This window comes from Mchenga conophoros, linkage group LG18 (genome assembly GCF_057382185.1).
Source record: "Mchenga conophoros isolate Kocher_MC1m ecotype Shallow Benthic linkage group LG18, M_conophoros_male_GT1.1, whole genome shotgun sequence".
Classification (NCBI taxonomy): domain Eukaryota; kingdom Metazoa; phylum Chordata; class Actinopteri; order Cichliformes; family Cichlidae; genus Mchenga; species Mchenga conophoros.
In genome coordinates this window covers 2,986,419-3,127,030 of record NC_140543.1, presented here as the reverse complement: position 1 = coordinate 3,127,030, position 140,612 = coordinate 2,986,419, and the positions used below count along the sequence as shown (strand labels likewise).

The following is a 140,612-nucleotide window of genomic DNA, read 5'->3' as shown; positions in this document are numbered from 1 at the left end:
TTGAAAAAAGTTCCAAAGTTCTCCTCCAACAATTGTCTACTCTGCACTCTCTATAGCTACTGTTATCACTAGCTTGCCAATAACTGATAACTTGGATTGGCAATAGTTAAACATGTGACAGTGAACCTCTTTCAGGTTTCGATGTAGTGCTGCTGAAGTGTACCCAAACAACACGTTTTTCACGCTGCATGAAATGTGCACACTACACACTGTGTGCACACTGCATAAAAGCCCAAAAGGAGCCACAGAGTAAAGCAGACTTGCTCTCCCTTACTGGTCAGAGGCATACTAAGTGGTAAGTTGACAAATAAACTGAGGGGTTATTTTACTGTTTATCTGTTATTGAGTTGTATAAACTGAAAAAGGGGCTATTGATATGGTAAGGGGTGCCTGAGCACCACGTGCCAGTGGAGGTTAAGATCAACACAAGGTTTATGTAAAGTTTGTATTGTTTGGATAGGTTTTCTTTTAACATTGCATGCTACAGTAATTACAAGCTTTATAACTTATAAGATTTTTGTTAAAATTTAATGTAATAAATATTTTATTTTCACTCCATTTTGTGTTCTGTAATCTTGTGATAATCAAAACTAAAAGGAATCCTAATGATAAATGAATCTGATGGGTTTTTCAGACAGGACAGAGTTAGACTGAAAGGTGACAACTGATGATGTTAGCTTATGACATAATGCACTAGCATGAAGTTAAGTTTGGTTAGAAATGTACTACCCACGTAAAAGTTTAAACATTAAATATTCAAAATGAAAACAATGCCAGTGCTGCTTGTTTCTGTACACTTTTAATCTTACAGAGGCAGGAACTTCACTGATCTGCATGTGGAAAATCTGCTTATAAAATTATTACATTCAGAGGTTTCAGGTTAAATTACAATACAAATGACTATGTACCATGTGCTGCCAGGCACGTTTTAAACAGACATTACAAGACACTCGTGGTTAGGGATGGGTACCGGTGTCCGGTGCCATGATGGCACCGGTTCTGACATAAACGGTAGTAACCAGACCGAAAAGCAGCGCACGTTTCGGTGCTTTATTTCGGTGCTTTTTTTTCCTGAGCTGTGATACACTTCTAGCCAATCATTTTAGTTTCCGAGAATAGTTAGCGGGGCCAGGTACGTACGTTCTTTTAGAGCAGAGCTACAGATTAAAAATGTCCAAGGCGAAGCGGTCAAAAGTCTGGCTGTACTTCACAGCAGAAGATGCAAACTCAGCAGCAACAAGTGCTTTAAGCTGATACTGTGATACTGTCAAAGGAGGTAACACATCGAATCCGATGAAACACCTGGCGACGCATAGCGTTTTTTTTAAAAGCCCAGAAATGCGCCCTATTTGATAGCTTGCTGCGAGACCTCACACCGAGCACATCTACTGCGGGTGGGTTGCCTGTTATGCAACATCCCCAAAAACCCGAAGAGGAGAGTCCTGGCCCCTAGCCCTGCCAGTGTAGCAGAAATGATGAGGATGAGGATGCAGCAGCAGCCGTTCTTCTCTGCGTGAGTAGCTTAATGTTGTTCGTGTGTAATTTACGCTGAGTAGGCTAACCACGTTATTACATTAATGCATGTAAGGTGAACTAGCAAACATCATCATAGCTACATGCGGCTGTCTTCTTGTTTGATGGCAGATACTCCCTTCACCCTGGCTAAAAAGGCTAAAATGACCAAAGAAAAAGTGGAAAACAGTTAAACATGAGAGGTTTTTGGACAAAGTTTGTGTTTTTTCCATTGTTTAAGCTTCCAGCCAAGAGTGATACCATATATGCCCCATAGCTGCAGAAAAGGCTAACATTGTTATCTTTTTACAAAAAAACTGCTGAACATGAGAGGTTTTTGGACCAATTTTGTGTTCTCCATTCTTTAAGCACCGGTTTGAGCACCGGCACCGTTTCAAAAGTACCGATTTGGCACCGGTATCGGATAAAACCTAAACGATACCCATCCCTACTCGTGGTTATAAGTGGATACTTTAGTTCTATTGCAGCATATTCATGTTTACATATTTTCCTTTCCACATATAAATACACACACACACACACACACACACACACACACACACACACACACACACACACTCCTCATGCCTATGGTACGACAACTTTTCTCCATACCCCTGGTACACTGCGTGGAAGCACTTTGCCACCCACACACACACACACACACACACACATGCACACACACACACACACACACACACGCACACACACGCACACGCGCGCACACACCCACACACACACATGCACACACACGCACACCCACACACGCGCACACACACACGCGCACACACATATACATATGCAGATCAAAATAAGGATCTAATTGATAATAATGATACAATCAATAATAATAATCATCATCATCATAGTGTCACCAATAACAATAACATTAATGGGGACATGAAATGCTACACATATAAAGGCCAGTGACAGAATCGATAAGTCAGAGGAAAATAAGGACATTAAAAGTAAAAATCAGTCTAAGGGGATCACTTACATGCTGCTCCTGGCTGAAACAATAAGTTTTATGCTAAGAAAGAAACGATAGACTGTCCACTTTTACTTTCATGTCTCTTTAGTAGTGATGTGCGGATCGATATTGAAATATCGATTCTTCCGATACTAGTAATTTATGTTCTAGAATCGATTCTCATATTAAAATATCGATATTTTAGTACTTTGGGGTAAATTTGTAATTTTTCATTTACAGGAACGCAGTAGAAAGAAAGTATAACATTCGGATCATCTAAATTGGAAGGAACTACTTCCTCTTCCATCATTTATAGTCGTGTGCGAAATACGGCTGTATAATTGTGTCGCAGCCCCTGCTGGCGTGCGCACTCACAACAATGGCTGAGCGTAAACGGAGTCACATGTGGACGTAAAATACATCGAAATCAGTGGTATCACACATCACTACTCTTTAGCAGTAAGTAGGTATGCGGCGTTTGGCTAGCTGCACTCAAACAGGAAAATCCAGCTGTTAATAGTAATGTTTGTTTGGAGAGCACTTTAAAAATAAGAACAGTGTGGACGAGAGCCTGTTTGAGTCAGGTGACAGGTGGTTCACTGGACAGAAAATGATTTTTCCACCTTTGGCCGAGGAGCTGCACAATTAGCCAATGCAATCAGTCTAATCTGACTCCTGCAAATCGGTGCCTGCTACACGGGCTGCCTTGACAGAAAGACATGACCACCATCGACCCAGCAGACTCTAGTTTGTTTGAGAGGATTTGAGTAGGATGCCTAAGGTCTGTCAGTCTCCCGGCTTGGAGAGCTCATTGTACATTGGACTTAACAGCATATCTACTTTAATAGAGGAACTCTTTTATTACTCCAGTTTCCTGAGACCTCTGTTTTGACCAGCACTGATGTTAAAGAGGAACTACAAGCCAGGGACCTGGCTCGCTCCTTTGCCTCCTTTGAAGTCAGCAAGAGTCTGCTCCTGAAGTTTGTGTTTCTAAGCTGGCCGCTGTATTTTTTGTTAATGAGCCACTTTACAAGAATGTGTCTTTGATTCCTCGTTGGTGCGTCCCATTCAGAGACTGTAACTCTGCCCTCGGCCTCACCAGAGACTGGGCTGGCCTCAAACTTCTGTCCAACTAGATCTCTATGTTGGGTCTAGCACATGGTGCTAATTATCATTGCAATAAAACTGTTTTAAAAAAAACGTCTTTTTGAGTAAATAGAGATGACACAGCCTTTACCAACCAGTAGCTCTGGTAATACCTGATATTGCATTTTTTCTGATAGGCCACACCTGCTCCAGCCTCACCTTCAACTTGTCATCACAGCCAAGTACATATGCCATTCAAGGACCCCAGGAAGCAATATCACAACTGAGCTGGTTTTATCGTCACAGCCAGGTAACAATAGTGTTATTTTTTCTATAATGTCAGATTTTTTTTAAAGATCCTAAGTACAAAAATGATAGCTCCCAAAACCACTGTAAAAATAATATATAGTAACATCTTTTTTCTTCACTTTAACCAACTCGGTCTTTTAAAACTACTTCAATCTGAAACACAAATAAGAGTCTGACTCAGGTGGAGCAGAGGCTGCAGCACCCTGCAGATTTAAATTGACTATGAGCATTGCTACATAAAACTGCAGTTCCACATAAGCCACTGCATACAGGTTTGTCATGGCCACAGTTGCTGTAGGATTTCATCCATGGGCAGCAGTGCACAGTTGTTGGCATGGTGTGTAGGTCCCAGAATCAAACCTCTGGCTGGTGGGACGTAGGAGAGCGTTGCAGTCTCTGTAGGAGACCAAAATATGGAGATGGAGAAGTCCATCCTGTAACTGCTTCAACCAGCTCCTCCCCACTCTCAGCTTCAGATGAGTCCGAGTTCGACTCCAGCTGGTCTGTTTCTACCTCTGAGGCTTCCTCTGTGTGTCTTCACACTCACACTCAGCCTCCTGTGTGCTGTAAAGTCTTGCCATCTCCATAGTGACTGCTCCTCCACTACTGCGCATATTTCTACCCATGGCTGCAGTACAGCTGCATAGCTGAACGAGAACAAAAATTTTGTTTTGGTTCTTGCAACAGAGATATGTTAGAAGCTCTGAAAGGTTAGTCATCTTTTTTGTTATTAAATTAGTTACTGAATTAGTTTACAAAACAGTGGGGGTGTCCAAATTCATAGCCTGCATCCTCCTGAGGACCCAGCCTTCATGGTCTATGTGGGCCGGGTCCTCCGAAGTGAGCTGCTGTGAAATTGAACAGTCTAGCCTTCAGTTTTGCATCACCAGCTGTCTCGGAGGAGTTTAATAAAATCAGCCATCTGCTCCTTGCTATGTAAAATATAACAGGGCACTGGCGTAAATGTTTTATCGTCTCACACTTCTGCTGAATAAGTTTTCTGTTTGACGTTTATTCAGCTGTAATCTCAGCCAAAGCGATTTACTTACGAACAAATAAAACACTGAAAAAAGCCAGACAATAACATTTTTAAGTTATCTAAGTGACCTATATGTCATGTTTAACCTGAGTAGAGAAAGACCGCGGAGATCTGAAAACGATGTGCCGGGAGTTCGCAGTTATACCCCCGGCTAGCTATCGAGCTGGTGGGTAACTATGGGCTCAAATTGTGGTCATAAATATTTTGTACTTGTAAATCAGGATTTGTATGTGTAAAAAGAATTTGTGTGTGGACCAAAAAATACGTGTGAAACTCTGCACTCAAGTTTCAAGTTACAAGTATGAATTTTGACCCTATTTTTCTTCCTTTCAGCTGATTGGTCAATGTCATGTCAATCACTAATTTAACAGATGGGTTTGGCTGTTTGGGGGGGCGCTTTTTTGAACTGCAGGCAGTGTTGCCAACTTAGCGACTTTGTCGCTATATTGAGCGACTTTTCAGACCTCCTTAGCGACTTTTTTTCTAAAAAGCGACCAGCAACAAATCTGGCGACTTTTTCTGGTGTTATTGGAGACTTATTTATGACGACTTTTTGACGTGAAAGCGCGTGTTGCTCTTACTCTCAACAAGCAGCGGTGCTGCCCGCTCACGGGCGGAGGATAGTCCTCCCCCAGCTGCAGGAGATGTTCACACCTGTGCGTCCAAACTGCAAATGAATCGTGCATGAGCGAAGCTGCTGCTCCTGCTCTGACTGTAACACAGTCAGTTCTTCTTTCACTGTTATGCTGTTTTGTGGATCACAAGGTTTAAAACTACTTATAAACACACACACAAAGTAACTCCACCAGAGTGCCTATTTCGGATCACTTTTGCCGTTCGAAGAACGGATAAAGGAGCAGGGTTGGAATTGTGACATTAAAAATCAATAATTCCTGCTCCTTGTCATTTCCATCTCTGACTTTATGTCCTCTACAAGAGTTTCTGTTTTTTTTATCTTCAAATGTTCAATAAAAACATGTATCGCTAATTCACAACGAAGAAAGCTTTGTAACTATCCCCACTAGTGAAGACTGTGTCATTTCCACAACACTGCCCCCCCCCCCCCCCCCCCAGGTCCGCAGCGCTGTTGAAAAGGCTCTGGAGGTCCCTGTATTAAACACGTAGTCCTGTGACACAAAAATCACCAAACTCGGACGACCACAGACTGTTTTCCTTCCTGGTGATGAAGGAAAACGCTGGGCTGGCATGTAAAGGGCATTTATTCCCTTCAAGGACCTGAAGCTCCATAAAGCACCCCTCCAATAGCCAAACCTATCTGTTCTCTGATTGGATTGTTAAATTTGTGATTGACATGACATTGGCCAATCAGATGAAACGAAGAAAAATAGGGTCAAAATTCATACTTGAAACTTGAAACTTGAGTGCAGAGTTTCACACGTATTTTTTTGCTAAGTCCACACACAAATTCTTTACACACACAAATCCTGATTTACAAGTACAAAATATTTATGACCACAATTTGAGCCCATAGGTAACAGACGTCTCCAAAAACATCGGAGCACTTTTGCAAACGTGATATCTTGATAAACCGAGCAAATATTTGAAGTTTACACAGCTACATTCTCACCTGAAAATATCCTAAAAGTGTATTTTGTGACCCAGAAAGAGTAATAAGAGTAATATTAAAACTAAGTAGCTGCCGCCATTGTTGGAAACTGGAATTGGCTGGGCTGCGCTATGAATTCTGGGACATGGTGGGCCACGAAGGATACACCCGACCCATCCTTCAAATCTGGGGAAAAGTAGGACACATTTGGAGGAGTCTACAAATTTGGACAGCCTTCGTCGCATCGCTGTGACGTAATCGGCCTACAAATGCGGCCTCAGGAGGATGCAGCCTATGAATTTGGACACCCCCAGTGTGTGGCCTTATAGGAGAAAGGACTTGAGGACACACACCCACACACACAAACACACACGCGTGCACACACACTCCATTATCTAACAGCAATAATGGCCCAAACTTATCTTTTCATTAGCAAAGCACCCTTGCAGAAAACAGACAAAAGTAAAATTTTACTGCATGCTTTGAATGGTAAAAGTCACACCACATTAAAGAATAATATATAAATTTAAAACTGAAAGTGAGTAGTCCAAACTAAAATCTTAACATAAGATTTTATTTTCAGTGGGGATAATTTTTGGGCTTAGAATAAAATGTGGTGGTTTTTGTGTAGTTTAGCCATTTTAAGCTAATTTAAGGATCTAAGGCGACAATTCTACATAAAAAAAAAATAGATCGTTTTTTTCTTCGACATCTCCATGAGTACAGCGATAGAGCAGAATGCCATTCCCTCAATATCGATATAATGTCTTCCCTCACTTAAGATACACAGTCATTGTTAAGCACAGATCATTCCTATTTAAACTTGATGACTCTAATTCTGTGTATTTATATTTTGTACATTTCATATTTCTTCAGATTTGGGCCTGAACAACACCTCCAGAGCAGAAGATATTGATGCTGACTGCACAGAGCGAGAAAGATCAACGAAAGATCAACGTCTTCATAGTAACTTTAGTAATTAATATAAAACAAAACGAGAATGTTCAGCCGCTTTAAGGGAGAAAAAAGCCCCATAAAGCTTTCAGATGCTGTTAAAAAGATCAGCAAACTGCTGGAATCACATTCAGGACATCTCCCAGTTTATGTCATTCCCCTAAAAAATGATAAATTCAATGTCGATGGATGCAAGAGTTTTAGTTTCGGAGAAGAGTCCAGTAAACCTAATCGCACCATAATGGTTCTTGGAGCAACCGGTGCTGGGAAGACAACTCTCATCAACGGGATGATCAATTACATTTTAGGTGTTAAATGGGAGGATCCATATCGCTTTAACTTGGTGAATGAAACTCAGTCAACATCACAAGCTCACAGTCAGACCTCTGAAGTCGCTGTGTACAAAATCAACCACCAGGAGGGATTTCAAATCCCGTTCTCTCTGATCATTGTGGACACTCCAGGCTTTGGAGATACAAGAGGCATAGAAAGAGACAGAGAGATCGTAGAGCAGCTACGTAATCTCTTCACTTCCTCACATGGTGTCAGTGACATCGATGCTGTGTGTTTTGTAGCTCAGGCTGCTTTAGCACGACTCACACCAACACAAAAATATGTGTTTGATTCAGTGCTCTCAATCTTTGGCAAAGATGTGGCAGAAAACATCAGCATTGTGGTGACATTTGCAGACGGTCAGCGACCTCCAGTTCTCGAGGCGATCAATGCTGCAGGAGTCCCATGTCCTAAAACAAAAGACGGGCTGCCGGTTCACTTCAAATTCAATAACTCAGCGCTGTTTGCAAATAACAAATCAGCTGAAGGAGACAGAATGAGTGATGATGATGATGAAGGAGGCTTTGATCAGATGTTTTGGGAGATGGGGACAAAAAGCATGAAGAGGTTTTTTGCTGCTCTGAATAAAATAGAAACCAAAAGCTTGACACTGACAAAGGAAGTCCTCAGAGAAAGAAAGCAGCTCGAGATTTCAGTTGAGAGTCTGCAGGAGCAGGTGAAACTTGGGTTAGCCAAGCTTGAGGAGATAAAAGAGACGAGGGAAAAACTTAAAGAATATGAAGCAGAGATCGGCAGAAATGAGAACTTTGAATTTGAAGTTACTGTCAAAAAGCCTGTTCAGGAGGACATTTCTGGCTCTGGAAACTACATCACCAACTGTCAGCAGTGTCATGTCACCTGCCACTACCCTTGTGCCTATGCAAATGATGCAGATAAAAGGAGCTGTGGAGCAATGGGGCCAGATGGATATTGTACTCAATGTCCAGGAAAATGTATTTGGAATGTACACTTTAACCAGAAGTACAAATGGGGCTATGAAGATGTTAAAGAGAAAAGAACAATAAAGGAGCTGGAAGAAAAGTATCGGGAAGCCACAGGAGAGAAGATGACTGTTCAGAAAGTGATTGATAAACTGAATGCTGAGTATAAAAGTTTGCAGGCTGACGTAGTGAAACTGATGGAGAGATCTTCCAAGTGTCTGAACAGACTCAAAGAGATAGCACTGAAGGCAAACCCTCTGTCCACTCCAGAGTACATCGACATGCTTATTGAAGGAGAGAAATCTGAGGGCAAACCAGGCTGGAAGCAACGAGTTCAGTCTCTGAGGTCCATGAAGGAAAAAGCAGAGACAATGGCTAAAATAGAGCAAGGCAAGAAACTCCTGCGTCATCAAGAATCACTTGATGTTAATGCTTAGCAAGTCAACAAGGCAACTCGTCCAGAGTCAGAGAACGACTTCACCACAGTTCAGTTTGAACTTGTTTTGCAATGTAAGTGCGTGCTTCACCACTTGGCTGTACTACTGCAAGTAATTTAAGATGTAAACACAGCACAATGACAAAAATGAGTTTTTATTTTCTGGTTGAACTTGTTCTGCTCTTCTCCACAGTCTGCTTGACACACACTACTCTCAGCTTTGGGTTTATTTCAATATCATTTCTTAATCTGTTTTGTTTACATTGAACTAAATTGTAATAATTAATTTTCTAACCTTAACTCTTCAAATTAAATTTGGGATAAAAAAAAGATAAATATAGTGCAAAGTCACATTTGTGCAAATGTGAATGTTACTAATATATAAAATCATTTTATGAGCTTCATTATGTTTTTGTCCATGATAGCATTCACGTCTGTTGTGGTGAATGATGGATGCATCAATAAATGTCAAACTATAACTACGTTTGTATTGTTGTGATGTTTGTGTTGTTAGCTAAGACATCTGTCCTCCGTCCACCCACATTAAAAATTCACTCCTTCACCTACTGGGTCTTCACCCACTGCTGAAAGTTATGATTGTCATTTTACAGCAAATCAAATGTTAAGAAATTAGAAAAAGCCCAAATGAATCAAACTTGTGCACCAAATTATTTTTGTTGAAAGTCATACAGAAAAGTCAGAATGCTGTCTAAGGAAGTTTTTCCTGAAACACTACTTCTGCATTTCGGCTTAGTTCTTTAAAAGGTCATGTTACTCATATGAGATTGTATTTACCTCATTTACCTCACCTGGTAAGTACTAGATGAAGTCATAGATCAACATGAAACCAACTCCATATCCAAGTTATTACGTTTTGGTCCATTGAATATAAACTTGAATTATTTTCCTCTTGGTTTTACTGCGGCTACTGTAAGTGCATTGATGTGAGCAGTATTTATGAAACAATTTAGAAACAGTAATTGTACAGATCTTGTGCTGTGTGCTGTTCTTGGGCCTATGGAAAACATCATTTAGTGTATACATTCTGGAATAAATGAGTTTACTCCAGTTTTATTTGGCATTATATTTGTCTAAATTTCACATGTGATTGTTGGTCATGAAGACCCTTTGTGTTCATCTGAAGCTCATGTAGGCATCAGGCGCAATTCTCCTGCAGCAGCTCTTCTTTCACTTTCAGCTTTGCTGTGAATGAGGGTGCGGAGGACTTCTGAGAATTCATACTTGTTTACACGGTCGCTGTCCTGTTCACTTCCACCATACGGTCTTCTTCCTGTACCCAGGGCAAAAAAACACACAAACACACACACAAAGAGAGAGAGGAGAAAACAAAGAAAAAAATCTGTCAAATTTTATTTTTCAAAATGTACTAAAATGGAAGACTAATGCATAACAAAATGTAAATTAAAATAATTCATTTTTAACTTTCAATATCTTTCATTATTATTAGTTTAGTTTGAAAACTACTTTATGTCATCTACAGCTAACTTCCTTTATATTTTGCTGCAGCATGGCTAAGCCTGTATGTGGGTGGGGGAGGGCCGTGCGCCTGTTTGCCACATTAAATGTCATGGATCGCTGTGTGGCAGGCAGGATGAGGACCCAAAAATGCAAACTCACAGACTCAGGGGATGAACTCAAAAAAATCACAGCTTTAATGCTGGAGAGGCAGATCGTAGGACATACAAAACTAAACTGGGAACAAGAAACTAAACACTCGCAGAGAGACACAGGGAGATCCACACAGCATGAGGGAGAACGCGACACAGAACTGAGGGAGACACAGACATAAATACACAGAGGGTTAACGAGGGAAGTGGGAGCACATGGGGAACACAGGTGACACTGATAACCATAACGAGACAGGGCGGGGTGAACATAACATGACGTATACAGGCGCGGGAGTCACAAAGTAAAACAGGAAGTACACGGGGGTTCAGACAGGAGGGGAGAGAGAGAGCACAGGAAGAACATAGCCATAACGGGCAGGGGAAACATGGAATAAACACAAAGAGGGGCACACAGGGGGTAAGAGTCACGAAAGGAAAACACTTAGGGAACAACACAACAGGACAACTCAGGAAACATGGCCTAAATAAGGAACGAAATACAAAAAATACAAGAAACTAAGAATACTGGGCCCACATCTTTCTTTCTGATAAAAGGTGCACTTCACAGTAAGTTCATGTTCACTGAGCTCTTTTTTGTTTATATGTATATATATATATATATATATATATATATATATATACATATATATATATATATATATATATATATATACATATGTGTGTGTGTGTGTGTGTGTCTTTTGTTTTATGTTTGTTTCATTTAGATATATTCATTTTAATTTATGAAAACATTTAATATTTATAATATTATTTGTACTAAGTATCCAAATATTGGTGTCCCTTTGTCATTTTTAATCTAATCGTTGTATTCTAGATGTTTCTGCACAGATAGTTTGCATTTTCCTCAAATTTGAATAATTTGAATACTGCAAATCTGTGTGTGTGTGTGTGTGTGTGTGTGTGTGTGTGTGTGTGTGTGTGTGTGTGTGTGTGTGTGTGTGTGTGTGTGTGTGTGTGTGATTTACCACCACACACAGCTGAGATCAAAGTGTGTGTGCATCTACAAGTAATCTCAGCAAAAACAAATAGATATCCACTACCAGTCAACAGTTTGAATCAGAATCAGAATACTTTATTAATCCCGAAGGAAATTAGGGTTACAGCAGGCAGCACGCTACTGGCGCATGCGCACTTACAAAGGAACCTTCTGACCAACTTTACAAAAACATGGGGAGACATGTCAGAAAGGTCGGCTGATAGGAAAAAAACAACGAAAATACATAACATGAGGTAAGAGCAGGAGAAAAAAAACTCCACTCAGACTGAGCTCCTAGTGGGAGAACAGTTTGATAATAGAAAAAACACCTCAGAAGACATTAAGTTGACTGCACATAATTTCAAATATTTGCTTTTTTAGAACTAGAAAAACTAACTTTTTCATTAAGTTCACAAAATAATATACAACACAACAGGAAATGTCTGGGTTTTTTAAAGAAGAAGGAGGCTCCATAAAGCTTTCAGATGCTGTTAAAATAAAAGTCAGCAAACCACTTGAAACACCACCAGGGTTTCTCCCTGTTTATATGATTCACCTGGAAAAGAACATGACATTCAATGTCGATGGATGCAAGAGATTCAGTATTGGAGAAGAGTCCAGTAAGCCTAATCGCACCATAATGGTTCTTGGAGCAACCGGTGCTGGGAAGACAACTCTCATCAACGGGATGATCAATTACATTTTAGGTGTTAAATGGGAGGATCCATATCGCTTTAACTTGGTGAATGAAACTCAGTCAACATCACAAGCTCACAGTCAGACCTCTGAAGTCACTGTGTACAAAATCAACCACCAGGAGGGATTTCAAATCCCGTTCTCTCTGATCATTGTGGACACTCCAGGCTTTGGAGATACAAGAGGCATAGAAAGAGACAGAGAGATCACAGAGCAGCTACGTAATCTCTTCACTTCCTCACATGGTGTCAGTGAAATCGATGCTGTGTGTTTTGTAGCTCAGGCTGCTTTAGCACGACTCACACCAACACAGAAATATGTGTTTGATTCAGTGCTCTCAATCTTTGGCAAAGATGTGGCAGAAAACATCAGCATTGTGGTGACATTTGTAGACGGTCAGCCACCTCCAGTTCTCGAGGCGATCAATGCTGCAGGAGTCCCATGTCCTAAAACAAAAGACGGGCTGCCGGTTCACTTCAAATTCAATAACTCAGCGCTGTTTATAAACAACAAACCAGCTGTGGCAGAAAGCATGAATGATGATGATGACAATGATAATGATGATGATGAAGAGGACTTCAATCAGATGTTTTGGAAGATGGGGACGAAAAGTATAAAGAAGTTTTTTGCTGCTCTGAATAAAATAGAAACTAAAAGCTTGACACTGACAAAGGAAGTCCTCAGAGAAAGAAAGCAGCTCGAGATTTCAGTTGAGAATCTGCAGGTGCAGGTGAAACTTGGGTTAGCCAAGCTTGAGGAGATAAAAGAGACGAGGGAAAAAATTAAAAACTGCAAGGCAGAGATCAGCAGAAATGAAAGCTTTGAGTTTGAAGTTTCTGTTAAAATCCCTGTTCCGGAGGATATTTCGAATCCTGGAAACTACATCACTAATTGCAAGCAGTGTCATTACACCTGTCACTACCCTTGCCAGACAGCAAATGATGCAGATAAACGTGGCTGTGCAGCAATGGGGCCAGACGGATACTGTACAGAGTGCCCAGGGAAATGCATCTGGAATGTACGTTATAATCAGAAGTACAAATGGGTGTATAAAGAAGTTAAAGAGAAATGAACAATAAAGGAGCTGAGAAAAAAGTACTTGAAGGCCAAAGGAGAGAAGATGACTGTTCAAGCACTGGTTGACAAACTGAATGCTGAGTACGACTGTTTGCAGGCTGAGGTGGTGAAACTGGTGGAGAGATCTGCAGAGTGTCTGAACAGACTCAAAGAGATAGCACTGAAGCCAAACCCTCTGTCCACTCTAGAACACATCGACGTGCTTATTGAAGGAGAGAAATCTGAGGCTAAACCAGGCTGGAAGCAACGAGTTCAGTCTCTGACGTCCATGAAGGAAAAAGCAGAGCTCATGGCTCACGTGGAGAAATTTAATTAAACATTCTTGATGCTACATCTTTGACAATTCACAAATAAAATAAGATAAATAAAGACAGAAGTAGCATCAAATATTTGGAGGCATTAAATCTCAGCCAGCAACAACAATATTAAGTAATTTAAGGTTTTACCACTTGTGCAATTCTTTTGTTTTTCTATGTTTTCTATGTTTTTTTGTTTTTTTTACAGTTTAATGCTTTATCATTTTTTACATCACTTTAGACAACATAAAACCTAAATAACATACAACACTGATCACAACATAACTGTTTTATTTCTTCATTCAATTATTTTATTCCCTCTTAACTGTTTATAATGCCTGACACACACACACTGTTCTCCATGTTTTAAACCTGCTTAATGTTTTTATGTCATAAAATGCAAATATCATTGATATAAGAGATTTTTATTCTGAGTTACATGTTATGTCTATTCTTGTAATAGCCTGCTGAATGATGGTGACATCATTAAATAATAAACTTTGATAAACTTGAGAGCACATAAGCTGCTGTCTGTCGTGATCCTTCATTGCACAGATTGGCATCTCACTCACTCTGTACTGCAGTCAGTGTAGAAAAGATGGTAACTCGAGTTATAAACAGGTGACAAACAGTCACTGTTAATATTTTGGTTTCTGTCCTAGTATTTCTACTTCTCAGGTTTTGTGTTTTGAGCTCTTTCTGTTCTGTGTCTCTGTGTTCCCTCTCTGTTGCCATGTCTGATAGTGTTAAGCTCGTGTCTGTGCATACCTGTTGTATTGTGTGTACACCACGTGTAAGTAAAGCTCACTCATTGCACATAAGCCAGTGCCTGCATTTGGGTCTCTCTCTCCACTTCACTTCAATAATTCAATTTTCACAAATTTACGACAAAGCAAAACTATAAATACTCATCTTCTAGAGTGTTTCCAATGATAATACCTGACATGGGCTATTGCCCTGCTGTAAGTTTCCTCATAGGTTATACAGTGCAATAATGAAGCTCTCTGAAGACGCTTCTCACAATCTAATTTCTTTTTTTCCTAAAACAGTAAATATTATCATGGCCTTAACAAAAATGTGTCATATCCACACATCCATCCAATTCAGACTGCAGGGAGGCTAAAACCCATCACAACTCCAGTACGGCAAAAACAAGAGGCGCAGAACACCTAGTAAAAAGATTTAAAGGCTGATAATCCACAAACACGTTTATTCAATGAATTTACCTCATTGAATATATATATATATATATATATATATATATATATATACATATACATATATATGTATAACACATCAACATTGCAATGACAACATATATATGTACATATACACATAGCTCTACAGCAGGATTTAAGCCTAAAGCAGTCAAACTATATGCCTCACATTACATACACATGCACGGACCACAATAAGTACACTGAGCTCATTACTCGGTCCAGAGTAGATCAATGTTCAACATTTGTTTAAAATCATCTCTGTCACATTGGTTGTTTACTCGACAGCACGCTCTAAGTGTGGTATAGAGTTTCTCCTAAAGGCAGAAAGTCTGGAGCACAGAAACTGAGTGTGACCTCTCTGATACAGGTTTTCTCTGACTGAGGTTTCAGGTTTTGTTGAGCCAGCAAATACCACGAAAGCCTGACAATGTTGACCTGACTTCATGGCTCACCCTTCAGGTCTAAGGTTACAGAAAATAAACAATGCTCATCTGTAAGTGTTTAGCTGTAACCCAACAATATCTGCTCCGTCACAGCAAGCTTATTTCAAAAACATGACACACTGCATGTGCTTTAATTATAACTTCATCCTAACAGCACATTTTCAGCAGTGATGTGACAGCATCTCGTACACATCACTGCAGTTTAATTATACACGTTAACAAAGGCGACATTAACGTAAAGCACCAGCTAGAAATCAACACATGTAGTTTCACTCTAAAAGAACTAAAGAGGTAGCACTGTAAGATAACAAGAACAGAGTCTGGCACCAGAGTGTTTTAAATACAGATTTGTAAAGCTTGCTCTAAAATGAGCATTAACAACTCTTAGTACCAAAATATTAAGAAGCTGATGAAGTCAGTCCGAGCTCCTTCTGCAGGTCTGATGGTTTGTTTAATTTGTAGGCAGCATGTTGCTCACAACTTTTGAACTGAATTTTACAGACTGACACGCGTAGTGAATCCTGTGGTTGGTCTGCTGGACTGATGGCTTTGTAAGAAGCTCATACTGGTTCAATTCAAACAGAATGTAATCTTTAGTTGGTAAATATATTTTCTTGAGTAATATACTTAAATGTACTCGGTGAAAATATGCCTGTATCCCTGCTTGATTCATTACTGCTTCATTTCACAATCAAAGTGTGATGGTTCATTTGCTTAACAGTTTCACAATCAGCAGTTACACAGTAATACTTAAAATGTCTCTTCATTTCCCAAGATTTTTTTTCCACAAATCTTTCAATAGCATTGTTGCTGAAAGGCAGAGCTAAGAACAAAGACAGAACGTAAATTCTTCCCTACATCTTTGTTTACTACCACTGTGGATCTACTTGAATCTTGAATAAATCCTGACCTCCTTCTGTGGGCTTCGTAGCGCTTTAAAAGTCACACAAATACCCAGTTTTTTCTTCTGAAGAGAAGTCAACAGGGAATGTAGACACTTGTCAGCTTTGTCGGGGCTCACAGGGGCTTCTTGTTCCACCTCCAACTCTGATCAGAGGGTCATAAATGGACCATTCAAATGTTGCGTGCTGCTCCGTGTGACCCTCCAACAGCTATACTGCAGGACTGTAGCACGACGTTACTTCCTTGTTGTCCTGCTGTAGATTCTCAGTGAGTTTCAGCTTGGTTTAGTCTTCCTGATGGGTTATCAGTGCAGCATCAGTCTGTGATGAGGTTTGATTTGGCTCCATCACCATCTGGTCACAAAGCTCCTTCTCCTGAGGGCTCATTGGGATTTGAATGTCCCAATTACCTCTCTGTAGAAAAACAGACCAAGATATGGAAAACTTCACTAAACAGTAGATCATTTTACTTCACACTGAACCTCAAACTTAGTCAGTACGTGCAGTAACACTCTTTACTATGTGTATTTATGATTTAGGTGTCAGATATTCGGTAGAAACAATAATTATGAGTGTATCACCAGCAGGGTGCGCTAAAGTACTGCTGCTGTTAGGTTTGCTGATATAAATTGTGACCTCCTGGTTCAGATATTTTACACCACAGGTATTCTGTCTGTGTAGATGAGAGGTAGCACTGACCAGAGACTGTGGCAGAGGCTCTTTATGGAAATGTGTTTTACAGGTTTCTGGACGACAGTGAACGATGGACCAGAAGAAAACAAACAGGAGTCCCGCCATGATGATGACCGTCACCGTCAGGGTGGTCGGCGTCTTCCAGGCAGGAGCATCTGGATCTGCAGATGAGTCGGGAGTCAAAACCTCAGTGAGCGTGAGCGCTCTTTTAGTTCACTGCATAAATGCTGGCTTTAAAAAATGTCTGTTCAATGATCAGAATTAGATTCAGACCTTTTAGTTCTTTAGGTTCTTTCTGGATTTTATTGTTTTTTCTCTGCGTCTAATGTTCAGATATTTTTTAATTGAACATTTAATTATTTTGAATAATTGATGAGGAAACAAGGACCACTGTTTCCAAAACTAAGAAAAGCCTCATCTGGACAACTAGGAAGGTTCCATATTTTAATTTAATTATAAGCACAAATCTTGATGTTTCTGTGAAGTAAAGACTTTATAGGCAGATCATGTGGAATAAGAGAATGGCTTTGATGGTGAAGATCTTTTTCTAAAATTGTGAATGTTTTTTAAAATTTGGATTTCTTTTGGGAAAGGGAAGACTTTTATTAAATGCTTTTTTGCAAAGTGATGAAGGTTTTAACTTCAATGAACTACCAGGTATTATGAAAAGAGAAACATCTCTGAAACTAAGAAAATATTTTATGAAATACATTTTAAATTAGAAGGATATTTAAGCATGACCTACAGATTTTATTGTAATTTAGAAACATGTTCAAAGTTAAAACATTTTAGGAAAGTAAGTGTGTGTGTGTGTGTGTGTGTGTGTTTACGCCTGTACCTATGATGGACACACACTGGGTGTCAGTGCTGTTGCTGCGAAACCCTGAGTTCAGCACAGTCTGCGCTGTGACGCAGTACACTGCTCCCTCCTGCAGGGCGGCGATGTGCAGCACCTCTTCCTCAGCAGGCATCGAGTACACGACAGCCTAAAAGAGATCAAAATAACGAAAATGTGAGTTTTTTTTATTTTAAACAATGAAACAAAGAATACAGCAAATGCATAAAAAACAAAGCTTAAACTGTGTCATTAAATTAAGTCAGAAAGGAGGAGACACAAAAAAGAAATAGTGTAAGAAAAGGGGACAAAAAGCAAGAGTGTGGGGAGAAAACATGAAAATGTGAGAATAAAGGTGGATTAAAAGAAATGGAAGGACAGGCGGAAAGAAAAAAGAAAACAGAAACAAGGAAAGGAATCACAATCTCAACGAAAATAAATAATCAAGGAAAAGAAAAGAAAGGAGCAAACGCAAGAATGAAAACATGAACTAGAAATAAAGAGAAAAGGAGATCAGATAACGACCTGCAGCTTTTCGCCTTTTTTCCAAACGGTCACATCGACGGTTGACGTCAGAGGAAGAGTCTCAAACGACACCTGGATGGCGTCGCCTGCTGACATCACTGTCATCTTTGGTACCGACAGCTTGGCTGCACACAGGAATCACTCTTTATTATTTCTATTAGAAAATGTTTTTTCTTGGCCAGGTTCACAGGATCACGTGGGCTCTTCAAAGTAAGTCTCACATATTTAAAAATTCAAAAATTCAAATGGACTTTTCTGCACATTTACTCTCTATCAGATATTTTAAAACCAAGGCCTCTTTCTTTCCTTTAGTGCCTGACTTTTCTCTTCCTGCCTGACGATACGTCTCAGCTGAAGACAAACATCCATAAACACACCGAACATCAGCCGTAAAACAGACGTAGCTGTCAGCTCTTGTCTTACTTTGTCTCCTATTGAAGGGAGGTCTGAGTTTGGTCCAGGCGGAGCGCTGCGAGCCGCAATGCGCTCTGACCCGGATGTTGTAGTCAGAGTCTGATCCCAGGTCAGAGGTCAGGTCACAGTGACTGAGCGTGATCCGCTGGCACCCTGGAGCCTCCATCCACCTGCCGTTCTGATGCTCCAGCTCAAACTCTCTGCGGACGTCGAGCACAGAAAGAGTTTTAGTTTTCTTTTAGATATTTCTTGGGAACAGAACAGAGACTCTAAAAGTTCATATAACAAATTTCGATTCATATAACGATTTCTTCATCCAGCACTTTTTGGTTCATTTAGTCATATTAGTGACCAGCTGTTGCATTTCAATCCAATTATCCCTGTTTTTAATGTCCATATTTTGTTAATCTACCTCTGTTGTATACAGTGCTTTGAGTAGAAAGCGATATAAGAATCAGTCCATTTACCATCTTTAGATGCTAAACATGATGCCAACTGTGTGAGCTCATTGTCTCCTGTGGTTGAACTTTCTTCCTCTTTCTGAGAAGCTACAGTGAGGTAATAATAGATTCTTCTCAAGAAAACTATGATGCTGGAGCTGAGGAGGAACGTAGGTCTGAACAAATACAACCAATAAACTCTCTGCAGTGTAACAGCTTCTTTGAGTGTCACTGTTTATAAATCTGTCTTTCCTGCCTCAGTGATTCCCCTCCTGCTACTCGCTGGGTAATTTTGATAAAGCTGTTTTTATTAGCTTCATTTAAAGGAGCTTTTAAAATACACCTCTGCACGACTCCACCTCCTCCACCACGCACGCAGCAGTCCTCATTGCATTTGTTGTTTATTGCACATCACTGAAGATTTAGCACAGCAATGACTCAGGATTCAGTCAGAGTCAACCTGTTAGGTGGCATTTATGACATTTATCAGAGGATCAGAGGTGTGGCTGAGCCTGTCTATCGTTAGGTTTTGGTGTGAGCTCATAAAGCTTTTACATCAGGATGATTTTTGTCTTTAAATATTTATAATAAAAAGCAGAGGAATAATTAAGTTTATGGTTGTAAAACTTTATAAACATCATTGCATCTGCATGCATCTGTGTGCTTTCACTGTTGGGGTGCATACACCCATACCCGAGCCTTACACCCATAGCCAGGTCTTACACTGCTGCTACGCCTCCAAAGCAGAAAAAGAGGGTGGAACCACAGGTGAGAGTTTTTCGAACAGGTCTTATGATCTCACTGTTAGTGATTTGTTGGAAGTTATTTACTCCTTAATTTAAAGGTGGTTTTTAGACGTCTCTCTTGTGTTGCAGTGAGAAAAGACACTGAAATTCTCTCAGTTATGAAACTGTTACTGACTGAACAGCTGTAATCTTTGTGGCTTACACTCAGGTGACTTAGAACAAACTGAGGCTGTAATAACTAGAATAAAGCACTAAGCAAAAACACTTCCGTCCAGCTATGAACACAGACGTACCTGCTGATCATTCTTTGCTCCTGTTGTTTTAGGTCACGTGGTTAGAATTACATCAAGAACAATGTCTCCCTGTCAGGATCACTTAGTTTTAGCTGTCGTTGTATACTAATACAAACATGCAATAAACCCTGTTGGTCATTTCTGTGTTTGTCAGTCTGCAGCAAAGACACGAGAGTCGGTGCTGTTTGTTTGTCGGCTCTCAGTCTCAACACTGACGTCGTTGTTCTAGTCCAGTCTTCTTGCTCGCCTTCATGTTCAATCAGCCTCTACTCTGCGTAGTTTAAATCTGTGCTCTCAGTCCCGCTTTTAGGCCTTCATTCATTCAACCTACCTCCTCTCCATCTCCACCTCACAGACACCTCAGTCAGAGCTCCATCCAAGCCTCAGTCTTCATCTTCACCACCACCTGCATCTACACTCTGCGGCGTCCTGTCCTAAATCCTCTCACCGTGGAATTCTGACTGCCGTGATGTCTCATCGGAGTCTAATCCCCAAACTCTGCCTCAATAAACCACGTTTCAATTCTTCAAAGTGATCTCTCTGTATTGAGCTACAGGATGAGGTTGACTTTGAGCTCCAAACTGTTCTTACTAAAATTCATATTTTTAAAAGTCATCATCAGTTTGTTTTGTGTATGACTTTTTAATATGGATCATTCAATATGGATGTTCTGTTGGGGACTAGTGTAAGCAAATATTTGATCAGCATTTTTTACAATACTTACCCCTGATACTGGACAGAGTACAGAAGTGTAGTGTTGCATGAAGCCTGCAGGGGGGGCCACCTCAGCATGTGTCTCATGTCGACAGACTCCATGAAAACACTGCCAGGAGCCGGTAGCGTCCAAACATCTGCAGCCACAGTAAAATGTCAGATCGAATGTTATAAATCAGGTATCATAAAAAATTTAATATTAAGTCAAATTTAATATGAGCAGAACACGTCCTGATATCCTCTGGTGACATATGACTAATCAAAACATCAGATGGATATTAAAAAAGGAAATTAAAGCTCCAGCTGCAGACACGTATAAACCCAATCTAATCTAATACTGTTTGCCTGCATCTCATCGTTACACACACTGACTTATTAGTCAGAAGGTTCACTTTGTGTTTTGCACTTGTGTTTCCAGTTTTCTGATTGGTTTCATTTAGTTTGGGAAAAAGATATCTGGCCTTAACCGTGTGCCTCAAACACACTACACAGAAAAATGCCATAACTTGATGCTAAAGCCCAGCATGAGTCATAACTTGCTGAACGTCCATATTCGCTGCATTGCTGCACTGACTGTGCTCAAGCTATCGGTGTTTCCGTCTTACTGGTAGTTACTATTGCCACTGACCTCCCACTGCAACAAGTTAAACTACAGTCACTAAACCATCTTTTGGCACCAAATGGTAATATAGTAAAACCAACTCCAGTTCAGCTGCAGCATAACAAATAGAGGTTTTTGACATTAAGACATAATATTTGTTCTTCATTTTGGAAAATGTATCTATTTTTAAATGCATTCATTATAAATTGTTATCATTAAGTAAAGTTTCAAAAAGCCCAAAATAATAAAGAAAAGCCCCCAAAGTTCATAAATGTCATGCATGTCAGTTTTTACTTCACTTGGCTTGCTGAGCCCAGGTGAGAGTAGTGCACAGCTCTACACGGGTATAACAGGAATAGTAATGATCAGTACTTTGAGGAGCATCCATGAGTTCTGAGCAAAGCACACTCGTCTCGGCTTTGTTTGCTTGTACGTGACAGAGCGTCTGTCTGCATTGGCTCCACAGACGTCAGGATGAGGGGAAATAAGGCAGGTTGGTCTTTTCAAAGCGGGGTTCAGTGAAGCAATGGAGAAAAGGAAACTCGATCATTTTCATTTATGGTCAAATTAACTGTATTATTAGTTGGTAGATGTGATGAAAACAACATTAAAAAATAACTATTGTAAAAGTTACACTTATTCAAAAGGCTTGAATTAATATTTTTAAGATCTACTGGATGTCAGACTGGATACTGATGAAGCTGATGATCCTCCTTCAGTGACTGTGGCGTACAAGAATCGAGTGTCTGATTGGGCAATACAAGAGTCCACTTACACTGTAAGATCTGCAGTGGACTTTCTTGTGTAGGTGTACTTTTGTATTACTGACGTATTTTCTATTTTCCAAATTTTTTAGGGGGGAGGAAACGAATATGGGCTGTAATTATTTAATAACTCATAAATCTGAGTAATTTTGTGGTGGCTTAGGCTGACGTGTGTGTGACACTGCTGCTCGCTGTTTACATGACTGAACCTGGATCCGTCTGCTGTGTTTGCCCTGTTGACGCCTTTAGGTGCATTTTTAACGCAATTATCAGATTCTTCATCTGTGATAGATTTTACTAGAAGACCTCCAATAATTTTTGATGTTTAGTATTTATTTATATGACTAATCATACTCATCTGTACTCATACAATTTATGCATACAGTCGTTTTAAAGTTCTTTATGAATAAAGATGATGATGATGATGATGATGATGATGATGATGCTCTCTATAGCTTTAACTGCTCACTTGGCTTTCACTCAACAAACATGAGATAACACAGATTCCTTCAGTCATGTTGTGCCGAGACATCACCGGTGCAGCCGAGCTTGTTCATCTACAACAGCTCAACTAATTAAAATGTAACAATAAAAGGCATTAAGCTATGACGTTCCATTACACTCAATGAAAGCTTCTTTAAAACATTTCAGGGCTATTATAACATAATGCAATGTTACGCTCACAGCAGCTTCAACATTATCAGATAATGTCAGAAGTCCGGAGAGTTTTCCGTTCAGTTTTATTCTGCCACATATTAAATTTAATAAAATAAAATAAAGAAAAAAACAGACATAAGTAGTCGTAGTTAAAAGTTTGTGCAGCGTAAATAAGTTACTGTTTATTATTCGAGCTGGCAGCTATAAGAATCACACAAACTCCTGCTTCATGTGTGTGTGTGGAGCGCACACCATAACTGCTTCTGCACCTTCACGGGGTTCACAGGGAGGTCACAGAGACACGACTGACCTCCGCTGGTAATTACTTCTTATTCTACAGATTTAAAAATATATCACGTTGTGTTAATACAGATAAGAATAGACACATTTATAAGCAAGTGAAATCATTTCCAGCTGAAGCATGAAGTTGACATATCCATTAATAACTTAGTAATTAGGATGCCGTTCTCACAACAATGTGTGTGTGTTTGCACACAGACTACTATAACTTTAGAACCTAAGTGGTATATGGTTTTTAACCTTTTAATGTTTTAATGTTTTCTACAACAGTTTTATAAACTACAATTTTTTAATCAATTATCCAGATTCGTGTGTGTGTGTGTGTGTGTGTGTGTGTGTGTGTGTGTGTGTGTGTGTGTGTCTGTGTGTGTGTGTGTGTGTGTGTGTGTGTGTGTGTGTGTGTGTGTGTGTGTGTCTGTGTGTGTGTGTGTGTGTGTGTGTGTGTGTGTGTGTGTGTGTGTGTGTGTGTGTGTGTGGACTCTCCATAAACCATCCCATTCAAAAAGAAATCCTGGTAAAGCAGCAGCCAGACTCCCTCCTGGAGGATTTTCCAGCCTGTTAGTTGATCTTGTGTGAACAGCACCTAATGCTGCAGAGCCTTCATGTGATTGTGTGTTGGGCTCAGACAGAAATCAGGTCTCTGTGTCAGCTGAATGTAAACTCACCATTTGTGAAATTCAGCAGGGTCATCATCAGCAGCAGGAGACTGACAGTCATGACTGCAGCACTTATCTCCAGACCAGAGGGAGAAATGAGCCCGTCGGTTCCTTCATAGCCAAATCTGAGCAGGTACCTGCACACAGGCGGATCGTTAATATGAGATTAAAAATCCAGATCTCTGTCAAAATAACCCAGATCCTTCTGTGCTCACTCAGGTCTTGAAGACAATTGGAAGATCACAGTGAAATCACAGGTTTCAGTTCGTCTATCGTCTTTCTGCCAAACTCCTCTTTCAAACTCGTAAGAAGCGTCTTTCGTCTCTCTGTAACTCGGCTCTTCTCTGACCTGCAGAGAGGAGCTAGTGTGTCTGGATGCTGAGGGTGTATTTGGGGCAGGAGATCCGGTCTGACCTGTTATGATTTCCCTCAAGGCGCACAGCTGTCAACAGTAAATTACTGGCTTAACTCATAACACGGCTGTTGAGCTTCTGTAACACAAACAAAGATCATCAACGCTGTTTGTTATCAGTATTAACACGGTCAGTACATAGTGCTGCTTGTCCAGTGCAAACAAGTGTCTGATTGACACACCAGCCGGTTTCTGAGATCAGATTTTAAATGTACATCATGATCTTATTTTCTGTTCAGTCCACATAGTGAGTAAGCAGATAAGCAGCCCTGACAGCAGCATTTTAGAAATGAATGGTTCCTTTAAGTAACATCCTCAGATAGAATCTGGGCTAAAGTGCCAAAGATAACAAGCACTCGTTTTCATCTTCAGCAGAGGGAATCCTAATCTCTCTTGGAATACATTTTATCCACTCGTTCACTTCATCCAGATGCTGTGTCACCTCAGCGTCTGGTGGTGTGCAGAGGGGGACACACTAAAAGAGTTATGGCCAAAATGCAAGATGACAAGGCTGAAGTCCGGCCAATAAGAAGCAAGCCTGAGCATGAATCCAAAGAAGAGACCAAAAATGCAAAGAGATAAAAATGCAAAGAGACACATGCAGGGAGTCAAACAAGCAGAAGACAACACAACACAATCAAAGAGCACAGCCAAACTGAAGCCTTTAAATACACACAGGAGCTAATGAGGGATAGTGGCAACACAACGGTGGCGACAAAGGGCCAAGTAGGTCTGGATATCTCTGGAAATGCTGTACTTTGATTTACTCGAGGTATCATTGTCTAATATTCAAATCTGTGTGACAAATATGAACCAAGTAAAAGCTGTGTACATGAAAAACTACTCAACCCCCCCAAAACAAGACCTCCAGCAGCACCAGGCTCAGGGAGGGGCAGCCATCTGCTGCAACTGGTTGGGGGAGAGGGGAGGAAGGCGGGACAAAAGACATGCTGCAGTAGAAAGCCAGAGATGAATAATAACTACTGATTGAATGCAGAGAGGTGTACAACCACATGATGAGTGAGGAAAGGTGACTGAAGAAGAAACAAATGCTGAAGCCAAAACAAAAAACAAAAAGCACAAATGAAGATGCTTCACAGCCCTGCAGGGTTTTAAAGAAGACATCTGCAATATTTACACAGCTGCTCATCTTGTTCTTTCAGAGCCAAAACATTTGCTCACAGAATCGTCTGTTTGGATTTGGTGACTGCAGCTTAGAGCTCGGATAACTTAAAACAAAGAACTGGATGAACAGCACCACCCACAGGCAGGAAGGAGCAAAAGCACTGCAAATGTAGGTCACGAGTCATACGAGCTTTGTTTTATTGTCGAGTGATCATATTTCTAAATCACACCAATTTAATTTTCTTCAAAGGCCTTTAAAAAAAATAATATGGTGACTTTGTTGTGACTTATTCATTCTTTTCAAAATACCGTTATAAGTGTTTAAAACTACTAATTAATAATTAATGATTAAGGCTGAATGTACAGTCGGGCGCTCCTCTCATACATTCATTTTAATAACTGTCCCGTGGTTGTAGTTTGGATTGGACTTTATCCCTGTGATGTTGTGCATTTGCAGTTAGACCTGATGTGGTGTCATTAGTTGCCTGAAACTGTATCACAGGCTGTTGTCTCATGGCGTGTCTTCGACGTGCTGAGGGGCTTCAGTGCATGTTGAAAAATGGTTCTCGTGCATGAAACGCATTAAAATGTGATTAACGTTTTGTACACTGTGTGACGAGTTGAGATATAGAGCATCATGGCCAAGGAAGGGCAGAAAAAGGAGATGAATAAGAGCTTTACAAACTGAAGAACTGATAAGCTGACCTGCTTCTTGACAGCAGGAGCGGTTTTGCATAGATGTCCATTTAACTGTAAAAGCAACTTCTGCAAATGTTATTGTTCATTTAAAAATAAGGACATTCAATGCGTGTATCTGGGTGTGTAACAGTTTTTTCCCTTATGTTAAATGTTGTGCACCATGTTCGTGATTTACCTGTTTGTTTTTGCCAGTCTCTTTTCTCTCTGGTGATACAAAGACCATAAAAGTCAGACTTTGGACTCTCATGACGATCAAATATTAACTGTTGTCAACCATAAAACTATAAAACCTCGAGCATCTCATACAACCTGCTAACCTGCCGTCTGCAGCCTGAAATCAGCACGTATGACTCACACACAAACCTTTCAAAGCTAATTGCATCAAGTATGTTTCTATTGCTTTCTCATGTAGTTATGTTACAAAATATGTTTAATCAGGAAGATTAGCAAATTAAATGTTAAAGAAATATACAGAATAATATTTCTGGTGGCTCACGATGGTTTCAGTGAAGATTATGTCATTAGTAGGCACGGCAGGCGACACTGGTACACTTCTCTTGTTTAGCTGACTCAGCAGTGCAACCAGGACTTCTTTATTTGGACGTTTCTCTTCCTCTCCTGTTCTCATCGACCAGAAACCAGAGAGCACCTGCTTTACTGATGAAGTATGTGAAGTATGAACTTCAGTTTAGGGTTCAGTGTGGTGAAGGATTTTTAGAACAGATGAAGTGGCATAGTTTCACTTCCCTCCAGCACAGGTTAGGTCAGAGCCACACAGTAAAACAACTGGTGGAGGTGATGTTGAGCAGGCATGTGGGGAACTCGGTTTCAAAGCAATAACAGCTGCTCGATAACTGACTTCACTCAGTCTCACTTTCTTTATTTCACTTCTTTATTGAAATTCTTTGACTGGAATTTTAAATTGGACACAGATCTGTGATTACTGATAATATGAACACTGAATCTGTTAGTCGAGGCTGAAAAAGGGGTGAAAAAATTATTCAGCAATTATTTAAATAAATAAAAATAAATTTAAGTATAAAAAATAGTTTTAAATTTATGACATGTACGTAAGCCATAACTAACAACCATTCATCTTATATAATATATATTTATATAATTCTAAATGTAATTATAACGATTATGTATTGTATGCAGTAAACGCCCTCTCCCATAGAATGTCAGTATCAGTATCACTCACTTGCATAATGAAAACAACTCCAGCACTGGAATATTTTTGTTGACCAACCCAGAGGTGTGTTTTTGTGTTTTTCTGTAGAGTATTTGGATTTAGTGAGAAACCTTCCTGTGCCAGAAATCTTCTGAAGGTGCTAATGTGAGGTTGGCACATTTAGCCTGTGGCTCCATTACTGATCTGCGGCTGAGCTTTTCTAGCATGATGATGCTGAATGTTTCCTGTCATTTAACATTAGCAAACGTCTCCTCTGAGATACCTCAAAATTCACAAATAGGATATTTACTGATATATTTTATCTTGTAAAACTTGTGTTACTAATAAAGCATCAAAACAAAACTCATTAAAAAACAAACTGACATCCAGATGAGCAAACTGAAAGTACAAAATGCTGGATCATTTCTACATTTCTATTTCCTGTGGCACGCTCACAGCAGCAGTTTATCAATTAATTTTAAAATATGCTTGTAAAGAACCAGATTACCCTACATGTGATCTGCTAATAAAATAACCTCCAATATTGTAAGCTGTGCAACGTCGCCGCAACTCATCCACAACTTTTTGCATTTTAAAGAAAAAGAAAATAATCGAAAGCTCCAGGACCCAAGTAAGAATACCCAGTGTCCTCTGCAGAACACAAACCCTCTCAAAATAATAAAAACTTGTGGATCATTGTGACTCAGGTGTGGCTGAAGACTCGACTACATTATCTATCATTGTCATCGATTGGTGTGTGGTCAGGGGGAAACAGAAGGAGTGGCCCTGCAGTTTATGGCCCCTGTTAGAGTAAAGTCCCTGTGCTGGAGCACCAGATGTCAGATTAACAGGACGTAACTGAAAGAGCGACACCAGAGCCTCCATCACCTCCAGTCTGTTCCTGACTACCTGAAGGCTTCAGCTTAGAGGACACAGAGTTACTCCCTGTTAATGTTCTTGTGAACGTTGCTGTTGTTAGGCTATTTGTGGTCGCTGGATTTTTTGGGGAGAGTTGCTGTGGTTTTTTTTAAGTAATTTTTGTGGAAACATCTGTAATCATGTCGACGGCAGTGGAAGCGGTCGGGTTCATCATGTGCATAATCAGCTGGCTGGTTAACGGTGCGGCGCTGGTTAACGACTACTGGAAGGTTTCCACCGTGTCCGGCAGCGTGATCATCTCTCAGAGGCAGTTTGAAAACTTGTGGCACGCCTGTGCTGAGAACAGCGCGGGAATCGCCGAATGCCGGGACTTTGAATCGATGCTGGCCCTCCCCGGTAAGACCAGACACTCAAGTCCTCCTGTTACTTATCTCAAGCCGAGAGTTGATGTCAGACACTCTGATCAAACCTGATAACAAAATAATGTTATTTTATGACATCATTATATTTTGCTTTAAAAGCAGCATTAGTGTCTATGAAAAGCAGAACAGGAGATGACTGAGCAAACAGAATAAAAAAACTTGTTAAACTGTTGACCAATCGTGACCCAGGAAACAGGATGTGGTCAGAGCTTTTAGGCCCCACCAGACAAACAGTTTAGTTTCCATCTCTCATAAAGCTATAAAGGTGTCGTATCTCTGTAAAGCTCTTTGAAACCTTGTCATACAGGCTGTTTAGAAAATAGGCCAGCATGTCGCGTGGCAGCATTTCAGAATTTGTCGTCCAAAGGTTGCTGACGGTGTTTCCCGCCTAAAGTAAAAATGAAAATAGATACTTATTAAAATATTTGTTATAAAGTTGCCAAGTCTTCAGAAAAATCTTAGCTTGATCAATAAAGGTTATTATTGGATTGTGTTAGGTTGACTTTTTCTCAGTAATTGTTATACAAGGATAGTTTTTGGACGCCATTTTGAGTTTTCTCTGTTGAAAGCAAAATGGGCAGAAACAAAGAAACTTCTCTGAGAAGAAGGATAAAAACCCCAAACAAACAGCTCAGTATGTTTCTTCATTCTTTACTTTACTTGGACTTTAATGTGGGTTCAGCAGGTTTATCTATAAAAGCAGACTGGAGGCTTATTTTTGATGGTTTTTGTATTTTTAAAACTCATCAAATCTCTCGACACTTTTTCCTACATAGTGATAAAGATGTAAAGAGACGCCAGGTTTCCTCCTGCAATTGAGGCTCTAATGAAATACTCCAGTATAAAAGATTCAAAGTTACAATTTTTGAGAGTTTTGAACGTCTTTAGAAAGCTTGTCCATATAACTGGTGTTATAAAGGTGTTTAGTGACATATATTTATGTACCTGTCTGAGTTTAAGTGGCTGTTGAAACCAAACTCATCATCATCATTATTACTCGGTATGACTCCTACCAGCTTACCTACCATTGCTCCTGAAATTCCCTGAAGCTCATAAAGAGGTGTGGTAGTTGTTTCTAATGATCAGCAGAGGTCATCTGGTTAATAAATGACTGCAGCAGCTGTAAAACACACAAATACACACCTAATGTTACAGCCAGTTCCTCCTTTTCCTTAAACAGTTTAGCTTTTGTGTATTTTTAATAAACGTTTAATAAAGATGTAAACATATAAATGAGTTTTACAGTAACAGGTGGTTATATATTTATATATATATATATATTTTTACCTTTGCACAGGTAGTTATTTCCCTGTTTGTTTTATATTACATTAAAAATAAAGAGTCAAGGGAAGTTAGGACTGGTTTTACTGGGATTTATGTCACCGGCTGGAGTATTTTTCCTTCTTTTTGACATTTAAAGTTTCATTACAGCTCACCTCACTTTGTTTTGCATGAAAACTATGTTCACATATAAAATAAAACAAAAAAACAGGTTTCAGAATAAATTATTTATTGATTCCAACGAGTCTAGATCAGGTTTTGTCACACAGCACAATAGGTAAAAACAGGGGGATGAACAGAAAGAACTCAAAGGACAAACCTGTCACTGAAAATCAAAGAGTTCCCATCAAGCGCTCAGTTTCTTTGTGTTTAAGCAAAACTGATCATCTATTTGTAAATTGCTGGGTGTGTTTTCCATGAACAGGGCTGCAAAGGCTCTGTTTCTATGTGAATTACAGAATTACCCACAAACCCTGAGTAAGTATGTAAACAATAATTAATGACTTCTTTCTGTGTCTGCAGTCCATGTACAGGCCTGTCGTGCCCTGATGATCATCTGTCTGCTGTTCGGCCTCGGCTCCATGATTGTCGCTCTGCTTGGACTCAAGTGCATCAAGATCGGCTCAACCACTGAACAATCCAAGGCCAAGATCGCCACCATTGGAGGAATCCTGAGCATCCTGGCCGGTGAGTGTGATGGTTCATCTCTGTCACTTCACATGCTACAAACACTAACACAGAAAACTTTGTCTGAAGGGAAAGTCAAGAAAAGGTTAATTGATTTTCTATTATTAAGACACTCAGTAGAAATTTACTACAAAATACTATCATAAGTTTTAGATATTTGGATATTTTTGCATTCAGTGTTGTTGTAGATTGTCTAAGGAGCTTGGAAGGAAAAGCGTCTGGGCCTGTTTAAGTCCAGACGCTTTTCTTTCCAAGCTCCACAACAGAGTTATTGTGGATTGTTATATATTGATGTATTACAGATGCTGGAAGTTGGAAGCTCTGCAAGTTTTTTGCTCTTCTTCCTTTCTTTTATTTCAGTGAAGTTTCTTCATTTGTTTACTGAATGAATTTACAGATATATCAAAGAAATGATTACAAACTTCTGCATGAGCAAAACTGACATGACGTGTTTGTACAGTCTGCAAACCTGGAGCATTTCTCTCCATGTTGTTCTCCAACTAAGCAGATATTTGCAGATTAGTGCTGAATAATACACAAGTTAGATCCTAGAGTTTTACTCAGTAAAATTGGAGCACAGACTTTTTGGAAGACCTGTCAGTATAACTAAGTGCACCGTGCTATTTATTAGATAATGCATTAAGAAAAGGACCAAAATAAAAAGGAGTGAGTAACACAGACACGTGGAGGCCCTCATACGATCCCCGTGTAGGCTTAAACCACAAATGTTTTTTGCAGCATGAGATGATCTTTTCATGCTTGGTTCTCTCCCAGGATTAAAGCCAAGCTCCTTCCTCTTTTTCCTCTCTTGTGTAGTTAAAGTTTATTGATTCACGTTTGTGTTTTTTTATATAACACCAATTAAACGTAGGAACTGTCACCTTACAGTCTTCCATATGGCAAAGTGAAGAGCCTACAATAAAACACTCATCAAACTCAAATTTAAAAGAGGTAAACTGAGTGTTTATTGAATGTTATATTTGTAGGAAGTGTTGAGTCAGAGGTATAAAAATAATAAAAAGACATTGAAAGTACAAACTATATACATGCTGTGTGGTGGAAACGAAACAAAAGTAAAGTGAAACAGAAACATTTTTTAGTAAGAACTGGTGATGCGATGCTGTGAGTGCACTCACAGGTGGTGGAAAGAGACTAAGAAAGAAAGGAAGTGAGGCTGTAATACTTTGTGCTTGTGTCTGCAGGTCTTTGCTGCCTGGTAGCTGCTTCCTGGTACGCAGCCAGAGTGGTTAATGACTTCAATGATCCGTTCTACGGTGGAATGAAGTACGTTCACCACACAGATGCTGAATTTTGATCTCATGAGAAATACCAGAGTTAAAAAGAAAAGATGATTGCCATTAAGGGACAGCTGAGTCCTTTTAATGATAACTATTTTTAATTCCTCCATTAATAAATTTGTTTTTGATGCTATAAACTAATATGACATGCTTTAAATGTTAATTTAATCTGATTTTATTTTGTTATATTTGATCTTTTTTGCATTTTAAATGTAAGTAAAACAAGTAAATCTGAGCATTTTCTGCCTGAAACTTAAGTTTAAGCTGATTTCTGTCTGTTAATAATTGTCACGTCATTTCCAGGTTCGAGCTCGGCACCGGCCTCTACATGGGATGGGCTGGAGCCTGTCTGGCCATGCTGGGCGGAGCTTTTCTCTGCTCGGCGTGTAAGAGAGCGTCGGTGAAGAAAAGGTAAACACGCACTCGTTACTTTTTATTGTTGAACTCTTGACATTTTCAGTTGTTCCAGTCTGGGGATGTTGCTGCTTTGAGAATCTGTCTGACTTTGTATTTCTTGTTTTGCAGCGGTTATTATGGAAATGCACCACAGAAGGTGTACACGCCCACAGCCAAATCAGAACCAGATGCCAAAGCTTACGTCTAAATGCAAACTTTGTGGTCCCCACAATGTCATAACAACACAATCATGCAGCACTGTCTGTATACACCTGATACTCAGACCGGCGTTCTGTGTTTTTCTGTCATTTTTTCTAACTTGTGTTTGAAAGAAAATCTTAAATCTTAAAGAAATCACAAAGATTTACAGATTATATTGATCGATATAACTGTTTGTGATTCTGGAAACCCTGTGTGCAGTTTGTTTTTATCGGAATAAAGTTTGTATTACATAAGAAATTGAGGTGTTGTGCTATTTTTTAACCACAATACTCATATTGAATCCAAATCTTCTGCATGGATGTGGCTTTTCTATACAAACATTCATGTACTGTATATTTATTTGGTATTTTAAAATATTCAGATATGAATCCTGACAGGTACATCTCACCTCTATAAACGGACTTCCTGAAAATCCTCTGATTTGTCAGTAAATTCACCAGTAATTATAAAAACACAGAGAAAACTGTAAAAATGCAATTAATCTAAACCAGTTGTCATTTTCATGAGATGCTTTCTGTACTAGTTTTGCTTCTGTTTGTGTTCTTTTTTCATTGCTTTCTCATCTCTTTTGTTGCTGAATTTGCATTTTGTGCTTCTTAAATGTGATTTTAATCATTTGAAAGTAAACAATCCTCCAGAAAACAAAAGGACATGCAGTTAAAGGTGCAATTTGTGTAAAATTGTATATTACTGTTTGAGTTAAATGATGCTTGCAGCAGTGTTACATGGAGCTTTTCCACCAGCTGCTTAATGAAGTCCTAATGTTGAAGCCAAACGTGTTTATTAAAGCAGACATTGTTAATGAGGTTGCCTGTAATGAAGTGTCTATGGACACTAATAAGATGGCAGCTCCAGCAGTTTTTAAGCCAATAACATCCTGGAGTGCATTAAATTTGGACTTTGGATTGTACTGTTAAAGTTTTGCAGCTTCTCCTTCTGTTAAAGATCTCCACCATGACCATATAGTCCGAAGTAATTAAGTCATAAATAAACATTTAAATGGCAGAAAAGTTCCCGTTTTTTTTATCATCGTCTGTGTAAGTTTGTTTGTTTCATCGTTGGTCTGAACTAAGAAACAACAAGAATTTTTTGTGGATTAATTTTGTGAAACTTTCTCCTTTCCTGTAATTTTGCACATTGTTCACATTTTAAATCATGCTCACACACGTCTTTCATTTACTACAGAAACATTTATTTATCATATAGAAAAACTGCACCTTCACTGCTACGGTGAAGCTTGTTATATCCAGCCACATGTTACACTGCACCAGTGGTTCCCAATCTTTTTTTGCTAGGCCCCCCTTTGTTTTACAAGAAAATTGTTCGCACCCCCCCTTCTCAAACCACACACACCCATATTTTGCTCCATTGCGGTTTATTTCACACCTCAAACATTTAGTAAACAATTAAGCAAATACAAGTAATCTGCAATAAATTACAGGTAGTAATAAAATAAACTACTAACTCTTTTACGCTGCGTCCGCACCTACACGGGTATTTTTGAAATCACCGAAAACGGAGATTTTTTAAACTCCATTTTTGCGTTTACGTGTGGACGAGGAATACAGAGTTGGTCACGCAATGTCAAAGGTATGTGCCTTTTTTCACGTCACGCTGTGCGCACGTTATTGTTTACATGAGATGAATTGCAGAATAGCAGATAGAGACAAAACACTGTTAATCTGACTGTGTGCAGGTTTTACACGCAGTTACTGTCCCTCCATTTACAAAGGCAGAGGCGTCACAGTGTCATTATTTTACTGTAGTTGTTTTTTTTCATGTGTAATAATGTTGAATATTATATAATATTCAACATTGCTATCAATACATTTTTCAAATAATGCCACTCTGTGCAAAATGGGTTTAAAAACATAAACAGCTGTGGGATACTGTTTGTCCGTGATTTGAACAGCCCAGCAATGCTATGATGCAGGGGAAACCAATCCTGCAGGGAGACCTACCTCGGCACTTGTGCAGGTGAAGCCAAAGGGCAGATATGCTTCACCATATTTTCTGGTCTTTGGCTTAGAATGAAGTTGGTTTGGAAACATATTCAGCGATGCTTCATCTCCTGCTTTGCGTTTCTGTGGACACCCGTGCTAGCAGTGTCCAATAGTGATGGGTCGTTCGCGAACGAAATGGCTCTTAGAGCCGGGTCTTTGACGTGAACGACACGAGCCGGCTCCTTATCGCGAGTCGTCACGTGGGTTTTTTTTTTCTTTCTCTCAGCCTCTCTCTCGCTTCTCGAGCAGAGTGAAGCTGACCCCCCACCCACTTGAAACGTAAAGGCAAATAGGCGGAGCGGTTAGTGCTACGTTTGTGCAGATTTGTGCAGGTAAAATTAGCGTTTGTGCTGCTACGGTTTCCGAGATATTAAACTTTATTTTATAGGTCATTCAAAGGTCACCATCCCCCCAGACTGCTCCAAAACAAACCAAAATGGTCGACTTTTTTAGTGCTACGTTTGTGCTGATTTGTGCAGGTAAAATTAGCGTTTGTGCTGCTACAGTATCTGAGATATAATGATTTTAATTATTACGGCCTACGCTGTATAACACCAGTGTCTGTGGCAGTGAGTTTCAGCAGCTGTGGAGTTTTGCACTTTTTCTAGGCTTGCTGCATATTAACTTTTATTAGTTTACACTTTAGTAACACAATTTATTCAGCGGAAAGGTCGATATTTCTTTTGTTACCAGTGTAGAAACGTACACAAGGTAGGCTAAAGTTTTTATTTTTTCTGTGGCAAAACTGAGTTTCATGTGAAGTGATTCACGTATACCTAAATTATTATTATTTTTTACATACCCAGTTGGCCTCTATGATTTTGTTTTGAATTATATATGTTCATTATTATTAATGTAGCTGTCTCAGAAAAAATGAAGTGTTTGCTTTGATAGGTTGTTACCTACGTGTAGAAAACTGAATATTCCACAGCACCCAGGCGAGGGATCTTCAACCTGCGGCTCTAAAGCAACATGTGGCTCTCCGGCCCCTCCACTGTGGCTCTTATAAGACCAGGTAAGTCATTTTTTTATTATAAAGACAACAAGAAAGGGTTCTGTTAACAGTTTTTTTTTTTTTTATGAAATATCTGCATTGACTATTCACTGAATGTACAAGGCTTTTAAAAGTGATTTAATGTTTCATAGCTTCAAATCTGTTTACTGTAATTTTCAATTATTATGGAAAGGATGCACGTAGCTGGCTTCATTTTAACAAATACTTTTTTCCGTTATAAAGCTTTGATGATTCATTGTCTTATCAAATCTAAAAATAAGCATTTTTATTTACATTTCCATAGCTTACACGATACAACAACTCATTTTCTAGATATTTATAGGCTCTTTCTTTTTTTAGGCTCTAGACAGGTTTTGTAGCAGCAGGGGTAAAAGGGGCCCTTTGAAATGAAAAGGATGCTGACCCCTGACTTAAGCCACAAGGTAAACACAAAACAAATACAGAAAAGTTATTGACAGAAAAATAAAACGGTTACTTTCAAGGCTACGGGTGAAGGTGACTGGGTGTGTAAAAGCAAATATGCATCAGACTGACAAAGAAAAGAGCGTTAAAAGATTTTTAATTTAGAACTTCAACTTTATGTGCAAAACTGAACTTACTGATAACACACACTAGCCATTTGAACACATGTAACTGTAATGAACCAAATAAAACAGAAAAATGCAGGCAGCACTCATTATACTGTGTATAACACAGCATGGGGTTGTATTTTTTTCTTTTCAGATGCTCCTGTCACTCCATTTCCCAGGTCATCATAGCACTCCCACACACATGGAGCTCTCCTGCAGTATGCAGTGTAATGCCCCAAACCATCAGTGGTCATCTTTCCATGGAAAGCAATTAATGCCCTTATAGTGAACGACTTTCCTTGGAGAACCAGGTTGGAGGGAAATTCATTCAGTGGAAATTCTGTTTGGTTTGCAAGGTCAGTATCAATCCACACGATATCTCCAATGTTGTAGCTGTGAGTAACTGTCCCTGCACAGAGCTCATTTCCTGTGGTGCTGTCTTCTGTTTTGAATTCTGATGGACACAGAGATGGATTGGAGAGTGGCCTGAGGCAGGTAGACTCAGGTAGGCCAAGTCCTGCTTCCACAGCAGTGCCAAGATGAGCCATACCAGACTCTTTGAGGACAGAGATGGCAGGAGAAACAAATGGCACTTCCCTTGTCATCCCTTTGCTGAGGTAGCAGTGCTGTGAGGAGCAGTGTTTGGTAAAATAAACACTTGAGATGTACCTCATTGTCTTAGCAATTACAGCGGAGATATTGCACTGAGCATCGATTTGGATCGCAGCAGACCTCAACGAGACAGCTTCAAACATTACACTAAGCAGCTCTGCTCTCCTCCTGTAGGTTTGTTGGGTCACACCATCTGTGGCAATGGCTTTCACCAGCTGCAGGACTGGGTTTTCACTGTCTTTCAGAACAGCATTTTGAAATGTGGAGCTGTCACAGAAGGCACAACATAAGCACTGAAAAAATGCATCAAATGCACAGGTATTGAGCACAGAGATTGTCGATTCCCCTAATCTAATAGGTTGATGGAGGTTTCCATTTTTTAATAATCCCACTTTCACTCTTTTGGCCCCAAAAGTTTCATCTGCATGGAGCCATTCGGTACATGAAGAGAGGTAGGAAGTCCTCTTCCTTTTTTTGGGTGGAACAGCTAGGCCCCTCCAGTTCTCAACTGCATCCCCACCAGCCGGAAGAATGTTTGTGGCAGCATCAGATCCCACAAACGGGTGAGCATCCATTTTTATTTTGTCTTCTGCATTGTGAGTCGTCATGGATCCAGAATTGGCATCTGTGACTTTCAGTGATCCCACCGTTGCCTCATCTTTGACCTTTTCTTTTGCAGAACAAATCCGCATATTTCCCTCGATGAAGGAAAGATGACGAGCAATGAAGCGATCGACTCAAAGAGGCAAGTTGTCATGTTTGAAAAGGCCATGTTTTATGTTTTTGAACTCAGCTTCAACAGTGGCTGAACTTGCTGTGATGCTGGTGCTTTGGAAGAGAGGGACCATTATTCCTGTCCAGAGTGGCAAGTAACTTGCGAGTCTTATTATATGAGGAATAATCTCAGGGAGAAAGTGAATATTATCTCTATCCCCGTTTGCTGCAGCAAGTGACCTGCTCTCCTCACATATTTCTGTTACCCACTGTCGTAGGTCAGTCTGGATCTCATCCACTGAATCCACTCTCTCACTTTCCTCCGTCTGTTCATCTGGAATGATGATGGAGTCTTGAGCAATTTGGGCTTTCAAGTATTTCTTGCACCTTTCTGAAGGAAGAGGGGCTCCAGAATTGTCATCACCTTCTGCCTCACTGAGGGCCACAACAGTGATAGCATGTAGGAGCTGTTTTGCATGGTCCAAACATTGAGACCGAAGACGTTTTGCTAATGACCTGACAAGGAAATCTTTAACACGATGTGTTTTCTTCTTCAGGCAGTCCCACTGGCATATCATCTTGATGCAGTGCGCAACATCAACCCTGATATAACAAGGGGGGAGTTTGGCAGACTGGGTTCCAAGAAGGACATGAAAGCATTCATTAAGGTAGGACTTCAGATCAGGATGAGGAGTGAAAGCCTTGACCAGAGCTCCCAGAATTGCACTTGGCACAGGTGCACCTGCACGAATCCATTCTTTCAACCAGTTTGCGATGGCATTAACATCATGTTTCTCTGACAGCATTTGCACCACTGGGACACTGGGGCAATTGTTTTCTTTCAGAATACCTTGATAAAGGAATATATGGCCAGATTTGCCATTTGGTCTCAGCAGTTTTTTCACAACTGAACCGGTTGCATCAAAGCACACAGTTGGGGGAGATTTTTTTGACAATGTCTTATAAACATGCATCTGTGTTTGACTCCAGTAGTGACAGAAAAACCTGTCCAGTCCAATATCTCGGATGCTACCACTGTGAGGAACACTATATTTTAACAATTGCAGAGATGCAATGGGGTCCTTATCTCCTAATTCCAAGTCTTTTCTCTCTTGTTTGGCTTTTCGCAGAGTGGCCAAATTTGGAAGGTGGCTTGGCTCAGGATCTCCAACATCCATCAGATCTGCTGCCCTCGCTGACCTCCATACAGTTGGATGGACCTTTGCTCTACGGAACACAAGTGTACATGTATTTTTGATCTTCTTCCATATAAGATCGTTGATGATATGAGTCCAAGTGCCAGGTTTCAAAATTGTGTATTCCCTTTTTTGGGTAGGAGAAAACTTGTCATTGTATTCAACCTTTTCAGGAATAAATTTAACCCAGTCCTCAAAAGGGACTTCTAGTTCAAAAGCTTGACAGTTTTCTTGTCCAGGAGAAATGCAATGTGAATCTAACTCTCCTTCACTATTACTTTCCTGATCACTGATTTCCAAAGCTGACCAGATGTTGTGTCTATTTAGCTTCACAAAAGTGTACAGGGCCTTTGCTGACATCTTGTCTTCTAGCTGCTGACTCAGCTCTTTCCAGACTGATGCAGCTGGAGTGGCTATTTTGCCATTTTGGACTATGGCCTCTTTTGAATTACAAAGAACTGCAAAAATGGAAACCTTGTCTACAGATGGCTTTCGAGGCATCTAAAAAAAAAAAAAAAAAAAAAACACACACTATGATTATGATGGAGCAAAACGTGATTTCTGAACTATATATACAGCCAGGAGCAACCCCTCCCCCAAGTTCTCCACCAATCTACACTTTCATATTTTGTGGAATTATTGCTTTTAAGATGGAGCTATTGAATTTGTGAGTTTATTAAATTGAGTCTGAGTATTTAACCCATGTACTGTACAGCACTTTAGTCCAGTGTGCTACATGTTTTAAAGTGCTTTAGAAACTTTTTTCTTGGACATTTTTGAAAATGTTTAACATTGAAAAAAGTCCTTTTGATCCAGACAGTTAGCTATATCATGTATTAACTCAGTAACTAAAACCTCAGTATTTTAAACGTAAGCTTACCTTGTTCAGAAATCAGATGAACGCTGTTCTAAGAATCCTTCAGACACAGTAATGCCAAATAATAGTTTTTTCTGCCAGAAAATGTGTATTTGATGCAAAAGACTGCTAGCTTGTTCGTTTCTCAAAGTGTTCATGGGAGTGTAAAATGTTCAAATGTAGTTTTCAATAAAGTTTTTTTAATCCACTCTAAAAAAAAATAAATCCTCAAGCATTTGCATCGTGGTTTTATGAACAAAAAGTGATTGAAGTAAAGAAATTGAAGTTAAAAAAAAATACACTCATTACAAATTTATCTGATTACATACAACAAGAGGGTTTTTTTAACAGAACTTTATTGAACAAGTGAACACACAAAGTGAAAGGTCATTTGAAAAAGACATTTTTCAGCAGTAAACCATAACAGAATATCTCAAATCATAGCAGCACAAACGTTAATTTTACCTGCACAAATCAGCACAAACGTAGCACTAAAAAAGTAGACCATTTTGGTTTGTTTTGGAGCAGTCTGGGGGGATGGTGACCTTTGAATGACCTATAAAATAAAGTTTAATATCTCGGAAACCGTAGCAGCACAAACGCTAATTTTACCTGCACAAATCTGCACAAACGTAGCACTAACCGCTCCGCCTATTTGCCTTTACGTTTCAAGTGGGTGGGGGGTCAGCTTCACTCTGCTTCTCTCTCGCACTTTTTTTCGCTTCACTCTGCACGCGAGCCTTGTGCTTTATGCTGGGCAGAGGGGGGAGGGGCGGTAGTTACACTCAGTAGCACAGGAACAGAGCGGGAGAGAGAGAGAGAAAGAGAGCCAGGGACAACAACTTCACATTAGAAAGGTATAGTAATCATCCACAACTATTTTCGGTTGCAGATGATAAAGGATTCAGAAAGTTTATTCATGCAGGTCCATATGACAGAGAATATGCATGTTCTTTATGTTTTCATATTTTAATTTATATTTAATTGTGTTGTGGTTTGCAGTGTTTTGTGTTGTTTTCACTTTAAATTTGTAAAAGGAAAAAGCTGAAAATTTAAATAGTTAAAAGTTGAAATGTGAATAGTTGATTTTTGTATTATATGATTTATTTATTACATTTTATGTGGAGTGAATAAATAAAAGTATATTTACGGTGGCCCCTACAGACAAAGCACATACAAACTTCAAATCACGTACGAACTCTGAAGCATGTACAAACTCCAAAACACGTACAAAAGACAACAGAAGTGCTCCAGGATGCTGGGCGCAGTGTTGAGCTTTTGTTATCTTGTGGCTACACAAGCCAGCAAGTACCAACGACCGGATTTGGTGTGTGGTAATAACAGGTAAATGAACTTTTTTTTAAATTATTTGAATATATATGAGTGCCTGTGTATAAATACACAAACAATACACACATGCTTTCAATTGTGTAATTTAAGTGATCTAGTAGCTCTGCTTTGGAAGTTCAGTTCATGCTAGAAATGTGTTTTGGTGTTTGTACGTGTTTTGTCTCTAGGGGCCACCGCATATATTTATATATAAACATATATAAATAAAACCACTTTTTTTATGTTAGTAATTCCTTTTGTGCGTAATTCTATATTATTGTTAATAATAAATTAATTAAAGCAACAAAACAACCTGAAGAGCCGGTTCGGAGCCAAAAGAGCCGGCTCTTTTTAGTGAGCCGAACCGAAAGAGCCGGATCTCTAAAAAGAGCCGGAAATCCCATCACTAGTGTCCAAGCATTTTGTCCCCTCCCCCCTTTTTATACCACGCCCCCTGCAATGGCTCTGCGCCCCCCCTAGGGGGCGGGCCCCACACTTTGGGAAGGTCTGCACTAGACAATGATGCATGTTCAATCATCCAGGGAATCCTGAGGACTCAGATTATGTGTGTTTGTACTTTTTTCTATTTCTGGTTTTATTGTGTCTCTTGAATATTTTGAGTTTCTCTGTGGCGCAGCTCCTTGTAGCAGTTTGAGACCTGAGCCTTTGTGCCAGAGGCTTAAATTATCAATATACATGTAATCATTATGTATAACTCACTGCATACAGAAATATTTTGTCTGGGAAAACTTCTAAAGTATTTGAAATCTGCATATGAAAGAAAAATAAGTGTGTATATGCGTGTGTGTCTGTGTGTATGTGTGTGTTTGTTCACAGGTCTATATATAGGCAGAGTGATGCTGCTGAGCTTTAATCCACTGTTCTGCCTGTCAGCAGGTAAACAGACAGGTGGATTACTGCAGCACTTTCATCATCATTATTACACCGGAGATTACAGCACACACACACACACACACACACACACACACACACACACACACACACACACACACACACACAGTCCCTATCAAAAGTCTGAACGTGTTTCCCTTTTTCTTTTAGTTTCACACTCAAAACCAAAGACTGTGAAATATAATAATTTGTCTCTGAAGAAGGAGTGTAAAGTAAACCCAACCTAAAACGTAGCGAGACAGATTTGATTGTGTTACAAAAAGTGTTACAAAAGTGGAAGAACTTTGATGAATCTGAACTGAAAAGCACTTTATACACATTAGTTTAGTGATAAAGTAAATAAATGAATGGCCTGTTTTAAAAAGCTTGTTCTGTTGTTGTTGTGTGCATGATTTATACCATGTGTTAAACACAGATTTTGGTTTTTGCCTCATTTCTGTCCTCCATAAATCACATGGTTAAAGGAGCATTGGCTTTGTTTAAATGTAAACGTTAACCACTGTCTGCTTATTATATGTCTGATGTCATCGGTCATTTCTGGGTCCGAACACTGAGAGTTAAAAAAGCTCCAATAAAATGTAGGTATAAAAAATAGTGAACAAAATAAGATGCTGACCACCGTGATGCTGAAACTGAGGCTCCTAAATGGAGACACCTTGGCTGAGTCCATCTTTTAAAATGGTAAATGGCCCTTATTTGTATAGCGCTTTACTAGTCCCTAAGGACCCCAAAGCGCTTTACATATCCAGTCATCCACCCATTCACACACACATTCACACACTGGTGATGGCAGCTACATTGTAGCCACAGCCGCCCTGGGGCGCACTGACAGAGGCGAGGCTGCCGGACACTGGTGCCACCGGGCCCTCTGACCACCACCAGTAGGCAATGGGTGAAGTGTCTCGCCCAAGGACACAACGACCGAGACTGTCCGAGCCGGGGCTCAAACCGACAACCTTCCAATTACAAGGCAAACTCCCAACTCTTGAGCCACGATCGCCCCACTTTTAGATACAGTCTATGCATTTTTTTTTTACTCAGAAAAAAATCAAGCAAAAATGTTTAAGTGAAGCAAATATGTACAATTAAACCCAAAAGTAATCAATTAACACTTTTAATAAAGGATGTTTATAATAAATCTTATAATACAGATTATTATTTATTATCAGTCATTAACTTATTTTGTTAATGCTCATCCTTATTTTACATCACTTTCAAAACCTTCCACTGCATGAGCTGAAGTGCATAAATACATTTGCCCTGACAGAAATAATTCAGCACCTTAAATGTGTAAACCTGATGAAAGCTGAATGGGTTAAAAGAGATAACGTGAAGTAAAACACAGGGTGAAAGCACGTTTTGTTCCCTGCACCTCCTCACTCTGTCACGTCTGTCGGTCTAATCCAGCCTCGTTGTGCTGACCGAGGATAACCAGCTTCAATCCTCTCAGTCAGCTCATTCACTGAAGTCTGTCTCTGTCTGTCTGTCCATCTGTCTGCGCGTGGAGGTTTGTAGGTGAAGAAAGTGGGAGGGAGGTCCTCAGGGCTGGTCAAAGTTCACCGCTGGGTCACCTGATTGGCTGAGAGAAGCTGTGAAGGACAGCAGGCATTTACATATAGAGCCTCGGGGACAGACTCCTGTCTCCTCCTCTGATCCAGCCTCGGCACACCTGCGCACCACAGGTGAGTCCTCTGACACATCCAAGGTGTTCCTGTTTTATATTTACATTTGTAGATCCTGGAGGGTCTTTCAGATTAAACCTGTCAGTACAAAAGGAACAGTTATTAAACTGAGCTGCTAAAGTTTCCTCCAGGAGCCCTGAAAAGGAACAAAAGCCTGTGATTCCAACAAAGACAGAGAGAGAGACAGAGAGAGCTCTGCTGTGAGAAACTTTAAAGACCAAACCAAAACAACAAAACGTGACGCTTTATTTAATATCCTCAAAATTTCCCCTTGTGGGACTAATAAAGGTATCTTATCTATCTTATCTTAAAACAAAAAAAGTTCTTCTGCCTCTGTTTTATTATTCAGTTTTATAAACTAAAATAGACACAATTATCTTCAAAGTTCAGGATCAAAGGTTTCATGTTCAAGCTTAGAAATAAATAAAATACATAATTAAAACTCACTTTATCTGATTATTTGGGTGAAGTTTGTCACTTGGTTTTTTGTCACTTAATTTAAGACAAATATGGTTTTCAGGACTCAAATTAAAAAAAGTTTGTCCCTGAGTTTAAAAAGTAAATGTTTATTCTTCATATTGTAGGATAAATAAAACTAAAATTAAATAAAACTAACTGGGCTACACATGTGACATGTTTTATTTCTAAGCAAAAAATGATTTCTGGGACTTCAGACACATTTATGACTGAGCTTAAGAAACTACAGATTTCTCAAATTGTGGATGTTTTTTTTTTTTTTTGCTGATTAGTTTTGATGTCATGAGAAATTATTTTGCATTAAAAAATCATCTTATTTCAGTCAGATTTTGGAATACAAATGAGTAGCACTGACACGTGCTCTTTATTCAGTTGTTGTAATTATTGGAAGTACGAAGTTTCTTCGTGGATGCAGACTTCCTCACGTTGCCCTGGACTGATTTTGAAGATGTCTGCAGGTGTAGCTTTCACTGAGACGAGGTCACAGACTTCTGAGAAGGTTTTAACAGGATTAACTGAGTTAAGTCTGATCAAACCTCTCGGTTATCTCAGGGTAATTAAATCAGCAAGGAGAAATCGTTTATCCGTGTGGATGGACAAACAAACAAAGACATAGATAAATAACACATCGTTAGTGAAAATGTGTCTTTTTGTACATATAATTCCATCCACCCGTCCATCCATGCATCCATCCATCCATCCTCTTCTGCTTTCAGTTCAGGGTGATAGGTGGGGTACACCCTGGTGTCTATCGCAGGGCTTGTGTAAGAATAAATATGTACCTGAATGAACTTACAGTCCACATGTACATTGTGACAAACTGACTCATATTTCTCCCTGATTGACTTCCTGTTTTCTTCCTGTCCAAATCTCTCCTGGTTACATGTTTCTAGCAGTGTCACAGGAACTACTGACTACTTCTATTTTCAATTAGTGAAAATGTTTCTCACTGGCGATTTTTATGGAAACTGGCTTTTTTTTAGTGAAAGATATAACTGAGGTGTGTTTGCTCACACGTGGAGGACAAAGACAATATTTGGTTGGCAAGAAAAGGTTTTACAGATTTTTAGTTCACCATCAACTTGACATTTTGTTACTTTGTTGAGTAAATCAAGAATCAGACAGAATGGAGGTGAAAATATGGAATTTGTTTTCAAACATTCTGAGTTTTAGAAGTTGCTGTGATGTCGCACGCTTTGTCAGTCAAGTTATTCCCTTCTTTCATTCAGGCACCGCGGACCAGCCTCCTTCAGTCTGAACCAAGATGAGCCCCAAAAATGTGATTTTCAAGAAGGTTTGCAAGGACAAGTCGGTGAGCTGGTTGAGTTTTCTCAGTAAAATTAGAACCGTGAGTGTTTTCCTGAAAGGTTTGTCCAGACTGAAAGGAGCTGACAGTCATGTTTATTCATGACTGTCAGCTGAAATGTTGTCATACAACTAAACTGCATTCTCTGATATTTATCAATGAAAAGCTTCATTTTCAAGACTTTTCTTTTTCTTTTGCTTCTTCCTCGTCCTTTTCTTTTCAACTCTGTACATCTACACTTTTGTTTTTGTTTTAGCCACATGACAAAGAGACACATTTACAGAAGCCAGAATCGTCTCATACGCTTGTTTTTGCCATTATAGAATTTCTGTTAAGAGATTTTTAATTTGGGAAACAGGTGGAGGTGAACCTGAATCATTTAAAGGTTGCCTCCCATTTGACCTTAGAACTGAAGAAGCTTCTCGGATGAGAGGTGAAACGTCTTCAAGCAACTTAAAGAAGTCCAGACGCTTTTCTTTGCAAGCTCCTTTGACTAAAGGTTGCCTCATTGCCTCACTGTGAGATCTATCATCAAAGGTTCTCTGAGCCTTAAACCTGTCTGAATGTGTCGTATTGTCAGTGTTAAGCTCGTCACCGGTGACGACCTCAGGGCATTAATCCAAACCCCGATGTTGCAATAAGCCCAACCCTAATAGCTGAGATTCTTAAATCTAACAAAGCAAACAGTTAAAACAAAACTTCAAATGTATAAATAGTAACAAGTCTCAGCTTTGAGGTGAGCGATGGAAGTGGCGAGCAAAGAATTCTTTTTATTGGCTGAAGCCTGGAACCAATCATCAGCAACAAAAGACAAGTGATGTCATTTGTATGTAGTCATGGCTTTATGGTTAAATTGTGGCACAGGCCTAAATCTAACTGCCACAGTGGCATTCTACCACCAGCAGTAATATCCTGTGTAATCACACTACACTGACCAGCACAACGAGGATGTCCCAGTGAAGAAGCAGGCTGTGGTTGGAGTGGAAATATAACTCTTCTGTGTATAGAAGACATCATTTCCGACGCCCTTCTCTCTCTCCAGAGTTTCAATGAAAGTAACTTTAATTCTGTGAAGCAGCTCAGCTCACTGATCCTCTGAAGGTTGACACGACAACGTGAGCTGATTTATGATGGCTTTATTGCAGCGAGGGCTTCGCTCTGTTTATCGAGCACATGTCTGACCTCAGTACAGTCTGTGCTGAGCTCTGTCAGATAAGATGAGGCCTTCTCCCACAGGCTGGGAACACCTGGATAACAAAAACATCATGCCTGTCGGAAATGCTAACGCTCAGGTGACACTGCTGGAGAGCGCTTTGTCTTTTATGAATTACTAGAAAAGATATGAATCTGAATAAATAATAACAAAGAATGAATTATTCATTATATGTTAACTTCATATTTACCAAAATGCTTCCATCGCTTTAGCGTTTGCAGTTTGTCTGTTTCACATCAGTCTGAATATTATCGAGTTTTTAATGTAAACATTTTTTTCTAATTTTTTTTCATTATTTTCATTTTTAAAACAATATTCTTGTTCAGTTATTCTAAATAAACAACAACAAAACAACAGAAACGATGAATATGTCATCAGCTGGTCAGTCTCATCACACAGTTTCTGCTGAAAGGCTGAATTCACTTTAGAATTATCAGCTGAAAGTTTCTTGACTGATATGTTTCCTCTGACCTCGCCTCTAACTTCTTTCGAGTGTGTGGGAGTCCCTCCAACCAGCCCACGTGTACTTTCTGCATTAGTTTGTTCTTCAGGAGGATCAGATATCAGACCTGTTGTGATGCCGACTCGGATTTATTAGTTGAGCTATGTCTCACCTGAGCTGCAGGTGTCTGCACTCAGATCACGGTCATTGTAGACCTCGGTCATTAAGCAAATTGGAGCAGACAAACTGGACAAACTGAGGTGCGTTTAGCATCAGCGGGTGATGCTTCCTGGATGTGGTGTTTCAAGACTTTCTTTCCTCCTTCAGGTTGGAGTCTACATGGGGAAAAGAGACTTTGTGGACCGTGTTGATTCTGTGGAACCACTGGGTGAGTCTGTTGTTTAAATGGGGGAAAAACCTCGACATTGCCTGTGATGTAGCGCGCACCCCAGCACTGATGCTGCAGAGCCTTTGGCTTGTTTGGGGTTTTTCTGTTCAGTTGAATTTTCTGTGTAATTTACTGAACTCAAAGTTGAGAATAGAAACATGACAGCTGGACTTCTGGTAAATCAAACTAATAATCAAAGTAAATAACCAGCACAAATTAAAATAAATGGCATTTATATTGTCCAGCTATATTAGCATATGAATTGAGACTTTATTGCATCTATTTATGTCTTTACGTTGCTGTTTGAATATTTTGATCATCCTTTTACATGAAAGTGTAAATTTGTTTTATTGAAAATCTAATTTTTACCACTAGATGGCGTCATCCTCGTTGACCCGGAGGCCCTGCAGGGGAGGAAAGGTCTGTACAAAACACCAGAGCTCATTTTATTGGACAGTTTCTTTTGCATTTATGTCCATGGCCACAGCCACACTGGATTAAAAGAGTTACATTTAGATTCATTATTTTAGCTGCAGTTTCCTGATACTCAGCCTGACGGGTCTTTGAAAAGTTGCTTCTTATTGTTTTTTGGTTAAATATGAAAATAACGAAATCGCTGCCTACCTGACTGTTTGAACTCGGATTCAAAGAGATTCCAGTCATATAAATATAAAGCAGATTTTTGAACTGATTTGTCTCTTCTGCCCTCTAGTGTTCGTCACGCTGTCGTGCACCTTCCGCTACGGCAGAGATGACATGGATGTGATGGGAATCGCCTTCCGCAGGGAGCTGTACCTGGCCACCCGGCAGGTGTACCCGCCCCTGCAGGACCGCGAGAAGGGTATCCACACCAGAGTCCAGGCCAAGCTCCTGCGCAAGCTGGGAAACAACTCATACCCGTTCTTCTTCGAGGTGACACTTCAGCGGCACTGCAGACAGGCAGAAACTTCAAATAGAAATAAACTGAAAACAGCCAAAGTCCTGAGTTTAAATCTGCTGAAGTAAGCAGGGAAAAGTACTCAGAGATGGATGAGATGAAGACAAAAAAAATCCTTTTAAGCACACAGTGCAACATGGACAGGAACTACAGCCTTAGGAGAAAATCATATAGACATTCAGGTGCAGGCATGTTGGGTTAAAGTCATGTTTTTGCCAAATCTCAGGTGTGTGGTGAGATTTTGTGGCAGAAAGAATAAGAATAACTGAGACGGCTCGACGTTCTGCTACCTGAGCTGGTCTGAAAGTTAAGGCCCAGTGTGGTGACATCATCACTGTAACCGTTAAGGACAAGTGACTGGTTCATGGATCACAGACAGACGTTAACATGCTGGCACATAAGAGGAAATGATTGGTTCTGTCTCAGTCTCCATACAGTACATACGTTTGTTTTTCTTCTTTGCAGTTCCCCGATAACCTGCCGTGCTCAGTGGCCCTCCAGCCAGCACCCAGTGATGTCGGAAAGGTAAGATTCAAACTCACGAGTCAGCAGTGATGACACGAATGCCTCGCAGGCTGGTGAAGCATTCTCGTCTCTCCTCTTCTGCAGCAATGTGCTGTGGAGTTTGAGATTAAGGCGTTCAGCGCTGAGAGCCAGGACGCCAAAGTACGCAAACGGTGAGTGTCAGCGGGTCCGATCGGACGGTAGGAGCCGGGAACACAGCTGGAAGTGAACAATATCTAATGTGGATGATTTTGTCCTCTTTGGTGCAACAGGAGCACAGTGAAGCTGATGCTCAGGAAGGTGCAGTACGCTCCGGAGGGCGAGGGGATAGCGCCCTCTGTCGAGACCACCAGGGACTTTGTCATGTCGGACAAACCGCTGCACGTCAAGGCCAGTTTGGACAAAGAGGTGGGTCCAAAGTCTGAAGCTTCAGTTGATCAGATACTTCATAGCTTTGGCGTGTTTTTATCTGCTACTCGAACATGAAGGGTTTGGCGGGTTTTCGTTGTTGGTTTCTGTGACTTTTTCAACTAGTTTTTGATCAGTTTCAGGGAATAATCCTGACACTGCTCACGTCCTCCGACCCTGTGTCCTGTTTCAGGTTTACTATCACGGTGAGCCCATCAAAGTTCACGTTAGCGTCACAAACAACTCCAGCAAGAACATCAAGAACATCATCCTCTCCGGTAAACGCGACACTTAAGAGCTCATTTTATTTCTCAGAGGTTCATGTGGAAACACATAAGAGTTGATGTCTTAAACATCATGTCTTTTTGTGTCTTGTCTTTCCCAGTTGACCAGATTGCCAATGTGGTTTTGTACTCCAATGACAGCTATGCCAAATGTGTGGATATCGAGGATTCTGGGTAAAAGTCAGGACACACTGAACTCATCATCTTACCTGTATCGTGCAGTTTATCTTTTTCTCCCAAAAAGAAAAACTGACTTCCACACGAGCAGGTTAATCATTAGATATTGAAATATTATTTTTATCCTTTTATCCTTTTTAGGATCTATAAATTTGAACAAAGTGGACAGAAAATACAGACGCTTCCTTCAGTTGTTTGATCTGAACCATTGCAATCCACTTTTAATCAGAATCGATTCGAATGAACAAGGATCAAATTGTTTATTGTGCTTTTCATCATATTGTTAGACACCGTCAGGTTCATTGTACCTTATAGTTCTGATCTTTTAAAGTAAATTAACAGGACTTCTCAGAATTTTGTAAAAAATGTAACATTAAATTTTGCTGATATTTTAACTTTTTGATTATTTTGTGTGTTTCCTTTAAAGCTTATCTGTTCTTTCTCGTCAGGGACTCGGTGTCTCCTGGAGCGACGCTACAGAAAGTCTACACGATGCTGCCTCTGCTGGCCAACAACAGGGAGAGGAGGGGCATCGCTCTGGATGGCAAACTGAAGCATGAAGACACCAACCTGGCCTCCTCGAGCATGTGAGCAGTCAGTCAGCTCCAAACGCTGATGCTCAGTTAGGATTTTTAAAAAAAGATGCTTTCAATCGTTTTTTCCGTTTCAGTGTCAAAGACGGCGTGCTGAAGGAGGTTCTGGGGATCATGGTCTCGTACAGAGTCATGGTGAAGCTCATCGTTGGAGGGTCAGTCTCTCCTCTTCATGTGTTTGAAATGTGGCTTCATTTCTTTTAGTATCCTGAAAAGTGTTTTGCATTTCTTTCTGAGGATGAGATAAAAAGCAGGCAGATGATGAGCGGGCAGAGCCAGTGTTGCTCTCATCGTCTATTTGCTTTGATTTTCTTTGATTCGTTGTGGTGCTCACTGCTGCTTAAGAGCTCCAATTTTCTTCATGTTACTCTGATAAATCTGGGCCAACCTGTGACCTGAGTATCCTAAAAATGTGCGTAGAGGAATGAAAAGCACTGTCACTGCATGTAAACGTGTTTGTACTTGCTCTGATCTTTGTCTCCAACACGCTCACAGGATGATGGGCTCGAGGTGAGTTCATGTGTCCTTGTTTTCACTGATAGTTACTACGATGTTCAGTTTCTAGGATCAGCAGTATTGCTCAACATGAGCTGAAGACACTCAGCAAACTGCTGCAGGATGAATCAGACATTAAATGATGAGACAGAAATGTTTTTTCTGCTTTTACTCTGCAGCGAGGTCGGTCTGGAAGTTCCCTTCAAACTGATGCACGCCAAACCAGATGCAGGTAAAACTGCAAATGTTCTCATGTTTACAGCAGCTGTGCACATCTGTACCAAAGTCAAACCAGATTATTATATAGACAATATTATATCAGTATGACACATATGCTTATATACAGTTTTATATGTATTAAAAGAAATTAAGTTGCAAAAAAAAACAGTTAAAGAAATTTTCCAGAGTGAGTAACTCAGCATGAAAGGAAAAGATTTCCTGAATCCTCAGTGGTTCTCAAAGTGGGAGTTAACGCCCTCTGTTGGGTCTTAAAAGAACTGCAGTTTATTTTCATAGTAAACCGATTTCAAGTGAAAACAGATCAAATAAATTAGTCAAGTCTTAAATGTCAACATTAAAGATTCGACTAAGGTGGATATCAGATAACAAAGGGTTTAAATTTAAGGTTTGGTTGGGCCAGAGAAGATCTGAAATTGGTCCGTGTGAGGTTCAGGAGAGACGCTCAGAGAAAACAAAGTTGTGTTCATTTTGTAGAAATTTGTTCAAACTTCTTTGTTTGTTTTTTCTTTATTGCTGCCATCAGTGAAGGAGAGGTAAATATGCAAAATAATTTCTGTTTATCTGGTCGTGTGTAACTTTGAAACATGTTTTCCATCGACACAGCACTGGTGCGTAATCCACAACATGTCGATAGCTCTGCTGGAAACACTTGCATGAGTACCTACTGCAAGAATATTAACAACTGAAAAAAAGTTAAATTTAAAAAGAATATAAACAACGATTTTATCCCCGTGGAAGACACCCTGAATTGTTCTAGTGATTATGCGCCGTGTTGGTTGGAAGAGACTGAAGCAGTGAACACGATCGAGTCAGAGGCAGCAGATTAGCTGAGGATGAACATCGTCATGCTTATTGTGCCCGATGTTGCTTTTGTTCCTTTATATCCAGGGACAGGATTGAGTTTCGGGATCTTTATCTCTTCATCAGCATTTTTAAGGGCTTCCTCTCTGCCAGCTCCTGTCCTCATCAGCAGTATCAGCTTCCCTTTGTTTGTTCTTCAGTGTTCGGTGTCTTTGTGTCCTCTTTCCTCCACAGTGTGAGAAATGGCTGAGAGGTCAATCCAGTCTTTTTATTTCCATCTTTTCCTTCACATCAGTCGATCAGATTACCAGAGTGACAGAGCAGATTAAAACCGAAGAAAAGCCCAGATAAGAAAAAGTTCATCAGATTAGAAACAAAAATGGAAAATAATGAGGACTCCTAGTCGAAGACAGCTAACTGAACATCCTCTCTGAGAGAATCTTTTCAATCACATAATGAGGCAGTCACGTCATTTAAGACAAACGGGGCCTCGTTTATCTTCGGTCACGTGATGTTCTGAAGCACGATACGGGCCTCGGCACAGGCTTCGTTTGGACACGCAACATCGACGTAACATCACGCTTGGAAACAAAAAGCTAACACAGCTGGTTGGAAGCTCTGTGTGGCCTCCCTGACACGTTTTCTGGTTTATTCATAGCAGAACATGTGAAGAAACTGAAAATACCACCTTAAAGCTCTGTCAGGATGGCAGTAATCTAATACTTTTTACAGTATGTGGTTGGAGGAGGACAAAAACTGCCAAACAAACACTAACAAGTATTTTGTTTTACTGTTAATGTAAAAAAAAAAGGTTCATGGTTTTTAAGTTTCCTCCATTGTCACAGCAAACCAGTGATAAAATGTGGACAAGTTTAAAACTGAAAACAAGGTGAAGGTTAGAAAGTTGTACCCACCGAAACTGCCAATCACGCCCTTCACGTTCAAGTTCTCCAAGCTTTTTAACTTTTTTCCTGAAATAATTTCTAATTCTTCTGATTCCCTCAGTGCTGAAGAGATGAAGACTTGGGAAAAAATGACATACTGCTAAAAACCATCTCTTTCTCCTTTTTAGGATGAATCTCAGCATGTTTCATTATTGTGGATGAATGGGTCACAGCGTAAAGTGGGAGAAAAATCTCCTTCACACAGTCTAGTATATGTGACTAGATGGTAAAGACAGTAAAGGTTTACTAAGAGTCGTGCTGATGTGGTCTGAGGTCAGACACATCTGGGCTGCGTCAGTTCAGCTGCAGCAGATGTTGTGTGGGCTGTTTGTGGGTCAGATGCCACCTCAAACCTGACATACAGCGATTGTGAGGTGGACCTGGGCTCCATCGGTTAACACAAGGCCAAACGTGACAAAGAAGAAACGGGAAATACATCAAAGTGTTGCTCTGTGGATGCTCAGCTGAAGTCTCAGGCTACGTTCACACTGCAGGCGACTTTTCTGACCCTGTGCGACCCATATCCCATCATGGTGTGACGGCGTGAACGGCACAAATCCGATATTTTCAAATCCAATCTGAGTCACTTTCATATGTGACACTGAATCCGATACATATCTGATGTTTCAGAAAGCGACTGCTGTTTGATGGTCATGTTGCATTAAATCCGTCTTTTACATCACCGACACAAGACAAAAGCTAATTATCAGCCCCGGAGAAGACAAACGAGAAAGCATGGCGGCGTGTTTGTCTTGAGATCCTGAAATGGTGGATGAACTCCGTGTCAGTGAAGCATCTCACGTCCCAATCCCACCACTGCTGGTTCTGACTCCGTGTCCATACATACCTCTGCACGGAGGCAGCAGCCACTGCTCCAACAAGGCCATTGTTAAAGCACGGGCTCTCTTTTTTTCTGTGTCCTTCTTTCTCTAATGAATCTGACAAAATTCTGTCAGTTACGACTGTGCAGAAATTGACAGACTGCTGCAACAACACCTACTAACTCTGTAGCCGCCATTTTTACTTCCGTGAACAGAGCGCACTGAGTACGACGTCTTCTTTTGCGCATGCGGGCCGCTTTGAGGGCCGTGAACCGTTCACACTAGAGTGCGTTTGCTGTCACATTTTATTTGTAGGGTAAGAAACCAGACAAAAAAATTGGATTTAATCAAAAAATCGGAATTGAGCATCAGGACCGGCAGCGTGAACGTAGACTAAGTCTGTAGTTTGTGCTGTCTCGTTTCCCAGCTTTCCCCATCCTGCTCTGTGTCCCTGATGTGATAACTGTAGGGCTGATGTGCTGCTTTAAACACTAACTTTCTCTGAAACGCTGCTGCTGTCTGTAGTGAGCAGGAGGAGGAGATTGTGTTCGAGGAATTCAAGCGCTCCTACCTGAAGGGGATCATCGGCGATGATGACGACGAGGAAGGCAACGTTTCGGGTGGTGACGACATGGCGCCCAAAGAGAAATAGAGGAGAGAGAGTGAAAGAGGGTGAAACAAAGAATGCTGGGAGTTTGAGTTTGTGCTAGAAAAAGATTTAAAGGCGCATACCTGTGGTTGTGCATGTTTAACCTTCAGGTGTATTTTACATCACTGCAGGATGTTTTCATCCATCATCTCTATTTGATCTTCTGCTCGGTCTCCTTCAAGCTCCTGAGGAAACAAATATCTGTTTAGGTTCCAGATTTTGTGCTTTTGTTCATCAGGGCATAGCTGAAAAAACAAACCGGTGACCTAAAGCGAGATAAATGCGGCACAAACCTGCAGTGCTGCAGAATCACTTTGAGTTATTACCTTTGTAACTGCTAGTAAACACGTGGTTTCAGCCAGATTCAGAAATAAATAAATCCAACGTCTAAACCAATAGTCAGAGTCTTTAGACACCAGTGGACTTCAGATGTTAACATCAGATCTGAGGACAGAAAAAAGACTTGGTGACAAATAATTTGAAGCTAGCATCCTGTTAAAATGCAGAACCACAGAAATGATCCTGATATTAAAAGTTTAAAAAAATCCTTTAACATTATTTAAAGGTTTGTTGTGTAGTGCTTTTGTTTTTTGGCTCCACTCTTCATGTTCAGATTTAAAGTCATTTCTGTGTCTTTTGAAAACTGCTGCAGACAGTTTCTGTTTTAATGAGGCTGAAACTGATTATAAAGGTGTTTCTGACTTTGAGTTCAGATTTACTGTAGAGACACTGATGTAGAAGGATCAATTCAATCTGGCCCTCAAACCAGACGTGTTTGTGCGACAGTGCACGTTTAACTCTGACAATAAAGCTAATTTATTCATTTCTTTGTTTCTTTGCTCATTTTCTGGTTTAAAGTTCTGAATGGCTGAAATGTGGGCGGGGCAGGAGCCGACGACTGGATCCAGCTGTTGTGTTACTGAGTCTTTATCTTACAATATAAAGTGCCGTGAGGCGACTGTTGTTGTGATTTGGTGCGATAAATAATGAAACTAAATTGAATGAAATGTTAAATAGATGAAGGATGTGGAAAATATGGATTCAGTCTCGGTCCTTCTCACCACTGTACAATAAATATTAAACCTGTTTATTTGTTAGTATATTTAATCAAAGTGTATTTACCTTCATATTAATTTAGCTCAAATATTCAGCTTTTACTTCCTGGTTCTTATGTGTGACGGTCATGTGAGATACAGAGGACTGATGTGGCATTCTTTAAAAAAGTGCTTTGATATTTTTATTCTGCAGTTTCATCATCATCATCGTTTATATAGCGCTTTAAAAACACACCAAAGTGCTGAACGATAGAAACATAATAGATACCATAAGAATAATAAATACGATAAAATAATAAACATAGCGAAAACAATAAAATATAAGTAAATACAAGTCAGTCAACCACTGAGTCAAAAGCCAGTTAATAAAAATGTGTTTTCAATCTGGATCTAAAAACCAGCCCTGATGTGAAGATTCGGTTTAATGTGAATTGTTTTTAAAGCCTTGGAGACTCTTCGTTTATTGTGTCGTTCTCCAAGCCCGTCGATTCCTGCTGAAGTCTTTGCAGATGCATGTTCTAACAACAAATCCTGGTCATCAAATTGAACTAGTGCAGCATTAATTATTAACGTGGACATTTCACACCCCTGCTGATCCAGTTACTCAGGCTCCCAATAATATTAGAAATTAAACCTCAGTGATTTCCTTCCAGCTCAGACTCTTCATCAGCAGATCTACATCAGCTCACACTGCACCGGACTCTTAACAGCATTCAAAACAAAACTTTTGTTATTGTGTGAGGTGAGTGTGAGTGTCATGAAATGCACAGTTAGAAAAAATGTTGTATTCTTTTTGTAACAATCCATATTTAACAATCACCTTAAGTGAAAAATGATCATCGTTAGAGATTTTTTATTAGCAGATGAATTTGCAGTAAGTGCTGAATCAGAATAAACTGCAGTGTGTTAAAGTTTAGAGTTTGTTGGGAGCAGCCGGGCTCAATGTCTGGTTTTGCTCTGCACACGAGATTCATGTCACAAGTTAATTTTTGGACCAGGGGACCCAGAAAATGTGCTGCTGCTGAAAATAACTCAAACACAAAGTTTAAGTGAAAGTTTTTAATTTCAAACAAAGCCCACGATGCACAGATCGCAACAACCTGAAGCACAAACAGGCGACACGGTGTGGTCGCTGAAAGCACCTCAGAGAAGGTGAACGATGCTTTAACCTGTTACACATGCAACACACTCCGTTTACCGTCTGAATCCAAACACACGTCCAACATCACCTGATGGTGTCGCAGGTTTTACAGATTATACCTTTTACAAAGTGGAAGTTTAATGTTGCGAGACATCAGGCAGTGATAGTTTCACAGGTAGCTTCATTGTACAACCTTTGTTTTAAATCATATAATAAAAAAATAAAACCTTAAAAATAGCGAGAAAAGCCTTTAATCAGTTATCCTACATTCAAAATTAGATTTTCTTCAAAATTAAGAAAACATTAAGAAAATAATGGCACGTGTTCTCACTCTTTATATCTTTTAAAATATTCATGTGTACTGTGGAGATCTGTGGAGATTATGATTCTTTTACTTGATGATCCTGAAGAGAATTTCACTGATTTTGTGGAGAATTTGCCGGCACGTCTCATTGCCATGTCTTCAGCCTTCTTCATTTCTCGCTGTCTCGTTTGCGTCACAGCTCTGTTCCCGCTCCTTCACTGTAAACCTTTTAAAACCTACATCTCAACAGACCTGTGGTGATGTTATTCCATCGCCTGCAGCTGATCCACGTATTTACATTTTCTATCAAAAATATTAAAACCTCTGCTGCTAAATGAGCTTTCTGACAAAAGGGCGCTCTAACAGTTGATTAGTGCATGATCAAATGCTGGCATATACAAGCCCAGATGCATTTTCATATGAGTGTTGAATCATAGCCACATTTAAAAGGAGGGTATTATGGCTGTTCAATTTTCTTTCTTTTTTCCAATTCTGTGTCAGCTGATCCCAGCGGTCACTGGGTGTGAGGCAGGATACATCCTGGACACGCCTCCAATCTGTCACAGGGAATACACATCCTGTCTTTAAACTGTTGCAAGAAGACAGATAACTGAGAGGTTCGTCAAAGTCAGTAAGCACAAATCATTCAAATAGTGATTGAAGATATTTTAGTCGGAACCAGTACTTGAAGCCACTAGCATTACCAGTAAAACAGGACTTGATTTTAGGGGGAGTTTATTTTTGTCTCATCCAAGTGTGACATAAGAGACGAGAGATGTTTGCAGTCAGGAGAATGTTTGTTAGACATATGACTTCCAGGTGAAAACCTTTTAAAATTAGTATTCTGCAACATTGTAACGCTTTTTTATTTCATTTGACTTGTTTTTATTGTCCCAGGAAGAGTTGGAATTAAGGTTCACTTAGACAACGTTTGACAATAATTGCCTGGATATGCTAACATGCTAAGTGTTAAACAAATACTTCAAGAAGGATTTTGTGTGTTTATTGTTGGGGTTTTTTTGCTGGCCTTTCCTTTTATGTGATGCCAGCTTCAACAACCAAACAGAATTAGATTTAACCCAAGAAATAAAACCTGATTTTTTTAATTGAGTAGTAACTACAGTGTGGTACAATGGTCCTACAGTAGAACTTGTATTCAGCATAACTCTGGTAGAAAAACCTATTTTAACAATTGTCATTGCTTCATTGATAGAATACCCCTCCTTTAAAACTTGCAGTTATAAAATCACTGAGAATTTGATTGGATGCTTGTTGTGCCTCATCTATAACTGTGCAACTGAAAAGAAACTAATTTGGTGGAGTGGTGGTAGGGTCGGGACCATCCCAGCTGTAGCTTCCATGACGTGGCTGTGGGAGGTAGTGATGTCTGCCCAGAGGAAATTCGCAGGAGTCGGGGTGCAGCAGATACCCAGAGAACGTGCTAGTGCTTTCATTATCAGTGTACATGCCATTGGTGGTGGGGTCCTTCACCTGCAGCCAAACCTGGTCTCCCATGTAGAGCTGGAGGACCACCGTGTGGCTTGTGGTGGATGGGACGGTTCCTTCTGTTATTTTAGCCACAGGGTAGAAATTGCGGAACAGGCCGACTTTAAGCGGTTTCACAGCAACTGACAGGTGAAAGGAGAAGACGTAGGTGCCGTTGACGGGGGCTATGTAGATGCCGTTTCGGTTAAGGTGGTTTTGCTGGTTGGTAAGGATGTGTGGGAAAGGAATGGGAAAATTGTGAGCTGGAAATGACTCATTGATACAGGCGGAGAATGCTGACTGGATGGCTGGAGAGCAGGGCCCAGGTGGCCCCATGAGACCCATATCACCCTGGTTGCCTTTTGACCCCATGGTGCCCTGTATACCCTGGGAACCAATATCACCCTTGTCCCCTTTGTCTCCCTTTTGCCCTGGTTTGCCATCAGCACCATTTGTTCCATTTGTGCACTTACACACCCCCTGCTCACCTCGATCACCCTTCTCACCATCGTTGCCAGGGTTTCCAGGCAAACCCATGTCACCCCTATCACCTTTTATGCCCCTGGGTCCATCAGGACCCTGCACCCCTGGCAGGCCACGGGCTCCAGCTGGTCCAGGTGGTCCTTGAGTACCAGGTGCACCTGGCACACTCTCGCAGGTGGCAGGGCATATACCAGATTCCCCCTGAGGGCCCGATGCACCAGGGGGTCCCATTGATCCTTGGTCCCCTTTGTCCCCTGGAAACAGCCACAGCATACATCAAGAATACGATCAAGTTTAACACTTTATTTTACTGAACAATTTCCAACAGTATTTACTCAGGTGGGTTAAATCCTAAAGAATCCCCACATTTCTCTCCATTTTCTGTATGTAGACTGATGAAGCTGGCCAGTTTGCCCAGAATCCATCAGGATCTTTCCAGGATGTACTTTGGAATTACAATCTTCCACTCAAATCATCTCATTTTTATGCCTGAACCCAAACCTTACCCACCCTGTACTAATGTTAAATCATTAAACCATCATAAAATTACATTCACACAAAGCACTGACAGGTATTATTTCCTGCTTTAATAATATCCATGTATTACCAATCACGCTTTAAATAGGGTGACCTTCTCCATAATGCCATGTAGACCCACCTTTAAATCCCCGATCTCCCTTTGTGCCAGTGAAACCTTCTGCACCTTGCATTCCCTTTTCCCCCATTTCTCCCTTCTGGCCTGTAAACAGAGAAGACAAAGGTGAGTTGATATTTTATTGAGTGAAAAACCAACAATTCTAAGTTTAAGCTTATTAGCTTTTTTGAAAGATACATTTAAAGATGACAACAGGTTAGAGGAACAAAAAAGAAAAAAATGAGATTCAGTTTGTGGTGTTTTAAGGTGGATTTCATTCAGTATCGATAGAAAAGTACGTGAGGAGAAGAAGCATAAATTCAAATCACAGGAAGTCAGTGTCTCATTTTCTTCCCCTCTTAATTTCAGCGTTGCTTTGTGTTGCAACTCGGTTTGATTAGTTCAGTGTGGAAAGTAAAAAAAACACCTTTATGTTAAAGACCCTGATTATTGTAAATGTGCTTCTTCACACACCCCTCTGGTGTGTAACTCACCTTTTATCCCCTGAGAGCCTGTAAACCCTCTGGGACCTGGAAACCCCATCAATCCTCTACTTCCAGCGCTCCCGGGAGGACCTGATCAAAAGTTAAAGACAGGTTACTTTCAATATAATCAGATATTTGAATTTGAATTAAATCACTAAAGAGGAATCATCCTCCAAACCTTGCTGTCTGCCTTGCTTCAAACTTTAAATCCTTGACATTTGTTCAGACATTAATGATTTTCAAGTTTTACATTTTAATCGTTGTTTTTAGTTTGAGGTGCTTTGAGTGATCAGGTTACCTGGAAGACCTCGGTCTCCGCGGTCTCCTTTGGGTCCTACGGTTCCTTTGCAGTATTTACAGATGCAAAAAAATGGAATCTGGTCGGCGGGCGGGGGTACCGGTGCATTTAGCAGCATGTCACAGATTGTTGTGTCAGGCATGGGTGGTAAAGGTATGTTACTGACCCCAAACACCCTGGGCATGTTGGGACCTTCAGAGTTGTTGCCATAGTGTGGAAATGGGGGTCCTGTTGGAGGCATCATAAGAGGCCCTCTGCGTGCCTCAGGTGGCCACGATGGGATTCCCGTTGGGTGATCAGTCTTCTTAGAAGTCTCATTAAACTGCCTGTCAACTGATTCAGGCCAGTGGTGGGTGTTGGGATCATATGTGGAGCCTTCCTCTTCACTAATGTATTGTCTGGTGTAGTTTTGCACCCACATGGCTGAGCAGAGGGTGGACAAGACAAGCAGTCCGAGCAACCTCGTCAGCATCTGGAGAAGGAAGAAGGAAGAAGATGCATTTGGTACTTAGAGGTCAGAAATGTAAAATCTGTTGTCAAACATCCTGAGAGTGTAAAGATACTAAAACAGGACTGATGTGATCGCATCTCTCCAGCTCTGTCGTGTTCAGTGGATTTCATGTTCAGTAGTAAACAGGCCGTTATTAAAGTAATTCAGACCCGATGAGATAAAAGTGCACAAAATAGTCTTGTTTTCAAAAAAATATTAAATAAGATTTGCTTCTGAAACTATTTAAACACGACTGCATTAGATTTGAGCTGCGCTGTTCAAAATGCAAGAAATAAATATTCAAGAAATGGAAAACTCTTTGCAAAAGACTTGATAATGAAGAGAACCAGCTGATTGTTAACAGTTTCACAACTGATGATTTCTGTTTTTAGATCAACTAAATAAAATGATGCTGTTGCAAAAAGGCAGCTTTTAAGAGAAGCCAACATTCCAGTGTTGGAGTGTTCAGGTACATGCATGTGTCATCAGCACAGAAACGCTAAGAGACGCTGTGTCTGTGACATTTATGCCCCGAGTGGAGACGAGAAGAGCATGAAATCGATCCCAGAGCTGGCCCCTGTGGCACACCACACAGATATAAAAACATTTACTAAATAAGTGTCCTATGTGACAAACGCTAACAAAAAACTGTGGACACTCAACACGATGCCCTCACGGACACATCCTGGTCTGTTTCATAAAATCAGTTTTAAATAATCATTCAAGTCCGACAAAAGATTTGTGAACTAAAAACATTAAAATGTTTTAAAAACACAATTTTTACTGTCACTTGTATAAAAAGTTTTCAGTCTGGATGAAACATGCAGTTGAATTTTGAAAGTTTTAGTCTTTTTTGATGCATACGTTTAAAAAAATAACCTAAATTGCTCTCAGACGTGAAAATAAAATCCTCTGAGATGCTTTGGAGAGACTCACCGCCACATCCGAGTTGTGCTGCATCTTCTGGAGAAGCAGATTTGGGAAGATGAGCAAGCTGGAAGAGGCTTTGATGCATTTATAAGCCTCGGCCAAAACAAAATATCTTTCAGGTTCAGTCTCACCTGCAGACAAAGGCTGGAAACACGGGGAGGAGGGCAGCTACAGCAGGGATGTCTATTGTGAAGAAGAACTGGGCGTTCTGCCTGCGACATGATACAGAAAGAAGAGATGATTCTCTGTTTACCGTGCCATCTTTCTCCACCCTCCATTTTCTCTCATCCTTTAAAAAACACATTTAATATTTAATATTTCCTTTCCACACCTCTAGCTGAAGCAATCACACCAATAGTGACATAAAAAAACCTAAACAACATGAAAGACTAAAGAAAATGAGTCTGTTTAGTTTTCTTAGAATCAAACCATTGATGTGTATCTGTGCAACTCATGTTTGAATGAGTGAGGAACAAGTCAGGACCAAAATTGTGTTGTCATATTGATGCAACAGCAGGTGCTTTATCGTTCCTGTGACCACCTGGCAGTGGTTTGATCCACTCTTTACCATTATTAGATTAATGACTAGATTAGTCGTTCATGCTTCAATGTTGCTGGGCAGGCACGCACCTCCAGGTTCAGGTTTATGGAAGCAGGAGGTCTGGCCACTGTTGTTCCTTTGGATTTTATATAATTTTCTGTTAGATCCACAAAGGTTTTCTCATTTTTCTGATTTCTCAGAACACCCATCGTCTAGTTTTTGCCACCTCTTTAAAAAAGAATCCTGTAAACTTTGTCTGTGATTGTAAACCAAAGGCTGTGTGGCACAAATGAATTATGTGTCTATTATTTCTGACTAACTTCTATTTTATCATTAGGTTCAAATGATTAAGTACAAACAAGTACCGCAGTCGCCACATAGTGATGAAGTTGTAATAATTTACTCAGCATGATGTTCAACAATGCAGTAATCTAACACTGAGGAGGCAGCCAGGCTTCACAAAGGGCAGCCTACTTTTTATTAGCACATTTTACTGCACAACAATGATTTTATTCTATGAAAACATCTCATGAGACTGTCTCCATACACAATATTACAAAAACTAATTATACGCCTGGGAAGAAAAACAACTTGTAGCTGAAATTTAAAACTGGCCTAATTTTAAGAGCAATGACACAAGGAACATAAAGTTTAAGCTGCAGGTATTTATTTAAGCATTGAGTCTGTACTTTTATTGAATCGAACCTCAGATGCTCCGGTTTATTGCTGCACCGAAGTATTTGAGTACTCTCTGTCCTGTTTACCACGCTCTCGTTGTTTCTTTCTTTTTTCAGCATCGATGTGTGAAGTTCAGATCGCCATGATTTTCTCAGTAAAATGCTTTTTATTCTTTTTATTCTATGCTATTAACACTCAGACAAGTCCATCAGGGTTGAGTACTTTGACCACTTAGACATGTGGAAGACAACAGGTCTAATTTAATTTCCTGCTGGTGGAGAACCCTTACAACATGTGGCTTTTTATTTATTTTTAGTAAAACCAAACTTTTATTTCATTAGTTTTTTTTATGGCAGCTTCAAGAGGGCGATATAGCTGTCAAATGTGGTGCTGCGTCCCTGGAACTAGTTATTTTGAAGTAATGTATAAATAAAATACTAGAATTTTGTATATTTAGCACAGTTTTACCTCCAGGCCTGGCGGGTATCCACCTCAAAGCACCCAAACATTACAGTTCAGCAGAACTGGATTAGTCGAGTTCGTTAAAAACTCGCCTAGTTGGGTAAAATTAGCTATAGAGACCAAAACCATCTTTAGTAGCATGTAGCCTGTAAACATGTTTATTTCTGCTCTGGACTGGAGCTTTTTAACATGTGAGTTTATTGGGACTGAGTCACTTTGGAGCCAGCCTCAAGTGGCCACTATAGGAACTGCAGCTTCTGGTTGGCAGTTCTGTACTGGTTTTACTGGGGGTAGGTAAACCTCCAGGGCAGTGGTTCTTAACCTGGGTGCGATCGAACCCTAGGGGTTCGGTGAGTCGGTCTCAGGGGTTCGGCAGAGCCTCTGCCGTGACATGCTCGGCTCATTTTGTACACCAGTAAAAAACATATGTATGTCTTGAATTTGAAAAAAAATCGTATTTTATTTTTCACTGAAGAGGGGTTCATATGAAACTGGGGGGTTCAGCACCTCCAACAAGGTTAAGAACCACTGCTCCAGGGTTAAACCGGTGTTGCTAAAATCTTTCTTTGCTTCTGACAGGATACTTAAAGTAATAATAGATTTACCATCAATGATAAACTATGTGCAGTCTGATCATGAAGTAAAGATATACAATGCAGCAGGGAGCAAGCCAGGTCTCTCACCAGCGCAGGAAGGCCACACCCACCCACATCACTTTCAAAATCACTTAAATCGCCTGTGGAACCAGAGATGGCTCCTTTATGTCCCGAGGGCAGCTTTTATTCAGAAAAAATGAAAACAGCTGAGGACACACGAGTAAACCAAGCTGAGGGAATGAGGCTGAGGCACAAAGGAGGACACGGAGATGAATGGTTAACCTTAATAAGTGCCCTGGTTTCCACAGCAGGCGGTGCTCAGAGACACTGTGGAGGCTGGCCTGGGTTCACGCCTGTAACCGCTCGCTCTCTGGGTGTTTCCAGCAGCTGACGACGAGACCGGCTCTTTACTTCGGAAGCTTTTGTGGATTTCTCCTCCGAAAAACAAACACAAAAGCTGTTTTAACTCAGACATGTCATGTTTTTAGAGGGTCACGTGACAGCTTCTTTTCATGGAGTCTCTCATCCAATTATGGTCGTTTCTGGCTTTGAGAAAACAAAAATGAACAAAAACTAATGTCAAGGCTGAGGGTTCAGAAAGGTGCTCACAAAGTCATCTAATAGCAAAATCTTACAGCTTTTCTTTCACGTACTCTGTCCTGATATATGTTCATTCTTGTGGTTTAATTAAAACAGTGTCAAATACTTGAGTGAATGAATTTATCTATAAATCCTGATGTGAACTGTTTCCTGGGGGAAACCCCTAAAACCTTTTGGCTTTGGTTCAAATCATTACAATCAGCTGATTCCTGTTAAGTGCCGGCTCTGCTTGGAAACCAGCATTTAGGGATAAGACTGCTCTATGACCAGAATAAAGCTCGTCCTGGACACTGGATCTCCAGGAGATAAATGTCAGTCAGTGCTCTGTCCTCTTTCAGAGACAAAAAGCTTTTCTTCCTTATTCTTTCTTGTTAGAAACTGTTCTCCTCCTTCTATTTGGACTTTAATATCTTTCCAATCAGAGGATTATTAGTTATGTGATGCCAGTCTCTTTATACTCTTTCTGTGCTTGTTCCATAATTGTAATTGAAAAATGTCTGCTAAAGTCCTGCTTTTCCTGCTAACTGAGCCAATGCGTCACATTTGTGTAAAACGTGCCTTCTTCCTTGTCTGGATTTTTCTTAACAATATTCTATGTTAAAAAATATTAAAGATCAATAAAATGTTTTTAAAAATTAAAAATTACATTGAAAACAAACTAATATTACACTGAAACAAAATAGCTGTATGTAAATGTGTTGAGGATGGCCACAAACCTCACAGACTATGTTTGAATGTCTAACAGCGTCAGCCTGAAGCTGATACTGAAGTGTAAAACTGCAGCCCAGAATGACCTCTCCACCCTGTTTGTGCTGTTGGTGACTGTTGGAGCCTCCAGCAGGTCTGTGCTCCAGCTTTTTGTGTGTGTGACTCAGTGGTGTGCTGGTTAGTGCTGCCTGCCGGGACCTTCCTGTGTTCTCTCATCTCCAGAGTCCAAAGACACAAATGTTGGTTAATCAGTGATTGCAAATCAGCTCCAGGTATTTTTTATTATTAGTCCTTTATTTATCCAGGTAAAAAATCTCATTGAGATTAAAAATCTCATTTCCAAGAGAGACCTGGCATCATGGCAACAAAAGTCACATACCACATAGGTATATAACATTTAAAACAAATACAATATCCCATACCAACATGTGTAAAATATACAATAACAGATCAAATTAAGAGTACATTAAAAACAATCACACTGAGTAAAAGAGCTGTTCTCTCGTTCCTTTAAGACAGACTTAAACTCTCCCAAGGTAACCAATTCTGATCATTTCAGTTCCTTCTGCAGATTATTCCAGGAAGCAGGGGCAGCGTATTTAAAAGCCTTTTTCCCCAATTCTGTTCTGATTTTTGGGACAATCAATTGTATGATATTGTGCGAACGAAGGCTGTATTGGTTGTGGTTTTTACACATATAAACACATAAATAAGATGGAATCAGCCCAAGGAGAGATTTATAGATAAAGATCAACCAATGGGAGAGTCTGTGAATATGCAAAGATGGACATTTAGCAGCAGCATACAAAGAACAATGATGTACACGATTTCCATAGTCAGTAATAAAACGTAAAGCACAATGGTACACAGTATCCAACCTCTTTAGGTAGTGGGCAGGTGCATTCATAAAAAGCAGGTCACCATAATCCAATAAAGGTAAAAAGGTTGCACGAATCAAATGTTTTCTCACTTGGAGGGAGAAACAGGATTGGTTTCTAAAAAAGTAACCTAGTTTTAGTTTTAACTTCGACACAAGCCTTTGAATGTGAGTCTTAAATGACAAATTCTGATCTATAATGATCCCTAGATACTTGTAAGACAGGGCTGCCCAATCCCGGTCCTCGAGAGCTACCGTCCTGCAGCTTTTAGATGCATCCCTACTCCAACACAGCTGAATCAAATGGTTTGATTACCTCTTCAGCATGCCATCGTGTTTGGCAAAGGCCTGATAACAAGCCATTCATTTGATTCAGCTGTGTTGGAGTAGGGATGCATCTAAAAGCTGCAGGATAGTAGCTCTCGAGGACTGGGATTGGGCAGCCCTGTTGTAAGATGTGACCATTTCAATTTCAGTTCCTTGAATTGTTTTAATCTTAGGAGACGTAGCTAATGACTCTTTGGGTGTGAGTGTGTCCTGCCGGGTGAACAGAATCCACTTTTTGGGATTTCCTTGCCTGGATGATTGAGCATGCATCCAGCAATACTTGGCTGTGGTGTCTCCAGCTGTTCCTGCCCACAACCAAGTATGATGAAGGTTATAACCAACATGTCTGTCTCTCAATGCATCTCACAGACTGAGCTTGCTAGCGTTAGATGATAACTTAGCAACTCCAAACAGCCAACATTATCTTAGCTTTTAGTCATACCAAGGTCTAGTCTGGTTCACAGGCTTTGGGCTTTGCTCAGTATCTTTACAGATGTCTTGTAGGGTCATAGGTGTTCATGCTTCCAAAGACAGTGATTTAAATGATAGAGACATGAAGACTTCATCCACGTCCATGTTTGTGGTGAATAACCACAGATCTATTGTGTGGTGGGTACACAGTGAAAAGTCCCACACTATCGTCGTCCTGCTAGTGTCTGAAGGTTTGTAACATTTTGTGAAAATGGGGTCTGATGTGTAGCAGAGTGGGTGGAGGATAAAGGGCAGGTCTGTGTTGACAGTGTTGGTGGACAGCGATCAGCTGCAGACTGTGGACTCTCAGTAAACACTGGGAGTTAGTTATTAACACAGCAGAAACAGCGAAGCATCGTCTCTGTCCACGGCTTCCATTCTTCACATGTAAGTACCAAAACTCTCCTGAAAGCCCCTCGTTTCTCCGTGACTCTGTTTCATGTCCTGAGAACGTTTTAGGATGTTGTCTCTGTGGCCCTGTTGTTAGCTCACAAGGTCAAAGGTTGTAGAGGTTCACACGGTGATCGTGTCCTGCTGTGCCCCTCTGACTGGAGGCCTCTGTGTTCCCTGCTGATCAATCTTGTAGAAATATTCCACTGAGAGATTTTTTTTAACTGGCAGTGAGGACTCGGTTTTGTCTCGTCTGCAGCTCCTCCAGAACTCAACTTTTCAACCCCTTAAATCTGTAAGTGTCATTATGCTGGATGTTAATGCTAACTGGATAAACACAAGCAGTAAAGACATAACTGTCTGATTTCCTGCAGGAGTGATCGAGGTCATGTCCCGCCTCGCCCTCTGTCTGTGTGTCGTCGTTGCTCTGTGGTCGGCGTCAGTCATCAGTCTGTCAGGTGGGTGTGATCAAAGACGAACGGGATAAGTAAACATCAATACCTCTGTAAAAGAAAGAAGAGACACGGAGGTTAGGTAGCCACAGATTTTCTGTTACACGGGTGTCTTGGAGTCTCACTGAATTACATAAACCTGACGGGAAATAATGTGAGAGCTTCACTGTCAGCAGGTCAGCCGTGGAATCTGTTTTAGCAACAAAGCATTCATCTGCCAAGAAAGTGAACCTATTGTGCTTTTACCTGTTCCTCAACTGGGCGCTCATATTAAACATGGACAAAGTTTCAGGTAATGAGGTCAGCGAGCACACCTACCTGATCCTGAGCCAATCAGAAGAAAGCTGGCTCCAGTGGACGGTGACCTTAAAGCAGCGGTCCCCAACCTCTTTTGCGCCACGGACCGGTTTATGCCCGACAATATTTTCACGGACCGGCCTTTAAAGTGTCGCGGATAAATACAACAAAATACAACTAGTACCGAAAAAAAGATTTATTCATAACACACGTGAAAAGACCCAGGAAAACCGAGTTAACGATAAAAATATTAACAAAATAACACTGAAAACCGATAAAAACCCTGAAAACCAGACATTTCACACCTGAGCCTCAACTCTCGTGGCCAGGTACCAAACGACTCACGGACTGGTAATATAATATAATATAATATAATATAATATAATATAATTCTCTCTCCTCTGGGAGATGCTTCAGTCACCTCAGACTGTCCAGATGCTCGCTGATGTCCTGGTCCAGATCTCTCCATTTGTCGTCTCATTAGGAACATTTTCCAGGCATGCATACAACACACGGGAATCACATGAATTGATGAGAGTAAATTCACAGAATCCCAAAGATTTAAGTCCAAATGACAACAAAGTGCTTTCCAAAAACGTGATGTTTGGGGAAAAAACAGTTAAAGAAGCCGTTGTCTTAGCACTGGTCTGCATCACTGTTTCACTCTTTCTGTGTGTTCAGTATTCTCGGACCCACGACGGGCTGACATGCTGCTTCGCTCTCGTCGGGCGAACTCCTTCCTGGAGGAGATGAAACCAGGAAACCTGGAGCGAGAATGTAATGAGGAGAAATGCAGCTTTGAAGAGGCCAGAGAGATTTTCGAGACCAGAGAAGCTACGGTAAGATGTCTCTTTAACACACCGTAGATCAAAATAAGCAAAAATATCTGGCTTTTTGATTTATGGCTGATGAAAACATGACACAGTAGTGTCGACTTGACAAATACCCACAGGAGGTGTGTGTGTGTTGTTCTGCAGCGATGACCAGATGAGTGCGATTGGTGATGTTTGTTTCTGTGTCTTTACAGCTGGAGTTTTGGACAGTTTACTCAGGTAAGACAAGTTTGTTCAGCTTGACAGTGAAAACATACTAAATATCAGCTTTAAAAATAATACCATGTATAAATTATTAAATATTATTTTAATATTTCTGATGATTGGAATGTGAATGATGTGTAGACTGAGGAGAATTCAGGACAAGGTTCTTCACAGGCTGCATCGTTTATTTCTTGGGATGGGGTGTGATATGCTTGCCTGATTACCCAAAAGCACAAGATTACAGTACATTTACAACAATACGACATCAAATAAGATTTAGCCTGCTTCTGTCTTCCTCCCAAAGCGTCACTAAGGCGAGGCTTTTGACATCTTCTTTCTTTGCAGATAGTCATGGGAAAAATACTCAAGTTATCTGACTGTATTTCAGATGGGAACCAGTGTGAGTCCAACAAGTGCAGTCATGGAGACTGTGTGGATATGCTCCAAGCCTACGATTGCCGCTGTCACTCTGGATATGAGGGCAAATACTGTGAATATCGTGAGTCAGTGTCTTTGGTTACCTAGGAGCATTTCTAACGTTATATTAAAAAAAGACTACAAAAGTGAAGCAAGGAGTGTTCAATATAATGAAACTGCATCAAGCAACAAACCACATCTTTAATTAAAGCTTGAGAATCAACGAAAAGAATACAAATTACCCACTGTGCACACAAACGAACCTAAGTAACAAAGCATTCACGAGGGTTATTTTTTTGCTAAAACTTGTTAGCGAGACTTTGTCTGGCAGTTGGACGTAGCTGCTGTTTGATTTCTTTTACAGGCGGAGTCACATCAATGTAACATTCACTAAAACTTAATGTGAAACCTGAAAAGTTCCCGTGTTCCTGTTTCCCATCTCCATCTAGCTGTAACAGCCACCAACTGCTCCGTGGATAATGGCGGCTGCGACCACGATTGTACGGAGAGCAGTGACGGCCTGTCGAGGACTTGCAGCTGTGTGAATGGATACAAACAGACTAATGACTCCAAGAAATGTGTTCCCAACAGTAAGAGCAGTTCTAGTCTGACTTCACTTGCTGGCTGTAAACAAAATGTTTATTAGCAAGCAAAAATTAAATTCTCTCATCACTTTATATAGACTTGTTATTCAATAAATCTTTATGTGTTACGATTTTCTGGATAATCCTTTCGATAATGAAGAGCTGACGAGTTGGACAGCACATGTCCTGACACGATTCGCACCTACTGGCTAAAGAAGCTAACTGCACTCCTTGAGTACCTGGAAGCATAAATGAACCACCACATGATTCTTAAGGATTAATCCCATCATCACCACATGGATGCTCCTGCCAGGCATCGTAGGAGCTAGCATGAACAGGCACATGGCTCGGTACATGAATGGAGCCCAGAAAGGAACAGGCAGAAACACTAGAGCTGCAAGACACAGGCCTACTAGTAGACAGAGTACTCAATGTCTCACACATGGATGCTAGAACAGGAGCCTTCATCAACTTAATGAGGATGTGGTGACACCATTAGACACTTCAAGCCAGTTGCACAAGTCAAGTCATCAAGTGAAATTCACTGATGCTGGTTTACTTGCTTACTTGTGTTTCCATATGAACCACAGTTAGTAACTGATCTCAGAACAGTGAACGCAGACTAGTGGCAGTTTGCTTCACACACTGCTCATCCACAACAGGCAAGCTGCTGGCCTCTCAGCTTGAATGAGATGAAAAGAGAGAGATTATTTTATGTTTCTCTTAATATTTTTCCATTGTAGCTTTAATACAGTGTTTTTACAGGTCGATCATCCTGTGGACAGCTGTTAGCCACCACATCATACAGCCCACCACCGAAAGGCCTCCGTCCCTGGATGGTGGGGGGGCAGGTGGGCAAGAAAGGGGAGAGTCCATGGCAGGTACTACAAAAAAAACTCACCTACAATACACACTGGGTGTGTCATGCTGGCAACTTAGGCTTGTTAGATTTGTATCCTTACAGCAGCCTGCAGTCTGAAATCAAAGTGCTGTAATGGTGATATGGTTATTAAGATCTTAAGACTCCAACATCAGATGTTGGCAACGCCCTCTTTTTATGTTATATACATTTGAATTTGGTAAGAAATCTGCTAATTTGTTTAAATCTGTTCTGTTTTTTTTTTTTCAAAGATTGAACTAATATGTGAAACAAAGCTGTTTCACAATGTCAAGATGTTATCTTGTCAGCAGAATCCAAGTTGGAGCATTAATACCTGATAGTGTGTTTATCTGTAGGTCCTGGTAATGGATTACAGGGGTCGATTTCACTGTGGGGGTGTCCTCATCGATAAGAGCTGGGTTCTGACAGCTGCTCACTGTCTTGAAAACAGCTTAACGTTCAGTGTACGACTCGGTGAGTTTCCATTGCAGATGACAGACACTAATTATAATTAAATGAAAAATAATCATAAATGAACGACATTGAAGTGATTAGAAAGATCAACGCGGTAACGAACTGATTAACAAACTGATTATACTGAAGTACAAATGATTGGAGAGACTGCCTGTAGTTTTTACCTGAAAGGCTGATAGGGTCTTGTTTGTTCGCCCACAGAGAGAAAACACTTCAGTTTACCTTAAATTTAATTTGTATGACACAGAAATAAACTAGAAGCAATATATAAAGTTATAAAAATCACCACAGTGAAGTTTTTTAATTTCCTGTGATATTGGGAGAACAATAAGGACAAGACTAAAAGTGATTGTAAAGAACCCTGGACCAGCTGATAAACTGCCCAGAGTTTTGTTTTTGATGAACAGGCATAAATTAGCCCAGACAAACACCATGTTCATGCTCATGAGTGTAGTTATTAAAAAAGAAACACAGGCTAAAAGGTTTACAAACTGCTAGGCATGCATAACTGGTGGAGTCACGTCAGTCTATGTTTGATATTTGGGTGCACTGTAAACCCGAATAAGTTACCAGAACTCAAAAAAATTGAGGCAATCGATTGCCTCAATTTTTTTGAGTTGATCAACTCAAAAGTCAAATTTTTCCAGAACATAAAAGTTTGGATTACATGGTACTTGTATCTTTTGAGAACGGTCAACTCAAATATTTGCAGTTAATATGACTTAAAGTTTCAAGTTTACAAATTCAAAGGAATAAGTTCACAGAACTTATAAAAAATAAGTACACAACCACAACATTTTTATGTTAACAAAACTCAAATGTTTATTAGTTTGTGTTGTCATTATTTTAAGTACACGTTAGTCAAATATGTTGACTACTTGATACTTAAAAACATGTGACCCAAAACTTAAAATTTTTGAGGCAATTGATTGCCTCAATTACACTGAGTATCGGTAACTTAATATGCAAAAGTCATAAACATCTGCCATTGAACAGTATCTTGCCTGCTCCCTTTTAGCACTATGTTGAAATTAAATACATTCAAAAAAAAAAATTAAATAAATTAAAAATAATTAACAAAACATTTATAAATTAAAATAAGTAGACCAAAAATTGTTTAGTCAGGAAAACTGTCAGAGTACGGTAATGAAAAATAATGCCAAATAATAATAAATAATATCAAAATGTGCTTTTGGCTCTCTGGCTAATATCTGAATAAGGCAGCAACTTGAGTGAATTACAATGCTATTTGTTTTACATTAACCAGTATCAAACAGTGAAATTTAGGTCATCTTGCGCAGCCCACAATGTTTTAGAAATAGTATTACGAAAAACATTAAAACATACAAAACATTAGTGTTGTTTGCATTATGTTAATGAGAACAAAGGCACGTTGTATAGTTTGGACCTATTGGCTGAACACCTGTAGAGTAATGCAATAACGTTTTGAGGCATTATTTAGATAAAAGGAGAGAACTTTGAACTAGCCTTTTATAATGCTTCACCCTGCATCCTTCTTTCAGATGAGTTCCTACATAACCAAGTCATTCTTGAGGGTCTGTAACCTGGGTGACAGTTTACCACTTTCTAGACCAAGTAAAATCTTTTGAGTAAATTCTAAAGTGTTGGTCAGGGCTTTGGGGTAGCTGAGGTGAAGTGAATAGATCAGTCCAAACATTACCAGGAAGGCTTCACCAAATCTGGGGAGACTGAACACGGCATCACTTTCAATGACGACAGAGATTTTCACAGGTTGGTAGTGAACTGGACTTGTCGTGTCATGGTCACTGATGACAGTGAAGAGGGCCACTTCAACACCATCAAGCTCCAACTCATCAGATTCGTCCTGAATTAATGAAAAAGAGATACTAATCACAATCTAACCCAAGAAATACAACAGACGACATATAATTTCTCATTTTACCAACTCCCATTGAGATTCAATACCTCTTTCACAAGGGAGACCTGAGTCTCGCTGTAAGAGGTGAAAAACAGAAGATCCATGTTCTGCACACATAAATCAGCTAATTCACCAGAGAATCAAGTGGTGTGAGATAGACTGAAACTAAGCTAAAGGAAATACAAAGGAAAATGTTTTACTAAACATCTTATCACTTTCAACAAAACACCAATTCAGTTCATTCATAGTGAGGAGACAGAAAAGACCATACATGGAAACCGTATGGGTAGACTAAACAAAGGTAAGTCCAAACAGTGCATCAAAATACATGTTTGTACTTTGATGCACTGTTTATATACACAGTAGTATCTGTTAGATACTTAAGGATACTCACAGTGCAGGTTCTGAAAAATCCAGAGACATCCTCACGCAGATAGACAGGAAGGGCGTGGAGAACGGTAGTGCGCTTGGTGTGGATATCATGGATTTCCTATTTCCAGATTAAAAACAATTGTATATACTGGTGAGTTTACTGAACAACAACAACAACAACAGTCAAATCAGAACATATGTCCACAAATAACCTGTTCACATCTTTAATACAGTCAGACAAATAGCAAACACAAAGTGGAGTAATAGCAAAATTCAAAAAGCTCATTTAAATCATTGAACCTGTCCAATGTTCCACTGGTTCAACCTATGAAATGTGTAACAATCTATTATTACCTGGTAATTGTGAATTCTTAGACTTTCAGCCAGGGCATCTGCTGTCTTCCCAGTTTTTGATGCCTTCTGTCTGAATAAGGTCATCAGTCGAGGAAGATGGCGGTCAAGTTCAGCGTAGAATGTATTGGGCAGGTTCTGATTTGTAATCCGCTGAAACTCTGCATACAACTACAGCAGAAGGACAATACAGTTCAATTTGAAGAATCTCGCACACCTTTATAAAGCAGCAAAAAGCTGCCACATGAGTAAGAATTACAATTTTCATTTTAAAGAGAGCTGATCCATATTACCTCAGACTCCATTTTTAGAGCAGGCCAGAGGTCCAAGAGCTCCTTCACTCCTTCACAACCCTAACCCTGCACATATAGTTTAAAATATAGCGTTTCTAACAAGCAAAAGGCTTGAAAGCACTCTCACTGCAGACAGGTATCTCCGCTGTGTAACTGCAGGGACAACGGGCTTGTTTGGACCCAACTATTCTGAGTCATGAGAGGGGGTTTAAAAATTTAGAGAGATTAAAACACTTTGTTTCATACTAGGCGACCGGGCGCCACCTCTAGAACAAGTAGTATCTAACTTTTTAAACAGCCTGCGACCCTCATTACAACAACTTAATGCTAGCTCTGCAAGTGCAAAGTTTCCTTCGGGGAGAGCAGCAAAGCACATAAAAAACACGGACCCGATATTTCTGCTATTCTTTTTGACATGCACCCAAAATACAACTAAATATTCGTATTTTAACAATAAACTAATATCAACATTGAAAACTTACTGTAAGTTCAGTGATGCTAGTTGCTGCCGTTAGGTCCAACTTTCTCCAGTCGTCCGTGTTGCCTCTTTGGTGCTGTTCCCGCCCATATACCTTTACTTCTTCTGTGTTTCGTATTAATGCTCATTAGCGCCGCCTTCCGCTTCGGAGGGTGAATCAGAGATTAACTCGGAATAAAAATTGATTCCTGCAGCTGCTCAACACTCAACACGGAAAAAATTGAAAATATATATGTAGGATACATTAGTAAAACAATGAATATTAAAATAAATACATTTTGTCTTCCACTAATGCATTTAAGACAATTAGATTTTACCTATTTGGTGAAACACTTTGAGATTTTATTGTATTTTAGCATGTGCTACATAAATTAAGTTTATTATTAAATCCTACCTACTTGAAACAACAAAAATAACAGGACTTTACCATTCTTATATGTCCTAACTTAACTGTGTTACGTTGTGCTTAAGTTATGATTTTAAGTGATGCTTACTTAATATAGAAATAGTTCAATTCAATCAAATATTATTAGTTTCATTTACTCAAAAAGAAGAACATGTTACACGAACTTGACATATTTAAGTTAACAGAACTTTTTAAAGACTTTGAGTATACACTATTTAATCTATTTAATTACTTTGAACATTCGGGTTTACAGTGTGAAGAGAACAGCATCGCTGTCAACTGATCACCAGTATTAATTTGTATTAGATGGCAGGAAGATGCCATGGGACTGATCTGTAAACCTAAACAGGTAGTGAGAGTGAGACTCCATGGCAGAGGCAGCTGGTAGGTCAGAAGGTTGTCACAATCCTAAGGACTCCATACATGAACATTAATTCAACAGTGACAAATAAAGCTGGAATACTACTACTATAATAATGGATTGCATTTATATAGCACTTTTCGAGACCCTCAACGTGCTTTACAATTCTCACATTCACACACTGGTGGAGGCTACAGTTGTAGCCACAGCTGCCCTGGGGCAGACTGACAGAAGCGAGGCTGCCATATCGCACCATCGGCCCCTCTGGCCATCACCAGTAGGCGGTAGGTGAAGTGTCTTGCCCAAAGACACAACGACCAGGACAGAGCTGGGGATCGAACCTGCAACCTTCCGGTTACAAGAAGGTCACCCATGGGGCGACCGTGGTTCAGGGGGGTGGGAATTAAGTACACTGAGAAAACTCAATGTACTTAAATTTTCCAGTTTTTATTTTTTATTCAACTGTATATACAATTATTTGAAGTAATTTGCTATTTTGCCATTAAGCAGTAAAACTTTACAAAACCAAGGTTGCTAATAGGTCACATTGTAGTCCAGGGGTCTCGACATCCAGGCTCCGAGGGCCAGTGTCCTGCAGGTTTTAGATATCTCCCTGGGTCAACACCCCTGATTTAAATGATTAGTTCATTATCAGGCCTCTGAAGAACTTCAAGACATGTTGAGGAGGTAATTTAGCCATTTAAATCAGCTGTGTTGGATCACGGACACATCTGAAACCTGGAAGACACCGGCCTTCGAGGCCTGGAGTTCGAGATCTCTGTTGTAGTCAGAGTGAAAACACACATCAGCTTTCATTAACCATGAGTCCACGCCCTGTGTCTTTAGGTGACTATGAGCGTCTTAAACAAGAAGGCACTGAGGTCATCCTGGATGTTGTCCAAGGTTTCAAACACCCGAACTACAACACCAAGACCATAGACAATGATATTGCCCTGCTGCGCCTACAGACCCCCGCTCCCACGACTGAGTACATCGTCCCCATTTGCCTGCCAGGACGCGAGATGGCCGAGCGGGTGCTCCACCTGAACGGCACGAAGACTGTTGTCTCTGGCTGGGGCAAAGAGGACATGAACAGCACTAAGCACAGCTCAGTGCTCAACGTTATTGAAATCCCATTGGTCAGCCACAGCATCTGTACTCAGCAGATGTTCCCCCACACGATCTCCAACAACGTCCTCTGTGCCGGTATCCTTGGACAGAGGAAGGATGCCTGTGAGGGTGACAGTGGGGGCCCGATGGTCACTCTGTACCGGGACACCTGGTTCCTGGTTGGCCTGGTTTCCTGGGGTGAGGGCTGTGGACAGCTGGACAAACTGGGAATCTACACAAAAGTGTCCAACTACAATAATTGGATCAATAGTGTGCGTGAAGAATGGGACAGAGGCCATCGCTCGGAAGGACGCCCACGCTTCTGAACCAATTTATCCACAACAGCTGTTTCGGGCTCTGTTCTGTTGAACCCACATAAAAATGTAACACACTTTGTTAAATAAAATGATTTACCATGAAGACGCAGCTGTTTGCTTTTTTAAAACCAGTGATTTCCACTAGTTCCAGACAATTTAAATTCCCTCTGACCTGTAGTGCTACGTATCTGTTTCAAATAATGTGAAATACTCAATTAATCAATGGAAAAATGTCTGCCTATAACAAAACCAAATGGTGTTTGCCTTTAGATGCTCTAAGTGCCAAAAAATATATTTGTATCAGCTGACTCTTTCCAGAAATTACTGATGAATTACTCAAAAAGAAAATCTTTGATGAAAAATGTAGGACTTATTTTCTTTGTATCAAATTACATCCATCAAATAAAGGAAAACATGCAAACATTACAGCTCAGCTGCTCTCAGTGTTTCAAGCCTCTCACCACACAGGTCACAGCCATAGTTTGGTAAGATATCATCGTCTCCTTGAACAGACAGAGATTTGATCGTGGGCTAGGGTGGAGTCCTGTATCCATGAAGTGTACCTGCTAATTAGTACAGAATATGTCTTTGATTGGCTACACCACAGAGACTCTCTGTTAGTTTGATTCTTGGGTATTGAATATAGCTCCTGGGACATGGAACGTTACATCTCTGGTGGGGAAGAAGTCAGAACTAGTTGGTTCGAATTGTTGGCACTACGTTGGACATGTTTCTGGTGAGCCTTGGATCTGTTCATAGTTTTTTTATGGACAGAATATCTAGCTGTAGTAGTTATAAAAGGTTTTTATCTTTGGATGTTGTGGGATTTTCTTTGATGTGGTTCTGTGGCTTCATCGATTGGGGACCTTCAGCTTGCCCTGGAGCAGTCTGTGGACGAGTGCGAAGGAATCAGGATTAGCATCTCCAAGTCCAAGACGACTGTTCTCAACCAGAAAAGGGTGGAGTGCCTGGGGAGGCATCGTGGTGGGGGGCAGCATCACGCCCCCCACCACGAAAAAAATAAAATAAAAAAATTGCTCGTACTCATGCTGCCCCAACATCATGCCAGTGCATATTGGGAATGTCACAGGCACCGATCGGTTTTCTATCGCCCATTTGCTGGGAGTAAGGGCGCCCTCCGTTTGCGAGGTGCGCCTGCTGCTGGTGGTACAGGGAGGAGAGGGCGGGGCGGCGGGGGATTCTCTGGCTGGCTGGAGCAGCATCTAATAACCAACTCGCAAAATAAAACAAAATAAAAACAAACCAACAAACACAAAAACACCAGACATCATGATACAGACTTATAATTTGCACCGATGTTTTTTCGAAATTCTACACGCGAAAAGTGAGCGCGAGAGCCCTCGGTGCGCCTGCTCGCTGCTGAAGTCAAAGTAAACTTTATTGTCATCTCCGCTACAGTCCAGTATATAGAGAGACGAGACGACGAGGCTCCAGTTACAGCAGTGCAAGTAAACAAACAATAAATATAAGAAGAGTAAGAAAATAAAAATACACTTTAGGACTCGGGGTAAAGGGATCAATAACAATTTAACATTTATAATTTAGAGTTTGATGATTTAAAGTCTCACACAACCCGTCGAAAGGGGGGCAGCTGCTTCCAAATAGAGCACATTTCATTCATAATGTTGTAAACCCAAGCCCATTATGTATTCATGATTTGAATCATGGGTTGTGTGAAATCCCAGAAATAAGCCCTATAGACAAATCGAATCTGTGAACTAAGGTGTTGGTCTGTTAGGTTATGTTGTGGTGATTCTCGGGTTGGGGGATGTGTGTTCATACTGGAGTGCAAGATTAAAACCAAGATGGACAAGAAAGGTTCAAAGCCATCAGGTGCTCAGTTTATAAAAAAGAGAAAAGAAGAGGAGGAGAAACGAGCAAAAGATACAGGTAAGCAGATGTGTCACTGGATAATGGCAGGTCATCCTGAAACAATCAGAGTCAGAATACTTTATTAATCCCGAAGGAAATTATGTGGGTTACAGGTGCTCCAAGAAGAAATGGTAAAAAAAATAGTAACAGTAACAGACTAAACTCCAAACAATACATTATGTTACAGATTTTAATATTAATTAGTCATTGTCAGTTGTTGATTTGTCCTGTTCTCATTGTATGACGAATTATGATGGCTGTTTGGTAGCTGTTTGCATACTATGCATACTCTCTCTCTCTTCATATGTGTGTACGTGTGTGTGTTTCTCTGGCGAAATTCAGCATGGTTCCGACAACAGTTTTATGTTATTGTACAATCCTTAGTACATTTCGCGTGTGTGTGTTTGGGGGAGGGCAAAGGGAGTGTTCGCCCAGGGCGCCAAACAGGCTAGGACCGCCACTGGGGACGAGTTACTACCCAAGGTGTAGGAGTTCAAGTATTTTAGGATCTTGCTCACGAGTGAGACGTGCGATTGACAGTTAGGCTGGCGGGACATTCACAGTCATGCGGCTGCTGTACCAATCTGTTGTGGTAAAGAGAGAGCCGAATGAGAAAGCCAATTTGTTATTTCACTGGTATATCACGCCATCGGCCCTCTGCTCAACACCAGTAGGGGAAGTGTCTTGCCCAAGGACACAACGACCGAGACTGTTGGAGCCAGGGCTCGAACCGGCAACCTTCCGATTACAAGACGAACTGCCAACTCTTGAGCCACGATCACTAGACTAACAACTGTGAGCCTTACTCGTGTCTTTGGAGTATTTTTAATCAAATATTGTGGTTTGCAGTGTTTTTTACTTCAGCTTCAGAAACAAACACATCTCAGGACAGGAATAAAACATAAAGTTAAACCTCGGCCAACATATTGTAGACAATGACCACAGAGCTCATTTTTGAGTGATCAACATTTAACTTTATTTTTATTTTCTCACAAACGATTGTTTACAGCAGCCTGGTCTTAAAGAGGCAGGGCAGGATTATTTCTTTAAGCGCCTGTTATGGTAACACCCTTTAGCTAACACAGACATCTGTTTGCTTTTATAATTATAGACTCATTACAATAAAAACTGAGGTCACAGGTGGTTTAAATAATATCTGTGCAAATAAAATCATTGCTTTTAGATTCAAATGGCAGCATCAAAAGGAGGACACACCTGAGATCAACAGTAAGACTCTGCAGACACCAAAGATTTTCACAAGGTTTTTTGTTTTGTTTATTAAAAGATAATTATTAACCAGAAGCAGCATTAAAACTCACAGAACACATTTAACATATAAAACTGCTGAATTTCACAGACTTACATGTTTTACGTTCAGACTTAATAAGCTGCCAAAATGTTACAAATTCAGACCGTTTCCCACATATGTACTTGAATATGTTTGTTTCTTTTCTACTATTTTAACCTGAGTATTTAATATGTTGTATATTTACAGAGCTTTAAGACATTTGATGGAGCATTAAAAAAACTGACAATTAATAATTCAGTGGCTCTTTAAGGCAAGACATTTTTGTTTGTGTTCTTTTGTTTTTATGCCCAGTTTCAAGATTTTGTGCTTTTAGAGATTAATAATTAATCTTCTTTCTTTCTTTTTGTTTTTTTGTTTAATTAAACATAAAAGACCAGGAACATGTTGCTTTCCTGTTCATGTCCAGGAAAATGTTTTTCCCGTGTATCATTCAGAGGCTGATTCATAGAATATTAATATAAACTGTTACTTGATCTCGACATTATTATCAGTTTTATAAGGTGATTTAAACTAAAAAGCTTTCAAATCTCTAACTTGTAACAACCTTTGACTTTACTATGACAACATAAAAAGTTTAAAGATTTCTGTTCTGGAAAATTTCAGCTTTTCACTTATTTAAATGAACAATTCCACGTTGGCATATGTTAACCTAAGTTCAAATTAAATCTCAGGTGAAGTTAAATTGGAGCCTCCTGGGAAATAATTCTTTGACAAATAATAAATGTAAAGGTTTTGTGTGAATTTAACAAGTTTTAACAGGAGAGGCTTAAGTAACTGGAAAGCTCCATATTATCACATCTTAACTGAAACTCTCAGTGTAACATCATCCGTGCTCTACAGTGAAACTGACCTAGGATCAGTGAGATAGCCTCCTAAGGTTACATCCTGTCAGAATAAAATCCAGGTGAGTTCTCATTTAATCAGGTTCACAAGAGAGACGCTGATGAAGATCGAAATCTCACGTCACGGTTTATTATCATCCCTGAGCTTCTTTGTGGATTTTTTTAATGTTTCAGATCAAATTAAAGAGGAGCCTGACTCGTCACGTGTTCACGGGGCTGCATTATTTTCTGTGTAAGTGATTCCACCTAGAGGTAAAAGGTGGGACTGCAGCCACGTGTGCTCAGACTTGGACAAGAAAAGAAAACTGAGTGTTTAGACAGAAAATAATCATTCTTTTTGATTTTCTTATGATTAGTGAACCACTGAGAGGACAAGCATAAAAATAATCAGTTTTTATACTATTTTGTTGCCAATTATGGTTTAAAGTATTTTATTTTAATTTAAATAGAAGTATTGGCTGCAAAGTAATCAATAGTGAAACCAACGGTGAGCTGCAACCTGATAGATCATAACTGATACTTGGATAATAAATATACTTCTTAGTTCATATTTTGAACTTTTAGATATAAACCACATTTTCGCTCTTTTTGATGTCTTCACCTTTTATTTTCCACAAACTTGGTACAAATGTTGTCCTGTCTGTTTTTTCTTTAAGTGCTTTGTAACAAAGTAAAGGTTTATAAAAGAAATAATGTTATTGTGATTACGTACAGTAAATGAGCCTCGTTTTCTGTAGATGAACATCATGTAGTGTGTATGTTCAGTACATTTAGGAGGTAACAGTTCCACCTTCACTTCAGCTTAGTTCAAATTTTATAGTTAATTTGTCTTCGTATGTTATTTGACTTGATTTTAAAACTTTCTATACTTTTTCTCATCATCTCCACTTGTTCAGTTTTTGTAATAAAAACTTTCCTTAAATATTGTTTTTATCAGGTCACATTTTAGATACTTGGATATCTTCAGTATCCTAACATTAAAATAAGTTCAATACATATTTGTTGGGACTTCTTTTTAAAAACAGGCCGTAATCTAGAGGTTAATTCATTCATCTAAGCCTTAATTAAAGTGACGGCGTGTAAAATCCTGCAGAAGAGGAGGACGGAGGTGAAGAAGCTTCAGCACTGCTTCTGTTTTCAGCTGCGGACTCTGAGTTTTGTAAGAAGGATCAGGACTTTCCTCGTCTCCGCTTCAGCTCCTCTTCGTATCTCTGCAGCTGAGACATGAAGCCCGGGTTCGGGTCGATCACGTGACGAGCCGTCTTGACTTTCTGGGAAAAGGGAAATGAACAGTGACGAGCTCTGGTTGTTTCTAAGGATCTGTGGTTGCTCTGCATGATTTGTATTTCTGTACTTTACAAGTTATTTTAATATTTTCTAAATATTTTTGTATTTCATAAATTTTTTCCTGTTTTCTGTTATTTGTTTTATGGACATATTTTTTTTTTGATTACCTGTCATGACGTTTGCAAAACTTCAGTCCTTCATTTCTGTCAAATCATAAAACTCATTTAATGTTTGAAGTTATCAGAGAAACTGCGGGAAAATATTTTAGTGAACAGTATAACATCTGATTTAAACTCTAAATATAAATTAATAATAAAAAGAAATGATGATTAATAAATAGATAATGCATAAATTCAGCTTCTTCTCAACACAACAAGATGTGGAAGATTTTTTAAAGTATTTATGCTGTTTTTCAACAATTTTTTCCAAAAAATTTTAATTTTACGTTACAAAAAGCAAAAAAGACATTAAACAAAGATGTGTTTCTGTTGTTGGGGTTAAACAGATAGTTAATGTTACGAATATAGGTCAGTAAATAAAATTTAATTAAATAACATTTTTTCTTTTTCATTTGAGCCAAATCTGCAGCACAAAACAGGATCAGGGGTGTCAGCCTTCAGAGAACGGCTGAATTGTTGTATTTGTCCCTTCTGAGCATGAATATAGCAACGCTCAGTGTGCAGCTCATCTTTCAGTGTTGTGTTCAAGGGCACTTTGGATAATAAAAGCTTCAGCGTCAGAAAACAAACCTCTCAGCTGCAGGTTGAGCTCAGTCCTCCACATTTTTGACCTTCATGCAGCAGGATTGGGCTGATTTAGACGGCTCAAAGCACAGTGAGACTTATAAATAGGATGATTGGCATTTTAAAATCTGCAAAATAATACTTATTAAATGATAAACAAAAACTGTATGTGTGAAAAACTCTGAAGCAACCAAAAGTTCAGCACTTTTTCTGTGACTTGTGTTCACTCTATTACTCTTTCAGTCCTCAGACCTTCATTTGAAGACTTGATCATTATTTATCAGCACGTTCTCCCAAAGCGTAATGCTAGGTGACAAATCGTCAACATATTACGTTTTCAAGGCACCCAACACATTCCTAAATGACGAGATTGGAAAAATGAGGAAATATGACAACCGTTTGGACTCAATCTACACATCTTTGTTCATTTTCTTCAAACCTCTTGGGAAAACACTATTTAACGTCATTAAAGTGCTGGTTAAAGTTAGGAATAAAGTTATGGTTAGACTTAGGGAGAAGGTTAGGTATAGGGCTGGAATACATGGCTGGAAGGTCTATTACCGCGGGAGCGTCATTCCACTGGATTTCATCCATAACCTGGTGCGGACCATAAGAACGCGGAAGGTCACTTTTCGCGTTCTCACGGTCCGCTGCGGGACGTGACAAAACGTCGAGATGTTACGTCTCGGGAGAGAGAACAGTATTTATGGAACCTAACAGCTCCTCTAAGAGTGAACAAACTCAGCAGTTTGTTTAATCAATGTGCAGTTTATTTTCCAATAAACAAAGTGTCACATTTATAATCTGCCTCACAGTCAGCAGGAGGAGCTCGGGGTCTGTGGAGGGTGGACAAAGTTCATCACTAACACCAGATGCCAAAGTTGTAACCTGTACAAAAAGTAAAGTAGAGCAGGGTGGGATAGATCCTCACCTGTAAGGCGTCTGTCAGGGACAGTTTGCGGTGCTTCATCAGGTAGGCGATGCAGATCGTGGCCGAGCGGCTGCGTCCGTTCTTACAGTAGACGACGCTGCGTCCGCCGCGGTTCGCCTCCTTCTGGATGGCGTCGGCACAGCGGTCAAAGTGGCTGTACAGGTCCTCGTTGGGGTCGTCGTAGACGGGTATCTGCAGCTTGGTGATGCTGCTGGAGGGAAACGGCTGCTGCTTGGACACGTTGATGCAGAGCGTCACCGCCTCCTGCTGGATGAGCTCGTCGCTGCAGGCTGAGCGGGCGTTACTGATGAACAGAGCGTTGGTGACTTTACACAGCTGCAACATCCTGGCCAGGCTGTGGAAGAACTGACCCTCGTGGGCTTCCTTACACTGTCAGTGAGGCTCACAGGTAACTAGTGCCTGGAGAGAGAGCGGTGTCGGGTTCAGCAGTCTATTTAACACTGAGAAAATGATTAGTTAGTCTCTGACTCTGTCGCAGAGTTCAAGGCTACACCCGTCCATCCACTCTGACTTCCTCCTAAAAGTAAAACTAAAAGGAACGACATTCATTCTTTACTTTTAGTTATTATTTAAATGAATATCTTTTCTGCTTGCTGAAGTAGAAGTGTGAAGGTAGAGCCTCGCGTAACTTCTGATGTGCGTTTGTCAGCTTCTTTTTTTAACTGTACAGTGTTTCACTTGCTGCATACTGAGCTGAATCTTTTACAGATATTACAGATTTGTTTTTTGTTAAAGAAAAAAATAACCTTCTCTTTACATACCAGGTCTTGAATAATCTGGTCGTCTCATATCGTAAAACTCTATCATGTTACTCCATCAGTCGTTAACTTTTGTCTTCTCTCTCCTACAGTTTCTTTTTTCTCATTGTTCTTCATGTGTTTCTCACAGAGGATTGTTTGATTACCTCTAATATTGTATTGTACAGCTTCTGCTGTTACCATATAAAGCGCTTTGTAGTGGTAGTGGTATAAATAACAACACGTTTAATGTATTGATGAAAAATATATTTGCAAGATTAATCAGGACCTTATTCACTGGATCACATATGAGATTCTTTTGCTTTTCCTTGTTTCACATTTCTGTAAATAAAAGCTGGATAAAGTACACGTCAGGATATCAGCTCGCGCTACAGGATTTTTAATCACTTAAAATAAATGTAATCATTTAACCTATTGATGATTCACAAAGAAAATAAATCTTAGTTGAAGCATTTTACTTGGCATATGTCATCTCAATAATATAATAAAGGTACAGACATTAAATATTCTCTGTGGCCCCAGTGACAGAGATTTAAGATGTTCAGTTAACCTACAGAAACAGCAGGCAGTGAACGCCTCACACTCGCTGAACACAAGGACGCCGTGACTCACGTGCGGCTGATCTTCAGGCTCCTTCACGCTCAGTTTGTGCTTTAAAGACGCGCCATGTTCGCTTCGTGCTGACAGGAGAGCTCAGACTGCTCCGGTCTGTTCAGGCCTCCTCATGATGACCCGGAGCTGTTCTGACCCGCAACCGACACCGCACACAGAACAGCGCACACACCACAATGCTGCTATATTTACCGCTGCTGACAGCCGCTCTGCTCTGGGTCTTAAAGCTGCTCAGATCCATGACTAAAATAGATGAATATTTGATTTTCATTTGATTTTATTATTATTGTTTTTATATGTTTTTGGAACTGGGTTTGTTTGCATAAAGATTGAAATGATAATTTTAATTACAGATAAATTACATATAAAAAATAAGCATCTGTATTGTATAAATATTGCACCTGTTAATGCCATAAATAATTCTGTAATTTTTTTTGTTTGGATTTGTACTTTTAAATTTATATTAACTTCTATCAGGCTTCATGCACCAGTACTTACTTTACTTAAAAAAAAACTTAAAATGAATGAAACAATGACTTCACCTCATCATATTTTTATTTATTTATCATCTTAATATACTACAATGCCAACAAAATAAAATAAAATAAGTAATATTCAGTCAATTTCATCTGCTTACTTTGCTTTATTTTCTCCTTATTGTTTGTTTTTGATCCTCTTTTCAGAAAATGATCCCAAAAACAAATTATGTGCATGAAAAGAGTCGATGCGAGCAGGTAAAGTCATTGTTTCATTGTTCTTAATTTTTTATTATTTTTTTTATTTTTATTTTTTATTTATTTATTTTTTTTGGGGGGGGGGATTTATTTATTTATTAAAGAAATTAATGATTAAACTGTTATTGTTGTATATGTATTACTGACACTTTAAGAAGAGAGCAGGCAGAGTGGAGTGGGTGGATGATTTGTGACTGAAGGAGAAGGTTTACACGATGGTAGTAAGAGCTGCTGTGATGGCTGCTCGGGTGACATGACACGTGACACATACATGATAAGCTGTAAATCTTATAAATGTCGCAGTGATGATTTTTAGTAAGTCTTTAAAAGACAAGTGACATGACACTGTGACAGCGACATCAAACAAATAAACACGCTGTCAGATTATGGTATAAAACCATATTATACAGTGAAAATGGAAATGATGGCGGAGGGTAACACCACCTGGGTCTGGGTGCAGTTTCCCCCCCTCCAGGGGCAAGGGTACCTAGACCCGGTTCGTAGAGTACGCTTGGGGAGTGTGATCGTGTGTACAACGTCTCTTTATGTCTGTTTCCACGTTGGTTGAGTGTGGAGTAAGTGCATATGAGAGCATGAGGGTGGGAATGGATGTTTGTGTCTGTGTGTGCCTGTATGTCTGTGTCTATATGTCAGGTTGGGTATCAGACGCCACCTCTCTATGGACATCTTAGGCCCTCCAAGGTTTGGAGGCCTATCTCCCCCTACCACCACTTCCCCTGCCAGTGGCGGACTCCCTCAGACATCGGTGCGTTGGTGGTTCTTTGTGTCTGGGGATGGGCGTCCAGGTACACGCCGGCTCACTCCTTGGCGGCCGCTTATCGGGGCCTGGAGCCTGGGGCTCGCTCGGGCCACTTCGGAGGTGGGGTGCCCCCGGCCTCTCGGCCTGGGGCTCGGTCACTCAGGCACGGCTGGCTGCCGGCGGAGCTCACGGGCGCGTCACTGCAACTCCCCCTGGCTTCTGCTCCGCGGCTGCTGAATGAGCCCTCATCTGGGACTCTCCTCAGCTCTTTCTGGGACAGTGGCGCGGCTGCCCCTCTGTTGGTCTTCCTTGGTCTCTTGTGTTCTGGGGGCCTCTGGATGTCTGGAGTTTTGATCTCCTCCATACCTGCTTCACGCCCTGGAGGACGGGGCTGTGGCCCCCCCACACCCTCTAGCAGATTATTACATGAAGGAACCTTTTAAAAACAAAAAACAAGCGCGTCCATGCTCACAGGTGTACACACGGGTGATCACACTCACAAACTACACCCTTTTTGGCTCCTACCTCAAAGCACACTGTGTTCTGTTGATCTTATGTGCTGCACAATAATGTTTAACATTTAGAATTTACTGTCATATTCCCATATATCATTGTGATGTTGTTTATTCTATTACTCTTGTTCTCTTCTGCTTGTTTTCTTTTTTCTTTCTCAGCAGGTGATCCAGGTGATTGATATATGCATTTTTTTTTTCTCTGCCCGTTCTGTTGGTTTTTGTCTTTTGCCCTTCTCCCCCGTCCCTCTTCTCAGCTGTTTCTCTTTCCCTCTTTCTTTCTCCCCTTCTTTCCCCCAGTCAAGTCTGTCCCGTATTCAGTAAGGGAAAATAAAATAAACAATAAAAGGTGAATCAAATGGACCATTACGGCAAGGCTGGGATGGTCAGTTTGGTAAAGTAAATCCGTTGGGCATCTTTCTTTGCCTTTAGACAACAATTCTGATGGCAAAAGAGCCAAACGGGACAGAAAAAAAAAATGGAAATGATGGCGGCCTGCGATTACTTACTTTCAATAACTGTGCCAGTACAAAAAATAAAAAATAAAAAACAATAATAAAATAATAAAAAACAACAATAATAACTATTATTATTATTATTATTATTATTATTATTATGTAAGAAATAACGTTTGGCAGTAATTTACCGAGAGCGGAACTTTAAAAAACGTCTCAGCTTCATTCAGAACCTTTAATGGTGCAGCACACAGCGGAAGCAGATTCAGCAGAATCCGGAACTGTAGAAGGACTTGTGCTGATCGTTTAATCGAAAGTAAAAATGTCCACAGTGGAGTTTCTGATAAACTTTGTCAACGAGCGGCTGTCTGCCGCCGTGGATGAAATTTTCACGGTGTTTGAAAACACGATCGTCAAATACGAGCAGGACATCGAGCGGCAGCGCAGGCTGCTGGAGAGCTTCTGGAAGCCGGAGATCAAGCTTCAGAGGATCGGTAGGCTAACCGGGATGAATGAGTGTGAGCCTGCGGGAGCTCCGAGCTCTTTATGTCATCCTCGCAGACCAAAGTAACAATAGTAATATTAATAATGATAACAATAATATGAGAAATGCGGAGTTAAAAGCAGACACCTTCAGCTTTTAGAAAGATCAGACTGAGGTCAGAGCAGCAGAGACGCTGACGGCTCAGCATGCCCACCGGCAGGTAACGTGGCTCCGGCTGGTTAGCGGTAGCGGGCTCCTCAGGTCTGTACACTTGTAGAAATCACCGTAACTCACCGAGTCTGTCACAGCTTCTAACGCCAGACTTGTAGTGATGATACAGCACAGCTGGGTGGTGTAGCTCAGCAGCTCACCTGCTAACCAGAAGGGTGGGGGTTCCCTCTGCTCCAGAGTGTCTGTGGGCAGGATGCTGAACCTGAGCTGCTGACTGTTGGATAGGTGCAGAAAAGTGTGTGTGACAGAATGGGTGAAGGAGACATGTTGTAGAGTAGAAAAGTGTCATTAGGACTTTTGTATTTTTGTGTGTGTTTGGTTTGTGAAATTGGATCAGAAGGAAACTAGTACCTGCACTTAGCTGATCTGTACTTGTACTCTGTGTACTGTATTAAATCTACTCTGCAGATACGTTATAACCAGAGCTCTCTGAAACCCAAGTCACATCAGTTCCTCCTGTGAACTTCCAGCTACTTTTTCAACAAAGGTTTTGAATTAATCAGAAAATAATCACTATCATCTCAAAATAAAGACTCCCTGAAGCTCCTGGAGGGAGCTTGTCTGTTGGAATGGACGCAAGAGCATTTACAAAGATGTGGAAGAATATGTCAAACATGTTTACCTCTTAAAATTTCCCCAGCAGAGTAGGTAGGGAGGCAGAATAATGCCCTGGCATTTTATTTGCTTCTGACGGCTGGCACAGCTTATATGACACACGAGACGCGACCACAAGGTCTCAAACACCAACACAGAAGTTTAAATCACCTGCTAGGTCAGGATTGTACTCTGTGCTTATTTATGGACTGTTACTAACATTTATCTTGTCCCTGCAGACCACCCACAGCTCCACGTCACTGCAGCAGAGAAGGTTCTTCCTAAAAAGCGTCTCTGTAACCAGGAGAGGAACTGCAGCCTGAACCAGGAGGAACCAGGGCCTCCTCATGTTAAACAAAAACACAAGAAACTGTTGTCCAATCAGCAAGAACCAAAGCGTCCACAGATCAAAGAACAGCACAAACTCAGGAGGGAGGGAGTGCAGTCGGCACTGAAGCGTCACACCGAGAGCTTTGTGGTGACTCCTGTTTATGAGGAACATAGAGAACAGGAACCAAACGATGGCCAGATTCTCTTTCACAGCTCCCCAAACTGGAGTCTGATAGGAAGCAAGCACGTGAGGTCAGGATCAGCCGCAAACGTGGACAAGAAACAAAGAAGGAAGCGCAGAAGAAAGGCCAATGAAAGAAACTGTAGAAAACTCTCCCACGTCCAAGAGTCAGCATAAAAAAGTCTACAAAATGTGAAGTGGGTAAAAAAAACTTGTATGAAAAAGTCCCAAATGCTGAAGCTTCCCAGGATCCGCACACGTGAAGCTGCACACGTGTGACACATAGTTGTAGGTTGTAAACTGTCACTCCACACAAGAAGTTGTGTTCAAGCAAGATTTGCACTAAATGTCACAGAAATACAGCAAACGTGTGTTTCAGGCTGCAAGAAAGCTGCACGAATATCTTTGGGGAAAAATATGTTTCGAAGTCAGTCACAAGCATTTCATACGTTTCAAAGATTTTTATTTGCAAATAAACTGCTGAACGAGTCGGTGTTTGCAGAGGCAACGTGTGCTGCAGCTCAGCTTCTGGGTCAAATCCTGATTGTTCCTGCTTTATCACAGCTCCAGGATCAGTTTGTGAGCTTCTGCTCTTCCACCTGCTTTTTAAGGTTTGACCAAACTAACTGTCAGTCGATGACCAGCTGAACGTTTTCCAGCATATCACAAGAAAGTGATACCAAGTCGCTCGGAGGAGAATCAAATGAACATTTTGGATCTGTGACCAGGAAACTCCTGGGATTTACATACATTTGATTTATTTGGCAATAAAATTCTTTTAAAAGTGTGAAATGTTCCCGATGGTTCTCGATTACATCATAAAATCATGTAAAACAGCAAATTTGTGCCAGTAAAAAAAACCAAGTCTATAAATGCAGACTAACAGAGCGAGCTGTGAGGCCATCTTTGAGTTTCTCTGAGGTCCTGGAGGAAAAGCTTACACGTTTGCACCACGTGTGTAGTTCCTGATGTCAGTATTAGAAACAAATTGTAAATATTCCGTTCTTTTTTCTTTTGTTTTAATAAATGAGGTGAATTAAAGACCGAAGCTCTAAATTCTAAATGAGTTTGTTACTGAGTAACTGTGCATGTCCTTTCAGCTTTCTTTATTTTATTAATCATGTATAAATGCACTAGTTGTACATAGATTGATACGTCTGATGTTTTGAAGATGTTTTATCATCTTTTCCTTGTTCAGGTTTTTTAAAGTGACACTCGAGTTCTGGACGTTTTCTTTAATAAATGATTCACAAACCAACAGTCGGCTCTCTGGGATCCTTCATCGCACTCGCGAGCGCTTAAGTCAGACATGGCGTCTCCTGCTGTTTCATCACTAAGCCCACATGTTTACAGATGTTTTGCTGTGGCCTCCATGTGAGAAACAGCTCATCGTTCGTTGGGCACTCAGCAGCTTCATTCTTCTGAAGCTCAGATTGAAATGTTGTTTTGACTAATAGACAGCAGGGGGCGCCTCCTCACATGCAAAAGGAAGCAAGAAAATGAACCTGCTCTTCTCTTGACCTCTGACCTCAGTAAATCATTTCCTGATGAGTTTGTCACAGAAACTGTGCTCCTGTGAATTCTGTGGGAAGGGTTTCAGTCAGAACAGCGATTTAACGGCTCGCCTGAGGATCCACACCGGTGTGAAGCTGCATACTTGCAAAACATGCAGGAAGTGTCTCCAAAATCACTCGAGCGTAGCGAGCCACGTGAGAATCTACATGTGGGAGAAACTACATCTGGAAAAAAAATCTGAAGAGGTTCAGCTTCATGACGCCCTTCGAGAAGATCGTGAGAGTCCACGCAGACGAGAAGCTGTATTCTTGTTAACTGCGCGGGAAACGGTTCACTCAGAGCGGCAGCTTGAAGGTCCACATGAGGACTCGCATGGGCAGGAAGCCGTTTCCTGCAGGATGTGTGGGAAAAGTTTCAGAAGCAGCAGCAACCTGCCGGTCGACACGAGAACCACAGAGTGGAGAACGGGGAAGCTTCCAGGCGGGACGCCACAGAGCTGAAACATCAAATCACAGATGATGGAGAAATCATCTGTGACTGAAATGTCCATCACCCAGAGTCAGAGCGCTGTTAGAGGAGTTATGAATGCGCCAACCCCGTGTTTGGGCTGGATATTAGTCTGATGACAGAAACCGGGTCAAGTGTCCTGACAACAGCTCAGTCTGTGGGCTGATCTAGTTTTTTCAGCTCTGAGCTGTTCTGTGTTTCACAAGACGACTGCAAAGAAATAAAGTCCTGTTTTTATTTATTGTTTTACTTACTTTGAACATAAAAGAACGATTCAGTTTCTTCCTCATCGTGATGAATAAATCATTTCATAGGTGCTGATGTCAATACTGGAAAAGTTCAGTCAGTGTATCTCTGTGAAAATACCGTCTTCAGTTTTTACAAAATATCTAAAATACATTTAAACATCATGCTGTTAACTTTTCTAATATTTAAAATGTCAGCAGCTCAAATTCTTGGTATAAAAATGAGACGTGACAAGAAAATGAACGAGGAACTGAGACCGTCGCTTATTGAAAAAGAAATCAGCGCCTTTTGTTAGATTCACGCACCCTGTTTGACACATGTGAAGAACTGGTGATATTCTTCCTGCCTTACAATGTGTCAGATTCATGAAACAAGGTCTGTGTGTGATTCAACCCACAACCCGCTGTTTTCATTACATGCTCATTATAAAAATGTCTTTTTCGTCACAGAGACCTTTCGTATTTCAGAACTGTCTCATGTACAGAGACCAAGCTGAACTTGAACTTTCACGGCCGGCCTGAGGGCGCCTTGGTGTTCCCCGAGACGAGCCGGAGGTGGTGGTGGTGGAGAGCGTGGTCTGGGCTTCTCTGCTGAGGCTGAGCCAGCCCCGGATAAGCAGAAGCGAATGGATGGATGGACATTTGACATGTTTTCTATGTTCTATTGTAATGTGACCTGTTTTTACATTTTACAGCCCATCCAGACTTTTAGGAATTTGTTTTAGTTTATGACTCACGTGATTTTCACTTACATTTAATCTTTTTGATCCGATTCTTCTGGCAGCAGAAAACCTTCACAGCAGTCAGACTTCATGTTTCTGTCATTAAAAACATTTACAGTCATGTCAGGGTAATAAAAAGACAGCTCTAAAGGTGTTTTCATATTTGTTTAATGCTGGTTTAAAATGCAGGCTGATGCTAATAATGCACAGCATCTTTCATTCTTTTTATTACTTTTAAATGTAATTTTGGGCTTTGACCAGCAGGAGGAACTAAACCCTGATAAAACAGAAACAGACAGGCTGACTACAATGTGCAAATTTTAATCAGGTGCCTCAGATGGAAACATAACGTAAAACCAAACAACATCATTTATATTTCATATAAAATCTGGAAAATTTCACACTTGACTCATAATCAGTTTTTCTGTACAATAGTTCAGTACGTTTAAATAAACCATGCAACACTCGTACTTTAAGTATTTTCAGAGTTACAGGCCCTCTAAGTACACAGAGGTGGGGTAAACCGTGGTCCTTATCAGTTCACCATGTTCTTCCAGCAGGTTCAGGAGAGAGAAACATTAACAGAGGTTTTCAAGTCCTTAATTTCAGATGAAACATTAACACCTCACACATTTAACAAGATCTTCTTCATTTTGACCTCCTTCACTCCTGCTGTGTAGCTTCAGTTACCCTTGCAATACAACAAAGTTATACAATTACTGCTATTATGACACCAGGTGATACTTGGAGTATAAATTACTGTTAGGTGAATGAACCTGAGTAACTGGTGCTAAAAGAATGATTGTTATCCAACATCTACATCTAATATTGCCTCAGCTGCGTGTCCCAATCACAAACACTGCACACAGGAACAAGCTGAGACAACGTGCTCTGACATAAAACTATTTGAAACAGGAGCGATGTAACACAGAATGCAGTCATCTGAAAATCGTTTGAACGTTATATCTGCCTGCAGAAAGCACACTGACAACATTTCAAATGTTGTACAGGCCTCAGAATACAACCCACTGAATCCATGACATCATCATACGCCCTTACAAACATCCACATTTCAATAAGACCTATTCAATAAAAACTGAAATGCACTTATTACAGATTCACCACATCTACTGGACAATTTGACAAAGATTGATTGTGCAGTCTGACACACTGATCCAGGCCCAGGCAGCTTCATCGAACACAGCCTGCTATACATCGCTTAAAAACTGAAAGCTCTACTTAACGACTTCTGTTCCCAGACGTATTTTCCACTCAGACATTACAGGCCTGACTTTCCTCCTGAGAGTCTGTGGGCTGTTAAACTAACACTGAGTGAAACTCTTCCCACATGTCTGGCAGGACTCCTTCTCCTGCAAATTTATATTTTCATGTGTGCAGACACGTTACGACAATTGATGAAGCTTTTCCCACACTTTGCAAGAGTACGGTCTCTATCTATTGTGAATCCTCATGTGGACGTTCAAACCGCCGCTTTGAGTGAAACTTTTGCCACATATTGTACAAGAGTAGTCCTTCTGGCCTGTGTGGATCTTCATGTGTCGCAGCAAATGGCCACTCTGCCTGAAGCTGTTTCCACACAGTTTACAGGAATACGGTTTCTCGCCCGTGTGGATCGCCGTGTGCCGTTTGAACGCTGAAGCGTCAGAGAACTTTCTCCCACAGCTCTTACAGATGTGCGGTTTGTCACCCGTGTGGATTCTGCTGTGGACGGTCAAATCACTACTCTGACAGAAGGTTTTCCCACATATTTTGCAGGAATACGGCTTCTCTCCCGAGTGAATTAACGCATGCCGTTTCAACGCCGATGACTGAGAAAAGCTTTTCCCACAGGCATTACAAAGGTAGGGCTTCTCGCCTGTGTGGATTCTCATGTGAATCAACATTTTATCTCGAGCTCGGAAACCTCTCCCGCATGTTTCACAAGAAAACGGCTTCTCCTCTGCGATGCCACTTTGGTGATACTTCATTATATAAAGCTGATAGAACTCTTTCTCACAGGTGCTGCAAGCGTACGGCTTCTCTGAGGTTCTGTGTTGGTTCCCGTCATCCTGAAAGTCCTTCCCACAAACATCACATTTACTGACAGAGTCTAAATTGCTGTCACTGTTTCTGTGACGGCTCTGCTTTGGTTTCAGCTCTGCATTTCTAGTTGATCCTGAGGCTACATCAAAGCTTCCTTCGTTCAAGCTCTCAGTTTCAGGAGAGCTGGGAGAGAGGAGCTGATCACAGTTTGATTCTGACTCGCTGAGGTCACTGTCCTCATAAGCAGGAGTCACCATAAAAGTATCGATCTCCTCCTTTAGTAGGAGCTGCTTTCCCTCCTGACTGATGAAGAGTTCTTCCTCTTCCTCTTTGATTTGTGGAGGTTCTGGATCCTCCTGGTCCAGACGGGAGTTTCTCTCCTGGTTACAGAGCTCCTCTTCCTCATTCTGACTGACACACAGAAGATCTGAGGGGACAAACGGACACATGAAAAGTTCCTAGTGTGACGATTACGTTCTGGGGAATGTAACCACATGTTTTTAAACCAGCAGGGACAGTGTTTTTATCTTAGAGAGTTTTGAAATGTGTTCTGCTGCTCTTAATTTGAATATTTCTTTTTAGTTCTACTCACTTCCTCACAAGGATTTGCCCTTTGCTCAGCCCGCAGTGTGAGCAAGATTGTTGTTAATAACTTACCTGGTTAAATAAGGGTTACCCTTAGTATAAATTGGCATTACATGAAAGTACTGCATGTCCCCATTTTAAGTTCAGTTGGTCTGTCTTCCATACAAAACACAGATGTTTAGGATGTGAAGTCATAGTGTTTTTTTTTTTAAATTCACATCCTGCCTCATTTTACCACCATACCATACCACCTTTATTTATAAAGCACTTTAACATAAAACCAGAGTTCACAAAATGCTGTACATGCTAAAAGCATAAGTAAAGAAAATTAAAATGAGATAAGATAAAATAAATAACTAAAAAACTAAAATAAATTGAAACATGTCAAAACAAATTGAGTCAACCCCTCTAATCAATGCCAAAGGCTTCAGCGAATAAATATGTTTTAAGAAGACTTTTAAATTCAGAGAGAGAAGAGGCCTGCCTAACATGCAAGGGTAGATCATTCCACAACTTTGGAGCAACTACAGCAAAAGCACGATCACCTTTAGATTTATACTTAGTTTTTGGTACCTTAAGGAGCTGCTGATTGGCGGACCTAAGGGAACGGGGAGGTGTATATGGTTGTAGTAGCTCCGAGAGGTAGGGGGGGGCCATTAAGAGATTTAAAAGCAAATAAGAGAATTTTAAAAACAATCCTAAAATGTACAGGTAGCCAATGGAGTGAAATTAAAATTGGGGTAATGTGCTCAAACTTTTTTGTTCCAGTTAAAAGACGTGCTGCAGCATTTTGCACAACCTGCAGGCGCCTAATGGACGCATCACTAACCCCAAAATAAAGTGCGTTACAATAATCCAGCCTAGAAGTAACAAAGGCATGAATTACTGTCTCAAAATGCTGTTTCGATAAGATAGGCTTTATTTTGGCTAATTCCCTCAAATGAAAAAAGCTAGATCTTACAACAGCTCTGACCTGGCTTTCAAGTTTAAGATTTGCCTCTATTTTAACTCCCAGATTAGTGATGACTGGTTTAACATACATTTAACATTTTGTTTTTTAACAACTTTTAAACACAGAAATTCACAAGGAAAAAAAAAATCACGACGTGCTTTTAGTTTAAACAAATGATTTGTGTCGACAGACTTCAGGCCAAACATGCACCAAATGGGCAATACTACAGGACCACACCTGCTAATCTTTAAACCCAGGTGTTTACAGTCCCGCTGCCACAGCTGTAGAAATATCAAGCTTCCTGCCAAGCAGCCCTCAAACCAAACAACAGAATGTTTGGTTTGAAAGAGCTCACTGAATTTGAGCGTGGTGTTGTAAGAAGATGCCATCATTGCAACATGTCAGTTTGTGAAGTTTCTTCCTTCCTGGTTATTCAACAACCAACTGTTGATCAGATTACATAACACATAAGTCACCGATACTATTGCCTCAGTAAATGCAGAGCTCCAAACCAATTTCTTTATATTTAGATAGGAAATAGAAGGTGGGTACTGTGATCAGTAGAAACATGTGCAAACATATGTGGAATTAAAGTAAATAAGGCAGAAACAGAGTTTGCACAACACACGACTAAAGCAAAGATTCTGCACCGTATTAAATCAGAGTGTAATAAAAACTAAATGAATGCAGCATCTAATGATAATAGTAAAGTACGTAAGTATAAAGCAGCTCTTTGGAGGGGCTCCTTTTTTGCAACGCTACCTAAATCTTGTGCTATATTAATGTAATAATAAAATAATATCAATGAGAATATAAACTTAAAATTTAAACTAAAGTTAACTTAATAAATGTGCTCTGCTTAAATCACTCAAGTAGAAAACGAGCAGAGAAAAAGAAGGAACATTTCCTTTGCCTACATAGTAAGGGGTGTCAGGAAAATGAGTACAGTTGGAGGTTAAAGTGGATTTAAGCAGGCTGTGAAAGCCTAAAATTGGTTGTAGTGGCTCAGCTCAGGGAAAGACTCACCACTGCTGTTGAGAGCTGCAGTAGAATTTCTTTGTGAACAGGCTGTGATCAGCTGATCTAAGGTTTACTGCTTTTTGTGGATTTACACAACTGAATTTAACAAGCAGATGTTTCATGAGTTGTCCTGCTCCATCCTTTTGCATGGTTTAGAATCAGCTTGCTAAATTCACAAGACCTTCCCAAAAACAGACGCCATCTGGATGAGAGCAAATTCCCTCATCCATTCTCTGCTGCTCGTCTGTATATACCTTTCAGCAGTGATGGATTCTTTCCAGATGTGGATGCTGCCAGTTTCACAAGCACTGATTCATCTCCCTCCATACATCAGAGAGGCAAGCTTTTGAACTGAACACTGATGGCCATTCTCATCTTTAGTCTTGTGTTCAAATTAAATTACCAGTCGACCAAAATGGTTTTCATTCTCCCTCGGTCCATTTTAAATGAGCTTTGGCAGCATTTCTGGATCACGCTACAGCAAACTGCTCACAGACATGATTTCTGGACGCTTTCCTGAGACCATGCTGTGATTTCCATGACAGCATCATTTCTGACCTGCTGCCAATTAAGCTAATTAGATACAAAATGTTCCTCCATCTGTTTCTTCTTAGTACCACCTCCATTTTCCAGCCTTTTCTTTCTCCCTTCCCAACTTTTCTTTGAGCTGTCAAAAATGATTTTGTCTTAAAATTGTCCATTTCTCAGTTTAAAGACTTGATGTGTTCTTTGTGAATAAAATATGGGTTTATGGGATGTGCAGACTATTGCATTCTGGTTTTATTTACATTTTTCACAGCAGCCAGCTATTTGGGATTTGGGTTGTATGTAATTTGGCGTTTCTCTCTTTTTTTCTCTTTGGGGAAAACCTGCAGCTCCCTGCTACCCCTAAAACCCTGCAACATGTCATCGTTTCTTACCGATTCTGTGTAACTTTATCTCAGGCTTCCAGCTGATGTCCAGCAGCTCCTCCTGACAGCGGACGAAGGTTCGCTCCACATCCGTCTGACAGAGTTCATGAGCCGGAGGAAAACACTGAGCTGAAGACATCCTACCTCCAGCAGCTAACGCTGCTAGCGCCTGCGCCGCTGCTGTTTACGACCCGAGTGTCACACTGTCGAGTTCCGGCAGAAGAGAAGGGAGTGAACTGTAGTTCCGCCCGTGTTTTATTGGAGCTCCACGCTGAGCTCCCACTTTTTAAAGGGATTCGGCCGTGAAAGTACATTTTATATTTCAGAAAATCAAGAAGTTTAAGGTTTAGAAAGAGCCAGCTGCGCCCATAAGAAAACATTTAATTAAAAATAATAAGTAACTAAATAAATAAACAAAAATAAAGGAGAAACATCTGCGATCGTTTAACAGTGAGCTACTCATCCCATAATGCACTGCACATTAGTGTGTGATGTTCCTCTTTTATAGAAAACTATATTTAAGAGCCTGCAGGTCTAAAAAGACTCCCGTGTGATATTATACAAAGTTTGTTTCAGTATTGATGCACTGACTGTGCAGTATTATTTCTACGTTCTTAGAAAACCTAAATGTGTTACTTTATCTCATCTTTAATCTTCTTTTTACATTTATAGTATTACCTTTTGTGCCAGTGACAGAGTTGCACTATATTTTGTTGTATAGAATAACATAATAGGCGAGCACATTGGTGTGGTGGTTAGCTCTGGTGGCTCACAAACTAACCACCACACTCCTGCACCTGGCCAGGTTCTTCCTGTTTGTGTGGATTGTCTCCGGCTTCCTCCCACACTCCAAAGACATGGGGTTAGGTTAATTTAGGTTCATTGGTGATTTTAAATTACCCATAGGTGTGAATGTGAGTGCTAATGGTTATCTGTCTCCCCACAACCCTGAAAAAGATAAATGATAACAGTAATAGAACGACAACAATGCTATTCTGTTGTAATGATTTCAGCCTCATGTCAGCACTAATGATGGTGAGTCGCCTCCTGGAACACCCAGATTAATCACCTGGGTAGACTTTCCCACCTAGCAAGAAACAGTCCACCAGCAGCCAAGTCAAAGTTTCGACATGTTTATTTTTTAAATATAAAAGATTGCTGTTATATCAAATATGATACAATATATGAATTTAGTTGTTTATGATGGTTTGGAAAAACAAAGAAACACCTGAAACACAGCTCGTTAGTCGGCTCAGATATGATGTTACTGTACAATAAACCTTTGTTTTAAACTTAGATTAAATAAATCACCACAATGCATAACGGATTTTTACAAGATGGACAGGATTATACAGAACTTCAAATGAATGACATTTTTCAAAATACTTCTGAGAAAAAAAAAAAAAGGATTACATTGATATTAAAGGTTATTTGTCAGCAAAACTCAAGCACAGAAGTTAAACCTCATAATTATCAGACGTCTTCATTCGTTTGTGATTCTGTAACAGTCGTTAAGGATAAATTATTTGACACCTTAAAATTCGCACTTTGTTCTGCCTGACACAGAGTTACACTTCATTCAACCCGTCTCACACAGTGTGACACAACAAGCTCTTAAACATCATCACTGTTAAAGTCAGAAGGCACTTGGAGTCTGAAAGCTCTGCTGTGAATCGTGCACACTCAGAAATATTTGATGAAAGGGATGTTTTTTGAAAATGTAACTAAAGAGACGCTCCTCTGACCCGACACAATTACTCACAAGTTATTCCAGAAGATTATCCGACCCTGCTGAACTCGGCCCGGGGTTTAGTGTTGGCTAACCCACCGTACTAACAGGATGGTCGTGATCTTTTAAGATCCCAAAGTCATTAAATTTTAAAGAACTGAAGTGTTTATGTGGTTATTTTTGGTCTTAAACTACGCACCTGATAGGATGTACTGTTACAAGCAGACTGCTGTTTGCTGATCAACAGCAGACGTGTTTCTAAGTCCCAGGTGTCAGACCGGTAAATGTGTGTGGAGCTGTGAGATGAGACGCTGCTGTAAAACCAGGAGAGCCACAGACGACTAACTCAGACACCTCTGTGTGAAGTTAATTAAAACAAATAAAAATGAGGTGCAGTGCAAACCGCTGGGGAACAGCCAGAACATCACAGGTCTGTCATTAACTGTTAAAGTCTGTGTGGAACGGCTTCTGCTTGAAAAACAAATACTGACCGACTGAGTACAAAGTGTAGCTGCATTAGTCAGATAAACAGATTATTAGCCTGGTCACCTCACAGAGAGAAGGTTTTGGGTTCAAACCATCATAAACAGTCTCATCTCTCCTTGTGTCAAAGGCTGGCTTCTCTAAATTGGATGGCACAGCAAAGAAGAGCTGAGTGTAACAAAAGGCCTTCATGGGGGTAAAAACAGCAAAATTATAAATGTTATTAACTGTTTATATTGGTACTGGGACATACACAAGGTCTAATTTCATAACTGGATGTGAATGTTTCAAATACTGCCGAGCAGCTTTAATCTCTGATATACTGTCTACTAGGGCTGCCACAAACGATTATTTTTTGCGATTAGTCGACTAATCAGATCATCATCCATTGGACGTACAGCTTATTGCACCAGCAGCATCTGCTCTTATATAACTATCATTAGCTTACAGCTTTAAGTGTTTAAGGTCTGTGCTAACTAAAAATAAAGACAAGATGATAGTTTATTAAATTTTAATGAAATTTGCAGATTGTTTCAGTGAAGTTTAATAAACTCCTTGCTATCTAAAATATAACAGGACACTGGAGTAAATTCTGGAGCATCTCACACTTCTGATAATCAGCTGTCTGCTTGACGTTTATTCAGCTGTGTAAAAACTATAACTTTAATCTCAGCCAAACCGATTTACTCAGGAACAAATAAAACACTGAAAAAAGCCAAACAATAATATTTTTAAATTATCTAAGTGACTTATATATCATGTTTAACCTGAGCAGCGAAAGACGGCGGTGGGTTTGAAAACGATTTGCCGGGAGTCCGGTGTTCTCACGGCTCTAGTGAGCCTTGAACCCCGGCTCGCTATCGAGCTAGTGGGTAACAGACGTCTCCGAAAACGTCGGAGCGCTTTTGAACATATGCGGTGTCCTGATAAACTGAGCAGATATTTGAGGTTTACACAGCTACATTCTCGCCTGAAAATATGTTAAACGTTTATTTTGTGACCCAGAAAGAATAATAAGAGTAACATTAAAACTAACTAGCTGCCGCCATTGTTGGACACTGCGCTGGGCCGCGCTATGAATTCTGGGACAGAGCTACTTCTTCCGGGTTTAACGGCAGCTGGCATCCTTGTATATGCAGTGCTGCCATCTTCTGTTTCAGTCTGTTATTACACTCTTAAATCCTGCTACTTATTCCTGCGTCTTTTGTGATCTTACAAAGCTTCAAACGACGCGTCGACTATTAAATCAGTTGTCGACGATTTTGATAGTCGACTAATCGTGGCAGCCCTACTGTCCACTATAAAACACTGAACAGTGTGCTGAGGAGGGGCTGATATTAACCATTCAGTCGGCATGATGCCGACAGGATACAATCAATAAGCCACAACGGACTGACTTCAACACCGCAAATATGACATAAAGTCACATCACATGCGGCATAACGTGCCGCCTTCAGGAGCAGCAAACGCAGAAGAAGGAGGATACTGAAGAAAGTGCAGATGTGCACCTAGAGAGCAGCTGTTGGACCTTCACTGAGGGCCATCTCATCTGAAGCTCCGCCCACACACGATGGCATTCATTATTTAAGGCTAACAGGTGTTTTTACCTGGAGACACAAAACATTGTACCAGAGTTTGAAAGTAGAAGTCTGAGAGGAGTTTGTCTCACAGCTGCACTTCATTAACACAAATGAGCCAGATGTTGACTGATTCAGAACAGCAGCATGAAAACATGACATCACAGCTAACCACAACATAACAAGCATGTTTAGGACTGATTCTGCATCCCTGTGCCGAACACATGATAGCAGAGCATAAGAACAACTTATTCCAACTGTTTTGTCTTTGTGTTTTCACTTCTATGAGGATATTGAAATACTTTATATTTTACATCTTTCTGGCTTAATCAGATTAATTATCTGGTGTTAAAATGTTAAAAACATGCTCCGGCATTTTAAAGTTGTTAATTCAACTTCCTGAAAGTCAAAAATATAGAAACTGAGCTAGTCTTTGACATCCTGCAGTAAAATAGATGGAACTGATGCCATGACTTAAAGTATTTATAAGGAGTCACTACTACCTCCTTAAATAAAGGTTACGCTGACTTGTTTCACCATCTTGTGGTACAAAGTGGTATTGCATGAAAGCACAGCCCAGCCTTATTGCGCTCTAGTTGATATCTCTTCAGCACAACACACAGATGTTGTGAACATAAAGTCACAGCAGTTTTTGTGACTTTAAATTACCACAAGCATATTCATAATATTTTTCCCGACAGGTGTTTCAGGGCCCTGACATCTCACCTGTATGGGTTCCCGTAGCGACCAGATTGTTATCACTCCCCCTTGGTGCCTTTCCCACATTTTTTGCAAGCGTGCGACGTCTCTGCTGCGTGCGTTCCCATGTGGTTCTTTAGCGTTGCGGCGTATTTAAATCGTTCCCCACAGGTGTTGCAGTGGTAAGGCTTCTCACCTGTGTGCGTTCTCATGTGAACAGTTAAATTGCTACTTCGACTGAAACTTTTGCCACACGTTTCGCAGGAGTACCACTTTTCACCCGTGTGCGTTCTCATGTGAACTGTCAGATTCCCGCTCTGAGTGAAACTTTTCCCACAGATTTTACAGGAATACGGTTTCTCACCTGTGTGGATTGCAGCGTGTTTTTTAAACGCGGATAAGTTGGTGAATCGTTTCCCACAGGTGTTGCAAGCGTACGGCTTCTCACCTGTGTGGGTTCTCATGTGAACCAACAGAGTCGCACTGTGCCTGAAACATTTCCCGCACGTTTCGCAGGAATACGGCTTCTCGCCTGTGTGGATCGATGTATGCCTTTTAAGTGCCGATAGGTCAGTGAATCTTTTCCCACAGGTGATGCACAGGTGTGACTTCTCACCTGTATGATTTCTTTCGTGATATTTCATGAAATAAATCTGATAGAATCTTTTTCCACAAGTGCTGCAGGCGTACGGCTTCTCGCCTGTGTGGATTCTGTAATGTTTCTTCATTTGGAAATTATACTTGAAGGTTTTTCCACAAACGTCACATTTTACAGACTTTTTCCCCACGTCAGGTTTACGCTGACTCTGTGATGTGACAGCTTTCGCGGTACTTCTGGTACGCTGATGTAGCTCCTCTGGCTGTGGCTCTGCATTTGTCGTAGATCCAGAGTCCACATACTTGTGCTGAGGTTCACTGAGGTCACTTTCATCATAAGTAAGAGTCACCATAATTGTCTCGCTCTCCTCCTTCAGGATAAGCTGCTCTCCCTCCTGACCGGTGTAGAGCTCCTCCTGTTCCTCTTTAATCTGTACTGGTTCTGGTTTCTCCTGGTCCACAGCAGAGGCCTCTTTCTGCTTACAGAGCTCGATGGAAACCTTCTCCTCCTCTTTGCAGTCATCTTCCTGTGGAAGGTCTGCAGAGATAAAAGGGAGAAAGAATTAGTTCATACTGTGATACGACAAGGTTTGTTCTGATGGACGATGACGTCTCGGATTGATGAGGGTCAAAGTGACTGATGATACCTCAACAATTAGCCCGATTTTTATGCAATTTCTCCAGTTGCTCATTATGAAAATATCATGTTTATTCTGATATTCATAATAAATGAAATCTTGGCTTCATGTCGCTCCTCCACACGTAACAAACACCTGCAACACAAATGTTTCTGAGCATGTTTGGGCACAAGTTCACGCCCAGACTAGAGATGGCACGATACCACTTTTTTATGTCCGATACCGATACCGATATCATAAATTTGGATATCTGCCGATACCGATATGAATCCGATATAGTGTTTTTTTTAATCAACAAAACTGTTTTTTTAAATATCTTGCTGCATTTTGTATAAGTTCATACTCAAGTTTAAAACAACAACTACACTAAAGCTATTCTGTTATACCTGTATGCAAAAAAAAATATTTCATAGTTCAGCAATACTGATCAATCTAATAAACTTAAACCTACACCATCCTCCCTATTCTGGTATTTTAAAGAGTACTTAGCATAAATATTAAGCAACCTAACTAATAGGGTTCCAACTCCCAGCAACAACAAAAATAAATAAATAAAAAATAGGGAACCACCCCTCACGCTCCACCTCATGATGCTTAATCGACGTAATCAACCTTAATTTGATGCAGTGTGAAAAAAAATGCACAGAAATCAATTATTTTTCAAGAAATATTAAATAGATTCAACATCTTTCTTCAACAAAATTGCAGACTGCACAGATGGTACCTTCCCAAAGGAAAAAGTGCTATAGCTTACTAGGGTATATATATTAGACTTAATAGTCACTATATACAGTAATTGACTTCTATTCATTTTGCATCAAATTAAAACTTTGGGTGTCAGATAACTATTTATTAAAAGCTAGACATTTTAAATGAGAATAAGAAAGAAAAGTATGTCTTTGTGCCCCCTTTTCCCTGTTAATGCCCTATCGGCCCCCCTGGCTAAACTTTGCTAGATCCGCCCCTGCACAGTTACCAGCGTCAGCTACGTAGAAAAAGATCCTCGAGTAGAAAGTAATAATAAATACATTCTAACAACAGCTGATCAAGCTTAAACGTGCTGCTGTTGTTCAGCCGCTGGTTTCCTCTTTCTGGTGCAAAGTGGGCCAAAAACAAACAAGAGACACGGACTCGCGACAGAAAAGCCGATCAGCTGATCGTTAAGCAGTTTCATGATTGAAGTAGCAGCAAGAAGAGGCAGTCGCTCCATATATCGCTTGTCTGATTGTGACCGCTCACATCGGGGCACTTGTCTTTGATCCCACTGAGTTCTAAAGTTGCAGAAACAGAGAGAGGCATCTGCAGAGTCAACGGCCGAGTGCTCATTCCTGTTACACGTCTTTGAAGAAGAACTTCCTCTGGATGTCCCTGCCTGCAGCACATGTGCAGCTGATGCACCGTAAGGTTAATTCTCCACAGATGAGTTTGCACAGTGATGAAAAACAGGCATATAAAACCAACCGAGTGTTTTCTTCATTTATTTTATCCCAGATGTTGCCACCTCAGTGAAGGTTAAAGAGTTACCGACATAAATGAGTATCCTCACAGAGTGTGACCATCAACGATTGCTGGCTCCTTAAACTGGTACTCACACATCAGCACTTTCAGGTCCTCTGCTCCAAGCAGTGCTTTCATACTTTCAGTTAAGTCATTTGTTTGAAACACTAAACTCTTAAACTTGTGTGCAGCCACTGATCATGCAACCCAAGAGTGTACAGGGCTGTGAGCCTGAAAATCATCAGCGTTGGTTCCTAGTCCAGTTGTATCCACAGCATCAAGGTCATGGGCAGATCTTCTATGGGCAGTTCAGAGCATCCAGAAAGGTCTCTGTGCCCCCTCTGCTGAATTCTACTACATATTACTACTACTGCATATTCTACTGAAATACTTCTACAACTAGAAGTAAACTGAAGTGACAGTGTTTGGTAATGACAGAGTTAAACATCATCGTCAGAGTAAGATCAAGCTAAACCTCATTCATCTGTAAAAGTCTTTAAAGCCCGAACAAAAGGAAACGAGCAGAGATGAGACGCTTACAGTCTCAGTGTAAGCGTCTCTGGCTCTGTCCACCATCCAGGGGAAGAAACCTTTTGCACTTGTGCCGTTTCTGGCTGCATTTCTCTCTCAGTGCACTGAGACAGAGCGCGCAGGGTCACGACATGTCCAGTGTTACCCAGGATTACCCGAGCGCAGTGACAGCATCAGCCGCTTGCCTCTCTGCCATTAAGGGCTCGGTGCCTTTCTATTAGAACAGACACTGTTACTCAGCAGTGCTTTATTGTTTTGGTACTTAACTTCGTCTAAAATAATAAAATGAAAGTTGTGTTATTTGTAATGAAGGAATCATCAATAACTGCACATAAAAAAATGTTAGGGCAATATTTCTGTTTCATGTGTTTGAAAGAAAAAAAGTTACACATGAGCAGTAACTGTCACTGGTTTCTGGTGTTTTCCAATAAAACCAGAGTGAATTTATACTGGAATGATACAGCACGGTCTCTGGCATTTTCCTGCGGCTGCTGGCTGGCTTTTACGTGTGCACCGAACCACAAATGTCAGATTTAAAATATATTTTCATTTTAAATTGGAGAAACTAGTCAAAGTCACCACATCCCCGCTTCAGCGGCTCCTTTGTCAGCGGCTCCTCCGCGCTCTCCGCCCCGGCTGGACTCACCCTGTGACGGCTAAGCTAACAGCGTCCGCCCGGCCTGAGAGCGCAGCGCTGGTCCTTCTCCTCCCGGGCCTGCTGCCCCACGTACCTGCAGAGTCTGCAGTCCAGCTCAGGGCCCGGTGCTGCTGGTGCAGCTGCTCCTCGTACTGCAGGACGGTTTTCTCAAACTCCTTGAAGATTTCCTCCGCTGCAGCGCTCAGACGCTCCTTCACGAACAGCCTCAGATGCTGAAGAGCGGACATGGTTCCTCCAGCAGCTCCACCGAGCCTCAGCGATACAAAACACCGTCAACCTCCAGCTGCCAGCTTCCGACGTCCACACAGCCGTGAAGTTTCAGTCCACTTCCGCCGGAAGCTGCTTTTCCTCTAAAAATAAAACGCGCTCTACGGAAGCTTAATGCATCCACTGGCCAAGAAATACAAATTAAATTTATAAACATTTATAACAGAGTTTTTATGAAAGAGCTTTTGTCTTCTTCTGGCTGCTTCCTCATCGGGATTACACAGCAGTAAATCCTCGCTCTTTCTCGCCCTATCCTTGGCATCCTCCTCTGAGCTCCTCCTTTCCTCCTGCCTGTCAGCTCCATCTCCGGGATCCTTTGGTCCTTCCAAACCAGCTCAGCCTTGCCTCTAACTTCATCTTCAAACTGCTCCACCTGAGCTCCCCCTCTCATATACTCATTTCTGACCACAGGTATTTAAACCCATCCACCTTCAATGCCTCTGCTCCTCGGATCTTTAAAATAACACAAGGTTTCTCAAGGATCAGGATATGAACCAATCACTCAAGAGACAAGGACACCAACATCTGCCAATATTTCAGTCCTAAATCAAAATAAAGTGGTATTCACCTTAGTGAGGGCTCATTATTGCTTACTAAAATCCCCAGATGCTCTTTGGGATTTTAAGATATGTTATTAATTTGGAAAAAAGGGACACGATTCTTTTTTAAATCAAGCGAACGGATCACTTCTGTCTTGTGAAATCAGGAAACTTTCTAAAAAATAAAATAAAACAACAAAAAAAGTGCTTGAAAATGTTTCCTCTATAGTGACTTTAATAAGCACAGGCCTACAGTATGTGGTGGAGGCACTGACGCTTAAAAGTAGAAGAAAGCAGCAGTCACGCATCCTGTGGATGGTTTGTGAAGTCTCCAAAAGTTGATTCTGTTCATCTGGACGTTTTCAGTGGGAGAAACGTTTCGTCGCTCATCCAAGTGCCGTCTTCAGTCTCTGACTGCAGGTTTCCCCAATCTTATAAACAGACATTTGCACAATGACTGAAATCAGTCCACTGAGGGAACAATGGGCTGGGAGGTCAGTTCATCATGATTATGCAAATTCTCATGACCATTGATCAGTGGTTGTTGATCAATGGTCATGAGTACCATTCACAGAGAGCTGGGGAATGGCTGCAATCACAGGATTGTATGATGGTGAAAGATGTTCCCTTAGGCCCCCTCCTCGATTCAGAGATGGTCTTTCCTTTTCACATAAACGGCCTCCTTTTCTCCCGCTGCAAACGCTACGTCCAGATGAGCAGAATCAGCTTTTGGAGAGTTACTTACCTGGATGATTGATCATCCATCAAGACGTTTGTGAAGTTGTGTTTGTCCTGTGGACCAAACCACTGAGAACTACATGACGGGAGTTTATGTTTCTGAACTAAAAATGTATTTTCCCCTCTATAATTAAATCAACAGCTTTCACTGCATGTACACTGATGCACTGAGGAGGGCGCCTTCCTTATCCCTCTTTCATTTCCACCATGTACAGTTGCATTATTACAAGCACATTATAGGTTTCAGATGTTCTATAAAAGCCTTCAAATGTGGAGCTTTTGGAACTAAACAACTTTAATTTATTCAGATCTAGAAATACTTGTTCCCTCCTGTTAGTCTCTCCTCAGCATTGGACTGGAGATATCAATGATGTCAGTGAGATTTTTCAACACTTTCCAAATTTATCCAGAGGTGTGATTGGACCGTTTCATTGGCTGAATCTGGCCATGTGTCTGACACCCCAGACAGTGAGCAGTCTTTGAGTGACTGAAAGAAATGTTAAAGGTGTTCTCATCAAAATCACCAACGTTTAATTCAAAAAGACATAAAAGAGATAACACGATCTTTAACATCTTTGAGGCTCTTGCCAGCTCTACTCTTGCTTTTCTCTACAAACTTATGTTGACTGGACAACAGAGAAAAATGATTTCTGCACCATAAACAAACACCTTTTTTTAAACAGACAAACAGAAAAGTGTGTGAGTGACGACAAAATACGGAAACATGTGAAGGAAGTGATTTTATTGTCGGGGTTGGAAATTTATCACACATGCAAACAGCGATGTCGAAGCCGTGTATCATCAATATTTTATTAGCAAACCAGAGAGAAGTTAACAAAAGAAATCATTACTGCAGGAACTGAACATCTGTGTTTCTGTACAGATCCAAATATACTACAATATATACTATTATACAGGTGGATTACAATTCATGTCATTAGTACAGCAGTCACAAAGAAAAACTTCAAGTCTGTTACAGCAGTGTCGTCTGATCTGAGCAAACTCTCCTCCTGATTCGTGCTGCCGACCTGCTTCCTCTCTGACTGATGATGATGATGATGATTCGGCTATGGGCATGCTATGCTAACATTCCCTGTTTTCCTCAAAGTGCTAAAGATTCATCTGAACGGCAAAAACAGAAGGACCGTGATTCTGAAACAGACTTTTTTTTGCTAAACCAGAAAACAAAAAGGCCAAAAAAGTGAAAATACAAAGACTCCAGTTCAAATTAAACACAGTCGAGATAAAAGAGTTGAAGCAGAACCTAAGTGTAAAACATTTTATGCACAGTTTAAGGCCTGATGATTCATTACAGAAGTAACATGCAGAGGTGGAGAAACATCTGTGTTGGCGGAAACTGCCTTCCATGTTTGTGATGGAGCAGAGATCGGTGCCACTCGCAGGTGTCCTGTTTTACATTTCACACGGATTTAACAAACGCGATACAGCGTCAGTGAGATTTAGAGTTCAGAGTCATTTCCTTTGTTAATGCTAAACTAACCAGCTGCTCCAGAGCACAATGAAAAACATCTGCACATTTCTACATTTCTACAAAAGCATCGAATCAGAGGACTGTGAGCAGAAATGACCCAGTTTGTTCCTGTAAAAATCAGATGGATGTTTGAGACCTCTGGTTTGATGAATCATGAAAAGAAACTGCTGTTTTCCTCAAGAAGTCCCTGAAAAATCAACATGCAAAATAAAAGTACACACACACACACCAAAACACTGTACACACCAGTGTACATCTCCTGTTAGAAAACACAGGAAACTCTAAACTGCTGCTGATGCAACAGTTTAGAGTTCACACTGAACGTGGACGTCCCGTCAAACAGTGAAGACGAACCTGCTGAAAACTGTGCCATCAGAGAGGATTTCAGGCAGCAGCGCCTCTGAATAAAAGTCCTAATTTTTAAACAAATCTTCAGCCAATCACATGTTTTTACAAATAATTCAGTACTACTACCCAAGAAAAGACTGAACCTCTGATGAAGCTCAAAGCTGTACAAAGGTTATGAAAACACCTCGAGTGTGTGGCCCAGAAATGATCTTGAACTTCTTGTTTTGGTGCCGAGCTGCACAAACTTTGCCACAGCTAACCTTGTTAGTTAGCTCTGTTAGCTAGCTGCATGACTAGGTTTGTTACTATAACGACGCCAGCAAAAAACAACAACAACAAAGCAAAACCCACCTCTGAACATCAAGCACTGAAGAAACACATACACGTGAAGCCTCCCTTATAGAGCCTGTCCATATGTGACAGTGGCAGCATTTGCATTAACGTGCTCCTCTGGCTTCAGTCTGCCTGCCAGATGCTGAAGAGTGAGCTCTAACATCTGGATCTGTTTCACTGTTTCATGCTGAAAGAGGGAAAAGTTTCCTCTGCAGCAGGAAGAGCAGACACTGACTGAACGTAGAAACCACAAGCCTGGAGGCCAACTTAGAGTTGTAAAACCCTTTCTGCAGTGTGTGGTGAGCAGCTCTGAACGAGCTCCTCGTGAACTAAAACTAAGATCTGCATGTATAGGTGACAATAGCTGCTAGTAATTCACAACTAAGACGTCCATCTTCAGTGAAACCAAACACTCTGTGTGAACAATGAAAACATTTAAAAATGTCCAAAATCATCTTCATCAGAAACCTGGGACCCTGCTTCTGTGAGCTTATTCAGCAGCTGCATAAAGAGCTTTATGTGATAATGCTTTCTCTGCGGATTTGTCTTCAAACACACATTTACTTTCAGGTAATTCTGACAAAAATAGCAGCTTCTTTATGATTCATATAGAACGAGCAGACATGTGGACAACAGTGTGAAAGACACATGAAAAATGAGAAGAGTCACATGCTGCGACTCTAACCTGCCTGATGTTCCAGACGTGGAAACACAATCCACAAAAGCTGATTTGACACATCTAAAGATACTTTTTCTTCCTGCAGCGTTACAGGAATAAAGGAGCGGTTAAAGCCTCGGGGAAATAAAAATAATAAACTCTTGTTCTGTAATCTGGTGTCGCCACACTGAGGGAAGATTTAATTAAATCTCTCAGTTCCTGTTTGTGGTTTGGTTTTTACAGACGAGAGCTGATGATCGACGGTCACTTTGTGTCCCGTCGATCCTCAATTTGTACAAGTGAATTCTTTCTCATTCAGAGAGTGAAAAACTGTAATATATGATTCCCAAAAGCTGTTGTTTTAAAAACAATAGTTTAACTTGATTTCCACAATCAGTGCATCTCTATGAGACGCCTTCACTGACAGCAGGGCCACCTGGTGGTGAGTCTGGGAGGTTCAGCTGAAATGTGTAGGTGGTGTTTAGACCTGGAAGTTCAGTTAAGATGTTTGCATAGGACAGAAGCACAGAGGCCCAGCGAGGACTTCCTCCAACCAAAACTTAGATCAATCACGAGAATTTAAACTCCAGTGAAAACTTGAACCTGGTTTTTCTTTGGCTGTGTTCTGCTTTTGAAAAGAGAAAAAATGAAGCGAGAACCAAACCTTAAATGTTAGGAAGGAGCAGAAGGTTCATCTTCAGAGCAAAGAAGAAGAAGAAAGCCTCCCGAGGCCACACCAAAGCACCACTGAGACATGAATCCCACCTGAATGGAGCTTTAGGTTTCTTACTTTGATATTTGGGCCTTTTATGAAGTAACCTGATCAGCTGATGAGCACATGTTTAACTTTTGGGATGTGAAGATCAACTTGTTCACAAAGTATTTTCAGAGTATCTCCATAAGGAGGAGCCGTTCGCTTTAACCTGCACAAACCTCCGCAGCTCATTTTGGATTTTCTATAAATTCTACAAGCTAAACGCTTTTTGATTTCGCTGACTCCCATAATACTTTAACTGTGCTCCTGTGGCTAAGACTCATGGGAAAGGTAGTTGTTGAGCATAAGATAACAGTCCAGTGCAGAGTTATTTTACAGTGTTTTCAGGTAAACCGAGGAGAAGCTTCGACCTCTAGGAAGTTCATTACTGCTGCACATTCAACACGGCGCCACCTGCAGGCAATAAATACAATTTCTCTTCGTTGCACTGCACTCAAGTTCATATTCATGCTCACATCTCAAGGCATTTCATCTTTAGCTTCTAAAGCACCAGATATTTGCTTCATGTTTATGTCCCTCTAAACCTCACACAAAAGTCTTTTCAGGTACTGATTTCAAGAGTTTTAATAACAAACACAAAATAGTCCAGAGCAGAGTGGATCGTAACATTTATGTTCAAACACGTCGTGTCGAGGTCGTCTTGGGAATTTTATAGTAAAAAAATCATAAGTGACTCTTGTTGACTACATGTGCATCTCTAACACATCTTTGGCATTTTATTGCTACATTTACACAGATTCTCATGAATCTGCAGTGTTTGGAGATCAGATGAAACTTAAATTTAGGTGTTAAAAATTTAAAATATTTAACCTGGGATACATAAGGTGAATAAAAATACAGCTGGAACAAATATGTGAGAAATAAATTAGTTCTTGTTTTTAACACGTAACACTTTTTGTCAAACCCACATTTACACACTGGCAGTGAAGTGGGGTACACAGGAACCCAAACTAAGATCTTTTAAGAAGCCCGACCAACCAGAAACATCCATTAATGAAGCTAATGGCCACTCGAGCTTAGCCTTTGCAGACCCGCAAGCAAAAATATTAAAAATTTGATGAACTGTAAACAATGTTAATCGTATTTAACTTATTCATTTGGACACTGATAAGGCTTAAAGTTTGCATTAATGGGGGCGTGGCCCTGACAGGTGGGTGGTGACACAGGCAGGTGTAGCTGTTAGGCTTCAGCTAATCAGAGTCACTGAACTGGACCTCTCGACTGTGTTTGTGCTGTTGGAGCATTCTGGAGAATTTTTTAATGACGTTTAAAATTGTGACGAGCGACCCATCAGCTAAGAGACCGTTCCAGTATTTTATTTGTCTGTTGATTAGCATTAATCACCAGACATCTGTGCCTGTGTGCAGCTTATGGATGCAGCTTTCTGCTCAAACCAGCTACTGTTAGGTGGTAACTGAGCAATAAAACTTCTCATTTAAATATGGTTACACTCATCTGATGCTCAAAAAGCCATAAAAAGAGCACAAATACAACAAGGCCGTCTTTTCCATACAATCAACCTAAAAAGCAAATCAAATGTCAAGTAAACAACAAACAAAACAGAAGAAAAAATTAAAAGTGCAAAACACAACGGTCCAAATGGGACGCGGACCACCAAACAACTTGTACTAACAAACCAGCTCATGTGGACTTTGGAGGTCTCGCACAGCACATGTTCAATACTGCTACAGGCACAGATATCGACAGACGCCTTATTACTGATGTTGAGGCGCAGGTGGCATCACACAAAACTGCAATATGTCACACGTGGAGATGAGAGCGTGCGGTTAAATTTTAGATACAACAAATAGAAACTGCAGTTAGTTCTCTGCCTGGAGGTTGTGAGGGGCTTCATTCTGATTTTTCTAGAATATAAACCATTAAACTGGTGATGGTTAGAGGGGCAAAAAGGTAAAGTAAAAATATAAAGTCATCAAGGAGGATTCAGACAATCAAGCAAACACAGATCAGAGTTCTCCCTGCAGAGCTCAGACAAACGGAGGGTGGAAAGCAGATTCTGAAGGCGTTGATGCGTACGGAGGCCGGTGCACTTTTCAGAGCGTGCACTTTGACGGAAGCATGTTTGCAGGACGCGACGCTGGCGGCGGCCAGCTACTCTCCTTCCTGGTGGCAGATTAAGACTTCTTCTATCTACAGGAATGCGTCTCACCGGATTTTCCTCCTCGGAGATCCGTAAGTGTTCACAGCGAGAGGATTAGACGTCTGCAGGTGGGAACCGCAGGCCTAACGACAGAATCCCGTCACCTTATGGACGACTCTGCGATATACTGTGAGACAGTTGTTCACGATACATCATCAACTTAAGAGAAAAACTTATTTTGAATCAACGTGGGGATCACATCGTTGTATTTATTCATTACCGTGTTAAATTTTCATAGAGCGGTGCTGACAGGCGAGCTACAGTGGATACAGTGTAAACACACATGGCAACGGCTTCTGCAACAGATCTGTGAAACGGGTGAATCGATGACATATCGCAGACAGCGCGTCACAATATATCGCTTCATCGACGGCTGTCCCACCTGGAGTTCGCAGCGGCGAGGACAGTCGGCCCGCTCTTAGTCATGCAGTAAAGACAACGCAACACGATGAAGACCAAAGCTTGAGGATCCGACCTGAGGTGTTATGACCCACAGATGCCGGTCAGGCGGGTGCGGGGGTGGGGCGGTGCTGGGGCTCAGGCGTGATCAGGAGTGATCCATGGGTTCGGTGGCGTTACTCTGCCCGGCGTCCTGGCTGTCCATCTCCTCCGGTTCCTCCACCTTCTGCTCAGGTTTGATGGCTGCCGTTGTCGACACTGCAGCTGGCGGTTTGTGGTCGGCCGTGGACACCGACTGGTCCTCACCCGCCTGGCTTCCGGCCGTCGGCTCCTGGGCAGCCCTACCCCCGGAGGCGGTGCTCTGCTGCTCTTTCAGGTGCCGCTCCATGGAGGCCTGGATGGAGGACACCATTTCCTGCAGCTTCCTTCGCTGCTGCTCCATCAGGCTGGGGTCGAGTCCACGGCCGTCCTTCATGGTGACGAAGCCCGGAGCCATGCGGACCAGCTCCCTGGTGGTGTCCTCGGGGATGTCCGACAGGTCCGGGGGTCCTCGGGACACGCTGGCACTCAGGTCCACGCCACTGCTGTGCTGTCGTGTGATAGGGCGGTGTTCTGGTGGTGAGGAGCCTCCGGCGCTGCCCAGAGAGTGGCCTTTTCCCTGAAAGGCTGTGACACTCTGCAGCTGCTCCTTTTTACGAACAACGCCACCGCTGCCCAGCCGCAGCACGCCATGAGAGGGACTACCCTCTCTACTGCCCCTACCGGATGCCTCAGAGCGTAGCTGCACCAGGGCCTCCTTCACCAGTTCCTCGACATCAGGCCCAACAGGGAAGTGACCGGCAGCGTCCACGCAGAGCTCCAAACGCTCCTCTGCTGCATTATAAACAAAGGTTTTCCCTGTGAGGTGAGGCAGCGTGCAGTGCTTCCCGTCCATCAGGCCTGAACGAGAGAGAGAGAGAGAGGTCATTCCCAGCTTGACATGATTCACAGTCTAAAATAATCCTTATTAATCTCATCCTGGGCCTTGGTCTGAAACAAGCCTTCAGCTCTGCCAACTCTGATTGGCTGCCCCTCACAAGAAAAGGTTTAAATCAGTAGGCAAGAAACTTTTATTCTCACATTCAGACACAATTGATATAGAAAAAAAGAATCTGAACAGCAATTTATGGGAGACTTCTCAGATACTACAGATGGCCAGTGTCCTCCGCCTTCCCCCAAAGAGCCAATCAAGTTGAAGCAGGAAACATATTCGTGTTATTGCATTGATGCCTGTGTATAAGCTCACAAACATTTCAGCAGCTGTAACGTTGTGAAACTGTGCAGTGCAGTGGGAGCAGAGCATGTGAGGGCTGTCAAACTTTATTGTTTTAGATTTAACTTGTAATTTTGTTTTTCTTTAAGCTCTCTTATTATCAAACTAAGCTCATGCTTTTAGTTACGCGCTCTGAAACACCTGCAAAGATTCAAATGACCATATTAGCGATATCCCCTCTTAGCGCCGTCACACAGATCCAAGAGTAGAAAAACAGTGTTTGGAGAACTGCAGTCGGAGCGTTTGGCTCACAGCGAGTTCGCGGCTGACTTGACCATCCACCATTGTAACAATATATCTATGACAGGTAAACAAAAGCACAATAGGTCAACTTTAATAACACAGCTGTTCTCCCTCCCTCGGGTGGGATGTACCAAATATATTGACAAAGGTTCAAGGGTTTGCTTTCATTTATGCTGCGGTTAGCTCCAGAGCATCAGATAGAAACACAGCAACAGTCTGACAATCTGATAACAGGAAATAAGAAGTCGCCATAAAGGATCCTGTGTTATTAGTTTTTGGTTTGCAATAACTTACAATAAAGAATATGACAGATAAAAACAAACTGATCCTTTAATCACACCAATCTGCTTTCAGACATGTCTGAGGAGTCACGTGCATGTGACAAGAATCGATATATTTCAATCAAACTTCATCTGACTGTAAACTCTGACATATATTCCTCTGTGCTGCAGAGGACCAGAGCTCAGCACACATCAGTGAGCCACTCCACGTTCCTTTATTTACCAGAAATCTGGGCACTATCATCTAATCGAAATCCTCTCCACATGTTTACAACAGACCCCGTTTTCTTCTCTGGGAAGGAGTTCCTGTAAGGTGCGTGCTGGGAACCCGGAATATGGCACAAATGTGGACCACTGGGAGAGCGCATTGATCATCAGGTCTGGGAAGAAACATTTCATTTCCTGCAGCCTCGTGGATTTTATTCACTGAACTTTTCTGCTCTCAGGCGTCACCTGATCAGTCGCGTGTGTTTCTGCTACATTTCTGCACATGTTTAAAATCTGTCTAATAATTAGTTAGCAAAGAAGCCTTTAAAAAAAGTAGCTCACGTATGATAAGCTCCGGTTCACAGTGATGCAGACACACAAACGCACATGTATAAATGTACCTGCTCTGTTACACAGAGCCTGCTTACCCATGTCTTTCTTAACGATGTTGTAGAAGACGCCGCCCTGCTGGAATAAGTGTGGCAGCTTCTTTGCGTACGACCAAACATCCTCACCTGAAACAAAGACAAACATTTTAAAAGGATCCAACGAATGAGACGAGGTCCTAAACACAACACAAGGTTAAAATGTGTCTGTGTGAGCAGGACGCTACACAGGACAGCACAATGTAGGACCACAGAAGTCCTCGGTGTCAGAGTGCACAGCTTTGGCAGGAACGTGAGCGGTCAGAGCAGCACAAAAATAAACAGAGACCGAAACATCTGAATGTAAGACACAAGAGTGGAAATACAGTTGATACTCTGACCTCGCCATTGTTTGGCGTACAGTGAAGCCGCTGATATGTAAAAATATATTTAAACCTGAAAGCAGTGGTGGACAAACCTAAGAAATGTTTCTTGATAAAGGTGTGACATCACATTTATTTCTACATGATGAATATGAAGCTGCAAGCAGCAGCTATCGTCAGTCATTTATAGAAACCTCTGTGGTTCCAGTATGTTTGCTTTCACACTCAGTGAAGCTCACACCACATACAACATCTACAGCTTTGATGCTGATGGTAAAGCCAGGCTAGGATTCCCCCTCGTTTTAACCTCGCACTGCTGCTCATGCTGCTGCTACTCTGTAGGAACATTCACATTTTTATATTCTACATTTCATCTACATTTACCGTCTCTTGTTTTAGAGGTCCTCTAATAAATGCCATTGTCCTTCAGCTGCTTCATATTTAGTCTCAACAACCTCGACAGAAAATATCAATCCACTTGTACTCTCCTGCTGTGATGAAAATGATCCATCTCATCTGAGACATAAACCCTTTTTTATTGCAATAACAGTCATCTAAGCCAATAAATAAATGTCCAGTCTGTCACTGATCATTGTCTCCATTAATTCCCAAATCTAAAACTTAAAGTGGAATGTGTCGATGTGGGTTTTTCTGCTGAGAAAACCTAAAACGGTTCATTAATGATTCAGTTTCAGGCAAAGTTATTATAGTGAACCAAGAATAAATTGGCTACAGTAAAAATAAAAACTAGACTTTGCAATAAAGCTACTGTAAACAATATTTTTTCACTTTATTTTTCAACACAACCAGCCTGAGGAACATCTGGTGCATCTGTTTAATGAGTCTGGGACTTGAATGTGTATGAAGTGTGTTAACCTTTAAAATTTTGCACCTGACAAAACCTCCAAATATATAAGAACAAAACTAAAACTACCACCAAAACTCATGAAAACTAAACTGAAACTCATCATTTCCAGACAATGAAAATTGAAAGTGAAATGAGCAAAAACAACAACTTAAGCTTAAAATGAAATAAAATCTGGTTTAAGGTTAAATTTTATTTGGTGTACAAAACCACTGTCAATAAATAAAGGCGATAAAACCATATTCAGGTGTTTATTTAGCTTCAAATATCCTGTCAGTAAAACAGGGACTTCAACACTGCACTGATGCACTGAGTCCATTTGAAAGTGCGTGACGGTGCATTTCCTTTTGTTTGTGTGTTTATATGTAATGCACGTCGCACATATTCAGCTACAGGTCTGCTCCATTCAGCTGTGTGAACTCTGAGCTCTGGGCTGGAGGCACTGTCTGGTGAGCGGATGCTTTGTTTCATCCTGGCCGGGGCCGGGCGGGGGGATTATTGAACACGAGCTCGGAGCTGACAGGAAGTGCAGCGTCAGGCCTGCGGAGCGCTCGGAGCGCAGCCGAAACCTTCCTGAATATCGACAGACGCTCTGTGTGTGTCACACGGCCCGATCTGTTTATCCTAACGCAGTTGTGACCTTTGACCTGATTGGCAGGTGAGACGGGGAGGGAGCGAGTTGCTCGAGTCAGCAGATTCTCACACTCACACACAAAACAAGTCTCTTGTTTGCTCATGGCAGCTGATCAGAAACCTGGGAGCTCAATCAGCTGCTGAGAGCAAACGGCAGTTTTTTGATCACCTGCCTGCACCAGCCAATCAGAAACCAGCAGGCATGTGCGCTGCACACCTGGAGCTGTTCTCTTTATTCACACACAGACACACACAAACACACTTCAGCTTACTCTGCAGTCTTAAGCAAGCAGCAGCATCATTGCAAGAAGACAATAAATTAAACACGACGATGATCCATCATCATCATCACCACATTCAATAATATGAGTGAACACAGAAAACAAAGACATCCCCATGCTGGAGAAACTGGAACAGGAGATGTTTACTGTACAAATCGTTATCATTCTGACTGATTATTAATCAATAAAATAAAGTGCTGTATGATATTAACCTGACAGCACTCTCTATAAACACACCGTCAGCCCCAGCACAGTAGGTTTGTATCGTCAGGAGCTCAACCTGTGAACAAACATTGACTATAGAGATGCTAATTATAATGAAAATATAAACAAGAGGTCAAATTAATGAAAGGGCAGACAGCAGAACGAGTTCAATCGTTATCTTTGAATGATTAATGATCAAAAGTTGAACTTTAAAGCAAACTGAAGCACCAGCACTGTCATGTTTGAGGAAATGTTATTTTTTTCCATACCAGGGTTTTCTCTGCATGTACTAAAAACACATTTGACGCCAATCGAAGCTGGCTTTCAACCAAAGGAAAATCACTGCGACAGAAGATATTAAAACATACGTCGGGTTTAGTTTTACTCAAGGTTGAAGACATCTTTGCTAATAAAATGGCCAAAAAGACTTAAAGTCAGTCGACACATTCTTTGCCTCAACTACAGTCATGGATAATTGCATGTTCACCCCCAGAAGCCAGGACACATTTTTATCATATTTTATCCTGCTTTTATTAAGTCTAATTGAACCTTTGTGCTTCTTTGTATATTTACCTGTAAATAACTCACTGCTAAGTCACAGATTAACTCTGTACAGTAACAAGCAACAGCCAAGAGCCGGACTGAATGACTGATTCAAGTTATTATAACTGAAATACACGTTTCCTTATGCAAGCATAGGAAAAAGAGGACTGTTTTCCTTTAGCTTTATTGTAGAAAGGAATGTTTCTAAAATCAAACTAAGAAGTGAATTATTAAAATAAGAAAGTAGCAGCAGCCACTTGGCTCTGTTAAACCTGACGAGCGGGTTTTAGCTCCTGAAGTGCAGAACAACACAGGAGAAAAATAGTTTTCTCCTGGCAGCCTTCAATCAGACCAACAAGCTTTTATATCTTAGATCAAATGTGACAAAATCAAAGCCTGAGGATCAAATCTGGCCCTTTGCAAAATTGAATCCAGCATGGATTTCATTTAATAAGGCAGACGATTTCAAGACAGGCCCACTATCTGCTGAAAACGGAGACGATCACTGATTTCAAAGAACGTAATCAGTGTCTCGGCTGTGATATTCGAATCCACACGTCAGCAAAGAATTCAGGATTCACAGCATCTTTAAAGTGAAAAGAAGCTGCAGCTCCAGCACAATAACTTTCCTCTAGTGACATCTCAAAGTGACACAGCTTGTTTTTATGTGCAGCCAGTTTCGCTTCAGAAGGCCGTACGGTACAGGTAAGCTGTGCGACCAAAGATCTTTTGCTCTGCTTTATATCAGGATGGATCTTATGCTCTGAAATATCCTAAACTTACACTTCCTGTCACATTCAGTCTTGTGGCACAGGTTGCTGTGATAATACATTACTTTGCTTCACCCACTAACTTACTTGGTACCCTACATGTAACCTTACCCATCAACGTTGCTAGGAGACAAAGGGAGGACATCTCAAGGTCGATGCTGTCCTGGAGTTCCCGGCTGCTCATTCTTCCGGGCGTCACGGCGTCCTCGCTCTTCACTGAATGCAGGGCGGAGTGCGAGCTGGAGGCTCGGGGAATGGAGGCCGCAGGGCTCTTGTCCTCTGGGCCTTTTAGGATCTCCACAGTCACCCTGTCACCATGCTGCAGCGCCACTGGCTCGTTTTCCTCGCCATCTTTTGGTGGGACCAACTCCTTAGGTGGGAAACCGTAGCGGATGCATTGCTGCGCCGGCGGCACGCTGAACTGGTTGCTGATGCTCCTCTGCAGCTCAGAGAAGGTCGTGTGGGCCTGCAGAGTCAGCATGGCCTGTCTGCCGTCGCTCGTAGTCACACGAATCTTTTTCTCCTTACTGGACGAAGACGGGGAGGAGGACTTGGTGGGTGTGGCTGGAGCTGAAGAGGAGGAGGTTTCTGGAGAGCCTCCGGGTGAAGAAGTCCGGCCCTGGCCTTTCTGCTCCTGCTTCAGTTTGTCAGTCCGACGCTTCTGGGTGACGAAGGCCTGCTCGCTGATGCTCTGCTGGATGCTGCGCTCTGCTCGGCTCATCGTTAGCTCCTCCTTGTGCAACGTCTTCGCTTTCTGTCCCGTCAGGATGATCTTTGTGGGCGGCTGGGGGTCCGCCGGCTGCTGAGACTCTGAGGCATCAGTGAGGCGCTGGACATGAGCCCCGTCGATGGACACGGGGTTGTATTCGTCCGGGTTCTTCTTGGCCGTGTGATGGAGGATAGTGTTGACCACTTTCTGCACCAGGATCTCACTGCCAAACTCGCCCGGGAAGTGCTTTGTGACGAGCTTCATGGCCACGTCGTACACGTTGCTGTTCAATGAAGGGTCAGTCTCATACTGGAACCAGTACACTGTCTCTCGCACCACCCGACCCCCCCACTCCAACGTGATGGGGAAGGCCTCGGGGAGGTTGTCATACTCCTTCCCCTCCCAGTAGTGTTTGAAGCCACACCCACACTTCCCTCCCTGGGAGCGGGTGTTGGTTCTGTCCCCATCCAGATAAACCACCGAGCCGTTTCCACGGATATGGCGGACTGACGTGCCGTGACACCAGTTGCAGGTGTTGAGGGAGCTCAGTTTGTAGTCTGGGAGGAGAACATCCCTTTGGGGGTCGTAAGAGCAGACCACGTTGTTGAGGGGGAAACTGTAGTTCTTATCCGGCCGCAGCTGGCCGTGTGTGGATTTGGCTAAGTTGTAGAGCTTACCGCCGGGAATCAGCCACTCCGGTGGGATGTGGAGCTCAGAAAGGGCGCCACAGATCAGGCAGCGATGCAGCCGATTTTCCATCACTGACTTCTTTGCCGCCTCTGTGACCTCCTCTGGATGGATGCCAATCACGCCAGTCCTCCTGTAGACGTACTGGTGAACGTCAGCCACCAGCGACGGGTGGATGCTGTGCTTCTCCATAAATACCTCCTCCATGGCGTTAACTAGCCTCATCAGATATTTATCCTGCAGGCTGCGATCTCCGCCAATCACGCAGCTCCCATCCGCTTCTAACTTGATGTACTTCTTGATGAGGTCCTGAGGGACGCCCCAGGCCTTTGGCAGCAGACGGGGTGGCAGCTTTGGCAGCACCGTGTTCTTGATTCCCACCAGAGGGATGTAGTGGTTCCTGCTGGAGCTGCTCCAGGCGATACAGATGGGTTTGTTCAGCTTCCCATCTTTCCCCTTGCACTGCTCCTCCGGCACCAGTCCAGGCAGGAAGGTGGCAGAATAGTCCCCGGAGCTCCTCATCCCACTCAGGGAGTCCAGGAGAATTATGGGTCGGTGGAGGACGTTGGCTAAGCCAAATATGTGGATGTTGCGTAGTCCAAGGGGTACGCCTTCTGGTGGGATGAAAAGAGGGTCGCACTCGTTGATGATGTCCTCCCACTCTGCAGCATCTATAAAGTCCTGAAAAAGTGCCTTGTAGCGTTCCAGATTCTGCTTGAAGTTCTGTTTGAGGTTTTCACGGAGGGCATGCCAGAACAGTTCTCTCCCCACCAGAGCTCTGGACACAGCGTGGACCAGGCAGTGCCCGTCTCCGTCCACATGCACCGGGATGAGACACTCTCTGTTGCCGTTGGCTTTCTTCACCTCCTCCAGAGTGTCGTGGAGGTATATAAGGCTCCCTGACCTATCTTTGCCATAGCCTATGGTGGAAACATGGTCCGGCTCAATGAGAAAAGCTCTGTCTCCCAGGATGGAACAGTCAAACATCTCCCCTTGGTTCATCTCCCTCAGAAGCTTGGCTTTGCCGGTTTGTTTGTCCATGCCATACCTGGTGAGCACGGGCGACAACAGCTTGCAGTGGTAGTTAGAAAGCCCCATCACTTTCACCAGCTCGGTCCCCTTCTTCGGGGCCCCGGTGACGCCGAGCAGGGCGTTTCTGAGCAGATTGTGAAGCACGACATCGGGGTCGGTGACTTCCTCAACGTTCTGCAGGTTCTTCTGCTCGTGGCGCTGACCACACTCGGTACACTCGATGCTAACGGAGCCGTAAGCAGGAAAGAAAAGCCTCGCCTGACATTTCGGGTCTGGGCAGGTACCAGACAAAATACGCTTGTCTTTTTTCTTTGAGCTCTGCAGCAGCGACATTTTGGCTGAAAAAAGGCTGACGCTGTGTGTCAGCTTCACAAAACCATGATATTCACACTCCGGCGAGGCTGTCAGGCGAGCTTTGACTCCGCTAACGACAGTTATTTTACAAAATAACACAAGAACAACACGGAAGCGGCTGTTTTTTCCTTTAGCTGTTCGCCGTTGCTAGACGTACATACGTAATGACGTCAGTTACTGGGATTTGTAGTTTTTTTCTCTTTATCTATGTTTAAACAACTACGCACCAGCATCAAAATGACTGCATTTTTATCTTCTCCCTGTTCGAACATTAGCTGGAAACGCGAGAAACTCAAACAGTAAAACGCGTATGTCGGGTTAAGTCGTGTACATTTACGACCTTAAACCCAGGTTAACTGCATTTACCAGAATGCAACGCGTCACAGTGACGTGTGTTGTGTAAGGAAGTCAATTCGGCAGAATCATGTCAATTTGGACTGACTGGGTTTGCTTTTCTTCTTCTAACGTATAGTTTTGGTCCCCACAAAATCCAGTGAAATACAGTTTTCACTTACGTTGTTTATAGACTTTTATTGTGCCCTGTGGTTTGCACGATCTGGGGCACAAAACCAACAGAGTTTGGATTAAAGACACTGACAACACGAGTTTACCGGTTAGCTTAGCCGTTATCCATCTGGGAAAATTAGCAGGGTGCCGAGCAGGGCTCGCATTGAATATTTATCATTCCATTTAAATGTCGTTGCTGTAACCAGCGGTAACTGGATCTGGGACGTTTAGAGAAACCAACCGTCGCCGAACTCCATTTAGAAATATGTGGATTTAAGTTTCCTTGTGCGCCGGTCAATACACTGAATTCACAGAGCTATATTAAAAGCTTTGTACACATTTTAAGCTAGTTGTGACCAATGCGTCTTAAATGCGATGCATCAGAATGCACTTTATTTCAGGGAGAACCAACGCAGGCTTGATGCTGCCGCCTGGTGCGACTCCCTGGCAGGTGACTCGGGGAACAATGACATAATGGTTTTGGAGCAGTGACCAAGCAAAACAGGACCCTCTGAACACTGAAAGGACAGAAACACAGTTCATCTTCTGAATGCTAACTGTAATATTTAATAAGACTTAAATAAGATTGTCTCAGTGTCACGTTAAGCACAAATGATTAAAATGATGGTAGATGTTTACAAAATCACCAGTAGAGATGATGCATTACAGTGTAGTCCTGCAAGGTAAGGAGCTTTGCATTGTAAATGAGCTGTAAAGTATGTTTAACTCAAGTATATCAGAGTCTAGCTCAACCCCCTAAATAAAAAACAATGTTGAGCTTTGGAGCTCTGAGATGCCCGTTTTCTAAATAAGGTTGCATGAACTCCTGCACTCCTCTAAATGAATCTATTAAACCAAAGAGTGCCTGTGAGATTGGACCCAGGGACATGGCTAGAAGGGGCTGGGAACGGCTTTGCAGGTGAACCACAGTTGGACAAATTGCTGTCACTGAAGGGAAGCAAATACTAATATAGCGTACTAATAAAGAAAAATTCTATATGTCCAATTTGAAGGCACATCTCAAGGTGGCTTATGAAAAACCAGACCTGTGATCCCGTTTAAGCCAGTGTGACATATTTTTATTTGTCTTTCCTGTGTGCGTTTTGTTGTGCTTTTCCTTACAACACAAAGCACCTTGAGGCGACTGTTGGTGTCAGTTGGTGCTATATCAATAAAATTGAATTGAATTGTGCTGTATCTATCAATGTGACCTGCCCAGGGGCGTCTAATGTAAATAGCAGTTTACTTAAATTTTTTATATTGAGGTCCAGTAGGTACCGTACTTGTTAAATAAACAACCAGAACCAGTGTAAACACTCGTCCACCCTTTGTAAAGCAAATAAAACAGAAGCTTTGCAATTTGGTGTAGTACCTGCGATACTATTTGTAGTATTACATTGTACTATATTCGTATTACTCTCTCCCACAGTCTAATTTTTTCACTCCTCTTTAGCACAGACTATGATGAAAGATCTCTTACCTGAGTGGGCGCCGTGTGCACATTCAGAGCAGTGGGCCAGTCTGAATGCTTTTGTGTGACATCAGGAGAAAATATCCAGCGTGAAACTTGCCTTGAACAGGTTCATCTGTTTTCAGTTCACAGTAGATTGTGGGCCATGTAAGAGCTTGAGTAGCTTCTGCAGCAAAACGTGAGAGAAAGGTCATTTTGACTTATACTAAGTGTGATTTTGGTGCTGAAGAGAAGGCGTCTCTTTGTGATCATCTGCACACCAAAAACCTCTGAAATAAAAATTTCACACCATCTTTTGGCAGTAAATTATTCTTTGCTTTAAAAATGCTGCAGAAACAGTTTTATTTTTGTGAATTCGCAGAGGCACTGCCCCTGGGACTGTATCAGCATGAGCGCCCAGTTCTGTGGTGACCCCTTGTGGCAAGAGCTGAGAGTAGCTTCTTTTTTTATTGCATGGTTGAATACGGTTTTGTTTTTCTGCTTTTACTGTCAGACGTAACAGAAACCTGACACCATTTTCTGTGCTGCTGCTGTCCGGCCTGGCTTTGGATCTGGATTTAAGACTGCTAAATGCATTTTTCTGAGAAACAGTATACTGACAAGTGTCAGGGTTTATTTATTTATCTCATTCAGTAACAAACAAACAAAAACACACAGATATGTTTGAAATTCTGTGAGATCCTCTACATGCCAAATAACTTTGTCAAATGAGAAGTGTTCATGTTTATGTAAAACATTTGTACATGATAATAAATGTCATATATGAGTAAAGATAAATAAGTTCTCTACGTACAAAGAAACAGAACAAGAGCAAATCTTTTTTTCTTTGGTTTCAACAGTTCTGACCACAGACGACTGGATCTTTTTAAAATGCTATAAATCCAGCTTTGGCAAAGAAATGTCACCTTACTAATTACTGTAAATTACTCCCCCCCCAAAAAAGACCAACACAGAGCACCATTATATGACTATATAATTCACCTTTGTTCTTCATAGGAATGCCCTTTGATTTTGAACTACTTAGTTCTTTTGAATAACCACATGATGGCGGTCTTATCCTTTTCGTTTTTAATCTCAGCACTAGCAGCAAACTCAAATCCACAAAACTTGTGATCATATGTTTGTTTCAAACGAACCACAGAGACCTTATTGAAACTTTTATTTACTGTGGTAAGAAAGAAGGGAAACAAACTGCCAGACAAATGTGGAAATCCAGCATCACCTTCAGAGACGTTACTTAAGTTTAAAGCAAAAAAGGAGACACTGAGGTTTTAAAATCTTTAGTTGTTAATATTTTTACAAGGCAAAAAGTCACGAAGACATTTTGCAAATGTAACATAATTGTGAAATTGACCAAACTATTAATTAAAACATTAAAATATGAACAAAGTTATCAGTAAGCTTTAAATGAGCCCATAACCTGCTGTGTTTATGTTTTGAATTAACAAAACTAAAAGGGGCCAATAAAAATATTGTTTTAGATGATAAAAGCTTTTACCAAAGGAAATGAATAAACTTCAGCCCAAACATTCAGACTGCACAACAAGATTTTAAGACTTTTTTATTAAAAATAAAATAGTCTGATTTGTTTAAGAGTAAATTTACGTATAAACATAAGATACACTAAATTATAATGAAAAACTGGCAATACACGATTATTAAAGGCCTTATAAAAACACTGTTTTCACTGTTTACTTGAAAGCACCGTATAGAGCCTTTGTTAATTTTATTAGTACCAACAGTCAGGATTAATACAAGATGCATACACAGCATTTCCACTCACAGGTAAATATTTGTATGCAGACTGACTATTTTTTCCCAGAAGTACACACTGTGTGAGTGTTACGAGTTTAACAACACCCCGTCTACTCACCTGTAGTCACACAGAAGCCTCTTCCGTGAAAGCCCATTTGAAATGGTGCTTATAATTAGCAAATACACTAAAGTGTGCTCAAGTGCACAATTACCTCTCTGGCTTTGCAACAACATCACTGATCTCTTTATAACTTTGATTTTATTTTGGAAGCACAGTGTGGATCTCCAAAAGATCGGCTTCTTTGGCTTCAAAATAAAAGTAATAAATCAAATTGTACGTGGACTGTAGGGGCTGTTGGGAACTTTAAGGATATGTTAGAAATCACGTGGCCCTCAAAATATATAACACTGTCCAGTCGTTTTTAGGATTTTCATGGGTTTACAGCTTAGCACCTTTAAACGTGTTAACAGAAGAACTTTCAGGTCAAACATTTAACAGAAAGACTGAAGTGTTTCAAAATACTTCATCCTCTAGCTGGGTTTGAAAGAACAAAAAACAGACAACTGATCAAAATATTGCAGCAAAAATAATAAAACAACATAATATAACATAAAATGGGCCTGATCTCTGATAACAACGAGACGGCCTACCTGAAGGAGATTAGGAATCTGGAGAACTGGTGCCAGAGGAACAACCTCCTTCTAAACGTCAGTAAGACAAAGGAGCTGATAGTGGACTTCAGCACTAAGCAGGAGAGGAACTACCAGACCCCCGTCATCAACGAGTGCCCAGTGGAGAGAGTGGACAGCTTCAAATACCTCGGAGTTCACATCACGCAGGACCTGTCATGGTCCTGTCACATCAACACCGTGGTGAAAAAGGCCCGTCAGCGTCTCTACCACCTCAGACGCTTGAGAGACTTCCAACTGCCCTCCAAGGTGCTCAGGAACTTTTACTCGTGCACCATAGAGAGCATCCTGGCGGGAAACATCTTAACCTGGTTCGGGAACAGCACCATGCAGGACAGACGAGCTCTACAGAGGGTTGTGCGGTCAGCTGAGCGCACCATCCGCTCCGAGCTCCCTGACCTGCACTCAATCTACAGCAGGCGGTGCTGGACCAAGGCCAGGAAGATCGTGAAGGACCTCAGCCATCCCAACAACAGACTGATCTCTCTGTTGAGGTCAGGAAAGCGATTCCGCTCCCTGAAGACCAACACAGAGAGACTGAGGAGGAGCTTCTTCCCGCAGGCAATACGGTCTCTCAATCACACCACCACACAGTACTGACCCACACATATGGTTCTTACACACACACTGGACTTTCTGGACTTTGGTTTTGCACAACACTGGTCACTATATTCTTCATTTCCAGTTAATACTTGTACAGCTGCTGTTATTGTGTATATATTTATTTATATTTATATTTCTTCATACATTCTTATATAGTTCTATATTGTGTATTTTGTTGTACAGTTATTTTATTTTCAACTTTAATTTATATATTTTATCTTAATCTTTCCCAGTTAAATTTACCCTTCATTCTAATTTGTGTTGTACAGTTATTTCATTTTTAACCTTAATTTATATTTTATTCCTTCCTAGTTAAATTTACCCTTTTTAATTTTTCATATTTATTTCCTATCTTATTCATAGCCTTTTCCTTTTTTGTTTTCTTTAGGTCACGAGCAGTTGTCCAAGCATTTCACTACATATCGTACTGTGTATGACTGTGTACGTGACAAATAAAATTTGAATTTGAATTTTAATAAATGAAATTGTACGAAAGGCTTTTTAAACATGTCTAATGTGCCCACTGCAGGGGCTGATGGGAGCTTTGAGGACCTGTTAGAAACCACGTGGCCCTCGTCTGATCTCACAGCTCGTCCTTGTTTGGCCTCAGCTGCATCAGAGCGCCACTTCTCCCCAGGTTCACCAGAGGAAACACCACTGCACAAAATGCTTTTCCTCCCAGCTGCTGCTCTGTGCTGTCTGTGTTCAGGTGAGTGTTTCCAGCCAATCAGGAGCCAACAAAGTCAACCTGTAACAAACACTGTCACACTAACCTTCATCTATCTGTCTGTGTCTCTACAGCACTGGTTACCGTGGCAGCAGAACAGCTGATTCAGGAGCAGTTATCACAGACTGGGAGAGCTGGTGAAACAGTTGCCATAAGCTGTAAAAGCACTGACCAGTGTGACAAAAAACAGATTTACTGGTACCAGAACACAGAAAAAGATCCTCTTAAAGTGATTCTGCGCATTGATCTGGCTGATGGGGCAGTTAACTCACGCTACAATCACCCCCAGAAACAAGATTTCAATGCTTTAAGAAAACCAGGTGGCTGTGAATTGGTCATCAAAGATATTAAACCCCAACATACAGCCACTTACTATTGTGTTTGTTGGAAAGGTTCCCACAGTGAGAAATGATTCCTGCAGCCTGAACAAAAACCAACAGATGAACAGATGTCAGACAGTGTGACAGGAAGAGAGCAGTAAACCACAGCCAGCCTCTATGTGATCAATAAAAAAGTAGAAATTAAAAGTTTCAAAGAAAATTGTTTTCAGGTACTCTGTTCTCCTTCTCTTACAAACAGCACAAAGTTGTCGTGAAATAGATTTTCTTTCCCTCCTAATGTGATATTTTTTTGTTAAATTTTTTTCTTCGAAAATCAAGTTAAATGAAGAGCAAAACACATACCGACATACTATACATACAAAGACAATAAGATAGTTTGGTCTCAGTATCTGTATCACTAGCTTGTAAATAAATCTAAAGATGGACTAGAAAGGACGCTGAGTTGTTGCTACATTTTAAACTAAACTAAAGAGTTTATATGTTCATGTGAGAACGTGCTGTTTGGTTGAAAATGTAATATAAACTTTTTTTTTTATTGATGGAGGACGTTAAAGTGATCTTATCTAAAAGTTTATAATACTAAAAATATTCTGCAACATTGCTCCTGAATCCATGTGCTGATCTCTGCTGATGACCGTTTTATATATACATGGAAAGACAGCAGGACGGCGTACTTGAAAACCTAAAACTAAGTGCTGATGAGAACTTGTTTGAAGTGAGTCGGGAGGAGATCATATTAACAGACAAAGAAATGCAAATTAATTTTCTACATGTTACATTTACAAATATTACCTTTATTATTTCATTTTATTTTATTTAAATTGCAGAGAAAATGATGGATATTGGCCCTGCGACAGACTGGCGACCTGTCCAGGGTGTACCCCGCCTCTCGCCCTATGACAGCTGGGATGGGCTCCAGCGCCCCCCGCGACCCTGAAAAGGATAAGCGGACGCAAATGGATGGATGGATGGATAATGGATATCACAGTGTTGGCTGCAAAATGACCATTAGCTGAATCAACCACTCACATAGCTGATGTAGCTGTGGCAAAGCTTTAGTTTCCATTTTATAGCAGATTTACAGCTGAGCACTGTACAAGTCTTAGTTGATGACGTTGTTTTCTAGACACATGCAATGACATACAAAACACAGAGGATATGGATGTTAAAAGCCATAAATCAATAAAAACAGAAAGAACAGCTCAAAAGACCAAAAAGAAAGAAACATAAAAAAATTAAAAGCAACTCTCGTACTGTATAACACTGGAGAGTGTCTATATGGGTCCACACCTCTGAGTGTTAGATACAACACTGTTGAGTGTTAAATTAACACTTTGACAGTGTTATATGTTTAAAAGTAACCTGGTCAGTTTTGAAGATTAACAATGGCTAACACTGAGCAGTGCTGATTTTCTAACACTGGAAAATAACTCAAAATGTTAGAAATATTCCAGTGTTAGAAAATCAGCACCGCTCAGTGTTAGTCTTTGTTAATCTTCAAAACTGACTAGGTTACTTTTAAACACATAACACTGTCAAAGTGTTAATTTAACACTGGAGATTTTGCTGTGTATTGGGGCAGACTGCATGTAGTTCAACTGCAGAAGCAGGCAAAGACACAAAGGCGCAGTAGGTTTCTTTAAATGTGTCAAATGTGTCCACTGCAGGGGCTGATGGGAGCTTTGAGGACCTGTTAGAAACCACGTGGCCCTCGTCTGATCTCACAGCTCGTCCTTGTTTGGCCTCAGCTGCATCAGAGCGCCACTTCTCCCCAGGTTCACCAGAGGAAACACCACTGCACAAAATGCTTTTCCTCCCAGCTGCTGCTCTGTGCTGTCTGTGTTCAGGTGAGTGTTTCCAGCCAATCAGGAGCCAACAAAGTCAACCTGTAACAAACACTGTCACACTAACCTTCATCTATCTGTCTGTGTCTCTACAGCACTGGTTACCATGGCAGCAGAAATGCTGATTCAGGACCAGAAATCAAAGACCAGGAGAGCTGATGAAACAGTGTCCTTAGCGTGTACAGGCATTAACCAGTGTGACACCAATTTTGTGTACTGGTACATGAGAAAAGATAGAAAAGATGAGGGAACATTAACAGCGATTCTACGTTTTGATCGTAGTGGTGAAAAAAAGCCCACAGCTTTCAGTCATCTTCTAAAAGACACATTTTCAGCTATGAGGAAAGAAAATAGTGGTGAGCTGGTGATCAGCAGATGTACGATTGATCATTCAGCCACTTACTACTGTGCCTGTTATAAAGGAGGTGCCCACAGTGAGAAATGATCCGTGCAGCCTGAACAAAAACCAACAGACGAGCAGATGTCAAACAGTAAACCACAGCCTAGGCTTCACCTCCATCACAGACGGAGTAATAAAGATGAAGAAATAAGAAAGTCGAGGTTTACTCACAGAGCAAGTCAGACTAATATTATCACATAACTTATAATATTAATCATTTGTAATAATAATGGATTGCATTTATATAGCGCTTTTCTAGACACTCGAAGCACTTTACAATGCCACTATTCATTCACTCTCACATTCACACACTGGTGGAGGCAGCTACAGTTGTAGCCACAGCTGCCCTGGGGCAGACTGACAGAAGCGAGGCTGCCATATCGCGCCATCGGCCCCTCTGGCCAACACCAGCAGGCGGTAGGTGAAGTGTCTTGCCCAAGGACACAACGACCAAGAGTCAGAGTCTGAACCGGCAACCTTCTGGTTACAAGACGAGCTTCCTAAACCCCTGAACCACGGTTTAAGACTGCTGCTGCATAAATGTGATCTTCTACGCTGGTTACAATTTTTTATATACATATAAAAATCAGCAGGGCATGTCACTCGAAAACCTAAAGCAAATTACAGAAAAAAAGCAGTTTGAAATCCTGTTTACAGACGAGATGCTGTGATAAGGTTTCATTAATTTTATTTTTACATTTTTGTATTCACTTTATTTCATTTTATTGTACTGAAAAACAGAATATTGGCTGCATACTTACATTTATTCACTTAGCTATGTGGCAAATTGAATCACATGGAAGCTCAGCTGTTACTTGGAATCCAACCAAAAAACGATCATGAACGATTGAAGATTGTTGTAACGTTTGAATGATACGTGTAAGTTTTGTTTGGCTGGAGCAAACATCGAACGATGCCGTTACAAGTTCAATAAGCTAAACGTGACTGTTACACTGAGCATTAAACACTGGGAACCGTGTGAGTACACACGCCAATAGATATATGACAATAAATAAGCTGTTTTTAGATTTGTTAACTGGACATGTCGTATATTATACTTTTAAAAGTATCTCCTGCGTTGGCAGGTGAAGGTTTGGAACAAAACGGGTTCAGGACTGATAATAATTTTGGTATCTTTTCGCAATTTTGCATTTTCCAGTTATCAGCCACGGACTCAGTTTCTGTACATCCACAGAAACTGCAAAATAAGGTCATTTAAGAATAGAAATGAAAATAACTGCTCAAAGGACAAAAAGGAAATACAATAATAAAAAGAACAAATCTATAGCTTTAAAAAAAGTGACTCTTTTACTGAGTTTAAAACCACGTTATAACAAAAAGTGTCCATAGTAGTGCAGACTGTATGAAGTTCAACTGTAGAAGCAGGCAAACTCACAAAGGCGCAATAGCTTCCTTTAAACGTGTCTAATGTGCCCACTGCAGGGGCTGATGGGAGCTTTGAGGACCTGTTAGAAACCACGTGGCCCTCGTCTGATCTCACAGCTCGTCCTTGTTTGGCCTCAGCTGCATCAGAGCGCCACTTCTCCCCAGGTTCACCAGAGGAAACACCACTGCACAAAATGCTTTTCCTCCCAGCTGCTGCTCTGTGCTGTCTGTGTTCAGGTGAGTGTTTCCAGCCAATCAGGAGCCAACAAAGTCAACCTGTAACAAACACTGTCACACTAACCTTCATCTATCTGTCTGTGTCTCTACAGCACTGGTTACCATGGCAGCACAGCTTATTCAGAACGATTTGACATCTACAAAGAAAGCTGGTGAAGCAGCATCCCTAAAGTGCACAGGGTTCGACCAATGTGACAATAATTACATGTACTGGTACATGAAAAAAGATCGAGGATCATTCACAGTGATTGTGCGTTTTGACCGCATTGAAAAAAAAACTTCAAAGTTCACTCATCATCTAAAAGAGTCATTTTCAGCTATGAGTGACAAGGATGATATTGTACTGTTGATCAACAAATGCAGTGTGGAACATTCAGCCACCTACTACTGTGTCTGTCACAAAGAAGTTCCCCACAGTGAGAAACGATCCCTGCAGCCTGAACAAAAACCAACAGATGAGTCTGTGACAGGAAGAGAGCAGCAAACCACAGGAACATCCTAATCCATTCATACGTGCTGCAAATTTTATCTCTGTTATACGTTTATTTCTTCATTGTCTTCTACATTATTGCAAAATACACTCTGTAACAAACGCTTGTTTTTCTAATCAAAGATATTTAAGGTATTATCTTTTGCAATCATACCCTGATGAGCCTGATATCAGTGCAAAATTACAAATAATATGTAAGCCAGACATTGTTGCCTGTCATCTCAAAAAATCTGATTGGATTTTTACTACTTGTTTGAGATCTCTTACACTGTATGTGAAACTATACTTATTTAAATATTAATTTATACAACACTAAAAATCTTCTCCTAATCATGTCAAGTTTCTCTGAACTCTTTTGAAATATGAGTCTTGCTCAAAGCTTTTAACCTTTGAAAAGTCAAAAGAAGGAAAAGAGAAGATTCTCTCTCTCTCTATATATATATATTTATATTAGCAATTTATAACCAGACATTACAAGTCTTTGTAAAATCAAATTTAAAATGTTTTTCTTATACATTCAAAAACTATTTTTCTGTACCTTTAAATGGGTCTGGAGGCTGTTTGAGCTTTATTAAGAGAAATGTTCACTGTCATGCAATTCTTTTCTGTAAGCAACAAACAACACATGAAGGATATCAGCACAAAACATGTTTCAAGCATAGAGCTGTAATATTTAACACAATGAAAAAGTTAAAAATATATATGTTTTATAAAATGTTAAAATGACCTCAGTGGAATGAATATTTCTAGATCTGCAGTAACAACACAAATTCAAATTTTACTTCTCAATGAAAACAAATTCCAACTGATGCTTTGTGTATATCGCTGACACTGATTCTTGTACAGTTGTTGTTTTTATGCTGCATTCACTTGAGATAGGAACTTCTGCTACTATAGCTCTTTAGATGTTGACTTACAAAATGCATGTTTTCAGATCGTGTCTATTGATGCTACAGCACTTGTTGTAGCAGCAGTTGCTGTCATTCTGTGTACCCTGAATGGTGACCTGGATGATTCTCCACTCTCTGTGATTCAACAGAAGTAGAGCTGCTTTAGCTGAACGATGTAGAAACTTTTTCCTGCTGTGCTGACACGTCTTCATATTTAACAGAAATTCACTTGTGTTAATACATAAAATGGATTTAATTTTAAAGCTGTCCCACTGTGAAGAAATATTTCTTTTTTGATCACATCTATTTTTTAAGATATTCAACAATGTCCACACACCCTATTTAAAATCTAATATTACTAATCTACGCACTGCAGGGGCTGATGGGAGCTTTGAGGACCTGTTAGAAACCACGTGGCCCCCGTCTGATCTCACAGCTCGTCCTTGTTTGGCCTCAGCTGCATCAGAGCGCCACTTCTCCCCAGGTTCACCAGAGGAAACACCACTGCACAAAATGCTTTTCCTCCCAGCTGCTGCTCTGTGCTGTCTGTGTTCAGGTGAGTGTTTCCAGCCAATCAGGAGCCAACAAAGTCAACCTGTAACAAACACTGTCACACTAACCTTCATCTATCTGTCTGTGTCTCTACAGCACTGGTTACCATGGCAGCAGAACAGCTGATTCAGGAGCAGTTATCGCAGACCAGGAGAGCTGGTGAATCAGTCTCCATCAGCTGTGGAGGAACTGAGTTGTGTAGCAAAAATACTGTGTACTGGTACCAGAAGAAAGAGAGAGAAAAGCTCACAGTGATTCTGACTGTTAACAGGAATAATGGTTATGTTTATTCAGATTTCAACCATCCACAGAAAAATGATTTCTCAGCTGTAAGGAAACAGAATGGCTGTGAGTTGGTAGTTGCAAGAATTAGCTCTGCTCATTCAGCCACCTATTATTGCTCCTGTTTGAAGTCGGGTACCCACAGTGAATAATGATCTCTGCAGCCTGAACAAAAACCAACAGAGTAGCAGAAATCAGACACCTGAGCACTTTCCTCATTTCTTTTTCCTTTAAGGGTTTAGAAATTCACTGTAAACAAATACAAGTTTCTGCCAGCTTAATCCTTATTTTCCTTAATTATCCTTAATTTTTTATTTAAACACATCTTTTTTTATTATGTCATTAATAAATATTGTATACATGTATATTTGCTGTATATACATTTTGCTCTTTATTGCCGTGGCCTTTCCCTTACCGCATGAAGTGCCTTGAGGTGAATGTTGTAGTGATTCAGAAGTGTACAGATATAATTTAACTGAATAATATAAATATATTTGCATTTTTGTTGATATTGCAAAATAAAACTAAACTTTATATAATTACCCCTTTCCAACAAAAAACATTTATTAGTAATCCTATCTTATTATTAAAAATTTTGTTTAAATGTATTTAAGTGTAATTGCAAAAAGTCAGAGCACTGTTGAGCCAACCATTCCTTTAACATTAAGTAGTCTAAGGAGCTTGGAAAGAAAAGCGTCTGGACTTCTTTAAGTTGCTTGAAGACGTTTCACCTCTCATCCGAGAAGCTTCTTCAGTTCTAAGGTCAAATGGTGGAGAGTCCCAGATATAAACCTAGTGGGAGTGACCCCCCACAGAGGGACAAAAGGACCCACTGATGATCCTCTAATCGCCTGAGCCAAGGTGTGAAAACAGGTGTGGGTCACAATCAGCCAGAGTTTCGGGTGAGCTCATTGTGAAACCTGGCCCCACCTTATCATGTGATTTCCTGAGGTCAGATGGCCCAGGATGTGAGTGGGCGTTAAGGCGTCTGGGAAGGATCTCAAAACTGGATTACAGATGGCAGAGAGTTGGTGTCGTAAACCCCGCCTCTGTTCAAAGATGGTCGCTCACAGTGGACATAGATGGCTTCTTTCACTCCTCTTTCAAACCATCTGTCCTCTCTGTCCAAAATGTGAACATTGGCATCCTCGAAAGAGTGACCTTTGACCTTAAGATGCAGATGGACTGCTGAGTCTTGTCCTGTGGAGGTGGCTCTTCTGTGTTGTGCCATGCGCTTGTGAAGTGGCTGTTTGGTCTCTCCAATGTAGAGGTCTGGACATTCCTCGCTGCACTGTACAGCATACACCACATTGTTAAGTTTGTGTTTTGGAGTTTTGTCTTTGGGATGAACCAGTTTCTGTCTGAGCGTGTTGCTGGGTCTGAAGTAAACTGGGATGTCATGCTTCGAGAAAACTCTCCTGAGTTTCTCTGATACACTGGCTACATAGGGGATGACAATGTTGTTGCGTCTGTCCTTCTGATCCTCTCTCGCTGGTGTCTGATCTTCTTTTCTCCTCCTCCAGTCTATCAATGTGTCTTTTAGATCCCGTTGCTAAAAGGCTGCTCAAGGTCCCACCATTACTTACTGCTTCAATCTTAAATATCGCCAGTCTATCTCTAATAATCGGCTATGTACCACAGGCCTTCAAGCTGGCTGTAGTTAAACCTTTACTCAAAAAGCATCTCTAGACCCAGCAGTCTTAGCTAATTATAGGCCAATCTCCGACCTTCCTTTCATATCAAACATCCTTGAAAGAGTAGTTGTCAAACAGCTAACAGATCATCTGCAGAGGAATGGTTTATTTGAAGAGTTTCAGTCAGGTTTCAGAGCTCATCACAGCACAGAAACAGCTTTAGTGAAGGTTACAAATGATCTTCTTATGGCCTCTGACAGTGGCCTCATCTCTGTGCTTGTCCTGCTAGACCTCAGTGCAGCGTTCGATACAGTTAAACATCATGTTCTATTTGTCACGGCCGGCGGGGCGAGCCATGTATTGAAGGACCCAAGATGCAGGCACTACTGATGTGAGTGGGCTTTTATTGAGGAGGACGATGTACAACAAAAGGCAAAGGATGGCAAGAACAGAACTGACAAAACCTAACTGGAAAAACTAAGAATAAAACAAACCTGAAACCTAGAGACACAAACGAAGACGCAGGGAAACATAGACAGATGCAGGGGAACCACACAGGATGACAGAGGGCGATAACGTAGACAAACCAGCAACAGGCAGGAGAACACACAGGGCTTAAATACTCACAGCAGTAATCAAGGGATGGGAGACAGGAGAGGAACACAGCTGGGAGAAATCAGATCTGACGAGACACGGGAAACGTAAACGAAACACACTCACATGAGACAGAGACTTTCAGAGTAAAACAGGAAACTCACAGACACGGAGAACCAGGCGAGACACTGAACTTAAAAGACAGATTCACGAGCAGACAGTGTGACACCATAGACAGACAGAGGGAACTCAGAGAAGTGGTGCCAGGCAGATGGCAAACAACTTGTTCACACCTGCATTTTAACAAGTTAGACAGTGTGTTTGTGTTGGTCACTCACAGCATGCTGATGACAAGGTGTTTAAAATCAGAACTGACAGGCCATTTCATCTTCTCCACTCCACCGCCTACTGGTGTTGGCCAGAGGGGCCGATGGCGCAATATGGCAGCCTCGCTTCTGTCAGTCTGCCCCAGGGCAGCTGTGGCTACAACTGTAGCTGCCTCCACCAGTGTGTGAATGTGAGAGTGAATGAATAGTGGCATTGTAAAGCGCTTTGGGTGCCTTGAAAAGCGCTATATCAATCCACTCCATTATTATTGTTATTATTATTATTAGTGCTTCCACTTAAAGCTGCTAAGCTATTGGTACAATCAGAATAGTGTTCCCCTCATCATCTCCACACTTTAACCTTTCAATCCAAAATCTGGACTCATCACTGAACTGAACATAACATTCGTCCAGATGTTCAGGTTCCAGTGAACATGCTGACACTCTGAATCTTTCCTGTTCTGATGCTCAAGTTCATCAAGGACATATGTAAAACCTGCAGGATACAGGCGCTCGAGACCCGGAGTTCGACACCTGTGCCCCTTAAAAATGAATGCCTAACCCTAAACCTAAACCTACCAATAACTTATTTGCAACCCTGACAATGAAACCACATTCTGAGCCTCAAAAATTCCTTCAAATTTGTGAGGACCGGTATGTGTGTCCTCACAAGTGACTGTTTGTCCTCACAAAGATCGGTAGACAGGAACACACACACACACACACACACACACACACACACACACACACACACACACACACTTAGTGATTCTCCTATATATGAAATCCCGGAGATCATCCATATTATTATTTTTCAGGATTTGAGGAAATTGGTGATGATAAATAATAATAACCCACTAATCTGTAATTTTAAAAAAACAAAAACTTTTATGGTTCAGAAAAGGTAAATAAAAACAAAATATAAAAAGTTACTTGTAGTTTATCCAAGAGAAGCACAGTTTCAAGGCAGTTAGCAGCCAAAATAATAAACTCCATGTGACCTTTCCTGGAAGTGAAATATGATACTTTACGCTCATTCACCTCAGCTGACAAACTCAACAGCAGAAAGGTTTTTGTATCAGTGTGTTTCAGTGTGGGAGGACCCGGTGCTGAGTCCAACAGCTATCTCATCTTTGGCTCTGGAACAAAGCTCTATGTAACAGGTAAGGCTTAAAATGTATTTCACCTACTTGATTTTACTGTTTTTGTTTGTTTTTTTTACTTAAAAGTTTATATTCTGTGCCCTTAAATGTTTTAAATGTTTGTAAAATAGTTTTAAAAAAGCAGTGCACTTAGTCTAACTTTAAAACGACAATCTAAAAGCTGTCAGAAATGTATTTAAGCTTTTTTATGTAGTGTGCTTTCCATCTTAAAACCCTGCAGACATTTAAAGAAGTGTAAGAAATAATTTAGTAACTTGTTGTCTGGTCTCAAACAGCTCCGCTCTAATGAGACGTAAGACTCTGCTTTCTCTGTCTTTCTCTTATCAAAAGAAAATTAGATTCACAAGGACTGTGGGAGATTTTCTTTCTCTCTTCTTTCTCTTAGTGTTGCACAATGTCTAATGTTAATTAAATCAAATTTAAGATATGATAGGAATTTTGGAAATTATGACAGATTAGAAGCATATCTGATCACAAATCTGTGTCACTGGGTGTTTCTTAATTGTTATTTGTCTCTGTGTTGTGTATCTATCTATCTATATATTATTGAGTAGTTGAATTGTTACATCTAACTTGAAGGTTATGCACCAAAATACAAATGGGCTTTTAAAAATGTTTCTATTTTTTTTATCACTTTGCATTTAAAGGTTTTGCTGATGGAACGATGAGCCACATTTAAGCAGCTTGTTAAAAAAAATCAAACTGTGAAGAATCCTGTGATTAGAAGGTGGTGTAGTAACATCTGTAAAATGATGTGGCACAAAAATATTCCACACATACATATAATTACATTTTGGTTCATGGTGTTAATATATTTCTTCAATTTTATATGTTTAACATGACCAAATAAAACAACTGTATGAAGGATGCGACAATTAGGAAGAGACCTGCTGCCGGTGCCGTACCTCAGCCTTCATTAGAGAAGGTTTAAATGATTTATTACTAAATTTTAGACTTAACAGTTAAAGCGAGTTAAGTGCTAGAAAATATCTCTTGGTAGTTGTTGTGTATTGTTTCAATGATTTTTCATCAAAACAGCATAAATGTGAAATTTGCTATTTAGAATGAGAGGAAGTTATCTTTGAATATATTTGATTAGTGATTGTGCAACTATGACAAACATGAAGCAAATATATTCAAAGATAGCAGAGACAGCTGGTTTGCTGAACGGTTGTTTTAAAAAAGTAGATAAAGAAATAAAAAGAATTAATAGTGAGCCGGTGAGCAGTGAAACATACACATGAGCAGAAATTACTTTGCACTTCTAAAGGTGCAGCAGAGCAAGTCAAACATTATCTTGTGGATTTAAAAGACGTTTCCTTTATCTTTGACGACAATACTTTATGACCTCACCTGCAGGGGATTCAGATAAAACCACAAACTAGTCTAATCTGGAAAAACAGGCCAGTGATTTCCCAGGATACACATATAAACTAATATGTATCTTTATGTCATTGTAGACTAGTAATGCATTTATCATATACTTAGTATTGTGGATTCTTTAGCCATAATTCATAGTAATATTTCACTGTAGCTATTATACCAACATAATCTGTATATTTCCATTTATTCACAGGGAAGTTTGGATAATTATGATTATGAATGACATAATTTTAATTTTCTGTATGCATAGATAAAAATTAAATTCTGTTATTAAGATGCACATAT

At 40.8% G+C, this 140,612-nt stretch overlaps 13 protein-coding genes and 1 pseudogene across 18 annotated transcripts in view; 7 read left to right on the top strand and 7 right to left on the bottom strand.

The window, feature by feature from the left end:
- The first annotated feature begins 201 nt into the window (after positions 1 to 201).
- On the top strand, positions 202 to 9,593 carry LOC146552896 (uncharacterized). Of its 2 annotated transcripts, XM_085254231.1 has the most exons (3): positions 202 to 295; positions 3,766 to 3,878; positions 7,360 to 9,593. In XM_085254231.1, exon 3 carries the CDS (start codon positions 7,484 to 7,486, stop codon positions 9,146 to 9,148), a length of 1,665 nt encoding a protein of 554 aa, XP_085110357.1. In that variant the 5' UTR covers positions 202 to 295; positions 3,766 to 3,878; positions 7,360 to 7,483; the 3' UTR covers positions 9,149 to 9,593. The 2 variants fall into 2 exon arrangements, with proteins under 2 accessions (XP_085110357.1, XP_085110358.1); XM_085254232.1 differs by lacking the exon at positions 3,766 to 3,878 and having other exon boundaries at positions 235 to 295.
- A 2,618-nt stretch (positions 9,594 to 12,211) lies between these two features.
- LOC146552895 (uncharacterized) lies at positions 12,212 to 13,942 on the top strand (annotated as a pseudogene).
- Positions 13,943 to 15,141: 1,199 nt separating this feature from the next.
- crfb16 (cytokine receptor family member B16) lies at positions 15,142 to 24,376 on the bottom strand. Its single transcript, XM_085254380.1, has 8 exons — positions 24,260 to 24,376; positions 24,054 to 24,181; positions 21,077 to 21,203; positions 18,883 to 19,073; positions 18,460 to 18,584; positions 17,938 to 18,085; positions 17,106 to 17,260; positions 15,142 to 16,820 (listed from the first exon to the last, which is right to left on the bottom strand). The coding sequence occupies exons 2-8, from the start codon at positions 24,103 to 24,105 to the stop codon at positions 16,692 to 16,694; spliced, it is 927 nt and encodes a 308-aa protein (XP_085110506.1). The 5' UTR covers positions 24,106 to 24,181; positions 24,260 to 24,376; the 3' UTR covers positions 15,142 to 16,691.
- Positions 24,377 to 28,280: 3,904 nt separating this feature from the next.
- Positions 28,281 to 33,646, top strand: cldn15la (claudin 15-like a). The gene is made up of 5 exons (XM_085254418.1): positions 28,281 to 28,726; positions 30,556 to 30,720; positions 31,923 to 32,004; positions 32,322 to 32,429; positions 32,544 to 33,646. The coding sequence occupies exons 1-5, from the start codon at positions 28,510 to 28,512 to the stop codon at positions 32,620 to 32,622; spliced, it is 651 nt and encodes a 216-aa protein (XP_085110544.1). The 5' UTR covers positions 28,281 to 28,509; the 3' UTR covers positions 32,623 to 33,646.
- A 9,702-nt stretch (positions 33,647 to 43,348) lies between these two features.
- On the top strand, positions 43,349 to 55,029 carry saga (S-antigen; retina and pineal gland (arrestin) a). 3 transcript variants are annotated; one of them, XM_085254352.1, is made up of 16 exons: positions 43,349 to 43,524; positions 45,231 to 45,313; positions 47,290 to 47,350; positions 47,726 to 47,770; positions 48,063 to 48,262; positions 48,753 to 48,812; positions 48,897 to 48,964; positions 49,064 to 49,199; positions 49,393 to 49,477; positions 49,585 to 49,657; positions 50,110 to 50,247; positions 50,331 to 50,408; positions 50,749 to 50,763; positions 50,928 to 50,980; positions 51,512 to 51,521; positions 54,080 to 55,029. In XM_085254352.1, exons 2-16 carry the CDS (start codon positions 45,266 to 45,268, stop codon positions 54,204 to 54,206), a joined length of 1,197 nt encoding a protein of 398 aa, XP_085110478.1. In that variant the 5' UTR covers positions 43,349 to 43,524; positions 45,231 to 45,265; the 3' UTR covers positions 54,207 to 55,029. The 3 variants fall into 3 exon arrangements, with proteins under 3 accessions (XP_085110478.1, XP_085110477.1, XP_085110476.1); XM_085254350.1 differs by lacking the exon at positions 51,512 to 51,521 and having other exon boundaries at positions 43,351 to 43,524; XM_085254351.1 differs by lacking the exons at positions 50,749 to 50,763; positions 51,512 to 51,521.
- A 2,761-nt stretch (positions 55,030 to 57,790) lies between these two features.
- On the bottom strand, positions 57,791 to 61,580 carry LOC146552891 (uncharacterized). Its single transcript, XM_085254276.1, has 5 exons — positions 61,515 to 61,580; positions 60,089 to 60,560; positions 59,800 to 59,880; positions 59,330 to 59,410; positions 57,791 to 58,925 (listed from the first exon to the last, which is right to left on the bottom strand). Exons 1-5 carry the CDS (start codon positions 61,536 to 61,538, stop codon positions 58,012 to 58,014), a joined length of 1,572 nt encoding a protein of 523 aa, XP_085110402.1. The 5' UTR covers positions 61,539 to 61,580; the 3' UTR covers positions 57,791 to 58,011.
- Positions 61,581 to 67,034: 5,454 nt separating this feature from the next.
- Positions 67,035 to 77,299, top strand: proca (protein C (inactivator of coagulation factors Va and VIIIa), a). The gene is made up of 10 exons (XM_085254306.1): positions 67,035 to 67,155; positions 67,390 to 67,453; positions 67,533 to 67,616; positions 68,589 to 68,746; positions 68,935 to 68,959; positions 69,333 to 69,443; positions 69,811 to 69,951; positions 70,711 to 70,826; positions 71,182 to 71,299; positions 76,307 to 77,299. Exons 3-10 carry the CDS (start codon positions 67,547 to 67,549, stop codon positions 76,894 to 76,896), a joined length of 1,329 nt encoding a protein of 442 aa, XP_085110432.1. The 5' UTR covers positions 67,035 to 67,155; positions 67,390 to 67,453; positions 67,533 to 67,546; the 3' UTR covers positions 76,897 to 77,299.
- LOC146552890 (uncharacterized) lies at positions 71,862 to 74,776 on the bottom strand. Its single transcript, XM_085254432.1, has 5 exons — positions 74,698 to 74,776; positions 74,216 to 74,281; positions 73,926 to 74,093; positions 73,594 to 73,689; positions 71,862 to 73,145 (listed from the first exon to the last, which is right to left on the bottom strand). Exons 2-5 carry the CDS (start codon positions 74,225 to 74,227, stop codon positions 72,831 to 72,833), a joined length of 591 nt encoding a protein of 196 aa, XP_085110558.1. The 5' UTR covers positions 74,228 to 74,281; positions 74,698 to 74,776; the 3' UTR covers positions 71,862 to 72,830.
- Positions 77,300 to 79,747: 2,448 nt separating the features above from the next.
- Positions 79,748 to 92,650, bottom strand: dusp28 (dual specificity phosphatase 28). Of its 2 annotated transcripts, none has more exons than XM_085254436.1 (3): positions 92,584 to 92,650; positions 83,893 to 84,312; positions 79,748 to 82,202 (listed from the first exon to the last, which is right to left on the bottom strand). In XM_085254436.1, the coding sequence occupies exons 2-3, from the start codon at positions 84,235 to 84,237 to the stop codon at positions 82,101 to 82,103; spliced, it is 447 nt and encodes a 148-aa protein (XP_085110562.1). In that variant the 5' UTR covers positions 84,238 to 84,312; positions 92,584 to 92,650; the 3' UTR covers positions 79,748 to 82,100. The 2 variants fall into 2 exon arrangements, with proteins under 2 accessions (XP_085110562.1, XP_085110561.1); XM_085254435.1 differs by lacking the exon at positions 92,584 to 92,650 and adding an exon at positions 85,284 to 85,629.
- LOC146552888 (uncharacterized) lies at positions 87,976 to 90,837 on the top strand. Its single transcript, XM_085254419.1, has 2 exons — positions 87,976 to 88,238; positions 89,293 to 90,837. The coding sequence occupies exons 1-2, from the start codon at positions 88,067 to 88,069 to the stop codon at positions 89,739 to 89,741; spliced, it is 621 nt and encodes a 206-aa protein (XP_085110545.1). The 5' UTR covers positions 87,976 to 88,066; the 3' UTR covers positions 89,742 to 90,837.
- A 208-nt stretch (positions 92,651 to 92,858) lies between the features above and the next one.
- Positions 92,859 to 98,500, bottom strand: LOC146552886 (uncharacterized). Its single transcript, XM_085254348.1, has 2 exons — positions 98,074 to 98,500; positions 92,859 to 95,023 (listed from the first exon to the last, which is right to left on the bottom strand). The coding sequence occupies exons 1-2, from the start codon at positions 98,201 to 98,203 to the stop codon at positions 94,005 to 94,007; spliced, it is 1,149 nt and encodes a 382-aa protein (XP_085110474.1). The 5' UTR covers positions 98,204 to 98,500; the 3' UTR covers positions 92,859 to 94,004.
- Positions 98,501 to 99,181: 681 nt separating this feature from the next.
- Positions 99,182 to 106,773, bottom strand: LOC146552885 (uncharacterized). Of its 2 annotated transcripts, XM_085254325.1 has the most exons (3): positions 106,547 to 106,773; positions 102,580 to 103,687; positions 99,182 to 101,883 (listed from the first exon to the last, which is right to left on the bottom strand). In XM_085254325.1, the coding sequence occupies exons 1-2, from the start codon at positions 106,698 to 106,700 to the stop codon at positions 102,612 to 102,614; spliced, it is 1,230 nt and encodes a 409-aa protein (XP_085110451.1). In that variant the 5' UTR covers positions 106,701 to 106,773; the 3' UTR covers positions 99,182 to 101,883; positions 102,580 to 102,611. The 2 variants fall into 2 exon arrangements, with proteins under 2 accessions (XP_085110451.1, XP_085110450.1); XM_085254324.1 differs by having other exon boundaries at positions 99,182 to 103,687.
- Positions 106,774 to 108,742: 1,969 nt separating this feature from the next.
- On the bottom strand, positions 108,743 to 123,294 carry vcpip1 (valosin containing protein (p97)/p47 complex interacting protein 1). The gene is made up of 3 exons (XM_085254153.1): positions 120,382 to 123,294; positions 116,655 to 116,741; positions 108,743 to 115,122 (listed from the first exon to the last, which is right to left on the bottom strand). The coding sequence occupies exons 1-3, from the start codon at positions 123,029 to 123,031 to the stop codon at positions 114,332 to 114,334; spliced, it is 3,528 nt and encodes a 1,175-aa protein (XP_085110279.1). The 5' UTR covers positions 123,032 to 123,294; the 3' UTR covers positions 108,743 to 114,331.
- A 7,656-nt stretch (positions 123,295 to 130,950) lies between these two features.
- Positions 130,951 to 140,612, top strand: part of LOC146552883 (uncharacterized) — an 11,133-nt gene continuing 1,471 nt past the window's right edge. Inside the window, exons 1-7 of the mRNA XM_085255067.1 lie at positions 130,951 to 130,993; positions 131,086 to 131,169; positions 132,834 to 133,013; positions 133,106 to 133,204; positions 134,851 to 134,949; positions 135,042 to 135,104; positions 138,828 to 138,944. Of these exons, the coding sequence (XP_085111193.1) occupies positions 130,951 to 130,993; positions 131,086 to 131,169; positions 132,834 to 133,013; positions 133,106 to 133,204; positions 134,851 to 134,949; positions 135,042 to 135,104; positions 138,828 to 138,944 (685 nt within the window). The remainder of the gene's footprint in view (positions 130,994 to 131,085; positions 131,170 to 132,833; positions 133,014 to 133,105; positions 133,205 to 134,850; positions 134,950 to 135,041; positions 135,105 to 138,827; positions 138,945 to 140,612) is intronic.

Coding starts and splice junctions, on each gene's coding strand:
- saga (XM_085254352.1), top strand. CDS start 45,266: ATGAGCCCCAAAAATGTGATTTTCAAGAAGGTTTGCAAGGACAAGTCG. Junction 47,771..48,062: donor GGCCCTGCAGGGGAGGAAAG/GTCTGTACAAAA, acceptor TCTGCCCTCTAG/TGTTCGTCACGCTGTCGTGC. Junction 48,263..48,752: donor CATACCCGTTCTTCTTCGAG/GTGACACTTCAG, acceptor TCTTCTTTGCAG/TTCCCCGATAACCTGCCGTG.
- LOC146552891 (XM_085254276.1), bottom strand. CDS start 61,538: ATGCAGCACAACTCGGATGTGGCG. Junction 59,881..60,088: donor CGGAGACCGAGGTCTTCCAG/GTAACCTGATCA, acceptor ACTTTTGATCAG/GTCCTCCCGGGAGCGCTGGA. Junction 58,926..59,329: donor GGGAGATCGGGGATTTAAAG/GTGGGTCTACAT, acceptor GGCTGTTTCCAG/GGGACAAAGGGGACCAAGGA.
- LOC146552896 (XM_085254231.1), top strand. CDS start 7,484: ATGTTCAGCCGCTTTAAGGGAGAAAAAAGCCCCATAAAGCTTTCAGAT.
- LOC146552890 (XM_085254432.1), bottom strand. Junction 73,690..73,925: donor TAAGAATTCACAATTACCAG/GTAATAATAGAT, acceptor ATCTGGAAATAG/GAAATCCATGATATCCACAC. Junction 73,146..73,593: donor GATTTTTCAGAACCTGCACT/GTGAGTATCCTT, acceptor TCATTAATTCAG/GACGAATCTGATGAGTTGGA.
- vcpip1 (XM_085254153.1), bottom strand. CDS start 123,031: ATGTCGCTGCTGCAGAGCTCAAAGAAAAAAGACAAGCGTATTTTGTCT. Junction 116,742..120,381: donor TCTCCTAGCAACGTTGATGG/GTAAGGTTACAT, acceptor TCTTTGTTTCAG/GTGAGGATGTTTGGTCGTAC. Junction 115,123..116,654: donor CATCGTTAAGAAAGACATGG/GTAAGCAGGCTC, acceptor TCTCTCGTTCAG/GCCTGATGGACGGGAAGCAC.
- LOC146552888 (XM_085254419.1), top strand. CDS start 88,067: ATGTCCACAGTGGAGTTTCTGATAAACTTTGTCAACGAGCGGCTGTCT. Junction 88,239..89,292: donor GATCAAGCTTCAGAGGATCG/GTAGGCTAACCG, acceptor TTGTCCCTGCAG/ACCACCCACAGCTCCACGTC.
- cldn15la (XM_085254418.1), top strand. CDS start 28,510: ATGTCGACGGCAGTGGAAGCGGTCGGGTTCATCATGTGCATAATCAGC. Junction 32,005..32,321: donor CCGTTCTACGGTGGAATGAA/GTACGTTCACCA, acceptor CGTCATTTCCAG/GTTCGAGCTCGGCACCGGCC. Junction 32,430..32,543: donor AGAGCGTCGGTGAAGAAAAG/GTAAACACGCAC, acceptor CTTGTTTTGCAG/CGGTTATTATGGAAATGCAC.
- crfb16 (XM_085254380.1), bottom strand. CDS start 24,105: ATGACTGTCAGTCTCCTGCTGCTGATGATGACCCTGCTGAATTTCACA. Junction 18,585..18,882: donor TCCCTTCAATAGGAGACAAA/GTAAGACAAGAG, acceptor TCCTGTGTGCAG/CCAAGCTGTCGGTACCAAAG. Junction 17,261..17,937: donor CCAGTGTGTGTCCATCATAG/GTACAGGCGTAA, acceptor ACTCATCTGCAG/ATCCAGATGCTCCTGCCTGG.
- dusp28 (XM_085254436.1), bottom strand. CDS start 84,237: ATGTTGCAGCTGTGTAAAGTCACCAACGCTCTGTTCATCAGTAACGCC. Junction 82,203..83,892: donor CCCTGACAGACGCCTTACAG/GTGAGGATCTAT, acceptor CCCTTTTCCCAG/AAAGTCAAGACGGCTCGTCA.
- LOC146552885 (XM_085254324.1), bottom strand. CDS start 106,700: ATGTCCGCTCTTCAGCATCTGAGGCTGTTCGTGAAGGAGCGTCTGAGC. Junction 103,688..106,546: donor CTGGACTGCAGACTCTGCAG/GTACGTGGGGCA, acceptor TTATCTCTGCAG/ACCTTCCACAGGAAGATGAC.
- proca (XM_085254306.1), top strand. CDS start 67,547: ATGTCCCGCCTCGCCCTCTGTCTGTGTGTCGTCGTTGCTCTGTGGTCG. Junction 68,747..68,934: donor TCGAGACCAGAGAAGCTACG/GTAAGATGTCTC, acceptor GTGTCTTTACAG/CTGGAGTTTTGGACAGTTTA. Junction 70,827..71,181: donor AAGGGGAGAGTCCATGGCAG/GTACTACAAAAA, acceptor GTTTATCTGTAG/GTCCTGGTAATGGATTACAG.
- LOC146552886 (XM_085254348.1), bottom strand. CDS start 98,203: ATGTCTTCAGCTCAGTGTTTTCCTCCGGCTCATGAACTCTGTCAGACG. Junction 95,024..98,073: donor GATAAAGTTACACAGAATCG/GTAAGAAACGAT, acceptor TTGTCCCCTCAG/ATCTTCTGTGTGTCAGTCAG.